The 139,621-nt window shown below is 40.7% G+C and overlaps 15 protein-coding genes, 2 long non-coding RNA genes and 6 other non-coding genes across 28 annotated transcripts in view; 6 read left to right on the plus strand and 17 right to left on the minus strand.

The window, feature by feature from the left end:
* Positions 1–803, plus strand: part of LOC142950586 (fibrinogen alpha chain) — a 2,193-nt gene extending 1,390 nt beyond the window's left edge. The window contains exon 4 of the mRNA XM_076092149.1: positions 1–803. This exon is cut by the window's left edge and continues 4 nt beyond it. Coding sequence (XP_075948264.1) covers positions 1–332 — 332 coding nt within the window. The 3' untranslated portion in view covers positions 333–803.
* Positions 804–1,856: 1,053 nt separating this feature from the next.
* On the minus strand, positions 1,857–8,500 carry fgb (fibrinogen beta chain). The gene is made up of 13 exons (XM_076092238.1): positions 8,418–8,500; positions 7,718–7,754; positions 7,513–7,619; positions 6,868–6,970; positions 6,296–6,364; positions 6,033–6,147; positions 5,266–5,372; positions 4,938–5,052; positions 4,313–4,432; positions 4,064–4,186; positions 3,361–3,455; positions 2,581–2,771; positions 1,857–2,101 (listed from the first exon to the last, which is right to left on the minus strand). Exons 1-13 carry the CDS (start codon positions 8,498–8,500, stop codon positions 1,867–1,869), a joined length of 1,500 nt encoding a protein of 499 aa, XP_075948353.1. The 3' UTR covers positions 1,857–1,866.
* Positions 8,501–9,840: 1,340 nt separating this feature from the next.
* Positions 9,841–15,299, minus strand: eslec (eosinophil lineage-specific marker). Its single transcript, XM_076092224.1, has 6 exons — positions 13,411–15,299; positions 12,615–12,805; positions 11,290–11,393; positions 11,071–11,205; positions 10,766–10,871; positions 9,841–10,239 (listed from the first exon to the last, which is right to left on the minus strand). The coding sequence occupies exons 2-6, from the start codon at positions 12,751–12,753 to the stop codon at positions 10,172–10,174; spliced, it is 552 nt and encodes a 183-aa protein (XP_075948339.1). The 5' UTR covers positions 12,754–12,805; positions 13,411–15,299; the 3' UTR covers positions 9,841–10,171.
* A 1,991-nt stretch (positions 15,300–17,290) lies between these two features.
* LOC142950696 (toll-like receptor 2 type-2) lies at positions 17,291–24,341 on the plus strand. Its single transcript, XM_076092259.1, has 11 exons — positions 17,291–17,650; positions 19,079–19,235; positions 19,326–19,475; positions 20,483–20,689; positions 21,355–21,477; positions 21,753–21,903; positions 22,029–22,193; positions 22,475–22,654; positions 22,752–22,892; positions 22,978–23,486; positions 23,778–24,341. The coding sequence occupies exons 1-11, from the start codon at positions 17,323–17,325 to the stop codon at positions 24,190–24,192; spliced, it is 2,526 nt and encodes an 841-aa protein (XP_075948374.1). The 5' UTR covers positions 17,291–17,322; the 3' UTR covers positions 24,193–24,341.
* Positions 24,342–24,793: 452 nt separating this feature from the next.
* Positions 24,794–30,851, minus strand: LOC142950697 (serine protease FAM111A-like). 2 transcript variants are annotated; one of them, XM_076092260.1, is made up of 5 exons: positions 30,041–30,851; positions 29,025–29,091; positions 28,295–28,600; positions 27,552–27,605; positions 24,794–27,453 (listed from the first exon to the last, which is right to left on the minus strand). In XM_076092260.1, exons 2-5 carry the CDS (start codon positions 29,082–29,084, stop codon positions 25,573–25,575), a joined length of 2,301 nt encoding a protein of 766 aa, XP_075948375.1. In that variant the 5' UTR covers positions 29,085–29,091; positions 30,041–30,851; the 3' UTR covers positions 24,794–25,572. The 2 variants fall into 2 exon arrangements, with proteins under 2 accessions (XP_075948375.1, XP_075948377.1); XM_076092262.1 differs by lacking the exon at positions 30,041–30,851 and having other exon boundaries at positions 29,025–30,023.
* A 2,208-nt stretch (positions 30,852–33,059) lies between these two features.
* Positions 33,060–35,521, minus strand: LOC142950587 (serine protease FAM111A-like). Its single transcript, XM_076092150.1, has 3 exons — positions 35,477–35,521; positions 34,724–34,777; positions 33,060–34,625 (listed from the first exon to the last, which is right to left on the minus strand). The coding sequence occupies exons 1-3, from the start codon at positions 35,519–35,521 to the stop codon at positions 33,060–33,062; spliced, it is 1,665 nt and encodes a 554-aa protein (XP_075948265.1).
* A 9,338-nt stretch (positions 35,522–44,859) lies between these two features.
* On the minus strand, positions 44,860–49,821 carry rnf175 (ring finger protein 175). The gene is made up of 9 exons (XM_076092263.1): positions 49,692–49,821; positions 49,355–49,392; positions 48,950–49,091; positions 48,664–48,818; positions 48,117–48,224; positions 47,364–47,484; positions 46,581–46,714; positions 46,145–46,246; positions 44,860–45,726 (listed from the first exon to the last, which is right to left on the minus strand). Exons 1-9 carry the CDS (start codon positions 49,710–49,712, stop codon positions 45,606–45,608), a joined length of 942 nt encoding a protein of 313 aa, XP_075948378.1. The 5' UTR covers positions 49,713–49,821; the 3' UTR covers positions 44,860–45,605.
* Positions 49,822–50,623: 802 nt separating this feature from the next.
* LOC142950699 (uncharacterized) lies at positions 50,624–53,387 on the minus strand. 2 transcript variants are annotated; one of them, XR_012954481.1, is made up of 6 exons: positions 53,272–53,387; positions 52,526–52,593; positions 52,187–52,306; positions 51,743–51,826; positions 51,191–51,539; positions 50,624–50,694 (listed from the first exon to the last, which is right to left on the minus strand). It is a non-coding gene; the product is annotated as an uncharacterized LOC142950699 (long non-coding RNA). The 2 variants fall into 2 exon arrangements; XR_012954482.1 differs by having other exon boundaries at positions 50,624–50,809; positions 51,100–51,539.
* On the minus strand, positions 50,761–50,855 carry LOC142950988 (small nucleolar RNA SNORD14). The gene has a single exon (XR_012954547.1). It is a non-coding gene; the product is annotated as a small nucleolar RNA SNORD14 (small nucleolar RNA).
* On the minus strand, positions 51,051–51,145 carry LOC142950985 (small nucleolar RNA SNORD14). The gene has a single exon (XR_012954544.1). It is a non-coding gene; the product is annotated as a small nucleolar RNA SNORD14 (small nucleolar RNA).
* LOC142950984 (small nucleolar RNA SNORD14) lies at positions 51,316–51,410 on the minus strand. Its single transcript, XR_012954543.1, has one exon. It is a non-coding gene; the product is annotated as a small nucleolar RNA SNORD14 (small nucleolar RNA).
* On the minus strand, positions 51,608–51,702 carry LOC142950986 (small nucleolar RNA SNORD14). The gene has a single exon (XR_012954545.1). It is a non-coding gene; the product is annotated as a small nucleolar RNA SNORD14 (small nucleolar RNA).
* LOC142950983 (small nucleolar RNA SNORD14) lies at positions 51,898–51,992 on the minus strand. Its single transcript, XR_012954542.1, has one exon. It is a non-coding gene; the product is annotated as a small nucleolar RNA SNORD14 (small nucleolar RNA).
* LOC142950987 (small nucleolar RNA SNORD14) lies at positions 52,375–52,467 on the minus strand. Its single transcript, XR_012954546.1, has one exon. It is a non-coding gene; the product is annotated as a small nucleolar RNA SNORD14 (small nucleolar RNA).
* A 5,156-nt stretch (positions 53,388–58,543) lies between the features above and the next one.
* Positions 58,544–63,121, plus strand: trim2b (tripartite motif containing 2b). 2 transcript variants are annotated; one of them, XM_076092208.1, is made up of 13 exons: positions 58,544–58,642; positions 59,304–59,452; positions 59,697–59,877; positions 59,990–60,249; positions 60,345–60,483; positions 60,573–60,758; positions 61,001–61,196; positions 61,344–61,447; positions 61,581–61,748; positions 61,971–62,139; positions 62,482–62,552; positions 62,728–62,868; positions 62,969–63,121. In XM_076092208.1, the coding sequence occupies exons 1-13, from the start codon at positions 58,544–58,546 to the stop codon at positions 63,119–63,121; spliced, it is 2,016 nt and encodes a 671-aa protein (XP_075948323.1). The 2 variants fall into 2 exon arrangements, with proteins under 2 accessions (XP_075948323.1, XP_075948324.1); XM_076092209.1 differs by having other exon boundaries at positions 60,573–60,746.
* A 4,673-nt stretch (positions 63,122–67,794) lies between these two features.
* Positions 67,795–75,774, minus strand: LOC142950700 (L-amino-acid oxidase-like). 2 transcript variants are annotated; one of them, XM_076092264.1, is made up of 7 exons: positions 75,716–75,774; positions 73,873–74,099; positions 73,047–73,159; positions 72,592–72,793; positions 71,905–71,973; positions 71,533–71,669; positions 67,795–70,419 (listed from the first exon to the last, which is right to left on the minus strand). In XM_076092264.1, the coding sequence occupies exons 1-7, from the start codon at positions 75,744–75,746 to the stop codon at positions 69,633–69,635; spliced, it is 1,566 nt and encodes a 521-aa protein (XP_075948379.1). In that variant the 5' UTR covers positions 75,747–75,774; the 3' UTR covers positions 67,795–69,632. The 2 variants fall into 2 exon arrangements, with proteins under 2 accessions (XP_075948379.1, XP_075948380.1); XM_076092265.1 differs by lacking the exon at positions 75,716–75,774 and adding an exon at positions 74,345–74,485 and having other exon boundaries at positions 73,047–74,099.
* A 2,448-nt stretch (positions 75,775–78,222) lies between these two features.
* LOC142950588 (L-amino-acid oxidase-like) lies at positions 78,223–82,566 on the minus strand. Its single transcript, XM_076092151.1, has 7 exons — positions 82,536–82,566; positions 81,720–81,946; positions 81,461–81,573; positions 80,945–81,146; positions 80,119–80,187; positions 79,700–79,836; positions 78,223–79,024 (listed from the first exon to the last, which is right to left on the minus strand). The coding sequence occupies exons 1-7, from the start codon at positions 82,564–82,566 to the stop codon at positions 78,223–78,225; spliced, it is 1,581 nt and encodes a 526-aa protein (XP_075948266.1).
* Positions 82,567–85,706: 3,140 nt separating this feature from the next.
* Positions 85,707–88,962, plus strand: LOC142950589 (low affinity immunoglobulin gamma Fc region receptor III-like). The gene is made up of 8 exons (XM_076092152.1): positions 85,707–85,737; positions 85,962–86,006; positions 86,180–86,413; positions 86,499–86,741; positions 86,823–86,966; positions 87,145–87,201; positions 88,053–88,118; positions 88,955–88,962. The coding sequence occupies exons 1-8, from the start codon at positions 85,707–85,709 to the stop codon at positions 88,960–88,962; spliced, it is 828 nt and encodes a 275-aa protein (XP_075948267.1).
* Positions 88,963–90,711: 1,749 nt separating this feature from the next.
* Positions 90,712–95,478, minus strand: LOC142950590 (high affinity immunoglobulin gamma Fc receptor I-like). Its single transcript, XM_076092153.1, has 7 exons — positions 95,448–95,478; positions 95,201–95,260; positions 94,631–94,888; positions 94,154–94,399; positions 93,814–93,942; positions 93,561–93,582; positions 90,712–90,739 (listed from the first exon to the last, which is right to left on the minus strand). The coding sequence occupies exons 1-7, from the start codon at positions 95,476–95,478 to the stop codon at positions 90,712–90,714; spliced, it is 774 nt and encodes a 257-aa protein (XP_075948268.1).
* A 9,792-nt stretch (positions 95,479–105,270) lies between these two features.
* Positions 105,271–110,595, plus strand: LOC142950591 (butyrophilin subfamily 3 member A2-like). The gene is made up of 6 exons (XM_076092154.1): positions 105,271–105,380; positions 105,748–106,089; positions 106,660–106,938; positions 107,070–107,189; positions 109,257–109,760; positions 110,570–110,595. Exons 1-6 carry the CDS (start codon positions 105,272–105,274, stop codon positions 110,593–110,595), a joined length of 1,380 nt encoding a protein of 459 aa, XP_075948269.1. The 5' UTR covers position 105,271.
* An 887-nt stretch (positions 110,596–111,482) lies between these two features.
* On the minus strand, positions 111,483–115,780 carry LOC142950701 (Fc receptor-like protein 5). 2 transcript variants are annotated; one of them, XM_076092267.1, is made up of 8 exons: positions 115,746–115,780; positions 115,515–115,574; positions 114,920–115,177; positions 114,447–114,692; positions 114,125–114,181; positions 113,635–113,889; positions 113,281–113,526; positions 111,483–112,247 (listed from the first exon to the last, which is right to left on the minus strand). In XM_076092267.1, exons 1-8 carry the CDS (start codon positions 115,774–115,776, stop codon positions 112,099–112,101), a joined length of 1,302 nt encoding a protein of 433 aa, XP_075948382.1. In that variant the 5' UTR covers positions 115,777–115,780; the 3' UTR covers positions 111,483–112,098. The 2 variants fall into 2 exon arrangements, with proteins under 2 accessions (XP_075948382.1, XP_075948381.1); XM_076092266.1 differs by having other exon boundaries at positions 111,483–112,250.
* A 16,392-nt stretch (positions 115,781–132,172) lies between these two features.
* Positions 132,173–133,476, plus strand: LOC142950702 (uncharacterized). Its single transcript, XR_012954483.1, has 3 exons — positions 132,173–132,256; positions 133,001–133,135; positions 133,385–133,476. It is a non-coding gene; the product is annotated as an uncharacterized LOC142950702 (long non-coding RNA).
* Positions 133,477–135,044: 1,568 nt separating this feature from the next.
* Positions 135,045–137,309, minus strand: LOC142950593 (low affinity immunoglobulin gamma Fc region receptor II-b-like). Its single transcript, XM_076092155.1, has 5 exons — positions 137,206–137,309; positions 136,441–136,532; positions 135,668–135,922; positions 135,283–135,525; positions 135,045–135,193 (listed from the first exon to the last, which is right to left on the minus strand). Exons 1-5 carry the CDS (start codon positions 137,307–137,309, stop codon positions 135,045–135,047), a joined length of 843 nt encoding a protein of 280 aa, XP_075948270.1.
* Positions 137,310–139,621: the final 2,312 nt, after the last annotated feature.

Raw genomic sequence — 139,621 nt, forward strand, 5'->3', positions numbered from 1 at the left:
ACATTGACTTGAAGCTGCGAGCCTGCTACGGGTCCTGCCGGTTGGTGTTACCGTTCAGCGTCGATCACCTCGGCTATCAGACGCTTCGGGCCGACGTGGAGCAGGTGGACGAGACTCTCAGCCGGAGGAGGAAGGCCGCTCCGCCTCCCAAAGACATCCCACGCATGAAGCTGCAGCCTGTCGACGTCGGCCCGGCTCCGCCCCCAGAGTACAGGACCATCCCGGCGGTCCGGAGAGAACTGTTGACCCAGTTTGAGGACATCGGACAGAACCGGGTCGTTGTGGAGGAGCTGCTGGAGGATCTCCACCCTGCAGAGCTGAGGCAGGTCTGACGGCTCACGTGGAAGTAAAGAATGTGTTTCTTTTAAAGGTCCATTCCAATAAACACAATGACTGTTTCTAGTTCTGTTTGTTCACAGCACCACGCTCCCTTTAACGTGCACACTCTCTGTTACTGTCACCACCTTCAACTTGTTCTGTCGTGTTTTAAAGTTGGTCGTCAGCCAAAGATTTACTTGATTTAAAATGTTTTACCTGAAACATCTCAAACAGGTTTTACCCTCATTTTTAAATGAAATATTAACATATATATACTTCTAGTATTTCATATATTTGTATTACTGTTGATATACATTATACTGTAACATGTGTTATATACATACTATACTGTGTTATTGTTATTATCACATATTACTATAATATATTACTATATTACTATAATGCCTTAGTGTATTCTGTACCGCTATACCATGTAAAGATGTATAATGTTAACCACATCATATACAATATTATATTTCTGTTTTGAACACCAAGTATCATGACTTAATCACAGTACACATTATTCTGGTGTACACTGTTTACATAAATACTAGTTTTGTATATCTTTTATTTTTACGTCTCTATTTACCTATTTCTCATTTCTGTGTGTGTGATTCTGTAAAGCTCCTCTGGGGTCAATAAAGCTTTATTTTATCTTATACGGTCTTATCTTATCATATCTGACATTATCTTATCCTATCCTAAATCATATTAAATCATCTTTAGTTATCGTATCTGTTCAATAACTACACTTTTCTCTCTTATATTATTTATATCCACAGAAACATTTAACACGCTGAACAGTCATTTCTGTTTGTACTGAACTCACTGCATGTTTTTTTATTTGTTTTTTTATTTGTATTTTTATTTGTATTTTTATGGATCATTTTGACAGGCTGGAGCTTCAGCAGGGATGTAAAAATGACAAAACGGTGACCGTGGCTCACTGGGCTAAGAGGGTTGTCTGGTAACCGCAAGGTTGACGGTTCGATCCTTGACTGGGACGTGTCAGGTGTCATAGTGTCCCTGAGCAAGACACTGAACCTAGCAGCCCACTGCTCCCTATATACAGGGATGTGTCAAATGCAGAGACAAATCCCCCTTAATGGGGATATAATAAATAAAATAAATACATTTTCTTTTCTACGGTCCCTAAAGTGCAGTGAAAAACCAAAGGAGCAGACAGAAAGTACGTTCCTCAACGTGTTTATTGAGTAGTGGAGGACAGCAACTCGTCCTAGTCGTGCACACTGAAGACGACACACATTCACTCACAACCAGGTTCTCTTTTCTCTGACGTCAAACAGTTTCTCATTTCCCTTTCTTCTGAAGTTCAACGCTGCATCACTTTGTGAAAACAGTTGTGTGTAAATGTGCGTGTCCATCAACACAAAGGTTACAGCTGAAATAAAGGACACACATGAATATTAGTCGAACGCTACAAAGAGTTTTGAAGCTTTTCGAGTGGCTCTAGTTTGGCCCCCATTTACTTTGGTGTCTTTTATTTTGGCGGTTTCCTGTATGTGTTATGTGTGCTCTCCGACACGATTAGCTCTGTGCGGCAAAGAACGGCCTCATCTTCATGCTCATGGCCTTCAGCGAATACCAGCTCCCCTTCCAGTTCATCCACACCATGCCGTCGTCGGTGCCGTGCTTGGCCATTTGGCGCGTGTAGGCTCCGCCCATGTAGTATCGGCCGTTGGGATTGGCCGAGTGGCAGCGGTTGTACCACCAGCCGCCGCCGTCCTCCCTGGAACACTGTTTGGAGGGATCCCCGGGGATCCTGGTTCAGGGAAACAGGGACAGAGAAAGGTGATATATGAAAAACCAGAGGGAATGAATTGATGCAGGAATTTATTGTCAAGTTGGGGGAAATGTTAACGTGTGAATTTGTGCAGTTGACCAATGGCAAAGTACCTTGATAGAGGAATTAAGCCTTTTTTAGCTAATTAGCAGTGCAGCAGCAGCTACTTTAAGTTAGTCCACCTCTGCTGGAGTGGATAAATGCTCCACACGAGAGAAACAGTTGTTAAATGAAAGGAGTCCATGGTACAAATATGCAACTGTGTGAACTTGGCAATGGCGTGTTATACGTTAGCAGCAACTAGCTGTTGATTTCTTCAAACCCCACTATAGAGTATCTTTTAGAGGTGTGAGAATCTTTAGTTCACATGAGCCTGAATAGCTGGATCGTTTGGAGGACTTGTTGGTTAACTGAATTGCCAGTGTTTTGGGTTTTGTCACCAGCATCGGGACACTTACCAGTTGTCGTTGTCTCTGTCGTAGGTGCTGAACATCATGCTGTTGTGAACGGTCATCGTGCGGTTTTCACCGAACAGTTCTGAGGAGCCCTCCAGTAAACAGTTGCCAGCGTTGCCGGAATAACCGTTGACCGCCAGCAGGTAGTTGGCCGTCTCTGTCATGACGGTGAACTGGCGATACTGGGCATGGACCTACACGAAAGGTTGAGGAGTCAGAATTAAATCATCAAAAATACTAAATATGTTAGTTTAGCAATAATGAAACATTGGTTAATATTAGTACTAAGACTGTTCAATGACGTCTTTATTACTTTCTTACGACATAGAATACTGACTCTTTAATATTTATTAGGACAAAATATACTATGATTTTATATGTTGTTAGTTACAACTTGAAGTACTATAACATCTTTCCAACATGCTTTACTATGACTTTTTTTTTACATTTTGTGACATAGTGATTTATTTCACTGAAACAAATTTTTCATTTAGTTGTGAAATTAAACCCCCAAGGAGAACTGACTCAGAAAAGAAATTCCATATTCCTATTTGTTTTTGTCCTTAAAATAGTTTTTTATCCGTCAAAAATCTAAAAGATTTCTACTTTACTATCAGAAAAGATAAAGAAAAGTAGCAAATTCCTACATTTTAGAACCAAATACCTGAGAAAGTTTGGAATTTTTGCTTCAAATATGACAAACCATTACGAAAATATTTGCAGATAAACTTTCTGTTGATCACTTAATAATTTCTACTGTAAATAGACACACAGAGGACTCACTTTGGTTCCTGTCCAGTCCTCCATCTCAAAGAGAATCTCAGTGGGGCCCATCTTGGTGATTTGACTGATCCGATCATTGCCCAGCCAGTGTTCACCTGTCAGGTGACGGAGGAGAAAGGTACGCCAGTCAACCACAAATCACAGGAATAATGCTGCATATGAATATGTAGGTAACTGCCAAAATTAAGATTCAGCGACATGATTAGATAACAAAATGGTTTCAACCAGCGGTGGAAGAAGTAGATATTTAATCCCACACTTTAGAAATACTCTGTAACAAGTAAAAGTACATTCTAAAATAAACATTATAGTTGCGCAGAACGGTCAATTTTAGATTAATGTATATTATTATATTGAATTACAACTATTGATGCATTAAGGTGTCATTTTAATGTTAAATGGTGATCTTATAGTTCACTATTTATAATGATGGGTAGCTTATGAATTTCACCAAGGAATAAATAGCTTTATCTTTCTCAATAATGATAACATACATTTATTTGGTGCTTATATTTAAATAGTAAAAAGTACAATACAATATAATAAATATAGTGAAGTAGTCTTACAAATGTATCAAGCAAAGTACAACTACCTAACTAAATTGTACTCAAGTACAGTTCTTGAGTAAATGTACTCAGTTACTTCCCAACAATGGCTTCCACTCCCTTCAGCACCCTCTAGTGGTATACGTTAGAAGTCTTACCTGGAGTCTCACAGCGACCCTTGCCAGCATCGAAGGCAGTGTTGCCGAAACCACGTCGATATTCGTCCCAGCGTCGGCCGAAGTCGACACTGCCATCAAGCCTGTTCTGGATGAGAACCCATCCTGGGGGGGGGGGGGGGGGGGGGGGAAGAAGGTCTCTTTTAAACACAGATTCCTCAACCAAAGGCCCAAAATATCCAAAGTATTAACAAACTAAGTTTAGGTGGCCTAACTGAGTTCTACGCTCACCTCCGTTCTGAGTGGTCTGATCACAGAAGACCTTGTATGGAGGTAAGAAGACGTCGGGCTGGATGAAGTACATCTGGGAGTCTTTTCCTCCACGACGAAAGATGTCCTCACACTCCTTACCTGAATCACACAGGAGAACAAGTTCACTTACTTTTGTGTTCTACCAAAAGCTACAAGATTGGCGGTAGCCATCTTGGTTTTTCGTCGTCGCATCTTGTTTTTTCTCAACCAGTGAACAGGAAGTGACCATATCTGGACTGAGGAGGAGTGACGTAGAGACGCCGTATACGTCTCTGGTAGAGACCTGTCAATCACTGTGTAGCCCCGCCCTAAAGCATCCCCTGCTTTATGGTCTGTGTGACTCTAAATGGACCATAATGTACTAAATGAACATCATGCTGTATTGAAGAAGACTTGAAACTAGAGATTGAGACCATAAACTCATGTTTACAATGTTTACTGAGGTAATAAATCAAGAGAGAAGTAGAGTCATTTTCTCATAGACTTCTATACAACCAGAGGAGTCGCCCCCTGGTGGACACTAGAGAGAGCTTCACTTTTCAGACCCAGAAGTTGTCGCCTGCGTATATTGAACATTGCGACCTCTAGGGGTCACCACACTTACCAGACACCACCGGTATGGGACAGGTGGTCTTGCACGGTTCATTGCACTCCTCTCTCTGGCCCTGGATGGCCTTCTCCAGCTTCTGGATCTTCTGCCTGATCTTGTCCAGGACCCCCTGCAGCCACACAGCACACAGTATACAGTGCATTACATCAGGGGGTGTTGGATACACTACATTAGTATATTGTATACATTTATTTTTGTTTCAGTCTTTCTCTGCAATAGATTCAAGCTCATCATCTATTTCTCTCCAAGGTGATGCTTTACTTACAGCTAAAACAAGAAGCATGTCTGAGACATGATTAATAAGGTGTCAGCTCTTATTTACCTGTAGCACTCTGATGCTGGAGGGGAAGGTGGTGTCCACCGTCTCCTTGATGTAGGCGTGTTGTTCCTCCACCCGATCAGTGTACTGACTGACCACCCTGTTGTTGTCTGAGACAGGCAGAGAAACAACTCAGGAGGTGCACAAGGGAACAATTTGAAATGTTTAGATTGTACAAAACCATTGAAGTAATAAATCATTTTTGGCGTGCGTCGTTTGAAATGATGTTGAACTACGTTTGTATTATTATTTAACTTATTATGTGGAGGTTTCAGAGAATCTCTTTTGTTGTGCCTGTAAAACACTTTGCACCTGTTTCTTCTCTTCACTGTATTTCACATTTACAGTTTTGCCACAATTCTTTCACACAACACAACACTTTTGTAAACAAGGTCAGAAATTCGAGGAGTTTAAATAGGTAAATACTACTCTACTCTAAATATATTCTACTCTACCGCAATGCACTCTTCTGTAATAACTGCCTGAGATTGATTAACTGTGAGGTGAACAACAGGATAACAAAGTGGATCAAATACTTTGTTAAACATTCATTTATTCATATAAAGTAACTATACCTCAAAAAGAAACATCATTACAGTTTTACCCAAAGAAGAAGAAAACGTTCAGAAGAGCACTTGAAGGCTCTCGTTTCATTATAAACTATCAAAAGGATCATGAAGGCGTCCTGATTGGTTGAACCCTGACTAGCGGATCCATTTCGTGAACCTTAATTTACCGACATTATCCAGCTGATCTGGAGTCAGACTCACCGCCGACGAGCCTCTGCCTCTCCCTCAGAGAGGTGGAAATGCTGTTGACGTAGTTGTAGATGGTGTTGGAGGATCGGGACAAATCATCCACCTGAGGCTTGAGCTCATTAATGCTCTGTGAGAAGAAATGGAAGCAACAGGAAGTCAATCCACAATATGACAGCAAATTCCATTTAATCTAACATTTAGAGTTAGAGCAGCCAACATATCCTCCCATATTCTCTCATTGCTGAGATAAATAAAAGATAAAGTTCACTTTTTACCGTCTTGACGTTCCTCTCTTGCTTCAGCAGCATGGTCTTCAGCTCGCAGCCAGTGGGACACAGAACACCCTGATGGACGAGAGAATCTCTGTTAGGTGTCTGTCAATCACTGACTAAAGGAAGGGGGGGGGGGGGGGGGGGCTCCAAGGCAGCCATTGACTTCCTTCTATCCATGAACAGATTTATGGATGAAAATCAATTAGCAGATATCAAACCTGCTCCAGACAAGTGAATCAATGTTTTTATTGGTTCAAACAAATGGCTTTTTCTGACATTGGAGTTTTGAGATTTGGGGAATTTGTTTCTTCAAATAAACGCCTCAAGAAGAAAGAGTTACAGACGTGCATCATGATCATCTGGACCAAAACAACAATGTGTAGGATTTTAAATACCAAAGTTCAAGTTTCTGCCTGAAATGAAGTGTAAACCTGGAACAAAGGCGTCTACAAACGTGCACTAATGCTTTTGACATCGGCCAGCAGAAACGTGACACAAACATGTGGAATGGGTGGGGTGGGTGGGTGGGTGGGTGGGCGGGCGGGTGGGCGGGTGGGTGATCGTGTGCGTCCTACCATCTCCTCTGCGGCGTGCGTGCATCCTCCTTCATCCGGCTGCTTCTCCTTCTCCTGCAACTGCTGTCCTGCGACTGGAGCTGGGGTGGGCCGGCCGCGATACCTGGGACGAAAAAAAGAAATATAATAATAATAATCTGCTGGATCTGCAACAATATTTTATAAACTGACCACATATTAATTTTGAAAAACTATAGCTGCTAAAAAAGTGTATTGAAGTGAAAAGTATATCACAATATTTGCTTCTGAAATGAAGTATAAAGTACTATAAAATGGAAATACTCAAGTACAGTACTTGAGCAAACTAACTGCATTTATCTGACAGCTGTAGTTTTCAATATTTTACCATCAAGTCATACACTCATCTTCTAAATGCACAGTTATAGATTAAATCATATAAAAGTATATTAAACACATTCATATCAGCTCACGCATTAAAATTAAACAGTAATGCATCAGGAATGATAACTCAATAATATATTAAAACACATGAAAATGAGCCATTTAGAAAATAACTTCTGATACTTTCAGTAAATGTTGCTGCTGTTTCTGTACTTTTTAAAATGTAATACCGTTAATGTTAAATATGTATACATCAATATGAACGTGTCTTTTATTTGGTCAGGTGTCCGTGTTTGAACGTACCTGCCGCCGCTACTGATAGGGGGCGGGGCATAGCGGTTGCGGGTGTAGCTGTCCCCGTCCCTTGTTAGTGGACGGTGACCACGAGCGTCTACGGCCCCGGCTTTGGCCTGAGGGGAGACGAGAGGAAACAGGACGTGAGGAGGGAATACAAAAATATATCAAAATAAATGTAATTCACGATACAAATCAAGCATTTTCTACTCACTGTTTCATTCTTTGTAGACGATGCCTTGTTGTCCAAAGATAAAAGAAAAATATTGTGACATATTAGAAGATTAAAATCCATTTTTCTTTTCAAACTTTATATTAAAATAAATCTACATTGAATATGCTCTTAACAGAATATCTGACATATTAAACTCTAAGAACAGTAACTAACAGATATCACCATGATTACTTACACTAAGACATTTTGTATTAAATTACAATCTGAAATGTTAAATATGCAAATGAGGCATTATGTAATGGTAACTTATGAGAAATCTGCAGAAGAATAAATAGAAGAATTAATAAAATAAATGTTTTCTTTCCACTAATCTGAAATAAAACGTGTTTCCGCCTTAAACATATTAATAATACACAACTACTAACAACATCATGCAGGTCAGGAAGAGACGGTGAATTAATACATGTTGTCATATTTTATGTTGATCGAGTTTACGTTATATATAAAAATGTGCGTTTGGCCTTTTTTAGATTTTATTTGGTGAGTAAAGGTTTGTATGTACAGACAATAAAGTTAGATCCATATAATTCATTAAAAACATGGTTCGATTCATTGACTGCATTTCATTTTTTTGTAGAAATGTTTTTTTAAAGTGATGATTTCACTGTCCGGTAACATTTAAATATTGTGATTAAAGGTAAAACTTTCAGGATGTCACTGAAGTGAAGCACTCACCGTATCGTAGTCGTCATACTCCACGTTGCCCTGAGCCCAGACGGCGGACAGACACAGACACACACACACACACAGCAGCGTCCTCATCGTGATGAAGTTACTCTTCTTCTCAATCCTCGTCTTCAGTGCGCCTTCACTCCTTCTCTCCTGCCCTCACATCTGATTCCAGCCGCTATTTATCCTGCGGGTCAGCTTCTTATCGATCTGCTGGAAACAAAAAAAGAACAGTCAACATCTGCCGGGGACAGTTTACCCAAACCTGAGTCACCGCTGCTCCCGGTCAGCCTGCTGGCGCAGGAACCAAAGGACAAAAGGACAAAAGGGCAAAAGGACTGAAGGCTTTACTGATACGTCTGAGTCTGATGATGTGTGTAAGAGACAACGTGTCCAATAATACAGCTTTTAACTTGTGTTGTTTGTTTTGACGTGAGGTTACACGTCTTTAAACGTCTTTAAACGTCTTTAAACGTTGACATTCAGCATCGCCACAGTGTAGAAATACTCTTTTATGAGTAAAGGTAGTATTACCAGCAGTACTCTCTGTCCAGAGTTAAGTTAGACAGTAACATGCAACAGATTCTGGTTCTTGGTTGAATGAAATGTTCAGATTGTTTCTTTTCTTTGCTTCTTAATCACAAATCCTCTAATATTGAAAAATAACGTTTGTGTACAATAAAAGATATTTATCAATCAACTGAGACCGTCACCTTTAATTAGCCGCGCATTAGAACGTGTAACATAAATCAGGCAGAATGAGGCAGTGAAACGCGTTTTAATCGACTTTCTGGATTTTACAAACTGATAAACTTGTTACAATAGTTTCGATCGAGTATTTATTCAGATTTACTTATTATTTTATCTGCAACAATAATCTTACAGTTACAGATTTGGACGTCCAGTAGTTTTAAACCGAGTATATTATTACAAGTTTCGGCCCAGAGTAAATAAATAAATAAATAAATAAATAAATAAATAAATAAATAAATAAATAAATAAATAAGAGTCTTTCCGGCCGCGAGGACTCCGTGCTGGGAAACCAGTGTGAGGGTTACTTCATGACACCCAGTCAGCATGTGTCACTATGTGCACAAACACTGACTTTAGTCTGATTGATGATTAATATTTCTCCCATTATTAGAGTAACTCTCTGTTTAGTGAACACGAGTTCTGAGAGGAGAGGTTCTCCTCTCAGTCAAAGCTGGTTTTTGTTTTTTCAGTTTCGTGAAATTGGAACGATTGAGCAACTGAAGTGTGTTTGAGTCCAGTCGGGCTGGTGGTGCAGCTTGTGAAATGACAAACATTGTGTTTACCTTCTGCACAGAACTCTGTGTTTCTGTGGTGTTCCTAAACAAACACCAGCTGCCTCGTTTAAAACTAGAAACTAGGAATAAAACTTTACATTTTATCATCTCAGACAAGAAGAAATATGTAAACAAACACTTTTTTTTAATGTATATTTTTTTATTTTATTTGCATTGTAATTTGAGGGCACACACTACACATGTACAAGAAGAATTAATCACCTTTACTCCTGCTTTCATTCATACTAACACAGCTAAGTGTGCATCGAGAGCTTTAATGATCTCAGTGATTGACTCAATCCAACAGGAGGAGGTCATGTGTGTCGACACAGATGCGAGATGGACTACAGGGAGCTCAGATGGGCAGACCTGGACCACATGTTGGCAGGTGGACTCGAAACCTTTGATGCATCTGTTCAAAACGAAATGAAACTCCAGCTGTTGGATCCGGCTGGTTTCACATCATCTTGCCACAGATGAAAGGGAGACACTTGTCGCAGGGCGCGTTGATCCACTTCTTGTGCACTGAAACACAAAAGATGATCAGAGAATATGGACTTCAGGGATTTCAAGCTGCACGTGCAAAGAAAACGTTTACCGACGTACGGTTGGCGTAAATGAAGCACGTTTGTTGGAGTTGAAAGTCAATTTAGAATTTAGTCGTGTTAGCACGCTGGATTTTTTAGCGAAACAGAAAATGACGCACTGACGTCCATTTAGAGGCAAACAGACCATAAAGCAGGGGATGCTTTAGGGGCGGGGCTACACAGTGATTGACAGGTCTCCACCAGAGACGTCTACGCACTTCAACCAAAATGTTTAGGATACAAAAACCTTGAACAGCACCGAGAGGCTACAGGACGATATGATGAGAGACAGTCAGCTGATACTGACCGGTGGAAACAGCTGATACATTAATGCAAAACACAATCTTCAAAAACCAGAGCTAGGGGGGGATTTCCCAGGGTTGAAATATCTAAAAAAAGTTATTGTGTGTGTGTGTGTGTGTGTGTGTGTGTGTGTGTGTGTGTGTGTGCGTGTAGTTCATTACATCCATAGTTCATCTCCAGACAGCGCTCGGTTTCATTCATCCGGTAGCCTCGGGTCCAGTTTTCACAGTCAAACTTGGAGCCGTCACTCCACAGCCAAGCATTCAGCTGTGGATACAAAGACACAAACAAACATACGGATATACAGGAAATACATCAGTTTAAAATAAATAAGCAACTTTATAAATGTACAATTTAAAGGTTTTGTTATTGGACCACATTGAAATCTTAAAGTTTGTATTTTGTAGTTTTGCCATTTAGAACAAATTCAATTCCAGTTCATTTCTCCAGCAAAAGACTTCCTCACATGGACGGCGTCGGTGGCGCCGATCCAGGTCAGGGGGAAGCTGTGGGTGCCATCTTCGGTCAAAGACTGGAGGAAGTGGTTCTGCTCATAACTGTGGATGGACACCAGGTTGCCCCCTACAAACAGACAGTATTTCTGGAGGGGGGGTAGAGAGAGAGAGAGTTCACACATGTGGTTTGGTTTGGTTTGAAACGCGTGAGCGGCCGTGTCGCTCCTCACCTCGGCTTCAATCCAAGTCTTGTTGCTGTTGATGAAGATGAAACACTCATGCTCATAGTGGGTCCAGCCGTACGGGCAGTAGGGCTCCATCTCCATCTCCATGTCTACACAAGAGAACACATTTTTAATCTTGTACTCACGTTCACAATAAGTCTTTTAATAACACAATCACCAGCTTGTGTTCATTTACTGTAAACTGATTCATGTCATTACAGCGCTAGTGTTCTCTGTGACGATGCTTTGTATTGTTGTCAATAACACGGCCAACAGATGGCGCCAAACTCAATGTGAAATTTACTCAAGTGTAGATAAACTCCTGTCTCTCTTAATCATGTAGAAAAATTATTGTATATATATATATATATATATATATATATATATATATATATATATATATATATATAAATACATACATAAATACACACAAACAGTATATGCGATATGCTTTCAACATAATAAAAGACCCTCAGTTGATATGAGAGGACACAAATGTTCAACACTAGAAAACAAATACTTTACAAGTAAGAAGTCCTGCACTCAGAAAGTACTGAAGTATTTGCAGCAAAATGTACTTTAAAGTCAGTCTGAGGACCTTTGACCTGCTCATGAAACAGTCTCAGTTCAGTACTGATGACTCCACATTACCTGCACCAGCAAACACTATACATTTGATTTCTATATAGCTACAGAAGGACGTGTTGCTGGACGCGCTGGAGGGAAGGGAGGCACGGGAGGACCAGAACCAGGACTGAGAGGGTCAGACTGTCAGACCTGCTGCAGTAGAATGAGAGGTTTTCTAAAGAGACTCTGGTGCTCAGAGACACTACCACTTTAGTCCACAGGGGGCGACAGAATCAACACTAAGAAAGTTTCCTGAAGTACAATTAATTAAGTACTCTAGACGTCAGAATGACTCGTTATATTACTTTACCATCTTTTCACTGATGCATTCAGGTGTAAGCAGCATGTTAATGCTGCAGCTGACTTTATTACTTCACGTGCTGTATCTATAACAATGCATCATATCTGTTAAGACGGTCAAACGTTTCGTTCTGTAAAAACATTGACCTTATAAAACTATTACTATAAACTATATATTCTTATTTAAATTACTCTATTCTAATTAATATTTTTTATGCTAAATCATATTATATGAAATCATATTCAATTATATCAACTAAATTAAAATTAAATTAATTCATTCATTATTTTTTTAAATATTGCATCCTTTAACTTCACTTAATGCATCTCTTCATCTAGTTTATACATGATTTAACATCAATTAATTTTAATTGAATTATTACAATTATTAAAAACGTACTGACCCATGGGGTGGGGTTTGTCCATGTTCTCGTGATCGCCCCCCATCATCATCATCTTCATGGGGTACGTGCTGTTGAGCGGGGCGGCCCGGCTCAGGGTCAGGAAGAAGCCGAGTACCAGAGACACGCTGAGGGCCTTCATGGTGATGATGATGATGATGATGAAGATGATGAAGATGAAGAGGGAGGGTCGACTGTCAGAACACAGCAGCAAAAAGTCAAATATAATAAAGCAAAACTATTGAATAACAACCAGTTACCTCTTTAATAACCGACGGTTTAACGTATTATTTATGTGTATTAAGTATACATGAGGTACAGGAGCGAGTCACTTCATGTATTACAGGAGGAAATACTTGTTATTCTACTACATGTATTTCCTTTTCCTGCATTTAAACCTCGCTGAGATTAAAATAACTCTCCGGCATAAACCTGTCACACACGACACAAGAGTGCATAAACAAATGTGCATAAACAGGTTTGAGTCAAATACAATGAATAAATACTGCAAAATAAATAAAGTACAATACTGGCCGGCAGTATTTCCCCCCCGAAGCCAAATTCCTTTTGATTTCCTGCACATGCATGTACACAACTTTGCAAGTTATACACAAAAAAAACACATGATATGATGTAATATTATAGATTAAACTAAACAGCAGTACATAAAGCAGTTAAAATAAGCTCCATCTTGGAGGGACTTGTACACTTATATACATATATATACATATACACATATAAATGCATGCACACACAGGAGCACATGAAATGAATGCATGAATGCATGAATGAGGTTTACCTGTCTCAGGATCAGCCGCTGTGTGTTGAGGCGTCTCTGCTGCTTCGGCCTTTTTATCCTGCAGATCAGACGCAATCTGCCGAGTCATGGCTTTAGTTTCCCACGCAGATCTGAGGTCAGACTTTACCTGAGCAGACGTCTCCTCATTCATGCATTGTGTGCGTGTGTGATGCTATCATGAGTTTCATCTTTCATCTTTGTATTGCTCGCTCGGTCTCGTCTGCTTCTTCTTCTCTCGTCTTCTGGGTTTGTCCTCGACCTCCTTCTGCATTGTTTCTAATCTGGGCTGCAGATTGTTGTTTGACACCGATGGAGACGTGGCTGGATCACTTCATATCACATCCTCCAGCTCGAGCAACACAAGCTGTGTGTCCTTGTTTAAGGATCACACCTGAACCCTGAAGGAGCAGGTTCAGTGTCACCGGCAGTAACCGAAGCCCCCCCACGTCAAAGAGAAGCCCACACGGACACGGAGATCGTGTTCCTCTATCTGTAAAATGAAATTCTGTCCACGTGAGAGGTCAGATATGTATGAAGACATAACTAGCTATAGCATGCTCACAGTCTTCTTCTCTGGTGTTTGACGAGGAACATATCCGTTTAAACACACGTGTACTCGTGTAGACGGGCCTTTATTATGTTCACTTAATCCTGTGAGGAGCTCATCTACACTCTCAAAAAAGTATAAATGCAAAAAATTGGGATTTTGATTTTGCACAAATTTGCAATTTATACTTTTTGTGGGAGCATAAACATAGTTCCACCCTTGAGCCTTTACAGGTTAAAGCAGCAGAGTGCACGTGGAAGTTCTGTAGATCACAAATAAAAGTCAAACGACGTGTCGATACTGTAAAATAAAGAATACATTATTCTACATCATTTCATATCTGCACGCTCTGAAGCTGTTTCTACGTTCAGCTCTGCTCGTCCTTCACGCCGTGCGGTACATTATTAAACTCTTATTTATAGATTTGATATTTGGTGAAACAAAAGATGAAGATGATCACAAGCAGCAGCACAACAACAACTTCCTGTGCAGACAGGAAGTGCATAAGCTCAACAAGCATTACACAGAATCATCATCCATCCGTCTGTTGGAGACCTGGATGTTAAATACATACACGTGCACATGTGATATGATGATTTATATGATATATGATCATTGGGTCAATAAAATATATTTCTTTTAAAGTTACAAAAGTAACCCGAAGATCCAGACGAGAAGCTAAACGATGTAACCCAAAACTCACGAGCGGATTATCTGCTAATATACAATAATAATAATGAATCAAATAAAAGTCTCTGCGGCTCTGCAGGAGTAAATCATGCTCATATAATATTACTGAATCATTGTCAAATCATCTCAACTGAGCTTATCGTGCAGCAGCAGTTATTCATCTATATAATAACGTTATACACAATGATTGCTTCACTAATAATCACTTATTACTTATTACCAGGGTGGAACTACACATGAGCATGTTGTAACGGGACGTGGCGCCACCAGCTGGCCGGTCGGGGGTAACAGTGGAGCGGACTGTGGAGCACCAACACCTCGCTGACGCGGGTCAGCACCTGTTAGTCGCGATCTGCGTCACATCTGCTCCTCCTGCGAGTCAGAGCTCAGTCCCAGCAGAGAACGCACACATCACACACGTGCTCCACGTGCACTGTGACCTACACCGGCTGTGGACGTCGTTACCTCCGATGTGCACCGGACAGTAAACCTCCGTGCACGCGTTCAGAGATCCCGGCACCGCGTTGTTCAGAGCTGCCTGAGGTTCCTCGTGATCTGAAGCTGTGTTGAGTATCAAAGTAGTCCCGTGACAGCGGTCTGTACGTGCGCGGGTTCACTGCGAGCAGGAGCTCGTACTGGTGCATCCGGTGTACACGGAACGGTGCTGATTTACCGGAGCGTAACGACATGTTGGGGACAACGTGTTACACACAGCGGCGTGCTGTGCGCCACCGTGCTTCCTGTTCACGTCCCTCCGGAGGCCGCACATGTAGCGAACTGTAGTTCCACAAGTCAGAGCCTCAAGTAAAAGTAACAATAAATAATAATACATAATGACATAATGCATTCATGTGACGGTGACACTGTGGTTGAAGACGTGGACACAGATTATAAAAACCAAAGTGAAAAACACCATGAAGATCAAAGCTACAAACCTTTACACCAACATCAATACAAGGATGAGAGGTTTAAATAAATATGTCATTTCCAAATTGAACAGATATATTTCATATATTTCCAAACCACACACACAGATTGTTTACTGGATTCTCAATAAATCCCTCCAGCTCAACACATGAAATATATATATATATATATATATATATATATATATATATATATATATATATATATATATACTCTCACGTTCCTGTATATCCTAAGAACGTTTAAGTTTACAGAAAATACAAAAGAAAGGGTCCGTACCTCCACAGAAAAGAGGATTCTGCAAAGCGTGCACTACACATTCTACCACGTCTAGTTCTTTTTATGTTGTAGAGAAGCCTGTAGATTACTGGAGAACAGAATACTGGTTTGCTGAGACCAGACTCAAGTCCTTGTGTCGGGGAGAAATGGTGACCGTAAGAAAATCACAGTTCGAAGGTGGAAACATCGTTTCTCTTCTCAGAACCCAGAGTGTCGAAGCGAAGAAGCTCTTGACTGTTTGTTCTTCAGAGGACATTGTGAGAACCAAAGGCCAGACTTGAAATCATATTAATCAGATGTTTTACAGTTAAATTCTGCTGTAAATTGTGTCTTCGTGGAGTTTATTCTGTGTTCTGTGTTTTAATGGTGGTTTTGTTGGCGCATCACCTTGTGACAGCGATTAAAGGATTTAACGTATTATCAGCTCTTCTGTCATACGTTCCTTTTCTTTGGCCTTTGAACGACTGTGGAGTTATTCATGTCTGCTAGTGAACCTCGACGTCTCTCTGAACGGGGTCAAAGGGGAAGTGTTGGCTGGAGCAGAGACCACAGCCTGACAGATGTCTCTGTGGTCACGGTGCTGAACCTACAGCGGTGACAGTGTGTTCTGTAACACAAAGCACAAGCAACACAATACAACAATGTGCTTCTTCTATAGAGTCATAATCAATAAGGAGTTCAGCTTCAGATAGACGTCACAGTTTAGCACAAAAGTCATTCTGTTTTAACTGATATGTCCTCACTCTGATGTCATTGGACCGTATATGAGTTAAAGAATATGCAAAAGATCTTTTCATGCACTGATGCATTTTTACAAACACACATGTTTTCATGCTCACTACCTCTTTTCAGGCGTTCAGCCTCAACCTTCTACTTCCTCTCCTGACGGTCATGAAGCTGTTTCACTGCTTCTCTTGTCTTTTATCATTTTAGAGAATCAGGAATCAACCGGTAACCCAATGCAGACCTTCCTACAACAAAACATGAAGTTCATGTCTGAGAGTTTGACTTATCGATTGTTATCATTGTTCCGTTATATAACAGCAGAAGTCGTCCGCTTGTTTCACAGATAATTTACAGAATAAAGGAAACACAGGAGGGCTATAAAGCACAATGAATGCAGTGTGGGAACTCTGACACACACAAATATATATATATATATATATAATAAAATATATATATATATATATATATATCATAAAAAATATATATATAATAAAATATATATATATATAATAAAATATATATATAATAAAATATATATATAACTTATTTCTAACCTGTAATAATGTAATAATGATAATGATAATAATAACGTTGATAGACCCTGGTCTGATGGCTGCTCCACTAACGCGCCCTAGCGTTGAACATGAGGTTTATAAGAGTCATAATAAATGTTAAAGACTTCCTCTTTTGTCAAACCAGAGTTCCTCACTGAGTTTCCTTCACTCTGCGTGTCTCTCCTCTTGATGCTCGTTCACTTCCCTGCTCTGTTCATCCACTCGATCGCTTTCCTTCCCTGCAGGATGGGACAGCCGAGCAACCTTCACTCCACCTTCCTCCTCCTCCTCCTCCTCCTCCTCCTCTTCCTCCCCCTCGCCCCGTGCTGGGGTCAGAGGCCGTCCTGCGATCGCTGCGACCTGCGACTCTTGTGCAACTGCTCCCACGGCGGATTGACCCGCGTCCCCACGGTGCCAGAGGGCGCCCTGACTCTTGACCTGTCCTTCAACGACATCACCGTGGTGACGGAGGACGACCTGACGGGACACGCGAGGCTGGGGTCTCTGAGTCTCCATGGTAACGTTGATTAACAGAGAGAAGGATAGATCAAAGGCTTCTCTGTGACATGAGGCACGAGCAGCAGATTCACTTCTTCACCATGTTAGTGTACTTAAGGAGGCAGGACACGTTTTATGACAATATTTGTGTTTAACTGGATTTCTACTCTATTAGACAGACTATTTTTGACAAGATTATATATTATATTATATATATATATATTTATATATATGTATATTGATATTTATGTATGTATTGATATATATATTTATTTATATATATTTATGTATATTGATATTTATGTATGTATTGATATATATATTTATTTATATATATTTATGTATATTGATATTTATGTATGTATTGATATATATATTTATTTATATATATATATATGTATATTGATATTTATGTATATATATATATATGTTGGAGGTAAGGTTTGTTTTGTCATTTGCCATTAGTTTAACATTAATCTACAAATTAATTGATTTTTATTAATTATATTAGTGTTAAATATAACATTGACTACATTTAACGCTAATAATAATAATGAATAAAAGGTTTTGAGATGTATGAATTATAATATAAATGACCAAACAATCTTACCTCCAAGCTCCATTCAGCAGCTGTTCAGGAGCTTTTGATCATCTCACATGGTCTTCATCGGTCGTGATGGAACTGAAGATGTTCACGCTCAGGACTTCTCCTCCATGTTTTGCTGTGCCTAAGGTCAAGAATGAACTTTGAAACCACAGCTTTTAGAGGAGGATTCAGGGGATCTACTAGCAGAAATGTAATCTAACATTCATAACTATGTCCTCATTAGCGTATGATCACCTGAAACTAAGAATCTTTGTGGTTTCATTAGCTTAGAATGAGCCCTTCACATCCACATAGGGAGCAGGTCCTCCTCACAGAGTCCACCATGTTTCCAGTGGTGTCAGTGTGTGAAATACCTGATGGCAATCGAGGAGACCCATCTCCGCCAATACCACTCGCACCCCCCTAGAGCCCCCGTATTTCGCACACTGGCTGTAGTCTACTTTTTGTAATTGACATTGGACAATGATGACATATGACTGAGTCACTCACCAGGACAGGGATTCTTTAGCCCTCCTCCTGCCGACTCTGCCATCTAGAGGCTGTCGAGGTTTTTAAAAGTAAACATCGGAGTAAACACAGAGGACAAGGTGGAGAAGACAAGCAGCACCATCTCTGTGTCCATCTCTATGTTCATCTCCACCACAGAGGAGGCACAGACTCAAACGTGGAGGAATTAAACACCACTTGCACTCCTTAGCCACAAGGATCTTCTCTGCCAGGCATCACTGCAACAATAATAACATTAATGAGAATTGATGATAATCAGTGGTCCACTGATTGAACCCTGAGGAACCCCTAGAGTGCTGGATGTTTTTACATGTCGATATTACTGTCCTCCAGGTAACAAACTAGCTGTGATCCATCCGTCAGCGTTTGACTCTCTGTGGAGCCTGGAGGAGCTAGATCTGTCTGACAACCAGCTGACTGCTCTCAACCACAGATGGTTCAGCAAGCTAGGAGCTCTACAGGAGCTCAACCTGCTCCACAACCCCTACAGGTGAAGCACTCAGGTTACAGTTCAAAGGCCGAGCAGTGACAATGCAAATCACATTTGATGTTCGTGGTTTGTGTGTCTTGTGTCCTCCAGCTGCCTGGGTTCTCCTCCAGTGTTTCAGAGGCTGGTCAGGCTGAGGAGGCTGGGGTTTGGAGGTCCTGCTCTGGAGGAGCTAAAGAGAGGAGATCTGTCTGGAGTCACTCAGCTGGAGGAGCTCACTGTGCACGCCAACAACCTGACGAGGTGAAGGACTGACACTGTTTGTGTGTTTGTGTTGTTGCACGAGAGTCAAATGTCCTATAAAGGAAAAGAAATGTATGTATATATATATATATATATATATATATATATAGATATATATATATATATATATATATATATATATATAAATGTATGTATATATATATATATATGTATATATATATATATATATATATATATATATATATGTATATATATATATAGATAGATAGAGATATTACACTGGGAGACAGCACAGAACATTCTTGTCTGTGTAGCCACTTCAAATATAATGTATTCTAATGTTTTATAAGAGAAAATACCAAAACATGATAAGAGCTGATGCAGCTGATTCAGGAGTTTGAAGAGTCAAATTCGATGTGGTTCTTATGGTTATCCTCTCGGCCCTGTCATTTGTGATAACATCACATTATCCACATTAAGCAAATTGATTATAAATGCAGATGATGAGGGAAAGTATAACGTATAAGCAAGATCAAATATAAGGTTGGTGTCAAAATATTAAAAGGGCATCGGCTCCATGCGGTGGGGCAGAACGTACGCTAGAGGGAACCTCATCACGCTTTTTCCACTGGAAGAACATCCTACCTAGAGGGAACCGCACCATGTTTTCTCCACTGAGCATCCTAGAGAGAACTTCCTCACGTTTTCTCCACTGAAAGGGCGTTTTAGTGGGCTTTTCATCAGGTTTTCTTCAATGGAAGGGTATCCTAGAGGGCTCTTTATCACATTTTCTCCATTGGATGGGCACTCTAAAGGGCACTTCATCGCGTTTTCTCTGATGGAAGGGCACCGTAGAAGGCTGTTTTTCATGTTTTATCAACCAGAGGGGCATCCAAGAGGGCACTTTCGCTGCAGTTGTAAATGTAAGGACCAAAGACTGAAGCCCTGAATATTGAATCCACAGTCTGCCCTTCCCTTTAAAGGATCTTACTATTCCCCATCTTCCACTTAACCTCTCCTGTCTCTCTCTCTCTCTCTCTCTGCAGGTATGAAACCGGTACTCTAGCGGACGTTTGGCCGCTGGGTCGTGTCACTTTGAGCCTCCGTGGTCCATTTTTAACGAACGTAGCCTTAGCCTCGGCTGTGCTCGGGGACGTGTCATACCCTGAGACGTGGATCATTCTGGAAGATCTCCATCTGATGAGGAATCAGTCTGTTCAGCCCTCCAGAGAGGTGACCAGGAGGAGAGTCAGGTCTGGCTACAATCTCTTTTTCTTTAATACTCGCGTTCATGCAGAATTCCTAATGAAGCACTGATGAACACAATGATAGGGCTGAGAGGGCAGTCGATGCTGTAATTATGAGTGCGAAACTCTCAATAATAAGAAAGTGCCTGAACATAACAGAAAAATAATAAAGAGAAATAAGTGCAATACTCTTAATGTACAGTATATTTGCAGTCACCAGCACGTACCTCTTACTCCTCTACTTTCTCCATTTCAATGATTTACAGCTTCGGTTGTACAGCGGTACTGTCACTATATCCTGACAGTAGTACATGGGACAGACAATCTGTGAAAACAGTCAGGTTCCTCTGCCTTCTCTAAGTGCTCCTAAAGGCACTTGCAAGTGTCTACCGTGCCTGAAGGAAAACACCCAATCAGAGTCAGGGATTCTCTAACGCAGCTGTCAATCACTGCAAGCAAACTGTCAAACTATAGGAAGCATTGATCAAATTTGAGATTTGAGATATTTAAACGTAACATTTCAGTAAATTTGTAATACAAAAAACAATTGTCTTAATGATTGTAATCAACAGGGGAAGTTTAAAGGTGTTATACATTTTTGGGGTGTAAAAATGTAAAATCGGTTTGGCAGACAAACCAACCAGTCGCTCCTCTATGATGTCTCTCTTCAGGAAAATGACCTTACGTAACCTTTCTGTGTCCGATGAGGCCATTGCTGACCTCCTGGTGGCGGTGGATGGGGCGCCGCTCACCTCCTTGTTCGTGGACGGCGTCACACTGACAGGCGAGGGCAGGTAGGAAACCAGCACGGCAGCACGATCTAGCAAATTCAGTGACACCAACGTTCTTGCTAGATTTAGAGACTTTTTTGTCAAAAGGCGCCTAGCGACAGTTCTAGTGACTTTTTGGGACGGGCCTTAATTCGTCTCATTTGATGAACACCAGTGTTCAGGCTAAGAAGCAGCACGTTTAGTCAACCAATCAGCAGCCCGGCAGAAACATAAACGAGCTGCGAATGTACGTACCTACTGGGTAGTTTAATGGTTTGTTGTTTCTCCGTTGGTGTTAGGTGGGAGCGAGCCAGATGGACAGACCATAAAAGCATTGACGAGTTCTTCCTACGAAACGCCAAAGTGCTGAAAGTCTTTCAGTTTGCCTCCCTTCTGGGGCTGCAGTTTCTGCTGCAGTACCCCAGGAAGTTGTCCGTCATAAACAGTCAGGTAAGGACGGTGTTATCTGTCTCGTGCGATAGCTACATCAATCCACTACATAGCTGGAGCAAGGAGTCCCGATTGTAAGATTGAAATTAAGAGTGTGGTTTTAAAGTCAGAACTTTTACCCTCAGGTGTTTGTGTTGCCCTGTCTCACGTCCCGCCTGCTCGTGAACCTGCAGTACCTGGACCTGTCCGACAACCTGCTGACTGACCTGACTCTGGTGGAGACACTGTGCAACGGAGACGGCACTCTGAAGGACCTCCGAGTTTTGAACCTCAGTGGAAACGCTCTGAAGGTGCCTTTGTGAAACTTGAAAAAACTGTCTTTTTTTTTTGTGGATTTTCTGTTAATTCGTACTTCCTAGCTACAAAGAAGTCCAGCTAGCGGCACTTGAGAGACAATGTGCTGTTTAACCACAGAGGAGTAGTACTCCTACTGACTAGTAAACTGATAATCACAAGTAAAATCACTGAGGTGCCAATAAAGTATAAATCCAAGAATACGTAAAAAAAAAAGATTTGAGAAGAATACCTGCTTCCTGAAGACTCGTCTGCCTCTGTCTTCTCTGCTGTCCAGTCTTTGTCCACGATGAACCAGCAGGTAACAAAGCTCTCCAAACTGACCCACCTGGACATCAGCCGGAATGGATACAGCTCCATGCCCCAGGGCTGCTCCTGGCCCTCCACCCTGCGATACCTCAACATCTCCAGGGCCAAACTTACTACCATCACTCCTTGTTTACCTGAAACTCTGGAGGTACTGAAAGTGGACCATGTAGCAGTAATCCTGACAGTCAACCTGACACACACACTGCAGCAAACACCACTTTTATCTTGTGCTTTATCACATACAGGTGTTGGATCTGAGCAACAACGACCTCAAGGGCTTCACCCTGGTCCTGCCTGCCCTGAGAGAGCTCTACCTCTCTGGGAATAAGTTACTGAGGCTGCCCCCTGGATGGCTGTTCCCCAATCTGCAAACACTGACAATACAGGTAAGGACCAATCACTCAATCATACATTTCTTCTTCCAGTCCTCTTTGTATTCCCCCAGTGTGACCCCAGTGTGTTCTCCCACAGTCGAACACCCTGAACATGTTCGACCGTTCGGACCTCCAGTCGTACAGGCGGCTCCAGGACCTCCAGGCGGGTCAGAACAAATTCGTCTGCTCCTGTGACTTTGTCTACTTCCTCCAGTCGGCCGTTCAAGGAGGTGGAGGCGTGCATTTGACAGATGGAGAGGAGAGCTACGTCTGCGACTCTCCTCTCTACCTGCAGGGGGAACCGGTGGGTCGAGTCCAACTCTCTGTTGTCGTGTGCCACCGGGTTTTGTTTGTGTCCGTGAGCTGTGGGGTGGCACTGGTTGTAGGGATACTGGTGTGTGTCCTGCTGTGGCGCCTCCATGCGTTCTGGTACCTCAAGATGACGTGGGTGTGGCTGAGGGCCAAGCGTAGCTCCCGGGAACGGCGGCAACGCAGAGATGGAGCAGAAACAGAGGAGTTGCTGTCCTACGACGCCTTTGTGTCCTACAGCGAGAGAGATGCGAGCTGGGTGGAGAACTTCTTGGTACCTGAGCTGGAGGAGCCACGGTAATGTTGATCTATATCTTTAAAACATAATAACGTTCTACCGTTTGTTTATCTGTTTGTTAGTTAGCAGGGTATCTCAAAAGCTCAAAAAGTACTTACCAGATTTCAGTGAACCTTGATAAAAAAGTTAGTTTGGCACAAGACGATGAGCAGAGCCCACATCAACTTTTAGTTAAAAGACTTTTGGAAATTTCACATTTTTGACAAATTACCATTCCAATAAATTTCATGCGATATTAACCAAACATGGCAAAGATTAAAACATTACCTTCTCTCTGGTTTATACTCCAGGGAGAACGATGAAGACTCTGTGAACCACAGAGCCCCCCGACCTCTGACCCTGTGCCTCCACAAGCGGGACTTCCTTCCTGGACACTGGATTGTGGACAACATCATGAGCGCTATGGAGCGCAGCCGGCGCACCGTCTTCATCCTCTCGGAGAATTTTGTCCAGTCGGACTGGTGCCGCTACGAGCTGGACTTCTCCCACTTCCAGCTGTTCGATGGCAGTGCCGGCGGAGACGCGGCCATCTTGGTCCTGCTGGAACCGCTGTCCAAGGACGACATCCCCAAACGCTTCTGCAAGCTGCGCAAACTCATGAGCTCCAGCACCTACCTGGAGTGGCCTCAGGAGGAGGAGAAGAGTGGGGAGTTCTGGAGGAAACTCCGCCACGCTTTGAGAGGAGAAGAAGATGAGGATGACTGAGAGAGAAAGACAGAGTGATCGGCTTTCATCAGATCATTCTGGTTTCTTCCACCCTTTGTAGATTTAAGGGTTTGATCAACTCAACTTTGTTCAAATAATGATGTAAAAGAAAACAGCTGATGAATGACAAAATAAAATTGTTTGCCTAACATAGGTCCCATTGTCTTCTTTTTAGTAATACATTCTTTTAATTAATACAATCCTTTAAAACTTGTAATGCATTTAATATGTGTAACCTTAAAGATTGAGAAAAACACACCTTTGCCTGAACTGCACAACAATCAACCAACCTTTACAATTATCTAAATCAATGAAAAGTTAGAGTAGACCTTAAACTTGCATTAAATGTAAAAGTGTTTTGCAGCTTCATGTGCTGGTAGTGTGGTGAGATGGCCACTTGGGGAAGCTGTTGGCTTGTGATTGCTGCTACAACCTGAGGACATCGTCAGTGGACGTGAAACTGATTTTGGGAACATTAAGAAGCTGCAGCACTTGAAAATGAAATGAAATCAGGAAAAGTAACTGCTGTGAGGACCAACATTATTGTTTAAGTTAGGTTTGTTGGGAACAACAATAATACAAATTGATGACAGAAAACAGATTGAGAAGATAATCAAACAAGTGACATTTAATATAATGCAAACAGAATTCATCAGGAGGCTGAAGGTCACGGGTAAAAAAAGTAAAAAATGTAAAACAACACAGTAAGGCTAGGATACAGAAGTAATGATATGAAAGAAACAAACAATGAACAAACTCAAAGTTTAAAAAGTTACAATACTACACCCCGTTCCCCACCACAGGGGATGTTATATTTACAGTAGCTGATTAAAGAAACCAACATGTTGTCATCCAGTTCACTATATTCGAAAATACACTTGAAAGAAACAAGAAAGTGGAGCATAAAAATGTGTTCAGTTGACAAACAAAGTTGGATTTAGCGAGTCGGTCACTGGGAGAATAATGACTTTATGAACTACAAAAATAACCAATGCAGCCATAGAACTAGAATAGGAGTAGAGCTGTTTTCTGTGTTCACTGACAAGTACAAAAGAAAATGGGGATTGTTTTTACTTGTTATGGTGACAACACAAGCCAGTGGGGCCGAGAGCGGATTCAGCTTGAAATTTATTTGAAATACATCAACAGCAATCGTAATCCACGATAAAATGCACTTTCCTCGAAACGTAACAGGTGAAATTACAGTTAAAAGTACTCATTCAAATAAACACATTATAGCTGGAGGGGATACATTTCCAGCATATGTGAAAAGTCAGTACAAAAGAAGAGGCACGAATTAGGAATCATAAAAATGTCAACTTGTAATATGATCCACTGGACAGGTTATGACAATTTCCTGCAGGAGCCCCTAATTACATGTTAAAATGTCATTGGCTCGGAGGTGTCCTCTGGGTCGTCAGCGTCTGCCTGGTCGTCAGCGTCTGCCTGGTCGTCAGTGTCTGCTTGGTCGTCAGCGTCTGCCTGGTCGTCAGCGTCTGCCTGGTCGTCACTCTCTGCTTGGTCGTCAGTGGAAGTTGCATGCAGTACCTTCTTTAGGTCTGGGTTTCTCTTTGCTTCTTTCGCAACTCTCTTCAACAGCGCCTCATTTCCGCTTTGCTTCAGCTGACTCACAAAGTGTTTAAATATAGTCAGCAGAGGTTGGGCCAACTCTATCACACTCTCTTCATGGTTTGGAAACCCATGGACAAATCCTGCGCTGTGCAAACCAAACACTCGACCATGAGCATCAAACACTGGAGAGCCAGAAGAGCCGTGATACATGAAAGTGTTGTAGGTCGCTACGTTGTCTGCTTTGTATCCACCAATCATCATGTCTTCAATGCCTTGCTTTTTGATAAGGTGAGTGATTGAGTAGACAATGAAAATACTCTCTTTGTATGGCTGTAGATGATCATGGACAGCCTGCTCCCGCTTCTCTTTCTCAATGATACATGTTGGATCCATTTGTTTCAGGCCTCCTGCTGGATGACCAACAATACAGGCTTCACCATTTGGCGGTATTGGACTAAATCTCTGCAGGAGCCCTGGTGGCACCTTGATCTGCTTTGTTTGTGTTGCTTGGTTGGGTATCTGAGGATTGATCTCAAGTATGGCATAATCAAGCTCATCCTTACTGTAGTAGATGTCACGATGAGCCAGCTGAAAGTAGTAGTACTTTGTGTGCGGCTCAGGATCTTCATAGTTAAAGAAAAAATACACATCTATACCCTCCTTCAGCTTTCCTCCTTCTACACAACCTTCTAATATGTGTGCGTTAGTCAGGATGAAGTTGTCAAACAGCACAAAGCCCGTTCCCTGACGAACATTCCTAACAACCACTTTGCAAACTGATTCTCCCAGTTTAATCAGCTCCCTGACTCTGTGAACTTCACTGAATGAGTGCTGGATCTTTCCAAAGTCTTCTCTCCTCAGGTCCAGTGCTTTCTGATAAGAATCATCAGGGAATCTGCTCTCCATCAGTTCTTTCAGACCTGGGTACTGCTCACGCAGTTTTCTATAAATCTCCTCAGTGTTGACATGTTTGTCTTTGTTTGCCACTGCTGCTCTGACACTGGTTCCTTTCTGCTTTAGTACCTCTAAGACTGCCGTATCACGCTCATGTCTCTGTTGTGAGATATCTGATGCACCCGGGGTTTCCTGCATGCTTTCGTTTGATCTCTTGTTTCGTGGAAGACGTATCTTGAACTTTTTTCCATGTAGTTTGTCAACTATTTCTGTGCATTCAGTGACAGAGCCTTGCTTCTTATTGTCAGTCAGAGTGAAGTTGCTAAGAAAATCAATGAAGCGACCGTCTCTTTTAAGAGCCTCTTCCACAGTCATCCCCTTCTCCCCATAGACACACAGATAGTCGAACTGTTTGACCGCATTGTTTATAAAAAGCTTCTTTTGTTTGGTGTTTAGCCCTCCCACTGTGTCAATGAAGAAGACAGAACACTCGTCTCTTGAATGCACCGTTTTGTACTGTTGGTCTTGGGCCGCTTCAACCTTTTCTGATTCACATGATATAACGAGAGATTCACCTTCATCGATACAAGAACAAGGGAAATGTGTTGCAACAGTATATGCCTTATCCCCTTTACCCAACTGAATCACAATGTTTTCATCAGTAAACTTCTTCTCCTGATATTTTTTACTTGATTTTATCGCCTCCAGCACTGTGCGAGGTTGATCACAGGTAATATTGTATTCCTCCTGGTCGGTAGCACTGAATTTTACAGTGAAACAATGTAAATGTTCACCCTGCAGGAAACAGTAAGAAAATAACAGTTAAAAATGTCCTTGTTGATGAAATAAAAATGCAGACTTTTTGTGCATGCAGTGCATCACAGTGTACTCACCGTGGAGTCACCATCGTTCTCCTTCTTCACTCTCACTTGGCTGCGTGTGTCAGTCTGCAAAATGAGAAAAGGATTTAGCTTCACTGCTACAAAGATTTGACCTAAAAAGTTTCCCTGTGGAGTTTTTGACCACCTCGTTTTGTTTGCATCCTCGCGCTCATGCACAAGAACGCACACATGCGTGTAAAGATGGGTGACGTGACACAAAGTCCTACTAATGGTTTCAGGTTATTCCAATGATAAACAGTTGGTGACAGTGTAACCTAAGACCTCTTGTTTTCTTGGCGTTGTCAGCAGGATACCCCAATCATTGAACACACCTTGTTGAATATGGAACCAAGCGGCAGCTATTTACACTTACATTTTTATTTATTTAACTTTGCTGCATTGTTAACATCAAAACAAACAGATTCTAAATGATAAATTGTAAAAATTACTTTTTAAAAATAAAACAATTAATTTCATTTCGGGGCGGCTTAGGTTGTATTTTGGGGCGGTTCGGAGAGGATGGTGAAAAAAAGTTAGTCGAGAGCCCCATCGGGCTGGTGCGGATGATGCAGTCGGACTGAGAGGGGGAACGGTAAGCTGTCAGAGAGTAGGAGTAGACCGACGAAGGACGTCTTGAAGGATCGGCCACAACAATACTCAAACATTATTTATCTTTAAACCATCTCAAAAACTTCCAAATGTATTTATTTTTCAGTCAACTCATGAACCTGACATAAGATGACATAAGAGCTCACCTGAGATCCTGCAGCTCCGCCCGGCCGAGCGCCTGCAGCTCCGCCCGGCCGAGCGCCTGCAGCTCCGCCCGGCCGAGCGCCTGCAGCTCCGCCCGGCCGAGGGCCTGCAGCTCCGCCCGGCCGAGGGCCTGCAGCTCCGCCCGGCCGAGGGCCTGCAGCTCCGCCCGGCCGAGGGCCTGCAGCTCCGCCCGGCCGAGTGCCTGCAGCTCCGCCCGGCCGAGTGCCTGCAGCTCCGCCCGACCCAGGGTCTGCAGCTCCACCCGGTTGTGTCTCCATGGTGGTCACGCTGCTGCTGCTGCCAGGATCCTTAAAAAATGATGCATAGCATTCACACGCATAGAAATCAGTTGGACAAGCTGTGGCTAATTGCATAGATGTAAATTGACTTGTACCTTTCTAGTCTTCCGACCACTCAAAGTGCTTTAACACTACAAGTCATCATTCACTCACATTCACAAGGTGCCACCTGCCCATCAGGACGATCTGATCATTCATACACCACAGACACAGCTTGTGGGAGCAATTTGTTAAGTTAAGTGTCTTGCCGAAGGACACATCGACAAAGCAGAGCCGGGGAGCGAACCACCAGTCACTCCTGGAAATTCCATCCTTGTTAGAGCATAGCCTTAGTTTACCAAACATTGCGGCTGCACAACATACAGATTCAGTCAAAGATTCAAATGTATGTTACGTATTGATTGCAGAGAATTGTAGCTGAGCTTTTACTTACAACTGTCTTGAAATAGGACTTGATGGTCTTGCTGTATGTTTCTTGCTTTTTGGGAGGCATTTTTCACCTAAAATTACAATAATACAGTTAGTTGTAACAAACATCCTACACCTGAAATATAAATATAGTGCACACACTGATGTGATGTGTATACGGGTTTGACCCGATTCAAGATGTATTTGTACTAGCCAACTAGTACAAATACTTAATACTTCATCCACACACTCATATCACCGCTGAACAAAACACACTTCCTGTATCCACTAGACAACACGCATCAACATGCACTATGTTGCTCTATATCAAGTGTAAACAACATCATGTAAATCGGATGGTTTGTAAAGTATAGCGCCAAGAAATGGCCAAAAATGAAGAGAAGATTCGCTGGCCTGACGTTGGTGCTCGGGCCCAAACTAGAAAATGTATTTCCTGCTTACAGGAGAAAGAGACGGGGGAGATAGTTATACACCTGAAACATCTAAAGATTTAAATCTGTAAATAACCCCAAAAGCGTAAAAGCTATTAAAAAGCTGAATCATACCACAACAGTTCAAAGTCGTGTTACTTGTTTAAATGGTGTCTGTAGCTCAACGTATGCAGAAGAAGTCTTTCACAGTTTAAGGCGTTTAAGAGGATTTGCTCCAGAGAATCATTGTAAAAACATGTGAAAAAAGATGAATGTTTCAGAGGAAGAAACAGTAACAAAGTCATAGCATACATGTCCTCAAAGAGCTGAACAGTCTTTATAGGTTCTGTAGCTGAAAGTATGCAGAAGTTATTAGCAACCAAAACAATGTACGGAAGAAATAGTTGCAGAAAAAGGAGGGAAAACAGTGCTGAATCAGCACAATGAAGGAATAACTGAGTGACCCAATCTGTTCATTTCATTTCCCGTTTTCCCAACATTTCATTCGTTTTATGTTGATGTTTCCGTGTCTAACATATTGTGTTGTTATACACAGATGCGTCTCTAATAAATAAAATAATACTGTAAGGAAAGAATGTGGAAGTCTTACCTTGACTTTACTCCACTGGAGGAAATGGAGGAAATGGAGGACTGTCGCTGACTCCTTAGTTTGCACTTTGGCCGCGGCACAGACCCACCCATCCACACACACACACACACGCACGCACACACGCACGCGCGCACACACACACACACACGCACGCACACACACACACACACACGCACACACACAGCAGAGTAGAGGACACAGTGGAGGAAACGAAACTTAAATTCCTTTTACGTGACTTTGCGTCTAAAGGAAGTTAATGTACGTACATTTTGTTTTCTTGTGTAATCAACCATGCAAACCCTGTCTCCTAAATATTACGTTCCCCCAAAACTAAAACGCATTCTCAATTATGTTTGACTAGAAACGTATTTTCTCCCTTTTCTCCCTGATTCCGTTTGTGTTTTAACGTATTACAAATACGTTTCTAATCAATATTTAAACACTTTAACCTTTTTTCCCCTCTCCATCACCGCCTCTCCTTCGCAGTATTACGCGGTCAGAATACTACCGCAACACGCCGCCTGTCTCCGGCAGAAATGCGCTCATCCACGCCCGGGAACAACACCGAATTGTCGGCCGAGATACCACCAAAACACCCCGCCTGTCTCCAGCAGAAACGCGTTCACGCAGGCCGAGCAACGAGGCTCATCACCCGGCCACAATACTTACAGAATGTCCCCCGGGTGAAATCCGGGACTTGGTTTTATGGTTCCGAGTGGCGGGCGCTCACCGGTTGGCGCCGGACGCGCAACCTCCAGCCGCCCCTGCCGCGAGGCACCCCGTCGTCAGGTCCGTCAGCCCTCGGAACAGGCCGCGGGGCAACAACTGTGGAGGGGGTAGAGGCGAGGCAGACCACAGAAAGATAATAGAGACTTGAGTACGACAGATATGTTGATTGTAATACGTCAAACACAAACGTGATCAGGGAGAAAATACGTTTATGGTCAAACGTAATTGAGAATGCATTTTAGTTTTGGGGGACCGTAATTTTTAGGAGACAGGGCTGCACAGGTGCCATGCTTCATACATGTCAGTTAGGTGTGACACCACAACACACCTGGAAGACTCCATTGTGTAAGTGTCAGCCAGAGGCTCAAACCACAGCATGGTGCCTTTACACATCTTAGGGTCTCGCCTCTCGCTCCTCAGACACAGAGGTGTCAACATCAAAGTCAATCTGCATAAAGGTGTTTCAAAGTATCAAAGTTCATCTGTATGCAGCAAAACTACAGTTTCACCTTGTTGCACGTATTTGTTTCATCCATAATTTCAATAAATCGATTAATCAATTGGTGTATCAATTATTTTAATAGCAAAATAGAGAGATAGTTTTTCTAGGGTGTAGTGTGTCTCAGACATTCTTGGTGGATACCTAAAACAAATAGCAAAGTGTGTGTAGGATATATTTGATTATATCTGAGTTCACCAGAATATGACGAGCATTAAGAATAATATATAGAAACAGACCATCTTCTCTCTGATGGTCTCTTTACTGATGGAGGTCTGATAGAGGATCAGGACTACACTGAGACTGGTTCAGGACCAGAGAAAAGATCCTCACTGTCATGATAATGAAAAAAAAATACTGTTTATAAAATATACATTAAATTGCCTCGTTTTCACTTATGAATAATCTTTTGATTTGTTGAAAATGTGTCGTTTGTTTTTTAAACTTTTAGTATTTGTTAAAGTGAGGTTTCAAAGCTCAAAGCAACACGATGAGAAAAGTGCCCCTCCACTTCAAATCCTTTGTAGTCATATGTTCTTACTTTGGTATAAATGCCAAAGGTGTAATTGACTTTCAACTTGCATTACAAGTGAAGGACGACAACAGCAAACAGCTTCAGCACTTAGATGGGAAAGTAACAGCGGTAATGAGCAACATATATTTCTAAGTATAATCCTTGTTGTACTTCTTAAATTCAGGTTGTAACTCATTTTGCCAAGTCTATGTTCCTGCTATTATGACAGATGAAAGGAGACGTATCTGCTGTGCATATGGACACACCTAAGCTTCACCAAGCACAAAGTGAGTTGAAAGAAACAGCTTTCACAAAGATTTAAGTCTTGTTGGATCATTGAACAGTGTCTGAAACCCCCCAAAATCCCCCCAAATCAATAACAGGAAACAGATTTAGGAGAGAACAAGCGACATTTAATTACAACACAAACAGAATACATCAGGAGGCCGAATATCATACAAGTAATAAATCCAGAAATATCAATAAAACAAATCGAATTGCAAGCTGAACACAAAAAAACAAGAGTTAAGGTGTTATTGCTAACATTCAGCCACTAGATGTCGCACTCTTCCTTTCCGTTCCATTGCGTTCACTTCACCGGCGGTTGCCAGTTCTGTGAAGGATGTTTGTATGAGTGAGCATCTCTACTTATAGTTCAGGGTTTGACAGGATTGAGGGAGATTCGAGGAGAACTTGGAGAGAGTACAAACGTTGTCTGTTAGCTCACGTTCTGGACAGTAAATAAATGAGATGAACCGCAGCTCATTACTTGACAAGTTCGTGGCACAACCTGCGTGTTTCATGGTTGAGTGGAGTGAATTGTCAGCTCACTTCACTCTGTTTCCATCTTAAGTCTGACATTTCTCCACTCTAACTGATTTACATGGGGGTTCAATTTTTGCTAACCATCACTAGAAACCAAATATCCAAGTCTAACTTAGGCGGCAACTATATGGTCACTTCCTATTCAATGGTTGCGGAAAAACAACAAGATGGCGACGGCCAAAATGCCAAACTATAGAGGCTTCCAAACGTCAGTCCACAAACAAATGAGTGACGTCACAACGACCACGTCAACTTCTTATATACAATCTATGATTGACACTGAACTGAATGGTAAATGGACTTGTCTTTGTATATCGCCCTTCTAGTCTTTCGATCTCTCAAAGCGCTTTTACACTACATGTCATTCACCGAGCCTCTGAATACTTAATCAGTCTCAATTGCCTCATCTCCAATCCCAACCACGGAATCATAGACCTCTTTCAGGTATGAGTTTACCAGTACCCATAGACAAATCCTGCGCTGTGCAAACCAAACACTCGACCATGAGCATCAAACACTGGAGAGCCAGAAGAGCCGTGATACATGAAAGTGTTGTAGGTCGCTACGTTGTCTGCTTTGTATCCACCAATCATCATGTCTTCAATGCCTTGCTTTTTGATAAGGTGAGTGATTGAGTAGACAATGAAAATATTGTCTTTGTATGGCTGTAGATGATCATGGACAGCCTGCTCCCGCTTCTCTTTCTCAATGATACATGTTGGATCCATTTGTTTCAGGCCTCCTGCTGGATGACCAACAATACAGGCTTCACCATTCTGAGGTAGAGGACCAAATATCTGCAGGAGCCCTGGTGGCACCTCGATCTGTGTTGTTTGTGTTGCTTGGCTGTATTTCTCGCTATTGATCTCAAGTATGGCATAATCAAGCTCACCCTCACTGTAGTTAACTAATATTCCCTCAATAGGAAAGTAGTAGTACTTTGTGTGCGGCTCAGGATCTTCATAGTTAAATAAAACATACACATCTATACCCTCCTTCAGCTTTTCTCCTTCTACACAACCTTTCAATAAGTGTGCGTTAGTCAGGATGAAGTTGTCAAACAGCACAAAGCCCGTTCCCTGATGAACATCCCCAACAACCACTTTGCAAACTGATTCTCCCAGTTTAATCAGCTCCCTGACTCTGTGAACTTGATTGAATAAGCGCTGGATCTTTCCAAAGTCTTCTCTCCTCAGGTCCAGTGCTTTCTGATAAGAATCATCAGGGAATCTGCTCTCCATCAGTTCTTTCAGACCTGGGTACTGCTCACGCAGTTTTCTATAAATCTCCTCAGTGTTGACATGTTTGTCTTTGTTTGCCACTGCTGCTCTGACACTGGTTTCTCTCTGCTGTAGGACCTCTAAGACTGCCGTATCACGCTCACGTCTCTGTTGTGAGATATCTGATGCACCCGGGGTTTCCTGCATGCTTGTCTTTGAACTTGTGTTTCGTGGAAGACATATCTTGAACTCTTTTCCATCTAGGTTATCAACTTTTCGTGTAAATTCTGTGCTATTGCTAGGATGCTTATTGTCAATCAGAGTGAAGTTTCTAAGATCATCGATGAAGCGACCGTCTCTTTTCAGAGCCTCTTCCACAGTCATCCCCTTCTCCCCATAGACACACAGATACTTGAACTGTTTGACCGCATTGTTTATAAAAAGCTTCTTTGTTTTAGTGTTTAGTCCTCCAGCTGTGTCAATGTAGAAGACAGAATACTCGTCTCTTGAATGCACCGTTTTGTACTGTTGGGCCTGTTCAACCTTTTCCTTTTTGAGTGATAAGATCAGAATCTCACCTTCACGGATACAAGAACAAGGGAAATGTGTTGCAACAGCCAATGCCTTATCCCCTTTACCCAACTGAATCACAATGTTTTCATCTGTAAACATCAGCTCCTGATATTTTATACTTGATTTTAAAACCTCCAGCACTGTGCGAGGTTGATCACAGTCAAAAGTGGTTTTGGTAACATCCTTTTTACTGAATTTCACTTTGAAACAATGTAAATGTTCACCCTGCAGGAAACAGTGAGAAAATAACAGTTAAAAACGTCCTTGTTGATGAAATTAAAATACAGACTTTTTGTGCATGCAGTGCATCACAGTGTACTCACCGTGGAGTCACCATCGTTCTCCTTCTTCACTCTCACTTTGCTGCATGTAACAGTCTGCAAAATGAGAAAAGGATTTAGCTTCACTGCTTCAAAGATTTTACCTAAAAAGTTTCCCTGTGGAGGTTTTGACCACCTCGTTTTGTTTGCATCCTCGCGCTCATGCACAAGAACGCACACATGCGTGTAAAGATGGGTGACGTGACACAAAGTCCTACTCATGGTTTCAGGTTATTCCAATGATAAACAGTTGGTGACAGTGTAACCTAGAAACTGAGTAGTGTCTACTTTCTGACACCTCTTGTGTTCTTGGCGTTGTCAGCAGGATACCCCAATCATTGAACACACCTTGTTGAATATGGAGAGACAAGCGGCAGCTGTTTACACTTAAAAACTATTTTAATTTAACTGAGCTGAATTGGTAACATCAAGACAAACAAACTGTAAAAGACAAATTGTAAAAATTACTTTTTAAAAATAAAACAATTCATTTCATTTTGGGGTGGTGAATGGCGGTGGGGATGGTAAAAAAAGTTAGTCGAGAGCCCAATCGGGCTGGTGCGGACGATGCAGTCGGACTGAGAGGGGGAACGGTAAGCTGTCAGAGAGTAGGAGTAGACCGACTAAGGACGTCTTGAAGGATCGGCCACAACAATACTCAAACATTATTTATCTTTAAACCATCTCAAAAACTTCCAGATGTATTTATTTTTCAGTCAACTCATGAACCTGAAATAAGATGACATAAGAGCTCACCTGAGATCCTGCAGCTCTGCCCTGTTGTGTCTCCTTGGTGGTCATGCTGCTGCTGCTGCTGCCAGGACCCTTAAAAAACGATGCATAGCATTCACACACAAATAAATCAGTTGGACAAGCTGTGGTTAATTGCATAGATGTAAATTGACTTGTACAGTACTTTTCTGACCACTCAAAGTGCTTTAACACTACAAGTCATCATTCACACCCATTCACAAGGTGCCACCTGCCCATCAGGACGATCTGATCATTCATACACCACAGACACAGCTTGTGGGAGCAATTTGTTAAGTGTCTTGCCGAAGGACACATCAACATGGACTAGCGGTTTGATATCCGGCTCTGGCTCCGCTAGCTGCATGTCGATGTGTCCTTGAGCAAGACAATTAACCCCAAAAATTGCTCCCGTAGCTGTGCCTACGGTGTAGATAGAATCTGTGATAGAATCTGAATTGTAAGTCGCTTTGGATAAAAGAGTCTGCTAAATGACTGTAATGTAATGTAATATGAATATATGAATATAGTACGGCTATGATGTGTAAACGGGTTTGACTCGATTCAAGATGTAAACAGAGACTTGAAGAGTCTTCAATATGTGTCTGCAGTTACGTAAAACAGATGCATTAGATACAAATAATTGATTACTTTGTCATTAATTGACAAATTTGTGCACAACCTTTATAATTCATGGTCAGGTGAAGTGAAACTCAGACAGACATATCAAGTGATGAATCTTTTGTGGTAGAGTAATTCATTAATTGGCTGTAGATTTAGGTTTGGCCTAGTTCATGCGAGTAATCTATGGTATGATACGGCGAGGTAACGTTTAGTTTGTTATCTCAGTGTTGGTGTAACGTGCAGGATATACGCAGGTAGACGGCATAGTCCTACTTATTTATTCATCGGCCACCCACTTCTAAATCCTCTCTGATGGGTGTCTTGTGAAATAAGATGAATATTTCAGAGGTAGAAACAATAAAAGAATCATAGCATACATGTCCTTAGAGCTGAGCATTTTTTATAGGTTAAGAAGCTGAAAGTATGCGCGAGTATTTAGCAGCCAAAAATATGTACGGAAGAAAAAAGATTCAGGTAGCAACAGAGGGAATGCTGCTGAATCAGCACAATGAAGGAATAACTGAGTGACCTAATCTGTTAATTTCACGATCAAACTGTTTTCTATTTGATCGTGAATTAAGATGTTGGATCTGTGCGATAAACCAGGAAATGACAAACTCACCTTCAACAGACATGTTTCAACACAAACAGCAACTGAAGGAAAGAATAACTCTGTTCTTCTAAGTTCACATCTGTTGGATCCCCTTTTCCCACCATTTCATTCTATGATCGTTTTATGTTGATGTTTCCGTGTCTAACATATTGTGTTGTTATACACAGATGCGTTCCACCCACCCACACACCCACACACACACACACACACACACACACACCCACACACACACCCACACACACACACACACACACACACACACACACACACACACACACACACACACACACACACACACACAGCAGAGAACAACAAAGGACAACAGAGGACAAATGAAACTTAAATATCTTTTACATGAGACATCGATGACTCTGCTCGTCGTCTTTGTTCAGGACCAGTTCCACAACTGCTTTGCGTCTAGAGGAAGTTAATGTCCGTACATTTTGTTTTCTTGTTCAACATGTCTTGTACATTCTAGCCTTTGTTTCAGATCAGCACAAAATGAAAAAATATAACTTTTAGAGATGACCGGTCACGTTTTCTTTGCCGCTGATACTAGTTATTGATCATTGATCCATATTAACAGATACAGATCCCTTTGTTGTTTGATTATACAGCTGGTCTACAAGGATCAGACCTCCCAAAAATAATTTCAACGCTCTGAAGTCATTAAACCATCAAAAGTTGTAAATGTTAGACTTTTACTTTGTTAAAGTAATTTATAGTGTTTTGATCTTCATAAAAACACACAATTCAAATTATTATGGAATAAAAGACTGTATTTATATTGATGTAGATAACTCTTATCAGTAGTTTTAATGATGTATTATAACTAAACCTCTAAATACACAACAACTAACTTAAAGGCTGAACACCAAAATATGAAACGATGATTAATAAACTGGTATTTTAAGAGTTACAAGTTAATACTGTTTCAAGGCCTCTTAAGACCTCAGCATTCAAACCACGCCTGTTGATCATCAGACAGTGTTTAAAGCTACAACAAATACCTTTCATGTTGTGTTGGTTTTGGCGGTCCCTGTGGACAAACGTGGTAGTGTTTCTGACTTTAAACTTGCGTTACAAGTGAGGAAGATGTTCTGCAGCTTCATGTGCTGGTAGTCTGGTGAGATGGCCACTTGGGGAAGCTATTGGATTGTGATTTCTGCCACAACCTGAGGACGTTGTCAGTGGATGTGAAAGTGACTCTTAAAGAACATCAAGTAGGCAGAGTTTCTGATAGAAGCAGCTGATAAAAGCAATAATCTGATACATTAATAAGTCATATTTCTCATTATTTTACAGAATTTCAGCTTGTGACAAAATGTGTCTCGGGTGAATTCCTGAGATTGAAATGCTTTGATGAAAGATAAAATAAGACATAAATACAAGTTATTTTTTGGGGTTTTTAAAGTCACCTGACTTTCTTTTAAAACTTACTGTAACTTATTTTTGTGTGCAGGTACGTTTTTCAGGTGATGTGAATATTTGTTGTACTTTCCATTCTCTTCTACTGAAGCTTCTATTTGGGGTCAAAGCACTGGGACATGTCTGTAAAACAGAAAAGTAGTGTGACAGTACCTTTGAAGTATTTCTTTACCTGCACCAAAGACAACCTAACGCTGCTCTGTTGTAATTGCAGCACTATGAATAAAACATAATCTGTCAAACCCTCTGTTTAGAATGAGGAGAGAAAGAATAGTGAGAACAATAACAGAATGTAGACATCAATGACAGAAAACAGAGTTTGAGGAGAACTTAAAGTTTTAATATAATGCAAACAGAATACAAACAGAATGAGGCCAAAATAGTAAACAAAACCCGAAAAATCAAGTGAAGAAAGAAACAAGGACGAAATACAATAGCTGCTCAACTCTACAGCACTACCACCTCCACAAACAAGTTAGAAGCAGATAGATAAGTACAGTATGCCAACAATCAAAAGATACACAAAAATAAACCCAAAAGTACCACCCTGCCTCCTGCAAAGTTATCAATTAACAACTAAACTGTAATCTTAATTTAATTTCAAGGGAAACCCAGATTACGGTCGCAGTTTCAAACATGCGATTAAAGTTGTGATTTGAAACTAAGCTAAACAAAAAATACCACAACAGTACTTTGTTAGGGTTAGGGTCAGGATTGCAGGTGGATGTTGGAAACCTGAGGTTTGTCAGCTTTATTGGCTGGATTGCATTGAAGAGACGTAATCCAAAAAGAGAATGCGCACATAGGTTCTCCTAATGTCCAAGTGTTCAAATGTAGAGTGGAGTGCCAGACCATCATCCACCGATCTGTTTGTGTGGCAGGTAAACTGTAAGGGGTCCACGGTCTGGAACAACAGAGTTTATGGATTGAAGAACCAGCTTTTCCAGGCACTTCATAGCAACCGAGGTAAGTGCCACTGGCCTGAAGTCATTCAACCTGTATGTGCATGAACAGTTTATTTGGAACCGGTATTATAACAGAGGACATCAAGGAACGTGGAACTATTTCCTGTTCAGCACAGGCCTTCAGGACTCTCGTGACACTCCATCAGGTCCAGCAGCCGTGCATAGTTTAACCTGCTTCAGAGCTCATTCCACATCTTCACAGTCATACAGTGACTGGGTCTCTGATGTAAGTGGGCTGTAACAGGATTGCCAGGTGGTCGGACCTGCCAAAATGGGGTTTGGGGACAGCAGTATATGCCTTCTTTATGTTACTGTAGCAGTGGTCTAAAGTGTTGATTCCTCTTGTCGGGAAATTCACAAACTGGTGGAGTTTAGGCATCGCTTTCTTGAGATTACAATGATTGAAATCCCCCAGAACAACAACAGCGGCGAGCGGATACGTAATCTCATGTCTGCTGATCATATCGTGCAATTCCCTGAGTGCGTTGTCCTCATTGGCGCAGGGGGGCACATACACAACACTCAAAATGATGCTCTGCAGTCTTCTTGGCAGATAAAATGGCCTGCACCTTACTGTAATATATTCCACATCCTCGGAGCAGGACTGGGATATTACCTTCGTGTCAGTACACCAGGACTGTTTGACGAAGATCGCGGTTCCTCCCCCGCGGGTTTTGCCGCAGTCCGCGGCTTTGCGGTCGGCTCTGAAGGCTTTGTAGCCCCCCGGTGTTATGACCTCGTCAGGTGTCGTCTCTCCGAGCCATGTTTCACAGAAGCACAACACAGAACAGTCCTGAATATACCTTTGTGTAGCTATTCGGCACAGGAGCTCGTCCATCTTGTTTACTAGAGACTGTACGTTCGCAAAAAGTATGACCGGGAGGGGTAACCTTCCTCTGCGAACCAGGTGCCGGAGTCTCCGCTGGATGCTTCCTCGCCTAACGCATTTACGTGGCGGCCTCTGGTTGACGGAGGAGCCCCAGGCTGCCGCCTGTCTTGGTGTAACTCCACCATGACGATGTAGCTCCGGGAAGCTATCAAGCTCGCTGGGGTTGAAGAATCCCTTGTCACCAAGCTCCCCTAGCTGCAATAAGGTCGCCCTGTCATACTTAATTCTGGTCCTACCAGATGGAAAAAGAGACAACAACAAGTAGATAGACAGGTAAAGCCTGACTTGGAGAGCACCGCAACGTAGCACACACGTGATACAAATTATTTGGGGTTTCCTGACTCTGTGAACTTCACTGAATGAGCGCTGGATCTTTCCAAAGACTTCCCTCCTCAGCTCCAGTGATTCCTGATACGAATCATCAGGGAATCTACTCTCCATCAGTTCTTTCAGACCTGGGAACTGCTCACGCAGTTTTTCATGAATTTCCTCAATGTTTCTGTCTTTGTTTGCCACTGCTGCTCTGACACTGGTTCCTCTCTGCTGTAGGACCTCTAAGACTGCCGTTTCACGCTCACGTCTCTGTTGTGAGATATCTGATCCACCCGGGGTTTCCGGCATGTTTTCGTTTGATCTCTTGTTTCGTGGAAGACGTATCTTGAACTCTTTTCCATCTAGGTTGTCAACTATTTCTGTGCAGTTATGGAGACAGCTTGGATTCTTATTGTCCGACAGAGTGAAGTTGCTAAGATCCTCAATGAAGCGACCGTCTCTTTTCAGAGCCTCTTCCACAGTCATCCCCTTCTCCCCATAGACACACAGATACTTGAACTGTTTGAACGCATTGCTTATAAAAAGCTTCTTTGTTTTAGTGTTTAGTCCTCCAGCTGTGTCAATGTAGAAGACAGAATACTTGTCTCTTGAATGCACCGTTTTGTAATGTTGGGCCTGTTCAACCTTTTCCTTTTTGAGTGAGAAGATCAGAGTCTCACCTTCACGGATACAAGAACAAGGGAAATGTGTTGCAACAGCCAATGCCTTATCCCCTTTACCCAACTGAATCACAATGTTTTCATCTGTAAACATCAGCTCCTGATATTTTTTACTTGATTTTAAAACCTCCAGCACTGTGCGAGGTTGATCACAGTTAATACTGTATTCCACGGTAGGACTGCATTTCACGGGGAAGCGATGTAAACGTTCACCCTGCAGGAAACCAGAGTGAGAACAGTTAAAAATGTCCTTGTTGATGAAATAAAAATGCAGACTTTTTGTGCATGCAGTGCATCACAGTGTACTCACCGTGGAGTCACCATCGTTCTCCTTCCTCACTCTCACTTGGCTGCGTGTAACAGTCTACAAAATGAGAAAAGGATTTAGCTTCACTGCTACAAAGATTTGACCTAAAAAGTTTCCCTGTGGAGTTTTTGACCAACTCGTTTTGTTTGCATCCTCGCGCTCATGCACAAGAACGCACACATGCGTGTAAAGATGGGTGACGTGATGCAAAGTCCTACTAATGGTTTCAGGTTATTTCGATATTAAACAGTTGGTGACAGTGTAACCTAAGACAGGTCTACTTTCTGACACCTCTTGTTTTCTTGGCGTTGTCAGCAGGATACCCCAATCATTGAACACACCTTGTTGACTCTCCAAGCACACCTGAGGCAAATCGCATAATCAAGAGAGATGCGCAGGATTGGATGGACCGATAAGCGACAGTTGAGAAGAGGTCCTGGACTTGGACCTGGTATGGTGCGGTTGTGGAAAACAGCAGACCGACACCACTTGGGTTGTGTCAATGAGGCATGTTACTAGTTAGCTAATGGAACGTTACAGTCAACCAGTTAACCTAGCTAACCAGTCAGCAAAAAAAACCCTGTTTCAAATAATTATAAATGTATGAAAGACAAATTTCACTTAAAATGATAATGTAGAAAAACTAAAATTTTTAATTTGTGACGGTCCAAATTCATTTCGGGATGGCTTAGGTTGTATTTTGAGACGATTCAGGTAGGATGGTTAAAACATTTAGTCGAGAGCACTAACAGGCTGGTTTGGCTCCTGCCAAGGTCTTTATAAAATGATGCATAGCATTCACACACACAAAGAAATCAGTTGGACAAGCTGTGGCTAATTGCATAGAAATGACCATGTTAGAAAATCCATGTGAAGAGAACGGCCTTAGTTCACCAAACATTACGGCTGCAAAACATACAGATTCAGTCAAAGATTATAAATGTTTGTTAAGTATTGATTACAGAGAATTGTACCTGAGCTTTTACTCACACTTATCTTGCAATAGGACCTGATGTCCCCCGTTTCCTGCTTTTTGGGAGGCATTTCCACCTAAAATTACAATTACAATAATAATTACAATAATAGTTAGTGGATGTTAGTATGACATCTTTGAACAATCAACTGAAATTAGCTAACTAACATCCTACACCGAAAAAATAAATATAGTATATGCACAGACACACACATATATATATTTTTTTCATCCTATAAAAAATAAAATACTATAATAATAATAAAACCGTACTGTAAGAAAATAATCTGGAAGTCTTACCTTGACTTTACTCTGAAAGACGGAACGCTGTGCTGAACACAGATTGGAAATGGCGGATTCTACGCCGACCCCAGGCGGCAACCTTCGGTTCTGCCGAGTGAAGCCGATGCACAAGTGTCTTAAAACCTGCATTCTCTCGTGTCCACCAGGGGGCGACTCCTCTGGTTGTATAGAAGTCTATGAGAAAATGACTCTACTTCTCTCTTGATTTATTACCTCAGTAAACATTGTAAACATGAGTTTATGGTCTCAATCTCTAGTTTCAAGTCTTCTTCAATACAGCATGATGTTCATTTAGTACATTATGGTCCATTTAGAGTCAAACAGACCATAAAGCAGGGGATGCTTTAGGGCGGGGCTACACGGTGATTGACAGGTCTCTACCAGAGACGTATACGGCGTCTCTACGTCACTCCTCCTCAGTCCAGATATGGTCACTTCCTGTTCACTGGTTGCAAAAAAAAAACATGGCGAAGGCTGTAATCCAAGAAGGCGACGGCAACATCGTCGAACTCGAGGGCTTCAGAACGATCCACAAACCAATGTCTGACGTCACGACGACTACGTTTTTCATTCGTTGTCCGTAACCGCTTAGTCTTCAATTAACCTCAGCTGCAACAATGACTAACGATGACTACGTCCACTTCTTAAATAGTCTATAGCTAACCCCTTAGTTTGTACTTTGGGCGGGGCTTAGTCACACGCACACACACACACACAGCAGAGAACAACAAAGGACAACAGAGGACAAATTAAATTTAAATACCTTTTACATGAGACATCGATGACTCTGCTCGTCGTCTTTGTTCAGGACCAGTTCCACAACTGCTTTGCGTCTAGAGGAAGTTAATGTCCGTACATTTTGTTTTCTTGTTCAACATGTCTTGTACATTCTAGCCTTTGTTTCAGATCAGCACAAAATGAAAAAATATAACTTTTAGAGATGACCGGTCACGTTTTCTTTGCCGCTGATACTAGTTATTGATCATTGATCCATATTAACAGATACAGATCCCTTTGTTGTTTGATTATACAGCTGGTCTACAAGGATCAGACCTCCCAAAAATAATTTCAACGCTCTGAAGTCATTAAACCATCAAAAGTTCTAAATGTTCGACTTTTACTTTGTTAAAGTAATTTATAGTGTTTTTATCTTCATAAAAACACAATTCAAATTATTATGGAATAAAAGACTGTATTTATATTGATGTAGATAACTCTTATCAGTAGTTTTAATGATGTATTATAACTAAACCTCTAAATACACAACAACTAACTTAAAGGCTGAACAACAAAATATGAAACGATGATTAATAAACTGGTATTTTAAGAGTTACAAGTTAATATCAATATGAGATATGAGTTCATAGTGGAGGGATTTTAAATAAATGTTTGTTGTTGGTGCGTGCGGCTCACAGTCTGTCGTCTTGGTTGCATTAACGCCACACGTTTGTATAAAGCTCTGGTGTGCAAATGAACAAGAAGAACAAAAGCACAGACGTGTTTGATCAGCTCCAGTTCCACAACTGCTTTGACTATCAAACACTCACACCCACTTCTCCACACGCAGAGCCAGGGTCAGGTGAGGCCACGTTGAGGTGCAATTATGAAAATTTGATTTATTATCAGATCGCCAACCACTGTACTGCTGTTTATAACATACCATAATCATGTGTTTACACAGTTGTAGGAACTTCTAACTGGGGGGAGTTAGAAGCTTGTTTCATAAATATAGGGATCATAAAACTCTCGGTTCAGATCGGATCAGAGTCATTGATCAGATCAGCAAAATAATAAAAGGTGACAAATATAAACTCTCAGAGATCCCCCATAATGCCTGCTTTGTATACTAATATCAAGGATTAGAGCTTGTGTTAGGAAGTTAAACATCATAATTCATCTCTAATATCTTTTATATTCATGTGAAAACATCTCCTTCAAACTACTGGATTTATTCAAGTTTATCACCAAAACTACATTTTACAGATGACATGTGAACACATCATGATAACGTTATAATTTACCTTCAGCCAGTACTCATGTTCACTGAGCAGAGCCTGAAGGCATCATGATGTAACTGAAGGGAACCTCCGTTGGTTAGCCGTTAGCGGTGCTGCTAACGTTACTAGCTCTCCACTGATTGGTTTAAACATATTAAGTTCACAGTGTAACAAAAGCATCAATAACGTCCTGATCGCAAATATTTTACTGATTATCGGTCGTCAGTAAAACTGCACATGTTCCCTTTAAAGACCGAGCAAACTAAAAAACTGCTCAAACATATTTCTGACACACTGATGAGGTTTTTATATATATTTAATAAATACAAAGTCAATATCAGCAGCAGTCTCGATAACAAAGGCGATGTCATTTCTGATTTGGCAAAAAGAAAACTTCCTTCCTGTTGTAGCACGAGAACGCTCGTCAGGGATTTGAACTGATCCAAACTCCTTTTACTGAATGTTTGTGGCTGGAAGAATATACATATATATCTATATCTATATCTATAGATATAGATATAGATATACATACATACATACAGCTGCAGTGATAACGAGTCACGTTAAGAAACAATTGTGACATTCTGACTCAAACTGGAGCATTTAGCATCGACTTTAGCTTAAAACAAAACAGAAAACGTTCCAAAAGAAAACTTTCGTAATTAACAAAGTTGCATGAAATGTAAACGGGTTATGCAACACAGCAACTGGGACAGAAGAGTCCTTTCTGCAGAGGAGTCTCTGAAGAGGCGTTCAGCAGAACCAGCAGTGTGCAATGAAACGGTTTAAAAAGGCCTTTTGACGTAAAACCAGGATTCATCACGAGGAAGACAACGTTTCCTTCAGCTGCGACTCCACGTACGTCTTCCTCGTGTCCAATGATCAAATACTGGATCTGTGCTTCAAGTTGGCAGCAGTTTGTTTTTGTGTTTTATGGCATCACGGTGTCCTTCTAGGCACACGGAGACCCAGACCACCTGGGACCACAAACAAACAGAGTCCAGAGGAGGCCTGAGCCGGGTCCTCGAGGCTCTACTCGAGGCCCTACTCGAGGCCCAGCGTGAAGTTGATCCCGTGGACGACGCCGATGATGATGGGTTGCCAGGCCACCAGGTATCTGAGCCAGTCGAGCAGCTGCCCGTAGAGGACGTGAGTCTTCTCCCAGCTGGAGACAAGGAGTCAAGGAGAGGGAACAAGGAGACGAGAGAGGATGCTAACGAATGTCTTGATATTTTTAGGCTATGCTGCGATATACATATACATATCTCGATATATCTCAATTTCTCTGTTCCATTGAACCCTTTGCAGCAATGATCACATCTGTGTGATCATTCGAGTGAACCAATCACAATCTGGAGGAAACACGGCTCCTATATGACATTTTAGAGGGCTTTTATTTTGAAGTCAGTTCTTAAACGCTCTTACCGTAATGCCTAGAATAGACTTGATGAACTCGATGTTTACGATTATAACTATTTTCTACATGCCACACTTTAATCATTTCTTCTATTACTGTGAATATTAGACGCTGTGATGATGCATGACTGTGTTTAGAAGAACATGTGACTCAGGAGGAAGGATACGGGTTGTTCATCATCCTCTTCATGTCGACCTTCTCGTTGCAGTACGGACACGTCTGCTTCTTACCCACAATGCACCAGCCGCGGATGCAGAACTCGTGGAAGCTGAAGATGGGGGGGGGGGGGGTGCTAGTTAAGGAAGAAATACTCACGGAGCAATGAACAGACAGGTTAGAGTGGATGAAGGTTGGCATCAACAGAACAGAAACCAAGAGAACATTGTGATGATGGACTAATCATCTCAATGAGATCGACACTTTGAAAGCATCCTTCATGAACTCAAGGTAACGACAGCATCCTTCATGAACTCAAGGTAACGACAGCATCCTTCATGAACTCAAGGTAACGACAGCATCCTTCATGAACTCAAGGTAACGACAGCATCCTTCCCTTCCCAACACAGACACCTGGAGTCACCTCCTCCATCCTTTAGGGATACATGTGTCCACAGGACAGCTGGTAGGTGTCTTCTATTAAGCCTTCCTCCTCCACGTCCACCAGGATCCTCTGACCGCACACGGCGCAGATGTCGTCGGTCAGACTCCTGCTGGGCATGCCGCCCTTGTTGTAGTACTGAAAACACACAACACAGCAAGTAGAGGCGTGTCCACGTGTGCAACACAAACACACATCTGTAAATATGATCTGAGACTCGCATCATGACCAGAGAGAAGGAAACATTGTAGAACTCTGGTCGTCTCAAACACAATAAAACCCTCACAAGTAAGTTAATCACAACATGTGACCAACAAGCAGAACATCAGTCTGTTTGTGGAGCAGCCGTCAGGTAACGGTAGTGATGTCATACGTTAGCGGCATTAAAACAGTCAACAAAGAGCTTTGACAGAGCAAAAGGTAATAAAACACACGAGATAAAGATACAACAGTACGATAGAGAAAGAAAGCAAATCCATTATTATTGATTGTAAACTTTATCCACCGTCATGACAAGAACCAGTTCAGTACCAGAGTTACTGTCAAGCTTTGAGCCTGAGAGCACTGGTTTCATCTTGGAGATTTGAAGGAAGCGGGACGTTATAATAATGTCTAAACAGCGATTAGTGGATCAGTGTGACACTGAAGAAAAGTTTAAATCACGACGATTCTCAGGAATCTCCTGCAGGGCGGAGCCTCTTTTTGTGGACGTTTGTACTAGTTTATACATCGGAGATTCAGAGATCCTCTGAGAGAGAATCTACACAATGAATCATAAAAGTCCTACCCCGATTGTAGAAGCCATGTAGTCGGAACAGATTTCAGCGAAGTCTCTGCCCATGACGCCGTAGTAAAGCCCGTAGAACAGCATGATCACACCGACGTCCATCGAGTCCTCCGCCTTGATCCTGCTCGACCGCGGGGACACACAGGAGAGGAGAGAATCCACTAAAGCTCATGAGAAGCCCGAACAGAACCAGAGACGTCTGAATGGACAGCAGGGACCGTGGAGACGCTCTACGAGCCGTCACACATCCAGTCGCCTTATTAGTTCAGTCAGAGTGTCTCCTCCTTGTTGTCACATGACTGTTGGTCTCAGATGAATCAATCATGACGTCATAGTTTCTCTGAGGAGCTCACAGTTTAATGTTTTTACACAATCAGGTTAAAGTGAACGCTTTATTAGAGGAGAGGTTTATAATGAGAACATGGAGAATAAAATGTTTTTATGAAATATAGTTTTAAGCTTTGTTTTTTCTTACAGAAGCGTTCGTCACACATGATGTGTTCAAGGACCGTTGGAAAGATGATAATCTGACAATTATGATTGTTTTTACCGCTGAGGGCTGAGATGAACGGTGCAGTTTTGGTGATTGTTAAAGTGTGAGTGTCCCAGGAAAGAGTTCAGGTTGGAGGAGGAGGAAGGAGGAGGAGGAAGAGGAGGAGGAAGAGAAAGTGTGACAACAGATGCAGAAAACACACACGTGGAGTGATGAAATATATACTTATGGTTGAAATGATGTGTGGATGTTGGACTCACCTGAAGAAGACGTTGAAGCCGAACATGGTGAACATGATGGCCAGGTAGCCCAGGACGCCCACCGCGTAGCTCAGCTTGTAGATCAGCAGGAACCATTTATACACCATCCTGAAAACAACACAGAGTACACGACTATCAAAGTAGAGCCAACATCTACATATTCAACTGTCTTATATTGAACAACCAACGAGCTAAATATTAATACATTCATGTTCAAAGATGTTCAGCTCACCGTCGTATGAGACGTATTAAACTGCTGTTAGGTCAGATTTACATTATCTTCTACAGAGGACGCCATGAAAGGAGAACTTGTTGATCCTCAGACTGTAAATCTAGATTCATATTCACCGAGTTTACTCGATGGATCATCTGAGAGAGTTGTGACCCAGCTCAGGAACTCTGAGGAGTCTCAAGATGATTAACGAGGAAATATGAAGCAGGAATATAGAAACTATTCAAATAACGGTAAATAATGCGACCCAGTGATGGACATCATGGAGGTCAAACACCCCCCCCCCCCCCCGGTGTCTCAGCCTGTGGTGCTCACCTGGGCGTCCTGCAGGACAGCGGCCTGCGAGTGGCTCTGAAGATGACGTAGCTGGTGATGACGGAGAACATGCCCCACATGGAGAGGAACCTCCACCAGTACAGCTTGATGGTGAAGTAAAGAGGGACCACCCACATCTGGACCAGCGTCACCAGCTGAGGAGGACGAGACGCTTTAGCACACTTCATATACTTTGTAATCCACGTAATCCATGTCTGTGGGACTCCTCCTCCTCTACCTCCCTGTTCCTCCTCCTCCTTCCTCCTCCTCTACCTCCTCCACTCACGTTGTAGGAGCGGTGGTGCCGCTGCTTCCACTGCACCAGGACTATCTGAGCCACCACCAGCGTGGCGATGAGGATCATCACCATCTCTGCATGCATGGCCTCATGACCACGGTGCTTCACGTGGAGACGCTCATGCTGCACCCTGAGGAGGAGGGAGGAAGAGGAGAGGAGGAAGAGGAAAAGGAAGAGGGAGGAGGAGAGGAAGGAAATGTGACAACAGATGCAGAATAAACACAAGTGGAGTCAGACTGAAACTGATTTTATGGTTAAAATGAGCATTTTGTGGGTGTACGATGTATCCAAGCTGCTGCTGCTCACTATATATATATATATATATATATATATATATATATATATATATATAAATATACTATATAATCACTATATATAGTGTATACTACTCACTTCCAGTTCTCTCTGTGAGTCATCTTCAGCAGGTCGTCCTGTAACACAAACAGCAGCTGTGGTCTCACTGGACACGTTGTATTTAGGTTAACACGCCCCGTTAATACGAGTATAATGAAACACAACGCATGATGAAATAAGGAGCTTCCTGTCTTTGATAACTCTGCGCTGCCACGTCCCAACATCAGCACCGTGCACAGCTCGTGCACAGCTGACCTGAGCTAGGCGGCTAATGTTAGCTAACATTATCTACCGTTAGCGGCTGTTTTAGTTCATCGAAACGTTAAAAGCATCATGTTGGGTTCAACAGATGTGGGATTACCTCCGGCTTACTCACCTGTGGGTGCACACCCGCCATTGTTTGTTTGTTATCGTCACCTGGTGCAGGCTAGCCCGGTAAACAGCTAGCAGGGCTAGCACTGCTCTGACAGCAGCTCCGAGTACGGAAGCCCAAGAGGGTCAGAACTCTGGGAGTTAAAAAGCAAATATATATATTTATAGGGGTAGAGGAAAAACTCAGCCGTGTAATAAAACTATTACAAGTTAAATCTTAAGTGAGTCACGTAAGGGACAAGTCACACAAAAATACGTTATTTTTTCTGCCTTCTCTTGATTGCAATGCGACTTTATGGTTCAAACGAGAAAACAAGTTTTAAAAACTCTTTGATGTGAGCCGTCCCTTTAACAAAGTAAAAGCACCCATGCCTTATTTTTTAAGTGTCATCTGGTACTGTTGGGTAACTTAATCCATAACAATAGAGGTCAGTGTGTTAATGGATTGTTTTGGTCTTAAGGACCAAGTTGTCTTTAGTCGAACAGTTTGTAATTTTTGTGCTTTTTTTTATGCCGAATGACAAATTTCCAAGAAACTCCAGATTAAAAGTTGTTTTTATGAGATTCTTTGTGGAGAAACTCAGTTTCACAGATGTGTTGATTAAACAAAATCATGACCGCTAGACCAATGAGAGCTTCTTAGGGAGTCCATTTTACGATGTTAAATAATGCCCAAATTGTAACATCTACATACAATTCTATATCCATCTATCTCTATCCAGCTATGTAAATAAAACTATATATTTTAGCCCAGTAATATGCTGCGTGTATGTAGTACTTTGCTCATTTGACAATATACCAATTAAATATATACTAATATAATCTGCATTAATGTAACATTAAATAACAAGTGATCAAAGCAGGCAGATTATTGCTCATTCTATCTAGTGAAATAGAGAAACTCTTTTATACCATGAAGACACTTTGAGACAACAGTTCAACTTTATCAATCTTTATTTCTTTGTTGGTTGAAGAATCCTCGTTTCAGTGCAGCTCCAGGTTTCTACCTGCGGGACAGAAAACAGACGTCAGCTGACGGACTAAACGTTGAGCAGTCGGTCACCGTGACGACTTCGCTCAGACATCCAAGGAAGGTTTGGACCGTCATGGGTCCGTTAGGACCTCTGGTGGAAACTACGAATGGCAGGAAGAAGCTTCATCACAGCGACCAAGACAGAAACATAATGAAACCGTAAGAACACACACACACCGGCTTCATGGAGCTGATTGGTCGTCACCATCTGTTGACTTTAACGGCGGCGGTCACGAGTCCATCAGAGAGACGTTCATCCTGAAAGAGACGGAGGTAGAGTTAGAGACCACCGAGAGATGTTTAGACGACACGCTTAGAGACGCTTCTTGTTCGCTCAGACATCCAAGGAAGGTTTGGACCGTCATCGGTCCGTCAGGACCTCTGGTGGAAACTACGAATGGCAGGAAAAAGCTTCATCACAGCGAAGTGTCACAAACACAATGTTTAAAAATAAAGGACTGTTTACGTACCAGGATGTGACATCAGCAGCGACGTCTGGACGGCCGGCAGAGACCTCCAGCCTGAGGAGAAACATGTCAGGACACGTTAGTCGTGAAGCTAAAGACAAACTATTATATAAATCACAGCTTCTTGTTCGCTCAGACATCCAAGGAAGGATTGGACCGTCATCGGTCCGTTAGGACCTCTGGTGGAAACTACGAATGGCAGGAAAAAGCTTCATCACAGCGAATGTTCAGTCGGACCAGTAGACCTCTTGTGACACCATTTAAATCAGAGGCTTTGAGCAGAATAAAGTAAACACACACCTTCTCTCCTCTCCTCTTCAGCAGAGATCCAGACATTCTCTTCACATCCAGCCTGAAAGAGATTAAGAAATGTTTAATTGTGACGAAGATAAAAAGACTAAATCTAAAGTGATCCTTCAGTCGCTCAGACATCCAAGGAAGGTTTGGACCGTCATGGGTCCGTTAAGACCTCTGGTGGAAACTACGAATGGCAGGAAAAAGCTTCATCACAGCGACCAAGACGGAAACATAATGAAACTAAGATCAAAAACACACCTCGGCTTCATGGAGCTGATTGGTCGTCACCATCTGTTGATTTAAACACCCGACGGTCACGAGTCCATCAGAGAGACGTTCATCCTGAAAGAGACGGAGGTAGAGTTAGAGACCACCAAGAGACTTCAGACGACACGTTTAGAGACGCTTCTTGTTCGCTCAGACATCCAAGGAAGGTTTGGACCGTCATCGGTCCGTCAGGACCTCTGGTGGAAACTACGAATGGCAGGAAATAATGTCATCACAGCGAAACAAAGACATCAGCTGAGGCAGGACGTCAGTCTCTTCATTTTGTTTTTTAAATCCTAAAACCTGGAAATGTTGGTCCATCAGACCATCAAAAACAAACAGTCCAACATATAAATGAAGAGTTTACTTTGACCAGATTGTGTAAAAATAGTAATATATAAAACACGTGGAGTCTCCATGTATTCATAAACTCACCGGTCTCCATGTTAAGAGGTTCAGACGCTTTTCATCTTCGTGCTCTTGAAGAATTAATCTCATCGTCTGTCAGCGGAGCAGCTCGTGTACGGTGTCCCTGAAGGTCAACATCTCCACCGGCTGTGTGAGGACATTTATAGAGTTAGAGACAATAATATTAATCATAATAATGATTTATTGCTAAATAAACGCTCAGACATCCAAGGAAGGATTGGACCATCTTCGGTCTTTAGACCTCTGGTGGAAACTACGAATGGCAGGAAATAATGTCATCACAGCGACGGACGGTTAATATGGAATAAATACAATTTAAATTAAATACATTATAAATATTCTAACCTTGTGTAGACGGCAACAGTCCAGAGGATGAAGCATCGTCAGGAGACGAATGAATTAACATTTAAAATCTGAAATGAGGAAAAAATATAATCAGTAAAATGTAAAATATTTCACAGATGCTTCTAAAATCTAATGAAAATATCATTAAATTAAAAGTACTTTGAATCTGTTCTCAGACCCTGAATATCTGACTTTATAAGTATTCTGATCCTTTACTGCAGTAAAAGCACTAATACCCAAAGTTAAAATACAGAGATGTGAACCACGTGGTCACCTGCTGGAAACTACAGGAAGTGAAACACTGATAAGTTTATAATTTATACATATTTTTCTCTTAAACTCCAAAGCAGCAGATTAATATTTAACACTGACTCGGTACAGAACTAGTTTCACTGACAAAAACACGAGTTAAACCAACTTTAAAACACATTTAGACTCGTTTTATTAACTATATTTTAACACGAGGGCTCGATTTTAAATAATTAATTGATAACTATGGTTGTAAAAACAGATATACCTCCAAATGAACTGTTAAAACATTAAATAAACTCACTAAAAACATTAATATTTCAGTGACGTACAACGTGTTGAGACTTCTCAGCAGCAACGCTGTTCTAATCTACGACCATCCGTTAAAATGACTCATCATCGAAGATACATGTCGCCATCTTGTACTTCTACACGGTGTGATAATCACATAAAAGCACTTATTTAAAGGAAAAGTTTTAGTTTGAAGATATATTTACCTTCAGGAGTGAAGACTTCTATCGTGTCTGCAGCTCGGCGGTCTCTCTTTGAAATGAGTGCGGTGGCGTTTCCGCTTCTTTTTATACCGTCATGGCGGCTCGTAAACGGCCTCGCGGCGCTTTACCTCCACCTAGTGGACTGGGTGATGAACTGGGAATCAGTACTGCAGGGGGTTCGTGAGAATAATTTAAAAGATCAGCAAAAAATCATTAAAAAAATCATGCATACTTCCTAAAATAATTACTCATTATTAAGTTCAATAAAAATATGTAAATGTAACAATTACATTTGGAGTTTGAAGGAATATAGTGAGTGTGTAGGAGAACTGTAAGTACTTATATATTTAAAAATATAAGATAAATATATTTTTAACAATTATTAATTAATACGCTTTTTCTGTTTAACCTGATTATATAAAAAAAGATCTAAAAATTATAAATAATAATAAGTAAATAATGAGATAAATAAATAGTGGGATGACTTTTTAAAAATGAAGAGGTGAAAAATAAATAAAAGCAAATATATATTTGTGCATGTGTTTTTAGCAGAGAGAGAGAGAGAGACAGAGCGACAGAGAGAGAGAGAGAGAGAGAGAGAGTCATATAACCGACTGACCGATGAACCAATCACCTCCCTCCTTTTCTCCGCCCTTCTTGCTCCTCATTGGTGAATGCTGCAGCGAGGCCCTCCTCCCCCTCCTCCTCCTCCTCCTCCTCCTCCCCCTCCTCAGCCTGGTGCTGCTGCAAGCTGCTGGTGTTGCCGTGACGATGATATCCTCCCTCCTCCCACACACACACACACACACACACACACACACACGCACACACACGGTACAGAGGAGAGGGAGCAAACAGGACGCTATCATGACGCGATGGCTTCAGGCTGGAACACAGAAACACACTCACACTCATCGCCTGCATCCCAGGAAAACATGGTGAGAGCTGGCTTTTGTTTTTTGGGGGGTTTGGTTGGGGGGGGGGGGGGGGGTTAGAGGACAGATGGATGGATGGATGGATGGAGGAATGTTTGGGGATGACAGTAGCATCTGTAGCATGGTGTGCTTTCCTGAGAGAGAGGGATGAGGGAGGAAGGGAGGGAGGGAGGGAAGAGTGGAGGAAACGAGGATGGACAGATTGCAGGATGAACGAGTGTAGAGAGTGAATGAGTGAATGCAGGCAAAGACTGATCCAACTCAGCATTAGAGCAAATTAAAGTGAGTGTGTGTGTGTGTGTGTGTGCGTGCTGGCAGGCCCGTACGTACTGCATGTTAGCATCCTGAGAGCTAGCAGTAACAGGAGGTACGTCACTTCTGTGAACAGAAACTGGGCAGATCCACTCTGATTTATGCAGCTATGGATGGATCACTGAGCAGGTTTACTACTGAGGGGCCCGAAGGGTTACGGTGGCCCTCAGTCCATGGCCTCTGTATGAAGAGTTAATATTTATTATTGGAGAGAGCATCAAATGACTTCTAAAGAGACACAACATGATCAGAAAGATACACAGAACCAGCACAAAGGGATGCAAAATGACCAAAGAGATAAAAACAACGACATAGTGATGCAAAACAACTGCAAAGAAGCATAAAATACCAATAAAGCAGTGGTGGGCCGTGCATTTTATACCTGGGCCTTCTCTGGTGTCCTGCAGCTGAAATACCACCTTATAACCACATGATGGCGCCACAGCTGCTATTCATTTTTAAGGCTGTAACTATGTACATCTTCGTTACGAGTCGTTTGAATAATGCTAGAGCATTTAGATAATGCAAAAGCCTAAATTCAGGAAAATATAATGTTCTCAGCTGGTCTGGCTGTGGGATCCAAAAGCTCTACTTAAAACAAGCTGCACTGGAAGCAGAGCAACTGAGGAAGACAGTAGCTGTGCAATGAGAACATAAGATAATGGGGAAAATATTTTTATAAATTATAATACATGTAGTGTATTTAAGAAAAATTATTAAATTATAAAATAGATATAACTTTGTGATTCTGTTTAGGCCAGCAGAGAAGCCGTATACGTCTCTGGTAGAGACCTGTCAATCACCGTGTAGCCCCGCCCTAAAGCATCCCCTGCTTTATGGTCTGTTTGACTCTAAATGGACCATAATGTACTAAATGAACATCATGCTGTATTGAAGAATACTTGAAACTAGAGATTGAGACCATAAACTCATGTTTACAATGTTTACTGAGGTAATAAATCAAGAGAGAAGTAGAGTCATTTTCTCATAGACTTCTATACAACCAGAGGAGTCGCCCTCTGGTGGACACTAGAGAGAATGCAGCTTTAACACATGAAGCTTTGGAGAACTTTAAGGAACCGGAGGTTGGCATCTGTGAAATGTTCCGCACAGAACCCCCATGAGAGGTTTTACATAGAACCCCTCTATGGTGTCATGTTTCCACCCAGAGTCACACACACACACACACACACACACACACACACACACACACACACACACGCACGCACGCACACACACACACACACACATCTGTGAATCCACATGACATAAACACACATTCAAAATATAGATGAATTTCTTTAGTTCTTTGAAAGAGAAAGAAAGAATGAAAGACAGAAAGGGTTCACTTGTCTCTCGTTCTGTAAGTGACGGATACAAACAGCCACCACAGTGTCACGAGGCCGAGGCACACACACACACACACACACACACACACACACACACACACACACTGCCTCAGTGTTGCCCCATAATCCTTTGCAGCATTGTACTGCAGAGCATCCTTACATGGAAGGGGGGGGGGGGGGGGGGGGGGGTGTAGCAGTAGACAGACGTAAAGTGTGTGTGAGGCTACTTTCAGGCCATGAGGTTGTGTATTCTGAGCAGAATACTTGAGGGGGGAGGTGTTAAAACAGGATTATGTACAAGATCACAGGCAACTCATTTCCATAAACCCTCCCCTTTATGAACTATTCATGAGAATATGGAGCTCATATTTTTACACACCGATGTAGTAAATATATATATATATATATATATATATATATATATATATAGAGAGAGAGAGAGGCAGTCTGGAGACAGTAAACAGAAAACCAGAACAACACAAAGGACAATGGAGGAGATGGAAAGCAGAGTGACTGTCAGAGATGTAGAAATACATTTAAAAATTAAAGCCAAAGTATAAGAGAATGAAGACAAAATTAATAACGTTATGATTCAAAACAAAAGTATGGTGCTTTACTATAATACTATGTTCCAAAGGATTATTTCATGACTTCAAACTAATGTAACCATCTTTTACAGCAATAATGCCATGGTATATATACTGTATATATTTTTTTAACAATGTCTTTTTTAAGTACGTTCTTTTAGCGGACCATAATACCTAAAACTCAATAATATACAAATAGTTAAATGAATACCGCTCGAAACTGAACATTATTATCTTTGTAAATGTAGAATTTGTTGCATTAGATTTTACAGGTGTACCTAATAAAGTGGCGACTGATTATATGTTGAAATCAAAATATACAATATAATATATACAGTATTTATGTTTTTGTTTGTTTTGATCAGGTTGAAATCATCTTCACTATATTTTCTGTCTAAATCAACTTTATCCATGAAAGTGTCAACAAGATGAATTTAACGTAAAGTCTGAATTTATTCCCTCACATCTGCACCGGTTCATGTGCACCGGTTCATCTGCACCGGTTCATGTGCACCGGTTCATGTGCACCGGTTCATGTGCACCGGTTCATGTGCACCGGTTCATGTGTTGTATCAGGAATCAGGTTGAATGTTTCTACTTCGTCTTGTTAACATGTCAAGAGGTCACGTGTCCACTGACCCTTCATCAGAGTGAACAAAGCACACACAGTCCCCCCTCCCTGTCTGTGGATCGTACCATCTGTTTTCCCGGACCTGCTGCACACATTCCTCACTACGGAGCATACCATCTGGGAGTTGATTGGGGGGTCTGACGCGCCACCTGGAAGGAACATACGGTATTAGAGGGGAAGACAGACTGGGAATATTTGTGTGTTTATTCCATAATTCTACATGACAACTAACTGACACTGTGTGATGAGGTCCTGCTCAATATCTTACATACACACCTGCATTAGCACACTAGCTGAGATATAGGTTTATTAAACTGGGGGTGTAGCGTCGGAGCGCTGGCCGTTACTCGTTGCAGTCGCCAAAGTCGGGGGAACATTGTGACATCCAAGCAGGAAGTTTAGCAAAGAGGTAAAAGAGAAAGTCATGGACAGTTTGTCATGTTGAGCCAAAAACAGAGAGTTCGGGGATTCATTTGCTCAATTTGATTGGCTGCCTAGGCCAAGTGTGACATTTAACGAGCGGAGCGACTCCGCGCCTGGCACTGAACTTTTTATCGAGTCTGAAACTCGCTAGAAGCATTCTTTGAGTGTATTTCTTAAAGGGCCAGTGTGTAGGATAACTTTTCCCGTATGCCAAGCGCGTAGAGATCTACGGTGGCCGACGATCGTCCCGATCTAGAGGGGCTCAGCACTCAGTACTGCCCCTGGTGGCCGTACGTTGTCTGTGAAAGGGTGACGAATACTCACTTAAATCCTAAAACTGATGACACCACATGGTGGGAAAGTTCTCAGTGCACAGAGTTAAGAGCCAAAGTGTTCATCCGTGTTTTTAATCCTCATCCCTTCTCTTTTCTCCCCAGGCTGTCCTCTGTTTGAACCCCTCTGTGAACTAAACCAACCAGGTCTGCTGCTTTTCCCCTGAATGAGACCTAAAGAGGATTAGACGATTTCTGCCTCGTTATAATTCTTCCTGCTTTTTGATGTTTCAAGAGACTTTTTCATTGTTCTGGGAAAAGACAGCACATGGAGGCAGGAGGACGTCTTACATGGAATATTTGTGGAGTTTTGGATGTAATGGAATAATCGCTGACGGTTAGCCCTTTTCCTCTTTGCAGCAGAGAGATTAAGCTCCAACAAAAGTGAATGATTGAACACTAAAATTACTGGTTTCCTGGAACTCTTCTGTGTGGAAACATGAACTTAGCCCGTCTTCTTTGCTGAGATAATCTAACTTTGGCAGCAAAAGTTATGCCTCTCCTAAAAAGCAACATGTGCCCAGATCATAAGGACTTCATTTGAATGCTTTCTCTCTCATGCACGATGGAATAAAGCGTGAGACCAGGGGGTATCCATAAACAGAAGGAGAACCTTGTATCTGAGCGTCCGGCCCCTTTCCCCTGGCTGCAGCGTGGGATAAGGGGTGCGTTCGGAGGTTCACCCCCGCCAGGCTGCCGCCCGCAGATGGAGGCCCACCAACACTCCCCAGATAGCAGCAGTGAGGAGTGCACCGTCCTGGAGGCTCCGCCTGGCAAAAACACCTGCCCGCAGCATGCGGGGAAGGTAAGGGATGCAACACTCAACGGGCTCGCTATTCCCTCAAAAGAGATCTCTTTCTGTATGTAATGACATGTGCATGCCATGTGCAGATTCTGGGATATCTGGTAACTTTATATCGGCTGTAAACAACTCAAGTACGGCTGTTTCTACCCGCAGATCTATCTGTCACACACAAAGAACTTCTGAAACTTGAGCACAATATTAGCTAATTTGCTACCTGAAGTTTGCCCACAGGTTTGGGTTCTGCACAGGACTAAAACTGAACCAGACTGGTACCCAAACCCAACCTCTTCAAGGCCATATTTGTGCGTTATTTTATCCATTTCTGACTTCACTCTTCCCACTTGGGATATGATATCCTATACAGTGTTAACAGAATCCACCTACCAGCACCTAACTGGTGCTGCACAGTCTTTGATACAAACCACCCACTTCTATTTCTGTTTTGTTTCACTCACGACTGACAGATAACTGAACTACACATGACATGCAAGGATGCAGAAGTTAGAGAGAAAAAGCACAGGTAGACAAATAATCATTAGTGTAACCCGAGCACTCAGTGTAGTGAATTTAACTTTACTTGTACTGCCTTTTATCTAAATCTCCCTGTAACTGTACCTCCATCTTTTTGTCCATGCCACCATGCTCACCGTTTCCCCTGCAGGTGGCAGAGCTGTTCTGTTCGGCCTGCGAGTGTGCGCTGTGCGAGGACTGTGTGCCGGATCATGAGGAGCACCCGAAGGTGCCCCTCAGCCAGGCCCTGGAGCAGCACCGCAGCAGCCTGCAGGAGAGGCTGGGGGGCGTTCAAAACAGGTGGACGACTCAGTGAATGTGGTTAAAACACGTAGTTTAGACTCAGTCATAGTGGTAATGTTAATCTTAAGGACACCCTTTGGCTTGGCTGACTGTATGGAAATACTGTACGAGTAATTGCACATTCCATTACTTTACAGGATAGTGAAGTGAAGAGGAGAAGTTGACATCTGCTGGTCAGGGGGGAAAGGACACAATGGCAGAAGTGAAAATCCCTCTTTTCTGTCTATATTTATCCCGGCAGACTCCCTCAGATTTCAGACGCCCTGTCCTTCGTTAAGGAGATCCTCCAACAGCTGACCAACCAGAGAGCTTCCATCGAAGAGGACATCCAGTCGAGCTTCGAGGATCTGCACAAGCAGCTGGATGTCCGGAAGAGTGTTCTGCTGATGGAGCTGGAGGTCACATACGGACTCAAACAGAAGGTGATTTTGGTTGTGAGCGCTCTTAATCTTTTATGTTTGTAAAGTATAGCCTCTCCTGCCCGGAGGCTACTTCACGAAATAAAAAAATAAAAAATCTGTCATCTGCCTCCAGGTTCTCCAGGCTCAAGTGGACAGCCTCGTCCGGGGAGAGGGGGACATCACGGCCTCCTGTACCCAGACGGAGGAGGCCCTGGCTGGGGAAGTGTGTGCGGCGAGCCTGCAGGCGGAGCAGGAGCTGCAGGGGAGGCTGGGGGAGCTGGCCGAACTCGGCCTGCCGTGTCAGCCGGAGGAGAACGACCAGCTGGATCTGCTGCTGGAGACCGACGGGCTGAGGAAGTCGATACACAACCTGGGGACCATCGTCACAACCAGGCGAGACACAAAATATTCTGGCACGAGCTATAAAAGCATTTCTTTTTTGCATTTGACACTGTTTGACCGTCCTCGATTTTCCTCCTCTCCCTCAGTGCGGTGGCGAGCCAGAGCGAAGCCATGGGTGCTGGCCTGGAGCAGTGCATTGTGGGACATCCTGCCTCGGTCACCATAGTGACAAGAGACAAGTCGGGGGGAGCCTGCAAGAGCGGCAACGCGATCCTGTCAGCTGAGGTTGTTTTTTTACGACCAACCTAAATGTAGCGCGATTCTGTGAACACTTCAACAGGAAATAACGGAATGTTACTCATGTGTTAAACCAGGTCTTCACCCCAGATGGAAGCATAGTGGACGGTGAAATAGTGGACCACAAGAATGGGACTTATGAGTTTGTGTACACGGTGCCGAAGGAGGGCGACTTCTCGCTGGCTCTCCGTCTGTACGATCAACACATCAAAGGAAGCCCCTTCAAACTGACTATCAACAGGCTCTTAGAGGCAGAAGTAGAGGTGGGTGGAGGGTGTATGTGGGGTAGCTTTGTCTTCACTATCCAACAACACTTGGAGAACCAATGACCTGTCATACTCTGATGAGATGTAGAGTTAAGACCAAGGAAGGCTTGAAGCAAACTAGTTCATACATCGTCCAACTTTGTTCGAAGGACAAAATGTTTATAGCTGCCACATTGGAAGTTTATCAAGTTAACATGCACATGAACTAAACACACGAAAATTCATACTACCATCTCCAGGTGTCCCCCTCCACCACCACAGCAACCAACTCAGCAGCCTACGCCACCCCGTCCACGGGCTCCTCTGAGGGAGCAAAGAGACGAGGGAAGTCCCCCGGCCAGAAAAAAAAAGGCTCCAAGAGGGCGAGCAGCGCCCTGGGAACCCCACGACGCAAGACCCAGAACCCCATCGAGGACGACCTCATCTTCCGGATTGGTGCGACATTACAGCTTTGGAAACTGAAGCTTTTATTAAAGCTATGACATTCATAATTTTACATTTTCAAGCTTGGAATTTTAGTTTACTGCAGGCTGCCATATTGTCAGTTTTGGATTTGCATGTGTTTGATGCTACTCTCTCCAGGAACGAAGGGGAGGAACAAAGGAGAGTTCACCAACCTTCAGGGTGTGGCAGCCTCCTCCAGTGGCAGGATACTGATTGCTGACAGCAACAATCAGTGTGTCCAGGTAAAGCACGTTTCGCCCGGTCTTCACTTCTCCAAATGGCTGTTGGAGGGTTCCGACTTGTTTTTTAAATTTAAGGGTACATCTTATAAGTTAAGTTATGCATTATGTGTTCACAAGTGTCTACCCACTTCAGATTTTCTCCAACGAAGGGGAATTCAAGAGTCGTTTTGGCATGCGGGGGCGGTCACCAGGGCAACTGCAGCGTCCCACGGGCGTGGCCGTGCATCCCAGCGGGGACATCATCATCGCCGACTATGACAACAAGTGGGTCAGCATCTTCAACAGCGAGGGCAAGTACAAGGTAGGTACACCGATGTGGCTTTAAGGGATGAAGCGTTAATGTAAGTTTAAAGGATTCTTCATTCTTTGTAACATTTCATTGAACATCAGTATTGAAATATAAAACTAATTTACCTTTAAAGGACATTTTAATGCTGGGAAGATTTTCTGATGCCTAGAAACAAATTGTTAAACTTGTTTTTTTGAATGGTCCTTGTCATTGTTCATATTTGGCATCCATCAGGCGAAGCTTGGCTCTGGTAGACTCATGGGGCCAAAGGGCGTATCTGTGGACCAGAACGGTCATGTGATCGTGGTTGACAACAAGGCATGCACTGTCTTCATCTTCCAGCTGACCGGCAAGCTCGTCACCAAGTTTGGTAGTCGAGGCAACGGTGACAAACAATTTGCAGGTAGTTTGTTCCAAGAGACAGACCATGCTAGTGTGTGATGATTTATGGACTAATTATTATCTTCCAAATAATTTAAATCACACATATAACCAAGGTTACCGTCACATGCATTTACTTTATAATTTGACTAAGACCAGTATATTTATAACGTGGGTTTGTTCCAAAAAACTAAATAATTCTTTAGTAGCAAAAGCTAATAATAAACAAATAAATGTAGTTGTCCTTGCACTGAAAACTGATTGTTGTGCAGTTGAAATTAAAGGTACTGAAAGAAGTTGAAGTGTTAGCAGAAGCACTGAAAGCACAACCTGTTTTTGTTGTTTCTTTGCTGCTGTCCTGAAGGTCCACACTTTGCAGCAGTGAACAATAACAATGAGGTTATCGTGACTGACTTCCATAACCACTCTGTCAAGGTAAGGCCGTGCTGACTGAATACCTTTTACCTTGACCTGTTTAGAATGAGATGATCCCTTTAGTCGTATGTTATCCAGGCGAACAGGTAGATATCTAATTTGTGGCTCAAGGACACTTCAACAGGACTTGTCACCGTGGAATCATGATATATTACTCTTTCTTTGTCCCGGACAGGTTTTTACCCTTGAGGGAGAACTGGTGTTGAAATTTGGCTCCAACGGTGAGGGAAACGGCCAGTTCAACGCTCCCACTGGTGTAGCTGTGGACGTAAATGGGAACATCATCGTAGCTGACTGGGGCAACAGTAGAATACAGGTACAACCAGCTTGTGATTACAAGAAGCCCCTTCCAGGGAGTGTTGGAAGTGTTTGCAATACTAAGAACACATGTTCTCTCTTTGTTGAAACACTTCCAGGTGTTTGACGGCAGTGGCTCCTTCCTCTCCTACATCAACACGTCAGCGGACCCTCTGTACGGACCCCAAGGTCTGGCTCTGACCTCTGATGGACATGTGGTAGTGGCTGACTCTGGCAACCACTGCTTCAAAGTCTACCGCTATCTGCAATGATGGAGGCTTGGACGGAGAAATGGAGTGGAGGAAGGGAAGAAAGATGGAGGGAGCGGTTGTTGGAGTAGAGAGATATGGTGCACGATGTCAAATTCTAGGAATTATTGCATGAACCTCTACTTTCAACGATGGAAGGAGGGATGGAGAGGAAAGAGGGGGAAGCAAAGAAGAAGAAATAGCCATAATTACATCATTAGACCACAATGAAACTGCAATCTAGTTTTGACGACTTTTGGATAAAGTATCATCATAGTAATCGTCAAAAAATGAAACTTGGGATGACAGAGAATGGTAGGACATAGATTGGCCTTCGAACTACATCCTCTTAAAGTCTAAAGAAGGACGAGAATATTAGCAGATCAGGGAGAATAGAACGATGGTGGATTCAAGAGTTCGCTGGACCTCATGCAAATTTGAGAAATATCGCAAAATGGGACCGAGGAGTGATGCAAGGCTGGAGTAAGAACAGTTATGCAACGACTAATTCTTGATCTCAAACTCTAGAAGTCCCTCTTTCTCCCAGCTTGGCATTAATTGAAATCGGAGGAGCGGATGCAAAGAAAAAGGCTTCAAAGAAAGGAAGAGCAAATGAAGGTTGCATAAGGATATGACGAAAACATCTTTGGAAACCACTGCTTCCCAAACCCACAATGGAGTGAATGATGGATAAAGGCATTGAAGAAGTATAAAAGACGTGAGTGTATGAATAAAGGCTGATGTTTTGGAGAGAATTGAATGGAGGATAAAAGTTTTGTAATGTTCTGCCTTCTCATGTTGTATGTAAAAGAGAAAATAATGGCCAGTGAGGTAAAAGAGGTCTACGTCTTAGTTTGACATCATTTCTTACTCCAGGTCATTACCACAGACTTCCTGTATCGCTTTTTAACCATAATATTCAATTTGTGCAACGTGGAAGCTAACATTAGCTACCAACTTGAGAGGTTGTCAGGGCGCCCTTGAGCAAAGCATTTAACTTTAAACTGGTCCAGCAGTAGAGGACTGCAGTTGTACTGGGAAACTCCCAGCAGTGAATCTGTGTGAACTGTAAATATGTAAATATGCTCCAACAAACTGCTTAAGAAGGGGATCCTCGCCGAGTTAAATTGACATTGACTACATTGTTGAGTAAAGATTAACTCAAAATATTCTTAGACTAAGACATGGGCCACTTTTAGCATGTTGTCCATTGTTTGTCCATTGTCTGAATAAGGAATGTTTATTTAGTTTCTTGTTATATGCTAGTATACTTTATGTCTTAGGCAACAGATTCAACATTAGAAATGATTGCTTGACTCTGACTCTGATTGTCTGGATGGTTGTTTCAATTGGTTGATTGACATTGACGAGCAGCATCATCTTATCTATGCTCGGTTTGAGTCTTCTTATATTGTTCCTGAGAAATCTGTTGCAAGGAGGGAAAAAAGGTCTATAAATCCATCCTATATATTTGTGAGAATACCTTTAATGATATCATGTAAAATGTTGGAACCAGTAACAATTTTACACACTTTGTTTCTGCTCGTGAGGCCGGGGGACGACATTCGAGAATGTTTTCATTCATTTTTCAACATTGCCAAGGATTCTAGAATGTTTTGAGAATTCCGAGAAGTGCTTGTACGATTCCACAAGTTCTGCCATCACTCATAACGCAAGCATGCCTCTGTGTTATGTGATTGTTGACATCAAACTTACCACGACAGACTTCAACTCTAAGCTCCCATTGTACGAAACAGTTCACACACACCTAAGAAGATTAACAGAAATGTTAAGTGCAGTGAAGGACAAAAGAGAAATGCGACATTGCTTTTACTTTTGCATTTACTTTTAGAAAGTACTTCTCGATAGTAATAATAGTAATATTATTTTAATAGGCAAAAAAAGCATTTAAGTTACTCACATCAGCATTCAGTTAGATTAAACGTACATTGTTATAAAACATCTCTGGCTAACAGATACTTGTGGTGTCATATCAAGTTCACACTTGATAAAATAGTAAACCTCATGTAAGTTATTACTTCTATTTATTTATTTATCTATTTATTTATTTATTTATCTATTTTGTCATTTTAATCTTTGTAACTTGCCATTTGATTGTGTTCCACCATGTGCATTGCAGTTCTTAAGTGCCCATTATATTTCTTCTTTTTGTACATTTTGTCTGTTACGTTGAATCAAAATATGATTGTTGGTATTTGATACCTTTTATACTGTCTGTTGTGAGTGGACAAATCTACATTTCAAGTTTTGTTTAGTACATTTTTTTGTCAACTGAAAGTCGTAATGCTGTGGAGGGAAAATAATCAAGCTAGCCAGTTAGAAAAAACAGCTTGTTAGCATTGCATTTCTGATCAAAACCAATGGACAATGACCAAACCTGTAAACATTGAGCTATCCAAGTAAGGAGGTTTATTTTGAAAAGCTAATACTGTCTATTTTGTAACACAGGGTGCAACTACTGCAGTTAATAGCTAACTCGGTATTTCTTGGCTGTTTGTAGCAATTGGTTTCAATGGTGAATGCTAACGATCTTCTCTTTTACAGATAGCCAAGACAAAAACAGTATGATAAGTGCATGTTCAATAAAAAATAATGAATCAAAATGAAAGCTGTCAGAGTCCCAAAAAGGAGTTCATGTCGTTTCCCTTATTGTGCCGATTGTCAGTCTGTTAAAAGTACATTCTCTGACTTTTGTTAAAGCATCAGATAGTGCTGCTAAATCTTCAGATTTTTGGAATTGTTGGCTCTCTTGATTGTTTCAACCACATCAGGTTGTGTTTCTTAAAGTGATCCGGGCCTTGTTTGCTGGAGATTCAGCCTTAACGTCACTAATATGAATGTTGTTTCAAAGTTGATATGATGGAATTGCCTTCTCAGTAATCTTGATTTGAAATTTATTGCGAGCATAAGTAAAAGAGAGTTAATAACCATTTCAAACAAATAGCTCATTTGTAGACTACACATCCATTTGAAGGAACTACGTGCATTTTCAAATTAGAAAAAAAGAAATTCCTTAGTCAACACAAAAGGAAAATATTACATTTGTCATCATAGATATTCACACATGTGGCTTGGGTGTGTATCAATGTCGGTTTACACCGTTAGATCAACATCATTGCTCATCAATTTAGTTTTTTTCCTCAAATGGATATGCAGTGTTTTGGAACACAGCTCTTAAAGTACCGATTTCTTGCAGTGTCACTTGCCTGCTACTTCTCTCTTTCTGTATTTACTATCTGTCATGTCTGTTCACTGTTATGGACCGTCTCTTAAATACTCACACACGCTCACCACTCAAATAAAGCATCCATTCCTTAATGGCAGCCATTTGTTGTGGTTTGGTTTTGTGCAAATTCTGATCTGAATGTGTTGTCTCTTTCCTTTGTCTTTGTCTTTAGATAATTGTGAGGATTGCTCATGTCCACGGTCTTATCACTTGCCTCACTGTGTTAGCTCATCTACACCTGCTGCTGCTGCAAATAGTAATATATACAATTAAAACATTAACAAACCATCAATTAATCATCAAGATTAATGTTTGACAGCATTCAGATGACTTATAGACAAGGAGGTGTGTATTTAAATCTAACTGCGGCATCCAGCCATGACGCAGTCTGTTTGCTATGTGTGTGTTGCCTTGTTTTGCTATCTTTGTGGGGACCAGGTTAAAATGCTTGCAGTGAGGACACCTGTATTGTGAGGACATTTTGGACGGTCCTCACCACTGAATAGGTTTGTTTGAAGGCTAAGACTTGTTTTTAAGGTTCAGTTTAGAATTAGGTTCAGGTTAGGTTTAGTATTAGTATTGGGGTTAGGCATTTAGATGTGATGGTTATTGTTAGGGGATAGGGAATGCATTGTGTACAAGTGTAGAAAGACATACGTGTGTGAGAGACAAAGATAGAGTGACGTCTTCCACTAATGTGGTGTATTACTAACTTTGATTTGGGAATTCAATTCAATTTTTGTTCATGCTTTTGTTGTTCAGAGATTCAAATAGCCGACAGTTGTAACCCATGATTTAGAATAATCTGCATACATGGCACCTTTTGTGCCATGTATGCTGGTCTCTCAGAGGGGGCCACAGTGGGGGTTTATGTGTCTTCTATGGTTTTACCAGGACAGATGTGCTTTCACACCCTGGCCTGTGTGGAACGATACCTGGCTGTTCATCCCGTCACCTATCTGGGGATGAGACAGTCAGGTGGGGTCAAGATGCGAAATATCAGCCTTGTATGTGTTTGGCTGCTGTGCTGTGGATGGGGTGGTTTAACAGTTCTGTTCATCCCTGATCTTCCCGTCATCCCATTTTTCTGCTCATTGGTCTTCTCTTTAATTGTCATAACTTTCTGCAGCCTTTGTGTTCTCTGTGTTCTGATTCGTCCAGGGCCAGGGGAGGTGGGCGGGGAAAGAGAGCGAGTAGATCGATCAAAGCAGAGAGCTTTCCATACAGTCACAGCCATTATGGCAGTTCTGTGGTTGTGGTTTGTCGATTTTCTCGTTTGTGTTGCTCTAAGCAACTCACAGCTGCTGAACCACAGTGACAGGTGTTTGGCGCTGGTATCTGCAAACTGGTTTATTCTGCCCAGCAGTTTGGTTTTACCTTTGCTGTTTCTACACAGAGAAGGAAAACTGCTCTGTTGCCGTTAAAGCAACGAGTAAAGACAACAACTGGACAGGATCAGAGGGGACTTTTATTACGTTAGACATTGGATTTCAGACAATGAGTTGTATTATAGAAGTTTAGATTTGATATTAGATAAAACAAAGGAAATATAGCAGGTAATATCGTCTGTGTATAAAGTTTAAACATCTGCATATAGTTATATCGTCTTCATAGTTATATCGTCTGCATATACAGTTATATTGTCTGCATATACAGTTATATTGTCTGCATATACAGTTATATTGTCTGCATATACAGTTATATTGTCTGCATATACAGTAGTCCCTTCAGGTATTTATTGTGATCATAGTGGCCCAGAATTACTAGGTTTGCAGCAGCTTCCCTCAAGAACAGTGATGTGAGTTAAGGGGTTATATTTGATTTTCATCGACACCGAAATTTTATTTTTCTCAATTCATTAATTTGTGCACGTAAATATACAATTTATAATTCAGCCATCAAGTCCAATAACTGAAACTTACAAATAACACATTTTTTAACATTCTAATTGTATACAAAACAGAATTCTTTAAAATGTAAAATCTTGAGTAGATCCACACATATCGCTTAAGTAACAATACCATATTCCTGCTGTGGGGTGGAAACCTTGTACTTCCAAATCTTGTTATTTTCTTTTATAATACCTGTTCACCAACTAAAGCTCTGATGTTAACATTGTGATTAAAGAAGTGTACTGAGGAGGCTAGCATAGCATAGCTAGCTAACATAATGCTATGCACTTACTCCCTCATATGCAGCTGTTCTCATCAAAGATGTACTTCACCCATACCTCAACATTCACTCAATTTGAGCTTGATATTGGTAAATTATTTATAATTGTATACATGCAAGTACGTGTCTCATGTATAAAGAGCAGTGTTCAATTATTTAAAAAACAGTTTTTTTTTGTTTTGGACTCACAAGGTATCCCCTTGAGTGACACCATCAACCTTCAGTGTCTCATTTACTAAAACTAAACTAAAATTGTATATTTGCACCAAACTAACAGCAGCTGGCCTTGTTTAAACATACTCTTAATTTGTTTGTTTGTTTTTCATATTTTATTAAATTTTTTACATTTCGTATTTATAAATGACGTCTTTTATTATGCACTACGTTAATTGTCATGCTCTTAAATTACACATCAGTGTATTACAGTGTCACTTTCTTGCTCTTTCTCTCTCTGTATGATCATTTGTCAATGCTGTTGTCTTTTATGCAATCGACAAAATAAATAATTTCTCAATGTGAGCCTTTTGCTGTGGTTTTGTTTTTAAAGTTTTGTTTTGCCAGTATTTGGTCCTTCCTGAGTGACTTGTGAAAAGGTTACAGATTCTCACAATTAAGTGTAATAACTTATGAAGGTCAGGTTTGAAAATGACAGTTATTATTGTTACTGTAATGCCCTCAAGCCGTCAGTTGAGGTCGACAAAGATCGTGGAGTGCTTGTTGTCCTTTAATAATGTGCAGCATAACCTTGCTATTAACAGCAGGAGGCATTTTATACATTCTTAAAGCTCTTTAATTGCCTCTCATTTTTGCGCTTCTACATTTTGGAGAAGAATTCTGAGCACCATGAGTTGAAACATATTTAAGGTAGAGGGGAAAGATAGCAGTGGTTCTTGTTATTTAGCACCTATTTGATCGACACAAACATCAAGCTTGGAGTGACATTAGTGGTGCACATACTATTGATTTCAAGTGAGTTACATCTGATTATACTTTCACCAATCAACATTAAACCATTTTCTGTGCTGAAAATCCACCAGTTTCATGTGGAGTTCAGCTGGACAATCCTCATGGGCCTCATTTCTAAAGCAACCAAGCAAAAGTGCTAGATTTAAAACTCTAGAGCTCGTCATGCTGAGTTCTAGATGACTTTTTGTTAATATTCTTAGCAGCTCTGATTGCTGATTTCATGGATGTCTCAATCCAAGCGTGAGGGAAGGCTGTGTGTTCACCAGCAAAGTGCACCCTGCCTTCACTTCTGAAGAGCTCCTTAGAGTACTCTAAATGTTGGTAGGGTGTGAAGAGAGCGAAGGCGCCCAAGCTGTGAGGATCCATGCTCCACCTCTTCACCACCACCCCTGTGCAGAGAGACCTGACATGCTCACCATGGATCTTTGCCAAATCTCTCAGAGCCATTTCTTTCAGGTCTTCATCGCTGGCACCTAAGAAGAGGAGGGAGTCGTCAGACCAGGTGTAGGAAGCCAGGAGGACACCGATGTTCTTATTTGTTGGGAAACTGTGGCTGGGGTAGTAGATGTAACGCGAGGGCCCATCGGTGATGCTCTTTCCCCCTCGGATGCCATCCTCCTTCCAGAACTTGTTGCGAAAGGTGAGGATGATTTTAGTGGAGCTTTCATAATGGACCCCCCTCAGGACTTCCATCTTTCTGATGGAGAGAGGTGGATCAAAGTCCATAAAGAGGGCTGCTTTGGCTGTGGTTGTCACCAAAACAATGTCAGCAGAAAGGTCTGTCAAAGAGGTCTGGTGGCTCGTCTGATAGGATACAATGACACCCTCATCTGATTGGCTGATACCTTTGACCTTAGAGTTGAGGAGGATGGGGACGTCAAGGACAGAAAGAAAAGCCTTGGTTAGGAGATCTGACCCGCCGGTCACTTCGTCGTACCTTCAAAACAAAAGGAAAGATTTTTAGTCCCTTTTATTCGGCACAACCATAAGTATGTAAAGTAGGCAAGATTTGAACTTCTGTCACAACAACACATTCTCACTCCCAACTCGTCAAATACCGAAGGTTTGGTCAGTGGCCCTAAGCTTCAAACTAAGATGCTCTACGTTCCCCTCCAGTGTCAGTTTTGGATGTGTCAGGTGAGGCGTGTCAGTTTCCACATGTACAGTTTCTTGTCACCGGAGGTTTGGGTTAAGCAACAAAACCACTTGACAAATGACTCCAGTGACTAGTGGGTGACAAGCGACTCACATGAATATAAACTGGGATTATACAAAGAAGGTCAATTGGTGTTTAGATGCTTTAGAAACAGGAGGTCTTAAAAATCTTCATTTGAGTAAATATTTTGCAGCCAAATCAAATAGTTTACATGATATTCAACCTTCGTATTTTTTCTAATGCATGTAACACTTGACTTCTTTATATACAGGGTTTGTACAAAGACAATAAAGTAGTCCATGAATATGAGATATGAGTTTATAGATAATTACAATCCCTCCTCGCCTTAGTGGAGGTTGGTTTATGGCGTTTTGCCTTGTTGTCTTTTTGATTCTTCACAGTTCATTTTGTTTGTAGGCCCTCTGGTGTTTAGGAGAATAATACAATGAACATAGATAATAAATGCCGTTGTGCATGCTCGGAGCTTGCGCGGCATCTGCAAAGCTTTACATTCAGTTTTGCACAGAAAACAAACAGCGGCCTCCTGGACGGACGTCCCGCGATTGGTTGACCCATCCACCTGTCTTACTGTCCGCCCTGTGTGGACTATCTCGCTCTTCAAACTGTTATTTTCTCAGACCGTCTAATAAAGATGCGGGTGGGTTTACGTTGGAGTTAGTTGAAAGCGCGTTGGTATCTGTCTAACCATCAGTATTTGACAAAAGAGAGAGTGAGATCTCTTTGGTTGAAACGAGTGCAGCACCCTGAATGCCTTTGAGGCATTTGTGCTCTCTTCTCCCCACTTGTTTCAAGTATACCCCGGCTTTGAATTAAAACACAACATCTTTTGGGACAAACGTAAATGCACAAATGTGTTAAATCAACCAATCGTACGTGGTGCTGTCGCTGACGTCGCTCTGGATGTAGATCATCTCAGTCAGCGCCAGGTGCATGAGGCTCTGTTCATTGAGTAAGTCTCCGATCATCCTCACCGCTTCTGGACTCACGCCACCTTCTTCTTTCAGATACTCCTGTGAAAGAACACGCAAATGTTTTCTACATTTCGATTTCAATCTGTTCTTGAATCGTAATCTTAAATGATTCTCTCTCAGGTGACCTTAGATCAGCTGAGAATATGTTCTACTGTCCCATATACTTGTCCAATCTTCATTGGGGGAACAGAACATTCACATCATTTGTTTCTGCAGCAGAGTGTCAGACTTGGTGCTCGTTTGTGGAATTCCATGAGATCACGTTGTGATTTACCTTTACAGAATAGTGGTCGTACTTCCGTAGAGCAGCTCTGCAGCCATGTGCCTCCACTTCATCTTTCACCTACAGAAAAGATCCAGCTGTTGTTTACAGTGGTGCCTCTGCACACAGAAGCCTCGGGGCAATGCAGGATATAAAATATCTAACTTTACGCAGCTCTGGGTTTTGGTTAAAACTGAGCTAACATACACACAAAAAACAGGAAGTGAAGTGAACACAGGACAGAAGAGGCAGAGAAATTCAAAATAAAACAGGAAACATCTTAAAAATATTCATTATTCAGTCAAATGTTTCAGTTCTATTCAATAAACATATTTTGACCTCCATATAATCAAATCCATTATATTTGGGAATCCATTATACTGGGAACTTAACTTGTATTTTTTGTGTATATATTGATGCTTTGTTTTAATAACCTATAAAAGTTCAACAACAAAAAATTGCATTCAGCCTCTAAAATTCTAGAAAAAAAACTAAAGGTTTCAGCAATAGGGAACGAAAAACAGCTATTATAACATTTACTACATGACATTTAAGGGGATATCAATTGACTCAAAAGTGCCGACATGTTAATAAAGTTGTTCTGTTTAGAACAATATCTTTCAGCTCGTATTGGAATCAGATTCCCACAGAATAAGCCGTGTGCTGCGTCGCTCCTTTCTGCCCTCTAACACAAAGTACCTTCTGCAGAGCTTGCTGTAGCAGTTGGTCGGCTGACTTCCTCCTCTCTCTTCTCGGAAGTTTATACTTCAGGATGTCGGGATTCGCTTTCACTGCGTACGTCCTCTTCCGCAGCCCGTGGACCAGGTAATAGGTGTTGATGTCCTCCATGATGAAGTTATTCAGCTTGACTTCCAGTTTATTAGCAAACCAGTGGACGATGCTGTGCAGAGATGAGACACTTGATGCTGGCATGTAGCTTTTACATTCTAAAGACATTGCAAACAAGGGCTTATGACTGTGGCATGTCCACACTGTGCACAAACCAAAGATGAAATGAATTGTTTGATGATGCTCAAGTTTCTTTTACTAGTTACGTGTCGCTGCTCATGCTAGCTACCCAACAAGGAGCATTTTTAACTGACTAAAGGTTCAAACACTGTTGTTTTGCTCATTTAAGACACAGCTTCACTCACCGGTGAGAACTTGGGATCCTCATGGCTCCCAGTTCAGCATACCAGCCCTCTTCTTCATTCCTGTAGGTCTCCACCCGTCCTCCAACTCGACCACTAGACTCCACTATGGTCACCTTGTCACGACAGTTAAATAAAGGGCTTAACCCTAAGTGTCTGATTCCGGATTTGAAAACAAGAAACCACCACCGCATCCATCACTTAGTTTGTGTTATTGTATGACTTTGGTGTTTTCAGGATTAGTTTGGATTCAAAAAAGTCACACAACAGAAACTAAACGATGGAGGCAGCGGTAGACCAGCAGCTGCTGTGTTCTGAGAGGCAGAATCACTGTTTTGTATCTTTGAAGAGAGCAAAGTTAACAGTTTCAGTTCCCCGTCAGAAAGGCAAAGAGGTGAAAATATTCTAAATATAGCTGACATTGACTGTTTTAACTCTATCTACTGTAGTAATACACTGACTGTGGAGAGGAACCTCATACAACCACACTTTAAAAAAAAATCCAAACTAGTTCCTTAAAATTGGCTCATTTACACAGTTTTGCAGTTTAATAAACCATTACAGTTTTCCTTTTGTATCAGAGATTATAACAAAGAAGGTGGAACAAAATGTGCATTTATTTACCCTCTGTGCATGTTTTAACTTATGATTTAGAATTATAAGTAGTGCATCTTAGGATTGCTGCAGTAGCTTTGAACAAAAAGTGATTTCTGCATATGAGCTGGCCAGCCTGTGATTTGTGGTGGCTGCACATTTCATCTTGTCTTTTTCTGACCCCTGGTGGTCAGAACATTAAAGTTGCTTTATGGTGTCATCCTGCTGCATGTACCTGGTGTCCTGCGTCTTGCAGGAGCTTGGCAGCCGTCAGTCCAGCGATGCCAGCTCCCACGATAACCACATGATGAGATGTATTTATGTGAGGGAGGCCGGTCTTCACCGTGTGCAGCAGCTCCTCGTAGTCATTGTCCTTCAGACAGTCAGCCAGATGTTCCTTCAGGCTGACGGCAGCAGCAGTGTTGCTGAGGTAGAGAATGAACAGCAGCACACTGACAGCAGCTGGAAACACAAAGAGGGGAAAGACACCACTTTACTCCAACAGGGAATACGTCAAACGATTCATACCGTTGCTTAATCCTGGGATATCTAATTCAGCCAGAAGACTGAAGCCAAAGTCAGCTTGAAAAAAAGTGATTTGAGGAGAGACACTGAACAAAAAAACCTGCTCTGTTCTTTATTCCCCTTAAAACACAAAAGAAGTCATAAAGTGAAGATTCCGAGAACAATTGGCTGCATTAACTCACCTGAATAGTAAGTGAAAGCTTACAACATCATCATTTAACTCTGTAACTTTACTTAGAACTACAGCTCCCATGAACGGTAGCTGGGTTTCCTCCATGCCTGTGAGTCTTTAGCTGTAATCTCTTCTACAGGGTTCCGTCCTCTCCGTCTGCTGCTACACAACATGTGAACTCGCCTCTTTTTGAAGCCTTGACAATAAAGGTGTGGCGGTCTAGAGCTCAAGGGAAATTGAAACAGAAAAGAGGTTTTCCTTCTTCAAAAGAAACCCACAGTTCTGGTCTCTCGCTCTCTCTGTGAAACTCTAACTTGTATTTTAGGGCTTTGTGATCGTGCCTGGATAGTGTTGCTATTATATTCAAGGAGAACAATGTAGATTTATTTGGTATGGATTTACTTTGAATTTGGTGTTATTTGTAAAAAAGCTCAATTTAAACCCAAGGAGATGACTATGGATCATTCTTTCTTCACCAGTTCTGCTACTACAACAGAAAATAAACCTCTTTGTCGCCATTTCATCATATTTTTTCTGTTTTGGGCGATCAAATGGATTTATTAAGTTTAATGGTCAGCGAAAAATAAGACTCTTTTAACATTTAGTCCATCTTGGTCATTGAAAATGATCTGTAATCTAACCTGATATGATCAGACATCTACTACTCTGTCTGGATTATTCTATTATATGATGACATATGGAATAACTGTGCATGGATGAGTCCAGAAAACGTGAACACAGTCAAAAGCCAGTGTGTTGATGTCAGCTGATCTGCTCAGCATGTGACACACAGAATATTCCTGTGTAGTCCAGTGAAGACTCTCCTCGTTCGTCCTCATGCAGGGAAACGAAACCTTACTGCTGTTAAGCAGAATTACTCATTTAAAAAACTGCAGAGGAGGAAACAGATCAAGGAAGTGATGACACATACGTCACATATTTGAAAGCAAAGACTAATGACTAAAACATTTAAAACGAAATTGAATGCCATGATGACAAGGGGCAGTCTGATTGCTTAGCTCAGATATTTGATCTGCTCACTCTTCAGGGAATTATAAAGTATTCCCCCACTGACTCAGACACTTACATCCCAGGACAATGTCCTACAGTTACACACACTTGCACATCTTTTCTCTTTCAATACACACTTGCCACTTTAATAATATACTTGTTTTAACATAGTTATTTGTTTGTTTACCATTTAATAGTCTTCCATTCTTAAATTATGTCACATACTATTGCTCTGAGTTTATTGTTATGCACCATTCACCCGGTCAAATTCCTTGTATGTGCAACGTACTTGGCAGTAAACTGTTCAGATTATTTAGACAATACTTTGTCTAAATAAAAGGAAACACAATATTACGGCAACAATACTCACATAATTTCCATTTCACCACATGTGGATCCATCTCAGTTTGGAAGCTTGTTTCCTTTCCGTCTTTGGTGACAAATGAATAGAAACAGAAATAAAAGGGGGGGGGGGGGGGGGGGGGGGTGCTCAGTCTCAGTCACCAGAGACGTTCACAGGAACAAACTCAGCTCAACAGTGAGACCACAGACAGAGCAGACTGAATTAAGTTTCACTTTCGTTTACATGTTCATGGTTCTTGCATCTGTTGAATAGATGCAGATGCAAAGATAAACAGCAGTTACAGTGTTCAGGTTTGTGTGTTTGTCGTCTTCTAATTCTTTGTATTAAAAGTATGTTTCTGTTTTACATGAATGATTCCTTTGTGCTGTTGCTGTCTTAAATATAATATTTATATAATATATTTGTACTAACATTTATTTTAATTTGCACTGTTTTATGTTTTGATATTTCTTTTAATCTTTTACTTTCACTCAATTCTATTAGAAGTTGTTGCAGTGATGTAACTTTACATTCAGGGTCAGTGTAATGTGTTTTAAATTAAACTAAAATTAAACTCTTTTTAGATGAAAAACAAACAGATAATTTCTTATGCTGATATATTCGTAGTACGATTATAAAAATGCTTTTTTAAGATGAAAGGGTTCTTACCTGTTGTGGAGCTTAAACAAGGAGAGCTGACGTTACAGTGACCCGATGTGAAGTTATAATCTCTTATATACCGTAAATTGTCTCAATGCTGGAATATTTCTCTCATCTGACCAGGCTGACCACAAAAGGCATGACTCTGTCTCTGTTTACCACCATGGTTTGGTTTTCAGTTTCATATTTAACCAACTCGTGCAACATCATCATGAAGGCCGTTTTTAATCTCATGGGAACTTTGCCAGAAAAGCACCTGCATTGAGGAAGTGCAACAAGGACTTTTTAATCGGAGCAAAGTCATTCATCTTAGATTTTATTTGCTAACCACCTCTGTCCTTCTCACAGTCACATGGTACTTTAAACTGGGTTAGTGTTTAAGGAAGTATAGAGAGTACTTTATGTATCTGATCCACCGCAGTGCGTTTTGGTGTTGATACAACACATTTTTAGGAAATAGTTTATGGATATAAAAACCCAGCAGAAGAAGTACTTGACAAGGTATTACATCACAATAATCTAAAAATCGTGTATAAAGGTATTGGTAGTAGTAGTCATAGTAGTATGCTAAGAAAGGATAAGCATTTAAAATAATTAGCAGCAAGTAATAGATAAACAGGTACAATTGTTCACGAAAAGTAACGGTTGAAAGCTTCGTCTTCTGCCACTCCAAGTGGTAGTAGTAGGATGCAAACGGTCAGGTAGGCATCAAGGAAAAAGACCCAAATGCAACCTGGGCAGACAGCAACAGTTAAGTGATTTAATGGTAAAATCATGATACATAAGCTCACAAGTGAAGGGAGCACATCCAGACAGAAGCAGGTGAGAAACCACAGGTTAACAGGAACGGGACAGAAAGCAAAAGCAGCAAGGAATATTGACAATGTGGTCAGAAGCAGGTGGTGATGGGCTGGTACAAATACTGTGGGGGTAATTGGGGAATGATGAACAGGTGAGCAGTTGGGTGTAAGAGTCAGGTGACTGTGACTGGGTGGGAAAGTCTGAGGGGCATCTGGTGGATGGATGGGGAATGGCAGGTCTGGAGAGTTCCTCAGAAATGCATGAGCCTGGGGCAAGTGAGAAGTGTCTGGAGACACAGCAAAGTAAAAACAGCCGAGCTAGTGATACAGACTTGACCAAACAACCTTTAATTGTTAAATTATATGAACATATTATTGCAACAATAGTCACTTAGTAGTGTTACCAAGCATCCACATGAAAATCAGTTAAAATGATCACATTTGGAATGTGACGGGTGCATTCGTCATTAGACATAAAAATAAAGTACTGCATGCACCATTTGTTTTATTTTTATTTCTGTGAATCACAGCCACAACAAACATACAGTATGTACCATGTGACAAGCATACCTGTGTCCCCTGATTGATTATGTATAATACAGAAGTGTTGGTGGAGAAAGATTATGAGGAAGCAAATATTTGTATTAATTAAGTGACACTTTGAAGCAAGAAGGTCCAGGGTTCAAATCCAACGGCTGGTTGGGTTCTTTCGTGCTCGGTGTGTTCCCACAGGCTAAAGACATACAGGCTACGTTAATTGCTGACTCTAGATGAACATAAATGGATTTCTATGTGTCAGTGATAAAGTGGCATCCTGGCAATGTGAGCTAGTATTGGCTGGATGGGAAGGTTGATGATTAAATGTATATTCAAATAAAGTTTTTTGGGGGATTGTTTTCAATCTTAATGAAATTGATATATTTGTATTTGTATACTATGAAACAAATTTCATTCTATGACAGACACATTTCAACATAGTACATTTCTGTGGCATTAGCCAGATATGTTGCACTTTTTTGTGATCTTTTTATGAATACCATAGTACACAGTTGCTGAGACTCGGTCATGCAGAACCTAGAGGTCATCTCGTGGTGGACATTTAGCGGTTTTTAAATTGAAGACAGTCACTTTGTTAATATTGGTAGCAGCCCTGATTGCAGATTTCATGGATGTCTCGATCCAAGCGTGAGGGAAGGCTGTGTGTTCACCAGCAAAGTGCACCCTGCCTTCACTTCTGAAGAGCTCCTTAGAGTACTCTAAATGTTGGTAGGGTGTGAAGAGAGCGAAGGCGCCCAAGCTGTGAGGATCCATGCTCCACTTCTTCACCAACACCCCTGTGCAGAGAGACTTGACATGATCACCATGGATCTTTGCCAAATCTCTCAGAGCCAGTTCTTTCAGGTCTTCATCGCTGGCACCTAAGAAGAGGAGGGAGTCGTCAGACCAGGTGTAGGAAGCCAGGAGGACACCGATGGTCTTATTTGTTGGGAAACTGTGGCTGGGGTAGTAGATGTAACGTGAGGGCCCGTCAGTGATGCTCTTTCCCCCTCGGATGCCATCCTTTTCCCAGAACCTCTCGCTGAAGGTAAGGAGGATTTTAGTAGAACTGTCATAGTGGGTTGCCCTCAGTGCCTCCATCTTGTTAACGGAGAGAGCTGGAACAAAGTCCATGAAAAGGGCTGCTTTGGTTGTGGTTGTTACCAGAACGATGTCGGCAGAAAGACTGTTGGCCTGTTGGTCTCTTTGATACGAAACAGTTACACCTTTATCTGACTGTCTGATGCGTTTGACCTTAGAGTTGAAAAGAATTGGGACATTGAGGACATTAAGAAAAGCTTTGGGGAGAAGGTCCGACCCACCAGTCACTTCTGAGTACCTTAAAAACAAAAAGACAAATAGATTCTCTTATTGAATGCATTCTAGTAGAGAGAGATTTGCAATGAGTCTGTATGCTGTTTAAGCAAAAGTATTTACAGTATATATATATAGATTATGATGCAGACTAGGAGAGCAACCTGCAGTCATTCTTGTCAGCCTTGAATTGACATTAATTCAAGGCTGCCAATATCAGAGTCAAAGTTGGATTCACTCGACTGTTACACCACAAATCTAAGACAAACTAACATTATCTCCACATAGAATTGTCTTAGTTTTCTGGTTTGGTAAACCTTCTGTACACTTCCTGCCCAGTTCCAACAAAGTAGTGACTTGCTGGTGAACATGTAGTTTCAAAAGAGCCGGATAATTTGGTGAAAACCAAAGCATAGCTATGTAAGTTAATATTGGACGTATATTTGATGGGTGGCCAGAAACACAACCCAACGAATGCTAATGTGTGGATAAAGTGAAAAACTAAACTGTGAATACAAAAATGTATGACACGGTGTCATCTGCAAAGAGGTGTACAGTACAACATCAGTTTTCCAAACCTTTCATGACAACTGTTTGATTTTCGTTACTTTTTCTGGCTAGTGGTTTAATATTATTGAGCTCTACTGTGCAAACGTTTTCACATTTTGAATAGCTGGCAGTGTGGGGTGTCAGTCCTCACTTCAAGTCATCATTGATATCAGCCTGGTCATAAATCATCTCAGTCAGCGCAGTGTACATGAGGCTCTGTTCATTAAGCAGGTCTCCAATCATCCTCACTGCTTCTGAACTCAGACCTCCTTCTTCTCTCAGATAGTCCTGTGAAATAAACAAAGTTTCAAAGTTGTTTTTCTGAATTCGGGCTTAGCAAGAAGGTTTACAATTTATTAAAACAAACCTATTTGATAAAATGTTTTCCACTTGTCAGATATAGGTGGTGGGAAGTTTGAGCAATCTGTTTCAAATGGTGAACCATCGGAAATGGCACACCTAATTGATGCTATTAGTAATACACTAAAATATTATTAGTGATTCCCATAATTCATATACCCAACAGTGTTCTAATTTTACAGGATTTGTACACATCACATTGTGTCTTACCTTTACAGAATAACGATCGTATTTTATCAGTGCAGCCCTGCAGCCATGAGCCTCCACTTCATCTTTGACCTACAAAAGACAGAAAAAGAAAATAAATCACTTGCATTGATGAAGTCAATTGAATCATCTATTGAGCTGATGGTGTATCAATGAGCATTCACTAAGTGAGCTTTGAATTTTTTTTTTTTAATGAACCATGAATGTGTAACTCAACTATGTGGCCAAGCCTGACACAGAAAGCAAACCAATGGGAGTTCTTGGAGGTTGGAGCACACAAACCAAAGAATTATGAAGCCACCTAGCAGCAATGCAATGGGGTCTGTTAAATCCAATATTTTTGTCCAGAGTGAAGTATTATTTTCACTGGAGGGTAAATTAAGATTACTTTGGTGACTGCCTGACTAAGATGCTAAATGTTACATGTTAGCTCAACTGGTTTGTTTTCTTCGTCTAATTTTCTAAAACTAAAGATTTTAAACACATCCTGCTTCAACCTTACTGGTGGTAACAGTGTAAAACTAAACTAAACTCGGCAATTAGTCAACTTGCTTGGGAAGGAAAAGTATATCGGCATCTGCACTCGGAAGGTCCAAAATGGATGAGGCTATCATAACAGCTATGTTGCACCATGTTTTATACAAACTCCTCTATGCCGATGATGAACTCTTCTACAAAAGAGACGAATACATTAGCTTGAATGTTGTGTTTGTATGTTAACTAATTGTCTGGTTAGAGATGCAAATATCGTTTTCCAACTACTCTCCAAGGATGTGTGAATTTGTGTGACTTTTTTCCATCTCTCCATCTTTTCCTCTGTCTTACGTACCTTCTGCAAAGCTTGTTGTAGCAGCTTGTCGGCTGATTTTCCTTTCTCACTTTTACTAACGTTGTACTTGAGGATGTCAGGGTTTTTTTGCACTGCGTCCGTCCTCTTCAGCAACCCATTAACGAAGTAAAAGGTGTTGGGGTCATCCATGATGAATTCATTCAGCTTGACGTCCAGCTTTTCAGCAAACCAGTGGACGATTCTGTTCACAGAGGAGGTGATAGTGGCAGAGTTTCTACAAGGTATGTAAGGTGTGCGGCAAAGACAGTAAATTAATAAAGATCCCTCTGACACACTTGATGTGTAGGCAGCCCTGAATAATTTTTCTGATTTTAGTTAAGTAACCAACACACCAGCGATAACACTGGTATCCTCCACTGGCCCCGAAAATGAGATGTATCTACTGCCAAGTCATATTTTGAAGCACTGTATCCCTTTTACAAAATCATGTTAGACTGTGAGAGTTGCATTCACATTATTTTATGTAAATGTTCAACTCAAAAAATACAATCTTACTGATGAGAACTTGGGATCCTCATGGCTCCCAGTTCAGCATACCAGCCCTCTTTTTCATTCCTGTAGGTCTCCACTCGTCCTCCAACACGACCACTAGCCTCCACTATGGTCACCTTGTCAGAACAGATTAATACAACTACAACTCCAGCTATTGCTGATACCACGAGTACTATGAAACGACTACATTGAATATTGCTACTACTGTCAACATTGTTGCTGATATTTGTGAAGCTCTAAAGTGTCATCCTGCTGCATGTACCTGGTGTCCTGCGTCTTGCAGGAGCTTGGCAGCCGTCAGTCCAGCGATGCCAGCTCCCACGATAACCACATGATGAGATGTATTTATGTGAGGGAGGCCGGTCTTCACCGTGTGCAGCAGCTCCTTGTAGTCATTGTCCTTCAGACAGTCAGCCAGATGTTCCTTCAGGCTGACGGCAGCAGCAGTGTTGCTGTGGTAGAGAATGAACAGCAGCACACTGACAGCAGCTGGAAACACAAAGAGAGAGAGAAGCACATCCAAATAGGGAACTTTTATCAAGATATTTAAAATCTTTATTGATTCTTTATTGAGCATACTTGCTCTTTTTTCTGGTTGCCAAAGTGTGAAAGAGTTTTCTAGAGCCAAAGCAACTAGAGTGAAAGACTTTACTTTCTCCTCATCGCATAAACCAACACGTACCTGAGGCTGTCATGAAGACAGACTCAGAATAAGTCCAACAGTCAATAAAGTTTCTGTCTGGCAGGAGTTTCTTTCGCAACGTCAAATTTTTCTGGACATTGTGATAAATGCATTCTTATGAAGTCCAGCTAAAAATGTGCCTCTCCTCCTTTCATCATACGTCATCACACAGCGAGCAGTGTAATGAAAACTGTGATGGAAAAGCAGAAGTACAGCACTGATATCTTCAATGGGTCTGAATCACAGGGAATAAATCATGGAACTAAGCTGACTCAATGCCTCGGCCTCTTCACTGCAAACCAGACCAGATTGAAAATTAAGTGTTCGCATGATCGCAAAATAAAGCTTTCAGTTAGAGTTCATGTTTAAATGATTTTTAAAAAAAGTCTTACTCACCTGATTTCCATTTTGCCTCACGCAGATCCATCTCACTTATGAAGTGTCTCTTCTTTCCCTCTTTGGCAACAGAAAGAGAATGAGTTTCAATCCTAGAAAGTCCCGACTGGTACGAGGAACTCTCAAGAAACATATCATCACGTGGTTCAATTAAGGAAGTAAGTCACAAAGCTTTGATACAATGTAGAGGATTGCTACACATTTTGTAAATTCTAATCCGAATAAAATACTATGTTTCAAATGTATATATACATACACACAGATTCTTACCCTTTTAGGAGTTTAAATGTCAGCATCTGCTTTCAGAGTAACCTGAAACCGTGAAAGAGTTTGGTCCTCGTACTTATTATACACCAGAATCAGGTGATCTAGAAAAACACCCCCAGGTCTCCTCCATCCCTTCATGAGGGGGGGGGGGGGGGGGCAGGTTACACCCTTGACATCAGGCTATCACAGGGCTGACACAGACAGAGAACCACAGAAGGGAAGGCTATCAGGTCTCATGATCATCATCCTCATCTTGTCTTATGGGAACTCTGCCCAAAACATGAACCGATAGGAGGAAATAGACAAAACATCATTTCAACTATTGAGTCATCTTGGATTAGCTTTGCTGTCATTCATAGTTATATCTTCAGTATTTATCAGAGGAGGCACCTCCCATACTTCTGCTCTTCAGAAGGAGACACCATGTGAATTTGAGTACGTATGTAGTGTAATCTGTAATTAGATTTGAATGCAATTATGCTATATTCAATTGCAAAGTATGATTTGATCAGGTCATCCACTGCAGGCTTAATACAGTGCAAGCGATGGCGTCCGTGGTGTGATGAGGTTGATCCAACCTTGTTAAAGATTATTTTTGGGCACTTTATGTCTTTAATTGAAAGAGAGTGGAGAGAGACAGTCGAGGAATAACATGCAGTGAACTGTCCGGCCAAGAGAATCAAACCCGTGACTTGCTGCTCTTATCGTGTGTGTCCTGACCACGTGGCCTAGAAGCAGGTGTGTCATGTGACTGTATCATGGCTAAAGATTCCCAGAAGTCAAAGCAAAACTGTCTGCAACGTGTCACGAACATTTCACAATCCACTTTCATCATGACTGTGAGAAACCCTCTGCAGTGACCACAACATCTCTGAGCATTCGGATCACATTTGGATTGTGAAATGTGCCATAAAAAGACGACGTGCAGTAAAATGCACCTCAGAGCATCACGTCTCACTTCCTGCTTGTATTACACCCTCTAAAAAAGTGTTAAGAAAAAAATATGTATATAATTGTATCATGACCGTGTTGTCGTTTGAATGGTACAAGCACATCGTGGAACAGTATTTAATACTTTGATACCAGTTAACGGTCAGTATGTAACTAGACCTTTTAAATTGAAGTATATAAAATAAATTAGTTTGAGGGACGAAATGTTTTTGATGCACTGTGAATGATGTACTGCAGGGGGCAGACAAGGAGTAGTGCATCCAATATGTGTGTGTGTGTGTGTGTGAGTGTGTGTGTGTGGTTGAGTGTGTGTGAGAACTAAAAAGAAAAGAAGGAAGAGAAACTGACGGTGTATTCATGAAACATCTTTGTGATCGCCACCACAGTGTTGAAATCAATGTAATAAAGCCAGAAAGAGTTCGGGCTGTTCTTCTACAGCTGTCATACTATCAGTAGGCGGATGGGTCAAACTGGTCTTTTCTCCAGGAGAAATGAGAAGTTAGCGTTGATTTATTTGCCACGTACCTCCTGTACTTAAGCAACTTAAGCAACGCCGCTTCTGTAGTTATTTTAAGCCAAACTACGATCTTTTCCTGAAACTAACCAAGTACTTTTTTTTTTTCACACTTTATTTTTGCTTTTCACCAGACAGACAGACAAAACATGCACAAAAACGTAAACATAAATTAAAAAAAATAAAATAAAAAATAAAAAAAAGGATCTGGATTGCTCTGTCTCTTCAAAAACATGATAACTCCTGTGAAATATTCAGGTTGTGTTATCGTTGACATGTAAACATCGTCCATTTCTCCCACTTCTCACGACATCGCTCCACTTGAGCTCTTATTCTATGAGTTAATAGTTCCATATCATACATTTCAGTCACAATTTTCAGCCATCCATCTTGTGATGGTGGTTCTGCCTTGTGCCATCTCTTCCTGATAGCCTTCTTACAAGCTGCTAGCAAGATCTTCAGTAGATACCTGTCTTCTCTTAACACAGTGTCTGCTGTCATATTGCCTGAGTAGAGAAAGATAAATGACTTTGGTATATCATAGCCCAGAATTTGGACTATAACCATATGGACATTTCCCCAAAACTGTACAATTTCCGGACATAGCCAAAATACATGAGTGGTTTACATTTACTGCCCCACATTTCCTCCAACATGGCTGGACAATAGACAGACATTTGTTTGTAATTTGGGGAGTAATAAAGATAACCAAGTACTTTTGTTGCTTGAATCTAACCAAGTAGTTCAAGATCTTTTCTAAACTTAACCAACTAGTTTTGTTGTCTAAACCCAACTGAATGTCCCGTTAAGTTTATTTTGAAGAGACTGTCAGCATGTAACAAGTGGAAATTGACACGTGTTGCTGGACTTTGGTAGAGTGCAGTTATACATCTTCAGTTCTGGACAGATTTACATGTAATTGCACCTTCAAACTTGAAAATGAATATAATGAGAGAACAGAGGTCATGTATTAAGAGAACCACTGCGAGAGACCAGAGAAACACCTATAAATACCTGATAAGTGTCGTTATGGGTGACGATGGTTCTTCGTCTCTGTGGAAACTCTTACCACCACGGAACGTACAAGCTGAGACAGTATTATGCGACTTACAACATGCCCACTTGCTGACGAAATGCTGTACGGAAAATCTAAATTCAGAATGTCACAAATTTAATTATAATACTTATTTTGGTCTCACTTTTCTGTCGAAAGGTGTTTAAGGTCCTTCTCATACGTGAGTCTTTGTTCTTTGGCTCCTCCCACTGAGACTAACTTAACCACTGAGGCTATTTCCACCTCGACAGCAGCTCTGTGTCTGACACGAGGTTTTCAATCTAAAGCGCAAAGTTATAAAAAAAAGCCACACAGGAAGAGACCTCTTCTCACTTTTGAACTCACTCTCACAGTCTGATGTTCAGACGGTCAGCAGTGAGACAACATGGAGGTCACGGCTCTCTGCATCCGACTGTGTGAGTACTGACTCTGTCTCCAGCTAGTGAAAGCAGAATGATCAAGAGGCCGTTAGAACTGTTCAATTCTGTCGTCTCTTGGTGCATAATGTGTGTTTGTCTGTACCAGTTATGATATTTAACAGACCAATGAGAGCAGCTGAAGTCGCTGCAGAGGTCGATAAACATGTGGATGCTATGAACACGTCTCAGTGATGTTAAGCTCTTTTTCTGTGTCTCTCCAGCAATGACTGTGTTGTTCCTGCTGTGTGCTCTCGATCAGAAAGTTGGTAAGTACCAGTTGGTTGATCTTCTATAAGAAGTAGACAGGGAGATATGCTCTGATGTGATTTTGGTGAACTGGAATGATGTTATTTTGTCTTCATGTACAGACACATTCATTGTATCACATCTATATGCCACGAGTTTGAATGTCGTCTGAGAACTAATCTCTTCGTTTCAGGTTCAGTGTTTCCTCGTGTCGTCGCAAACAGACTGCAGCTCTTTGAATACGAGTCTCTAATTGTCCATTGTGAAGGACTCAAAGGGGAACAACTCACATGTAGAACTACTCGTAAGCTGGAATCAACGGGGTCTTCCTGCATCATTAAAAATGCTTTTCCAGAAGACAGCGGAGAGTACTGGTGTGAGACTGGAGCGGTAAAGAGCAGCAACAGCGTCAACATCACTGTCACTGGTATGTTAGCATTAATAACACAACATGTTGTCATAAAGAAATCATGACTGTGACTTGACGTAAATATCAAACGCATGTTTTTCAGGTGGCTCAGTGATCCTGGAGAGTCCTGTGCTTCCTGTGGCGGAGGGAGACGCTGTCGCTCTGCGCTGCAGAGACAAGACGTCCTCAAACATCACGGCTGCTTTCTATAAAGACGGCCTCCTCATCAGGAGCAGCTCTACAGGAAACATCAAGATCCTCAGTGTTTCTAGGTCTGATGAAGGACTCTACAAGTGCAGAATCCCTGATAGTGAAGAATCAGCAGAGAGCTGGCTGACTGTCAGAGGTAAAACATGTTTCAGAATAATATTTTAACATATATGTGATGTTATTAGGTTTATTCAGTCTCTTCCTGATCTCACTGAAGAGACCAGTCCGTCCTCCTCCAGTCCGTCCTCCTCCAGTCCGTCCTCCTCCAGTTCTGCCCCATGGATCGTTGTCACCGTTTTGCTGATGGTTCTGCTGTTGGCGGTCGGACTACTTCACTTTGGCAGAGATTATTGGCACAGAGGTAGGGGTACATTCAACTCACAACTTTGCTGATATAGAAGCGCTTGTCAATTGAGGACAATTCTAATTTTGTCAACGGTTGTTTATTTCTACTCCTTTATAAATGAATCAAATCAATGTAATATTACTGTTACAAAATGAAGCACGGAACTAATGCAAACGCCGTCTTTGCTCTCCAGCTTTGCTCTACCTGTCCACACTAACACTTGGACCAGGCTCAGCTCCGGATCAAGCAGGTGAGTACACAAACCATGCATCACTGTACTGCTATATTGTTGGCGTCCTAAAGTAAGATATTTATTTTATATATACTGTAAATATATATATATACACACTAATTTCCTGTTGATTTTTTCCAATGATTCAAATGAGAACTCTACTTGTGAAAATAAAATTGTGATTAAAACGAAAGGCTTATTATGAAAATAAAATGTGTCTCCAGTATCTACTGTGTGAATGGATGTATAGTAGTGTCTTCAGTCTCTGTAGAGGCTGAAGACAAAGTGACGTATGCGGTCGTAACAAAAAAGAGGAAGAAGAAAGGTACTTCACCTGACATTGTCTTTGCTTTAATGCTACTGCTACATACTTTTTCTACCTGATGTCTAATACAGACCACAATAAGCAATATCTACATTGTGTATTTAATCACTAAAACAGCTCACATTTCTTAATGTATCATTTGGTTTAGAAATGAACTGCCACGCACATTAATGGTAATAACCGTCAACACAACCGCACTTCAGTTAGTGAATTAGTCTCTGAATGCATCTATTGGTTTTGTGTACAGGAATTATACTTCATAAGCCCAATGAATCTCAGCCATAACACAATGATTAAACAGTCAGAACATGAGATTATTAAACTCATTTGGGTTTTACTGTCACGTTGCGACTGAATGGTGGGAGCTTTTTGAAGAGACGAGAGAAAAAAGTGCACAACCTCAAATGTTAAACTATCCCTGGTTCAAAGAAAAAGCATTGAAGGGAACAAACAGATATTCAAACTTAACTTAAGTTGATCCAGAGCATTATTACTGATGTTGATATATTTACTCATCAGCTGACTAACACTGTCTCTCCTTCAGATGAGGATGAATTGTCATCGACAGCTCTTTACTGCACCGTGGGCCCGGGTGACACTCAACACCTGGGTGAGACTTGTGATTAAAAAGCCATTTCAATGGTGTCTTTTGTGATAAATTCAGTGAATTTAGTGTTTGTCAATATTTTGGCAACACGCTGACATAATTCCTTCTATTGTCAAAGCAGAGCCCTCAGCAAGTAGCAACCCATCTACTAAAGAGCATGCCTTATATTCTACTATCCCGTAGGTAAGACTGAGCTCAAAACTGGCTTTTTATGCCGCATCCACATCATATCTGAATCGTAGAGATTGGAAAGACTCAAGACGGATGTATGATCTGGTGGATTGTAAAATATTGTTAATTGACTATATAAAACTAAACATACATTTGGGTTTAAATGTATTAAAAAATCGAACACAGGCATCGATGCTTGTTTCAGCACTTCTGTATCATAAGCAACAAGTCGGATGTATCAGAGTTTACAGCGTTTCTGACTCAAAGACAAACACACACATATGGGATAACTCAGATATGACTTGACACCGCTTCCAACAGCATTTCCTTTTACTTGTTGGTCAAAGCTTTGATTCTGATGCTTTTAAAAATTAGAAGACTAATAAAATATAATATCAAAATGTTTGACTGAATTGTTGTATGAAGTCAGTATTTCTAGGTGTAACCTAAATGTAATCAGTAATGAGGAATTTTAAATGGTTCACGTTTAATTAATAAGCTCTGTGGTAACATTTGTTAAATCAATACATCAGTCAACCAATCCATACCTTCGCTTCAGTTTTTTTTAACACACAAATATGTGTTTTGATAATAAAATGAGGCTGTATCTTAAGTCTGCACTTCCATGTTTCCTTGACATACTTTTACATTATGTTCTTATCTCACAGGTTACTGAGCAGCAGCTGACTGAAGGACGAGCTTTAAACGATCACATCTTCACCCCAAAGAATCTCTGTCTATTTTTAATCAGTTTATTATGGTCGAAGAGTTAAACTGACTTGTTCCGTCTCTGTTCACATGTGTGAGAACAACGTTCACACATGTTTCTCACACAGCTGCCGCGGCTTTTAGATACACGCACTGTGGTCAACTGAATAGTGTTGCATCTCTTTCATCTGAAGCACACATACTGAGTTTGTGATTGAAGACTATTATCTTTGCAATGTTGTGAAAATAGCACGTGTCTCATGTAAGTGTAAAGGTTACCGATGAGAAGATGTGGAATAAATAACTACTGTTACACTGGAGAGAGGTCATCGTGAACATTCATTTGTGTTTGTTCTGTAATACGAACTCTGTTCTTGCATTAATGAATGATGGGTCTAAACAATGTGTGCCATGATTAAGAGATCATGGCCTGCAGTGACTCAGAAACTTGGTGAAATAAACTTACGGCATTGATTTGCAATAATGCAATGGCAGCGTAGCCCTCTTCCTGCAGGCTTATCTGCTTGTTGAATCCAGGGAAGTGTGGAAATAATCGGTTTCAACGTTATCCAGCATTCATGTAGTGTTAGCAGGCTTTATCCAAGATCCATCAACAAAAACTGAACTCCAGTCAATGAGCCGCTGTCTGCCCTCTGCGGACGACATGCTAGGCTGGAGGGGTAATATTCTCCAAAATCGTACATTTACAAGAAAATCTTCCACTTCCATAATAAGGCCGAGCCTGACACAAAAAGTAAACCAGTGGAAGCTCTTGGAGGTTTTATACAAACTCTTCTATGCCGATAATCAACTCCTCTACAAAAGAGACAAATACATTTGGTTGAATGTTGTGTTTGTATGTTAACTTATTGTCTGGTTCGTGTTGCAAATATCACAAACCAACTCCTCTCCAAGGATGTGTGAATTTGTGCAACTTTTTTCCATCTCTCTTTTCCTGTCTTACGTACCTTCTGCAAAGCTTGCTGTAGCAGCTCGTCGTCAGATTTTCCTTTCTCACTTTTCCTCACATCGTAATTCAGAACGTCAGGGTTAATTGTTTGTTCTCTTCAGCACCCATAATTCATCTCGTCTTCATTTTGTAGAAATGGAGACACCTAATCAACTTCAATTCAAATTCATTTTATTTCATTCTGAAGCTAATGTTGCGTCGAGTGATCTAACATTGACAAGAAAAACTAAAAGAGTTTGCTTCATGCTTTAGAAGTGATGCTGCCATTTGTCACATGTGTCTATATTTGTTTCAGGTCAAACGGATGTAATTATCTTACTACTTGACCTCAGTCAGTGTATTATAATCTACAGCAGCTGTGTTCTTGTAACTGCTTCAGACACTGATGCTGTGAGTTAGCTGAAGCCCTCAGATGATGATAAAGAAACCTCCCATTGTCATTAATTAAGAATACATTTTCTCTCTCTACAAATGTACAAAACCAGCGATATCTATAATTCTTTAAGCACAGAAATATTGTCTTTTATCATGAACATAGACAACTCTCCCAACTGACGCTATTAAACACATACAACAAATTGAAAACAGTTTTGTTTAGAAGAAAATTATAAAACTTTATTTCTGCAATGGGGGTGATTGGAAATGTTACAGTTTAAAAACAATTTGGTCGACATTTTACAAAATGCATTAATTCAAGAGCTCTGTGTGGTCGTAGGACCTGCACATAGTTCTACATCTCTTCCTTCTTCAGTCAGGAGTCTCTGCTCTCAGGAACCTGCAAGATACACCGGGGGAAAGGATGCAGCTGTCAGTATGTTCAGAACATTTACACGCTTGTTTGTGCTGATGTATTTAAACTTCAGTTTAGAAGTTCAGAACAATTAGGATGCATAAACCCTGTTTCTAGACAGAAAATAGAGCAAAGTCAGTCTTGCCTAATCAATCGTATAATAGAAGGGATCCTCTTCTGTTAAAAGCGGGTTGGTACCTACAATTCTGGTGCAATGACTGGATCCTCCTGGTTCTGTTTTGGAGAGAAATTACCTTTCAAAATTGTGAATTTTTCATTTATCTGAAAGCTGAAATCTATACGACCCTAAATAGCTTTGAAGTCTCTTGACATCATTCTAACATTGGGCAGAATGATGGACCACAGGGGAAGAAAATATACTGATGCTTAAAGTAAATGAATCAGTTTATAAAATACTAAATGCAGATTTAAACTCTCCATGACCTCAGTGTCCTGAATGAAGCACAGCTATGGACTTAAAAAGGTTAACATTATTGATTTATTTATCTTTCTACTCTCCAATGAAAAAAGATGTTTTAGTCGCCCGCCATTCCAGCAGGACAAGAGTCAAAACACATCTGATTCAGATTCAGATACATTTTTGATTTGAATGAAATTGAAATACACGTATAATTTAAGCTTTGGCACATTTGACAACATACACCATACACAACAATACACAACAATTATCCATCTTAAAGTCTTAAAGTGGCAGTAATAATAAAAGTGCTGAGTGGATTGTTCTGCCCCGGGTTCAGCTCAGTAGTGTTACCTTTACCATTGTGGACTGAATTGTTCCTCAAGCCTTCCCCAGGCTTCATGTGTGTAAACAGGCATAAACTAAAAGGACTCGTCATTATCTGACTGAGAGACCATTTTTAGTTCAGAGAGCCTGAGACATTCAAAAGTACAAGATTGAACAATTATTTAAATACACGCAACCACACATACAGACCTCAGAACCGGCCTAACGCTGCAATGTAGGGTACCTAAATTATTGGCACTTTTTCTAAAAACACATATTTTCCTTAAATGCACCATCCACAACTTTGACTGTGTTTTTAAATCATTATCATGCAGATGATGCCCAACTTAATATGTGTGTTAGATACTTCATTAGACTTTAATTAGGGTCCAATTTGATTACTTTTTCTATTCTAAACTAATATTTTACAAATTGTTGCCCTGTTTCATCCGATCACAGTTTGGACTTAGTGTCCTTCTGTGTTATTGACTGTTATACTGATAAAATATGAATCTGTAAGAAAATAAGGGTCCAAATTTACTGCGACGTATGAGTGTTCTGATTACTGGCCCCATTGTATGAAACACTGACCACCCATTCACTTACCCACACAACACATGAGGCTGCCGGGTGCCTTAAAGCACTTGTTGTCCTGATAAAAATAAATGTAACACGTGCATTGTGGTGTACTATTTTCATGGTGGCTTCTTGACTTAAACAGCCTCCCTATAACCGTAAGATCAGCCGACATGAGAGCGGCTATGAACTGAGGGGCCCGTCCACCTTCTTTTGTCACTGGGTTTCTCGTGTGGTTTATGTCTGGGGAGCTAAAAAAGAAGCTTTAACTCTCACTCAGGCCTGAACTTCCTGTAGCAGACACAGTTTAACTTTAAAGATGAACAAACCCTCAAAATAGCCTATAAATGTCAGATTAGTAATTCAGTGGCTCTCACCATTTTCTTGATGTGACACCATAGTAATGTCACTGATGCAAACTTAAGTCTAAATGAAGGTCAACTTGAATACGAATATATTACATTTTTAGATGTTAAAGTCTTTGTTTCTCAAGTTAATTACCTTTCTCCATCCTGGGTTTTGTGACGACAGCATATATTCCCTGGACCGGAACAGCTACACTGACCTGTCCATACACTGAAACATAATAAAAATACAACACCTTATGACTGACAGGCAGTTATGCCAAAGCAAATAAGCTTACTTACATACATTCTATGAATCTATTCCTATAATAAAATATCAGCAAGCGGATTGATATTATTCTAGTATACCAACACTTGTTTTAACTCCCATGTTTCGTTTGTGGATCTCGAATCCTTGGACTCTTTATCATACTTGACATCGTTTAGACATAGCATGGCAGAAACATGGTTTTGAATCTGTGATTGCTTTTGACATACTTTTAACTCAGTGCTACCCTTCCTGGAAGTGTGCACACATGCACATGTGTAATGTGTAATGTGCATGCATGAAACACAAACATTTGTCATTTTTTACGAAAACTTTCCTCTGTTTACATCACTGGGCTACGACACCATTCTTCACACCATCCGAAATGCCCCAGAATAACATACGTAAAGGTCGACAGACGACAATGTCAGAATGACAATGGGGTCTAAAATGACAAAGAACTCACAGAATAATGTGGTTCCTGGTTATTGAGGGCTTCATGTATAAGTGGAATTATGAAATTAATTCTGGCTGGCTGGAGCTGGATTTATACCTCAATCTTTTCTTTCTTGGTTAGTCTGTCAATGGAGTGTTTTGGAAGGCCTGTGGATAATGCATTACAGAGGTATAATCTGCTGAAAACAAGGCATGAATTCACTTTTTGGCGATGTTTCTATAGGGCCTTACTTTACATGTCCCACTTACTGGGTGTTGATGGGTGGAAGTCCTCTTAGGCTTAAGACATTGATCCAACCGACAGTTTAATTTCTTTATTGATTAAAGATGTTAGGACTGAGAAGTCATTTGCATAGTGACAAGATACACACACAGTATACCGTTGTGTTAAAATAAATGGAGGTTGGTGTTCCTCACCTGTTTGAGGAGAAGAGGAAGACTGGAACGAGGAAGGACGGGTTGGGGAATCTGTTTGAATGGAATGAAACGAGTGAGAACAGCGTAATTGGCCATCAGGATCCATCAGAAATTTTAAACATATATTAGCATCCACGCTAACATTTCTAACACACGCAGAACTACATTGTGTTTTATCACAATTGTGACAGTGAAGATCCGACTTTTAGCAAACTTTGCATCAGTAATTGAAGTGGTGTCCATTTGTCTGTACCTGTGGTGATTGTTGGACGTTTCCTACATTGCAGTAATCCCACCAACAGCAGCAAAGCCACGAAGAAAACACCTACACCAACGCAGAGCAGCAGAAGGAGCTCAGGGCCGTGATGAGGCTCTTTATCGGCTGTTGGAGAGATAATGGGATGTGCAGCAGATGAGACATAATGCTTTTTGATATCAATATAATACTTTTTACTGAGTGCACTCAAATTACAAGACATCCTGAGACCTACAAGTTGTTTGTAATACTTATATCAACCTTTAAAACATACAACTTGAAATAGGTTTGGTACTAAGCGTCAATAGATTTATTTTTAAACACTGCTACGTCTCACCTCTGACAGTCAGCCAGCTCACAGGTGATTCTCCAGCTCCAGGGATTCTGCACTTGTAGAGTCCTTCATTCGACTTGGAAACACTGAGGATGTTCACATTTTCTGTAGAGCTTCTCTCCATCAAGTGGCCATCTTTAAAGAATTCAGCTGTGAGGTTGGGGGACGCCTGCTTAACTCTGCAGCTCAGAGCCGTAGCTTCTCCCTCCATCACAGGATGGACCGGACTCTCCAGGATCACTGGACCATCTGAACAACACGTATATAAAAAAAACATGTTAATTACACAATTTAAAATGTCATTGAATAAAGCTGGCCCATGTGGCAGATGATTCCTGGTTTTAATAGTTTACCAGGTAATGTTTTATTAACAGTAATGCATCAACACTTAACAAATAATTCAATTAATCTTCAAACTGAGATGCTCACAGACTAAACATGTGATGGCCTTGTGTTCTTAGTGTTTTAGTGTTTGCATACCAGTGACAGTGATGTTGACAGTGTTACTGGTCTTTACTCCCATTACACACCAGTATTCTCCACTGTCAAGTGCTGGATAGGCATCTTTTATTTCACAGGCTCCTGTGGCTTTGGACCAGTCGGTAGCACATGTTTTAACTACTCCTTTGATCCTCCGCATCACTCTCCATCCAGTCAGCCCCTCCAGTCCCTCACAGCTGACCACAAGGGACTCATATTGAAAGTGCTGCTGTCTGTTTGGAACAACCTGAGGAAAAGCTGCATCCACTACAGAGACACAAAGAATGACATGTCTGCTATTCAAACAACCTTTATTTTGAAATTCACATAAATTACATTAAAAAACAAATTATTTTCTAGTTTTTCTAACAGAGTTGAATTTGGGCAAGCATAGTGTGAATGTTTCTCAAGTCATCCTTAAATGCTAATTTTGGCTTTTCCCTTTGCTTTATTAGCGGTATGCTATTTTGTTACATACTAGTATTTCGGTATCACTTGGGATGCAGAATATGACAAGACATTGTTTCTAAAAATGAAACCTATTACACATAAAATTGTAAAGTTAGTTACCTGCTTTTTGAGAATAACTGAAGTCAACTTGTGCGACCAGCAGCAACATCACAGGCGTCACTGGAGAAACAAGAGAACTGTTACTATCAGATGTTACTTAACATAACTAACATGTAAATGTCTGTAATATTTGCTCCATCAGTGAGATTTCAAATCTCTATAATACCGGTGTTATTCAGTTCCCCGTGTTATTTCTTTCACAGAGATTGTATCAATAGATTTCTGTAAACATTAGACATTTACTCACTCAGTGTGATGCAGAGAGCTGTGACCTCCATGATGTCTTGCTGCTGACTGTCTGAACATCAGACAGTCAGCTTTTAAAATATCACGTAAGTCAGAACCTCCTCCTCTTCCTGTTTCTCTGCTGCTGAGGAAACAGCAAGTTTCTGACGGACAGAGCTGCTGTGAGTTTAACACAAGAACAAAAGAAAGTAAAAGCTCAACAGGTGGCGACAGAGGACTTGATATTTAAAGCACATAACTCTGGTGAACAGAAAACTAACAAACACATCAAATTATATTCTATGTTTATTGGACACTAGGATTTATTTAGGACTGAAGTGAAAAAAAGTCATAAAATTCATAAATAATAATAATAAGTCATTATAGTAGCCATCCTTATTAGAAATCCTCCATTGAATTGGTTCAGTCTATCCAGGCAGATTCATGTTTTGTAGGAAAACAGAACAAACGTTCAGATGTCTACTGACACAGCTTCCTTGGTTAGTGTTGTATACAACTATTCAGCAGTTAGCAGGTCCAGAGTTCAGTTTGAACATTTACAACAACTCATAAATAAACGGACAGAGAGAAAACGAAAGTGCAAAGAAATGCTGACATCGGTATCAGAATCAGAACCGTTTATTGCCATGTATGTTGAACATACAAGGAATTTGGCGTGACGGGAGGTGCAAACATTTAACAATCAACAACAATCAACAATCTGTGCAAGTAGAAACATATTAAAATTTACAAGAGATATGAAATATCAAATAAAGTAAGATATAAAATAAATGAAATATAAAATAAAGATGAAATATAAAATAAAGTGAAATATAAAATAAAGTGCACAAACGAACAGATGACAGGACTATAAACAACGAACAGATGACAGGACTATAAACAAGTGAGATGTAAGTGTAGTGTAAAGTGTCGAGTGTAATAGAAGGGATGCAGGGGAGTGACCGGTGGGAATTTGTCCTGGGGTGACAGAGTCAGTGGGGGACCCGGGCTCTGTTAATGGGCCCGACTGCGGACGGGAAGAAGCTGTTCGTGTGGCGTGAGGTCTTGGTCCTGATGGACCTCAGCCTCCTACCAGATGGAAGGGGCACAAACAGTTTTTGTCCAGGGTGAGAGGGGTCGGCTACAATCCTTCTTGCTCGCTTCAGGGTCCTTGAAGCGAACAAGTCCTGGAGGGACGGCAGATTGCAGCCAATCACCCTCTCAGCAGAGCGGATGATGCGCTGCAGTCTGCCCTTGTCCTTGGCAGTGGCTGCAGGGTACCAGACCGTGATGGAGGAGCAGAGGATGGACTCAATGATGGCTGTGTAGAAATGCACCATCATTGTCTTTGGCAGGTTGAATTTCTTCAGCTGCCTCAGGAAGTACAGCCTCTGCTGAGCCTTCTTTGTGATGGAGCTGATGTTCAGCTCCCACTTGAGGTCCTGGGATATGATGGAGCCCAGGAAGCGGAAGGACTCCACCGCGTCGACGGGGGAGTCACACAGGGAGATAGGGACATGTGGGGCTGCAATCTTCCGGAAATCCACAACCATCCCGTCTTTCGAGCGTTGAGCTCCAAGTTGTTCAGTATGCATTGTATTATCCCGGCTACGTATATTTTTTTTACCCTACAATGGCCCTGATATTCTGTATCAATACAAACACTCTGCACAATCATACAACACAGTTTTAGGCAGATGTAGAACATTGTGCATACAGTCTTAAACTCTAAAAGCCACCAACACAAAGGAGTAATAAAGTCACAACACATGTTATCTATTTACAGAGGGGGTGGAGTAAAACTACACCTGGTTTTATATCAGGCTATTTCATTCTGGACTATGACCTTCCAGTTTTCTTTTGAATAGGTGAGGCGACTCTTTAGCACACAAGCAACAGGTAAGTAAGGTTTTTCTTATGTTTCAATGCATTATTCTAGTGACATTTTTCACCGTGCCATTGTTGTCGTTATTTACAGCCTATTTCTAGAACAAACACCTAATCGCTTCTTCTGCAATCTTTTTAAATTCATTTCTGTGGGTTTTGAAGCCCAAACGAGTTGCTTATAACATGAAATGAGGTCGACGTCTCTTGTTGTAAATATCATAAAACTGCATATTGAAAAGCAAAATAGATTTACAAAAAAAACAAATGAATGACTTTACAATAAAGACAATGCATGGCTAAATACACTGAGCTATAGTGTAGATGAGAATAAAGGAATATATATATATATAAGGGGTTGGGGTATTCTGGGACCAGACTGTTTCCACTAGTTTAACCTCTAGAAAGTCCATTTGGTCCTAGCTTTCCTCTTATTCGTGTCATGGTCAACCACCTGTAATATTTGAGTAACAAATAAAATATGAATTCACATTTATTTAAAACTGTTTATCACGGATAGCTTATTGCAGTCCTGTGACATCCACAAATATTGATTTTTTTATATATATATATATATATAATATTTGTTTTGTCAGAGCATTCCATTCATTGATATCTGTAAAGATGTGATGACAACTTCAACAAATATAACTGCAATGTTTTTGAAGAAGATTTTAGAATGACTTGGTCTCACATGTTTTACAGTTGAACTATTTTCATTTTCAGAACTTCAGGATGATTCACATGAAGGAACCTCAGCTCAGTGACTTCAGTGCACTGGTCTTGCATCACATTGTTGTACTCCTTCTAACACACTCTTGTGGAGGTAAATGACGACTGAGCATTTACATATATCATTTGCAAAAATCACATTGTAACATAATGATCATGTAAGGCCAGAGAACTACAAACATACTCTATACAAGATTTTTTACACAACAAAAGAACACACTTTACTCAGTTCAATACACTTAGTGGTTTTACTTGGTCTGGTATGACCAGTAGCTGTCTACAGGAGATGGCCACATGCTTGTACTCTAAAGTAGAGTAGAAAACTAGTAGAAGAATGGAATTGTGGGATATAACTGTTCGTCAAACGTCAGTTACATACTTGAAGTCTAACTTTAACATAGTTGTGTTAAAGCAGAGCATATGCTGTGGTTGTATTGATAACATATCAATGTGTTTTCCTCCCTTAGGTCAGCTTCAGGTGAGTGGTACATCTCAGCCAATAGTGGCAATGGTTGGTAATGACATCATTTTGCCATGTCACCTGGAAACTGCTGTGGATGCTACTGGCCTGACCGTGGAGTGGACGAGACCTGACCTGGAACTGAGCGTTGTCCTTTTGAGAAGAGACAGTGTGCAGCTTGAGCATGAGTATAATCCACTGTACGTGGGGAGAACATCACTGTCCACCAACAAACTGAAGCGTGGAGACATTTCAATGACACTCTCTAAAGTAAAACTCTCTGATGCGGGAACTTACAAATGCCTTGTTCCTAAATCTGGTCCAGAATCTGTGGTCGAGCTCACTGTAGGTACGTTGGTGTGAATCCATTGAGCACTTAAAAAACTATAATCAACCAGGAAATGTATAAATGCATTATGTTGTCAGAAGTGGCAGTTATGACAGTCAGGGAATATACTTTACTAGTGCAGTGTGTAACTCTTAACCACAGTGCCGCAGGTTAAGAAGTGCTGTACTTCCATTCTTGTGGTAACTTTGACTTCAAACTGTTTTTGACATTTCTACTCTGTTAGGTTCTGTCTCCTCACCTGACATAGATATTTACAAGGTCAGCAATGGAGTGCTGCTAGACTGTGAGTCTAGAGGCTGGTATCCAGAGCCTGAGGTGTTGTGGCTGGACGGTGAGGGAAACCTCCTCTCTGCTGGACCTACAGAGACAGTGAGAGGTCCTGATCACCTCTATACTGTCAGCAGCAGAGTGACTGTGGAGAAGAGACACAGCAACAGCTTCACCTGTAGAGTCCAACAGAGGACCATCAACCAGACCAGAGAGACTCACATCCGTCTTTCAGGTAGAAAAATGTTTTTTGAGTGATGGGTGTTATCACTTTCTTTTGTTACAGACAGTTGTAGTCTGTAACTAACAGCCAGTCTAGTGTTTTCTTGACACCGTTAACAATCTGTTATGTGTTTTCTATTTCCAGCTGATCTCTTTATGGTCCAGTCTAGCTCTGCTATTCGCATTTCCATCTGCTTGGCTGTGTGCATCGTGTCTGTTGGTGCAGCTGTCCTTCTCGTGTGGAAATGGGGACAAAACAAAACCAGTGAGTTGGAACTTCATTGTACTTCTTTTTAAACCTCATGTTACTTTCATATCTCTTTCATGGTTATTTTTTACATTTATTCTGTTAAGAGTGTAGGGCTGAGAAGGGTTGAGAACCACTTGACTCGATCTTATCCTGAGTGTCATCCGGTGCAAATGTTGAACATACAAAATGTTGGGTATTATAGCGCTGATACCAAGGGCCCTTGCTTACCTTCAAATTAAAAGTATCAGTCCCGAGCATAGCCGTCCCTCAGACTCACAGGCATTACATTACTTAAAAAATCTTCCATTTTCTCTTCCTACCTTTAGTTGATTTGGAGGTTACCTAACCTTTTTAAATCTTTTGTCATTGTGTTGTTGATGATTACATAAATAACTCTAGCACCAAGCTAGAAGAAAATAGTTACTTTTCATTAATGATAAGTATAGAGATTTATATTTCAAATAGGAGTAACAGATAAAAAAAAAACAAAAAAAAAAAAAAAATATATATATATATATATATATATATATATATATATATATATATATATATATATATATATATATATATATATATATATATATATATATATATATATATATATATATATATATGTTGTCAGTTGACTGGATTTATTTCCCCACAAACGGTTTATGGCTTCATAATTCTGCAATAACACACATCTCTTGTATTTACATAGAAACCACAAACAGCAGCACAGAACTTCAGCTTCTGATGGAGAGAGGAGACGGAGAGAAGCTCACGACCAACAGTGAGAAAATGACGTATTTGGACAAGACAAAGGAAAAACTTGATGAGGACTTACAGAACAATGAGGGAGAACTGCAACATGTACAACAGGTGATAACGACACTGATGAACCAGAAGAAATATCTGAAGAACCAGAGAGAGAAACTCACCTCACAACAGCAGCAGACCAAGATACAGCTAGAACAGTGCAAGAAGAAGAAATACCCAAAGACATTCAAAGATAAAGTGAAGAAGCGTGAAGAAAACATACAGAATCTGGAGAAGAGGGAGAAAGAACTTGAGGAAATGTTAAAGAACACAGAGAAACTAATGGAGTCAACAGAGGAGCTGATTAATAAAATGACAGAAAGGAAAGGCAAACTAGAGAGAGATAAGGAGAAGATAAATAAACTCCTGAAAGAGACTGAAAGACAAAAAGAGATTCAGAGTAAACTTCAGTCAGAGAGAGAAGAGGAAGTAAATCATCCAATCACAACGGCGTAAACATATAAAAGATTGCGTATGTTCATTTTTGCTCCCTTGTCGTTTATAAACCTACCTGGTTATTTTAAACCAAATGTGACCACATTGAACTGGTCAGTCTATTCTCTGCTTACATCCTCCTGGTCATGAAGTCAGTTTAGTGCTCTTAGTATATTTGTTCTATAACTTCTTTTTCTCATCATTGTGTTGCATGATGTTGCCTGTTTTGAATATATTTTGCTGTAATTATCTTTTTCTAATTCGTTGTAAATTCGTGTGAGAACACTGTTGATCTGCAGAATAATCAGTCTGTTGCTAAAAATATTATAGAACCTATTTGAATCACAGATGCTGGTGTTTTATAGTTGAGAAATTCAGATTTGCTTTGTCTTTTTATAATAACTGTATATGTTCTCTTTTTAAAGAAATTATTGAATAAACATTAACGTTGAGTAATAATACCACAGCAGTGATTGATTCTCAATTGTACTTTGCTAATCTGCTCATACAGGATGGAGAGATAGAAGTATCAGACCAAATAAAAATCCCACAGTAAAGCATCCCAACAGCAGCAGCAGAGCCACCATTAAAATAGTGAAAACCTGAAGACGATTTAAATGTGACAGGAGGGCCGTGTCTCTCTGTGAACAGCTGCAAATACATAGAACAGGGGTATTCAATTAACATTCCAAAAGGTCCTAATTGAGAAAATCTCCTCGTGCAAAGGTCCGGAACATTACAATAATATCTAACTTGCGCTATTTATATATATTCAAGAAGTCTAGTAGTAACAATGTCTCTGTGTAGTCAACAACTGTCAAATCAAATAAAGAAAGTACACATCAATTATATTTTAACAATTATTCTCAGTTTTCAAATTTAACTGGATGGATTATAAATAATACAAAGAAATACATAAATAATTATTCTCTCATTTCAAGTAAAATAAGGGCTCCATCTAAAAAATAAAATACACAATAAAGAACTTTTGAAAAACTTTTGATAAAATCTTAGAAGAAAGTGCTTTGTTCTTCTCTTTTGTTAACTCCATTTCACATCATAACGGTCTCAGTCAACTTTATAATAAACAATCTGTCACAACGTGTGGTGGCGGACCCAAACGCAGGCTGAGACCAGGGAGTACGAGAGTGTAATGGTATATTTACAGGGTAGACACGAGGGGAAAACACTCAGGGAACAGCGGGGAAATCCAAGGGGGGCGAGGGTGGAATCCAGGCAGGTCGAGGCAGGGCAGGCTGACTGGGGAACCAGGAGGATGGACCAAACTGCAGGAACAGGAAGACAGGGTCAATGCTATGAAAAAACACTTAGAAAAAAAACTCTGAAATACTTTCTAAACAGAGCGGCCGAGAGCCGCAAACTACCAACGATCTGGCGAAGAGTGGATGAAGAACCGTGGTAGATATACTGTTGAGTGATGAGTTGATGGAAGGCAGCTGTGTTGACTGGACATGTGAGGTGAATTGTAATCAGGAGGAAGCCGAGAGGAGACCAGGTCGGAGCCACGCCTGTACCACACACACACACACACACACACACACACACACACACACACACACAGGACAAGCAGGGAAGAGCAGGAGGCTCGGCCTGGCCGTGACATAATCTGTACACATCTTAACATCTTGCCCTCAGTTCAGATTGGAGTCGGTATGTTTGCTCAAAAGATGTATGTTTGGTCTCGTAGTGGCGTTTCACATTGGCTCATTTAATAACGGCCACGGTATCTGAACATATGAGACAGAGTGGTTTTGTAGCGCCAGCAGGAAGAATGAACAAGTAAGAGTCCGTCCATTCTTTGTTATGAGCTTTGTTTACGCGGTCCACTTTTCTCTTTTTAGAGCACGCCATGTGAAACTGCTTCTCCGACTCACTTACTTCTCCCACTGCTCTCTCTCTCGCCCCGTCTCTAGACTCACGATGCATTTCAGAATACATATATTCGATTGGCTGAGTAGCGTCACGTGAGATGAATTAGATTGCATGCAATTGGTCGGTGTGTTTCCTGGACTGCTGAACGAGCGTGGCAAGGGCTAGAGAAGCGGCGCAGGTTAAAATAGAAGCGCTCTGCCAACATGTATAATTCTCAATTATCCATCAGTTATACGTCTGGTTCCGGATAGGACAGCGTCCGGGTCCGTACCCGGAACGCGGTCTGCCTATTAGTGACCCCTGACATAGAAAAAACACAAAGTGTCTGCATGAGACAATGTTTCAATGTGATATATGTACTTTTAAATACATAATTGATTTTTTGATTGCATAATGTGCTAACTTTATGCATCTTTTGTGTATTTTGCGTCTTGCAATTATACATAAAGGATTCAGATTGGAACTCTGAATACGTCACTAAAAACAGTTGAAATGCTTGCTGGGAATTGTGTTAAAATAGTGACAATTGCAATGTTTCCCTGAAAACAGTACAAATTTGGTCAGCTGGATAAAGTCATATCACTGTTTCTAACAAGCGATCAAATCTGGAAATAAGGTGAATCAGTCCATCAAAACACTTCTGAATCATGTCATACTGTGGTGAAAATATCACATTGATTAATCTGATTTAAAATGGGGAATTGAGATTTTAAGAGAGCTGCAGCAGACTGACGATGAAAGAGAACAGTCATCATGAAGTGCCCTCCCTTTAACTTGCACTGCAGCTGGATTCTCACAATATGTGGGATTAGATATCACACGAATCACACATCCATCTTTTCAGGCTTCAAGTAATGCGCTTTTGTCCAGTAAGACAGAGCACGGACCAATCAGCTTGCTGTGAAGAGCTACAGGCAGCTAGGGGCGGGGCTTAGGTGTGTGTGAGATAATATGTAGACTGTTTGTTCTAACCAACAATGGCGGCTCATGAAGAGGTTAGCTTAGATGCTACAATAGCATCAGTTTATCAGAACTGGAGAGTATTTCTTCATTTAAAGAAGAGCAAAGATCAACACTGAAGTTTTTTCTCCATATAAAAGATGTTTTCACTATTCTTCCTACTGGCTTCAGTAAGAGTTTGATTGACAGATGGTTCATCCAATCACCTGCCACGTATTTTCTTGAAAGTGCCTGCCCTTTACCAAAGAGTTTCCAATGACAGCTTTCTAAGATTGCATCAATGAGCCCTTCCTACTATGTGGGGTGAAAGTCCAACTGTCATGTAGTCTTCTGTGCTGTGCTGAGACAACATACTGACTCCTCCAACAGGTATGAGAGACTTTATGAATACAGTTAATATCTTCTGGGCTTATTTTAATGAACGTTTACCTACATTTTAACTAAACAAAATGAATAGAATGAAAAAACGTAAAATAAAAGAGTGGGATCTAAAAAGAATGTAAACATAGTTTGGGAAAATCTACACATCAGTGAAAAGAAGCTGAAATACTTTATTCACAGTACATTTGCCAATAGGTCATTTAACTTTGATGATTAAAACTGTAAGCAAAGTCAATTTCACAAATGTTCAGTATAGGAACATGAAAGTGAAGGATTACCAACAAGGGGGTCAATTTACAAAATGATTGTTGCTGGATAGCAGGGACGTGCGGTCATGAAAAGTAAAAAACAAATGATAAAATAAATATTAACATTTCTCTACTGATCTGTGATATAAATGTAATTTCTGTATGATTCCAATCATTTTTATAATCAAAATCGCTGAATTTGCACACGTCCTGTTGAAACAGAGAGGAGACACGCGAGCTGTGCCTCATCTCAGATTGTGCAGTCCCTCACAAACTGGGTTGAGCGCGTGTCTTTTGCTTTCTCATTGTTTGTCAGCACGTGATATTTGTAGACACTTTTATTACATGTCCTTTCCTTCCCTAGAACAGGTCATGTATTTCATGCATGTGTAGAACCTATTTAGTCTTGCTGATCTGACAGAAACCACAGTGAAAAAGCACAGAGGGGAGGCACACAGTACCTCTGCCTCACTGAAGGGGGCGCGCCAGAGTCTATTTTTGACAGACCTGCACTGAAGTCGCATCAAGCTGCACAGAGCAGATCGACCCAGACAGGAAGTCAGACACCGAAAAGGGATAGAGCATCCGGTAATTTTTCAAAATAAAACACTATGTGCAGCCGGATCGCGGTGCACACGCTCCCGGTGGAATCAAATATGCACCTTACCTGTGTGTGTGTAAAGAATGCTGATATGAAATATGAAAAACAACCAGTAGTCAATGTGCACGCTGCCAATTGAACGGTGATTTAAGCTACTCTATGGGGTTCATATATTTGTAAATCTGACTCTGAAAGAGTCAGTGCCTCACCAGCCACGAACCTCACCGCACGTCACTGCCGGATAGAGACCTTAAAGAGTAAAGTCATCAGCATGTATTGTGTTTAAATTAATCAACTATTGCAGGAAGGCCTGTAAGCAAGAACATTTGACAAGTTTGACGAGTTGTACAATTTCACAGCTCCAAGATGTTTCACCTGAAGGATGAACAATCCCCAAAACGTCGACCCTTTACCTTCAGTGTTTTGGTTTTCCATCCCACTGTTGTCCTGCTTCTGCTGATTAACTGCTGTAAAGGTAACTTAGACTGTATCTTCATTAATTTTGTGTTTGAAGTTAAAAGGCTCCCAATCAATGTAAGGGTTAGTGTTGTCACAGTGTATTTTGGGGAAACACAAATCACAAACTGGGTTTCATGATGACAAAGATTGATTGATGCCTTGTATGAATGACTTAATAAATCTGAACAGCCCGTCTCATTACGAATCTGATCAGACTCATTTTAAATAGCTTGCATTTCACAGCTACCTGAAGCGTACTTTTAGTGTACAGCAATACTGTCCCCATATAATAGTGTAGAGAGTGTGGTCAAACTTTCAGCCTTACAGAGGATTATAAGTTTAGCTCTTACTACCATTTTAAAACACCACAATTTCTTCCTCAGGTCAGCTTCAGGTAATCGGTCCACGTCTGCCAATAGTAGCAATTGCTGGTGGCGACATCATTTTGCCATGTCACATCAAACCTGCCGTGGATGCTGCGTCCACAGCTGTGGAGTGGACGAGACCTGACCTGAAACCCAGATTTGTCCACAAGTGGCGTTCTGGTCAAGAACTCCTAGATGATCAGCATCCATTGTACAAGGGGAGAACATCGCTGTTCATCGACAAACTGAAGTTTGGAGACATTTCACTAAAACTCTCCAGAGTGAAACTGTCTGATAAAGGAACATACAGATGCTTTGTTCCCACGTTGAATATAGACTCTACTGTTGAGCTTGTCTTTGGTAAGTGGGCATTTCATTTGTACATCTCTTCAACCAGAGAAAGGTTAACCCCACACTGTATCTTCTTAAAGGGAGCCAATAGTGAGTAGGGAAACATTCAGTGACGGGCCTCTCAGTTTTAGCGGTGCTGACTGTAAATGTCACCGGATAAAATGACAAAAGTCATCGTCAAGGCAGAGATGCTCCCAGGTCCTCTTTTGCAAGACCACGTCAAGTCTCTTCTGTTTGTAATGAGCGTTCTATCATTGGCCGCAAACAATCCGGTCTGCATAGAACACTGCGTAGCTATATCTAAGGAATTTAAAGCATGTAGGCTACTGTTATATTTTTTCAACAATTAATGCATAAGAGATTGGGACCATTTGGATTGCCTCTCAATGGCTCTCTGCATGTCTGATTAGTATGTAGACATCATGGTTCAAAACAAAATTATTTTACTGCTCAACTCAAAAGTGCTGACAGGTAAAGGATGCCCAGTGTCTAAGCTCAATTTACTTGAAAGAGTGCTGCTTTTTCATTGTTGTGGCAACTTAACATTGAAACTGTTTTTACCTTCGTACTCTCTATTAGGTTCTGTCTCCTCACCTGACATAATGATTTCCAAAGTCAGCAATGGAGTGCTGTTAGAGTGTAAATCTAAAGGCCGGTATTTAATGCCTGAGATGTTGTGGCTGGACAGTGAGGGAAACCTCCTCTCTGCTGGACCTACAGAGACAGTCAGAGGTCCTGATCACCTCTCTACCGTCAGCAGCAGAGTGACTGTGGAGAAGAGACACAGCAACAGCTTCACCTGTAGAGTCCAACAGAGGACCATCAACCAGACCAGAGAGACTCACATCTGTCTTTCAGGTAGAAAAATGATTTTTGAGTGATAGGTGTTATCACTTTTTTAGTTACAGACAGTTGTAGTCTGTAACTAACAGCCAGTCTAGTGTTTTCTTGACACCGTTAACAATCTGTTATGTGTTTTCTATTTCCAGCTGATCTCTTTATGGTCCAGTGTAGCTCTGCTATTCGCATTTCCATCTGCTTGGCTGTGTGCATCGTGTCTGTTGGTGCAGCTGTCCTTCTCGTGTGGAAATGGGGACAAAACAAAACCAGTGAGTTGGAACTTCATTGTACTTCTTTTTAAACCTCGTTACTTTCATATCTCTTTTTAATGGATATTTTAACATTAATTACATCATGGTGAAGGGCTAAGAACTAACTGGTGTGATCTTAGAGAGTGATAACACCAGCCTGTTCCATTCCAGCTGAACTGAATCCTGGAGAGTTCACCCCCAGTTTGGGATTGTATGAATGGCGTACTTCAATTCTGGCGTGGACCGAACAACCGTTCTTTTGTCTTTTTAAAGAACTCTGGGGTAGAACATCCGAAAAAAAAAAAATCACACGAAGAGTACCATTTATGTGTAATTTCAGTGGTTAAAACAAAAAACAAAACGTTTGCTTCTCCTGTTTTGGTGACTGGTGAACTAGTAATATTGGTGGGAGAGTGGCCAGCAGCGCCGTACTCTCCTAGCGGCAGGGAGTGACGGACAGAATGTTTAGACCAAGCGCTGCCACTGGCCGGCAGCCCGCTGTTCGGCTCCTTTTCTGTGACCACTGTAGCATGAAAGCATGGTGGAATTAGCAAGCTAGCTAGCTAACTAGCCAGCCGCTAAATGAAGATGATTTGACAACTTTGCTTTATCCACACAGTGCAGGACAGCACACCACACGTGTATAGGCAAATGTTATGAGCCAACTGTATGACCAATAATCAAACATGCCCACCAATCTGGACCATTTGAGTTTAGCCTTTATGAACGCCATCCGAACCAATTGAAAAATGTAAACAATGTATCATCCCCGCATCGGTTCACTTAAGCAACCGGGCCGTTAGGTGTGAACCCGCTCTGATTCTCTACATCATCATGATATATACTTACTGAGCTTAAGATATTCTGTCGGCAACATCAAGAAACTCGGGTGGTTCTGAACTGGAATTCATTAAAATATTAAATTAAATGCTTTAACATTTTACATTCAGGGGAATTAAACAGAAATTGAATATAATATTCATAACTATGTATTAGTGTATAATGACCCGAAACTAAGAATCGTCATGTTGCACCGCCATGTTTGTACAGCAGCCCAGAAGGGACAAACACTAACAGAAACTGGCTCTAGCGAGAGCCGTTTGCATTTTTTCATTACCTAAAGGTAGAGATGTCTACCAAAGCCTGGTATTAAACGTGCCCCGGAGTATTGATAAACTCTGACTTTAATGGTGCTTTTTATTAGTACTTTTTAATGTTTTGGTGTAATTTATTATCCTGCTGCATCATTTTCTCTGCTCTCTCTGTCGAGCTGAACTCCAACCACACACACACACACACACACGATGCGTCGATAACGGCAACTACACTTGTTTTTATAATTTAAACACTCGCAAGTAAAAAGCCAATAATTTATCAATACATCTGTTCAACGAGCATAATTACGTTATCAAAAAGTGAAACCTAATTTAATCTGCTTTGTCCACAGTCTCTCATCCATCGCTGCTTTGTTTACACAGCACAGCACGGAAGATCAGCCAAAACCATTTATTTACGATGCTGAAACAGAAGCTGTCTGTCTTTGGTTTATCTATTTGTTCTTGTAAACTTCTCTACTGGCTAAGACAATGCAGACAGGAGGTCAGTAGGACTGACTGATTTATTGACATTCTTGATATTTTTTCCAGTGAGATATTAATGACTTTAAAAAGTAACTTTGCTGTTGTAAACATAACTGTTGCTGCTCTAGAAAAGATACTTAGTTATAATTAAAATATAAACACATTTTAATCGTGTTCTGAACATATTATATAATAATCTAATATATATCCACACTTGGAAAAAGAGGGGTGAGCAGAAAGTCATGTTGTGGCTTGCTATCTGCAACTCACCACTAGATGCCACTAAATCTCACACACTGTTCCTTTTAATGCACATTTAGGAATTCAATGTTTCATACTTCTGCTTCACCGAGGGAACTCGTTTTGTTTTTTGTAATACTGTAAATGGTATCCCCGTTATGCTATGCATCTATTACATTCCGTCTTTTCATCTTATCTCAATAAAGAGCAACACTACATAAAAAAACTAATTGGAACTAAACACACGTTTCTTGTATTTACATAGAAACCACAAACAGCAGCACAGAACTTCAGCTTCTGATGGAGAGAGGAGACGGAGAGAAGCTCATGACCAAAAGTGAGAAAATTACGTATTTGGACAAGAGAAAGGAAAAACTTGATGAGGACTTACAGAACAATGAGGGAGAACTGCAACATGTACAACAGGTGATAACGACACTGATGAACCAGAAGAAAGATCTGAAGAACCAGAGAGAGAAACTCACCTCACAACAGCAGCAGACCAAGATACAGCTAGAACAGTGCAAGAAGAAGAAAGACCCAAAGACATACAAAGAAAACAAAACGAAGAGGCGTGAAGAAAACCTACAGAATCTGGAGAAGAGGGAGAAAGAACTTGAGGAAATGTTAAAGAACACAGAGAATCTCCTGGAGTCAACAGAGGAGATGATTAATAAAATGAGAGAAAGGAAATGCAAACTAGAGAGAGATAAGGAGAAGATAAATAAACTCCTGAAAGAGACTGAAAGACAAAGAGAAGAGATTCAGAGTAAACTTCAGTCAGAGAGAGAAGAGGAAGTAAATCATCCAATCACAACGGCTTAAACATATAAAAGATTGCGTATGTTCATTTTTGCTCCCTTGTCGTTTATAAACCTACCTGGTTATTTTAAACCAAATGTGACCACATTGAACTGGTCAGTCTATTCTCTGCTTACATCCTCCTGGTCATGAAGTCAGTTTAGTGCTCTTAGTATATTTGTTCTATAACTTCTTTTTCTCATTGTGTTGCATGATGTTGCCTGTTTTGAATATATTTTGCTGTAATTATCTTTTTCTAATTCGTTGTAAATTCGTGTGAGAACACTGTTGATCTGCAGAATAATCAGTCTGTTGCTAAAAATATTATAGGACCTATTTGAATCGCAGATGCTGGTGTTTTATAGTTGAGAAATGCAGATTTGCTTTGTCTTTTTATAATAACTGTATATGTTCTCTTTTTAAAGAAATTATTGAATAAACATTAACGTTGAGTAATAATACCACAGCAGTGATTGATTCTCAATTGTACTTTGCTAATCTGCTCATACAGGATGAGAGATAGAAGTATCAGACCAAATAAAAATCCACACACATTTACATGATCAAATTGCTACTCTATCATATGAACTATTGAGGGATGCCAAACGCTGCAAGGCATGATGACCTATTTACTACTTTATCGTTTAGTGACTAAAGTCATTGATTAATCTCTGTACTGAGTATCCTCATGTACTCTTTTCCTTTGTTTAGTTGGGTAGTTACCTCTACATAAGAGTGGGTATCAGTTATGTTTGTGTAACTCTCACTTTCCCACAGTAAAGCAGTCCCAACAGCAGCACTAGAGCCACCATTAAAAGAAGAGGAAGTAAATCATCCAATCACAACGGCTTAAACATTTATCACATTTGATGCATTCATTTTAGATCTCTGTCATCGATCTTTGTCAGTTTATTTTGGCAATGCATACAACAACGCTCCAGTTACCCAGTGCTTGAATGTGTTGTATGTGAAAACATTGTGCTAAAATATTATTATGTTGTGTGATGAAATAATCCATAAGAATTCATTGAAGCGATAGCTCACACACAGGCTGTGGTATGTTGGGCTTAACAACACCTCTTAGCTGTGATATAATCACAACTAAGGGTTAGGGTTAACCCTAACCCATTTCATAAAACGGTCATCAGGTATGGAATTATGAAAGGAATATACATTACTATTTAAAAAATGTTGATTAAAAGAAACAGCAGCATAATAAGTTGGTCCAACATTTTGACGCTTGGTCAGACCCTTGGGCGTCACTTTATAAAACCAAGACGCTCTGAGCGCTAAGAATCACCCAGTATATTAAATCCAGCATCATCTCCGTAAAGGTTCTCTTTTGTCCAGGTCAATGGATTTGTTTTAGTCCTGAAATATATCACATTCAAGACGCTTCATCAATTTGAATATGATAGATGAAAATGTCCTCAAGACCAAACAAAGTCCATTTGCTTTAAATTAAGGACTCCACTTGTGTCATGTAAAACTTCAAGAGTCACATTTTTGTTTAGTTTATTATGTAATAATTTTCTAATTGCACATAAAACTTTTTTGCAGTAGCAGTTGCTTACGTTTTGTAGTTGAAAAATGCTTTGCGTTTGTAAGGAAAAAAATGTTTGTAAGGAATTGAATGAGTAGACCTTTATGATTATAAAACAAATATCAAATAACTCAACAAATGTCTTTTTTGACTTCTCAATCTTTATTTCTTTAACAATAAAAAAAAAATACAGCAAAGAACAGTAAATTGTGGAGCCTTAGAAAAAGCAAAGACAACAGAGCTCTCCAGCAGAGTGTTGATCTAACGTCTGCATTAATACAACAAACTATGAAGGGGGTAAGGGACACCCCGGCTAATGCTCGTGGAATGAGTCATCTTGTTAAACCATAACTGACGTCCATTTTTCTTGTTTACGCTAATAATGACTCTTCAAAAAGAGGTTGAGGTTCTATATCAACAGCATTTTTTGAAAGTTTTTTTTGTTTTGTGTGGTTTGCGTCTAAGATGCTTAAATTATCACCAGCATCTGCAGTCTCTAAAGAAAAACATAGAAGATATACAGCACGCTTTTTAAAAATAGGTCAAGCGTCTATCTGTGGGTTTGACTTTTTTCTGCTTGTGACAAAGTCTAATACAATACACAGAACTGTGAGACCTAATGAAGGCTGGCACATTTGTTCCTCAAAGTTGGACTGAAATGTACAAAAAAAACATTCCAATAACAAGTACTCACGCCATTGACTGAAAGAAAGTTCATTAAACTTTGTACCTAGTATCAATTTTCTCTTTTTTTTGTATCGAGTTATTTTTGTGTAACTCTCACTTTCCCAAAGTGAAGTAGTCCCACCAGCAGCAGCAGCAGCAGAGCCACCATCACTATGGTGAACACAGTCCTTAAGACCAGGTACACATGACAGGAGTGATCTGAGGAGGGAGGAGTCTCTCTGTGAACTGCTGCAAAAACACAGATACAGGTGTCACAATGTATTATGCGTTACTGTTTAACATACAATGAATTGTTTGATAAAGTCACCGGCACTGTGAATATTGCTGCGATAGAAGGAAATATTTGTATTACATGTTTTCTTTAACCTCATGAAAGTAACATCTTCAATTGTTAAGACAAGAATAATAATAAACAATTTACTACAGCTGTTTTTTAGTAGTTTTTTGTTTTAGCATATCTTCAGTATTTGACAACTGTCCAAGTCCAATTCTATTTGTAAAATTGTATCATCATTGTTCATTAAGATAAATTATCTTACAGTTGTTTTTCTTAATTATTTTGTTTGCAGATGATACTCGTACCATTTCTTCCAACAGAACATAAAGATCATTAACTTCACAGCCATATTGAACAGTTAATAAAATCATATATCATAATGGGTTAGATTGAGAAAAGTGTTGCTCCTAAATTAAATTAATTACTATATTTGGCTCTACATCAGAAACCAAAAGAATCCATGTTCACATAACTAATGTGCTTTTGGATGAAGCCATTTCAGCAGTAGTAATGATGCAAGTCATGAACATATTAGTATGACTTATCTTTTAACGAACAAAAACATTAGGGACTATTGGGAAAATAAGATACATGCTGAATCACAGAACTTTTGGTTTACTCGGTGATTAAATCCATTTTAAATCGCTGAAGTACAACATGGGTGTGTACACAATATACACGTTTGGAAAGAAATAATTTTGAAGATATTTCTTACAATTGTTTGAATTTGTTCAGATTTTACATTTTAATATAAAAAAACACTTCGCACATTTACAACTACAAAACCAGTTGCAGTCAGCAGTTTTGGCTGCAGTTACAAGACCATTAGATGCCCAGTTTAGATTTTCTCTTTTAGAGTAGCCTCACAATAAGCAGTTTAGGTTAGTAATCATTTTTCTCTGACTTTTAACATTTATATTATTTAAATCTCATATTGTGCATAACAACAAAAACAAATCTTGAAACTCTGATATGTCTCACCTCTGACAGCGAGCCAGCTCTGCGGTGATTCTCCAAACTCAGAGATGCTGCACTTGTAAAGTCCTTCATTAGATTTAGAAACACTAAGCATGGTCATCTCTCCCGTGGAGTCAGTGCCGATGAGGAAATCATCTTTATAGAAATCAGCTATGAGGGCCGAGGAGGTCGTTTTGGTTCTGCAGCGTAGAGTCACAGTGTCTCCCTCCTTCACAGGGAGAGCAGGACTCTCAAGGATCACATTTCCAGCTCAACAAAAAAGAAGTTTGATATTGCTTTGTTAGAACTTGTGTATTTATATCTACATCATTTTGAGATGAGTTATCAGCAAATATGTTTTAACAATAAGTCCATTACCAGTGACCGTGATGTTGACGACGTTGCTTCTCTCCTCTCCAGTCTCACACCAGTATTCTCCACTGTCTGTTAAATAAACAGGTTTGATGGCACAGACGGATGCTGGTGTCGTCACCCAGGTACTGACGCACTCATCGACTTTTCCCTTCATCTTCCTCATGACAGTCCACCCGGTTGTGGTGATAAAACCCTCACAGTTAATAGAGATGGAGCTGTATTCAAAGAGCTGCAGTTTGGTTGGAACAATCAGAGCATCTACAACAGAAATACAGAGGATATATTAGGAGATTGAGGAATATTAACTTCTAATATTCAGATTCATATATATATATTTTGGAGAACAATACAGATGTTCTGACATTTAGCACAAAATACATAACTTACAATAATAAAATAGATTTAACTTTTTTTGAATGAAGGATATTGTATGATATTAATATATTACATTAACATGTAAATATTGTTGTTTGATTAGAAGTAATAGACTGACTTTCCGGAGAATTATTCAGGTGAACTCTTGCAACCGGCAACAGCAACACATTCATCACTGCAGAGATGAAAGAAGAGTTCCAGACACAAATGTTTGTATTTAGTTACAGGTCTGTAAGGAAATATACTAAATATGAATTATATCAATGCGATTTGAGCTTTATCTCTTGTAGTAATAAATTACCTTTTTTACTTAAGCTGTTTTTTGTTGCCAATTGTCACGTGAAAACAGAAACTGCAAACAGCTTTATGTTATAAATATGTGATTATTCTGCAGCAAGTGTTTAAAAAATGGTTCATCATTCATATTTGTTGTGTCTCACCTCTGACAGTCAGCCAGCTCACAGGTGATTCTCCAACTCCAGGGATTCTGCACTTGTAGAGTCCTTCATTAGACTTGGAAACAGTGAGGATGTTCACATTTTCTGTAGAGCTTCTCTCCATCAAGTGGCCATCTTTAAAGAATTCAGCTGTGAGGTTGGGGGACGCCTGCTTAACTCTGCAGCTCAGAGCCGTAGCTTCTCCCTCCATCACAGGATGGACCGGACTCTCCAGGATCACTGGACCATCTGAACACGTATATAAAAAAAAATGTTAATTACATAATTTAAAATGTCATTGAATAAAGCTGGCCCATGTGGCAGATGATTCCTGGTTTTAATAGTTTACCAGGTAATGTTTTATTAACAGTAATGCATCAACACTTAACAAATAATTCAATTAATCTTCAAACTGAGATGCTCACAGACTAAACATGTGATTGCCTTGTGTTCTTAGTGTTTTAGTGTTTGCATACCAGTGACAGTGATGTTGACAGTGTTACTGGTCTTTACTCCCATTACACACCAGTATTCTCCACTGTCAAGTGCTGGATAGGCATCTTTTATTTCACAGGGTTCTGTGGCGTTGGACCAGGCGGTAGCACATGTTTTAACTACTCCTTTGATCCTCTGCATCACTCTCCATCCAGTCAGCCCCTCCAGTCCCTCACAGCTGACCACAAGGGACTCATATTGAAAGTGCTGCTGTCTGTTTGGAACAACCTGAGGAAAAGCTGCATCCAGTACAGAGACACAAAGAATGACATGTCTACTATTCCAACAACTTTTATTTGAAATTCACATAAACAAGAGTTTGCCACGAAGATTTTCTTGTTTTTCTAACAGAGTTGAATTTGGACAAGCATTACACTCTTCAAATGTTTCTCAAGTCATCTTTAATTAAATGCAATAAATAAATGTATACATTTTGGCTTTTTCCTTTGCTTTATTAGCGGTATGCCATTTTGTTACATACTAGTATTTCGGTATTATCACTTCGGATGCAGAATATGACAAGACATTGTTTCTAAAAATGAAACCAATTACAAATAAAATTGTAAAGTTAGTTACCTGCTTTTTGAGAATAACTGAAGTCAACTTGTGCGACCAGCAGCAACATCACAGGCGTCACTGGAGAAACAAGAGAACTGTTACTATCAGATATTACATAACATAACTAACATGTAAATGTCTGTAATATTTGCTCCATCATCAGTGACATTACAACTCTCTATATGTCCTGTTATTTCTTTCACAAAGATTGTATCAATAGGTTTCTGTGAACATTAGACATTTACTCACTCAGTCTGACGCAGAGAGCTGTGACCTCCATGATGTCTTGCTACCGACTGTCTGAGTATTAGTCAGAAGTACAGTTAGGTGTAATGAAGGCAGGAACCTCCCCTTTCTGTGGCTAATGGATGACATCAACGCAAATGTGAGCTTCTGCCGAAGCGTAGAGGGGGCTTGAGTTAATATCTGCTCTTAAATCCCTGATATATGAATCCAGCATTTCTGAAGCATGACACATGCAAGGGACTAAAAGTCAGGATATCTTGGCCTCTGTTGCTTTGAAAGCGACCGTCTGTCTATTTATGGAAGTGCAATACTAATATTCAACAGTTACAGTACTGTGATTGTAGGACATTAACCGGTTTAGAAGGTAAAGATGATACATTTTTTAAAATACCAAACTCTAAAAATACATTTTGATGTAAAAGGTCATGTGAAGTGTGACAATTTTTGTAGGTGCCATAATTCAATTCAAGGCCATCTGTACAGCCCTACATCACAAATGCTGAATTTGCATTAGAGCACTTTACAATCTGTACAACACACGGCATCCTCTGTCCCTGGACCCGCGCATCGGAACAGGAAAAACTCTCCCAAAAAACACTAAATCTAAGGGAGAGAAACAGAGGAGGGATCCCTCTCCCAGGATGGACATGAGTACAATAGATGTCATGTGTACAGAACATAAAAAAATTACAACACAGTCAATCCATGAGATGGAAATGATGGTTAAGCCATCATCCCTGATGGACATCTCCCACCCCATGCAGGACACTGTATCAGCACTGTGCAGCTCCTTCAGTGACCGGCTGCTTCACCCGCGGTGTGTGAAGGACAGATACCACAAGTCATTCCTTCCTGCCGATGTCAGACTGCACAACCAACACAGCTCCCAGTAGACCACACATACCAAAACCTGACTATTCCTCATTCATTTATTCATTAATGTGCAATATAAATCCAATGTTTCCACTGATATTAATAATTTGTTCAATCCACAGTGCAATATTAACAACCATTCAGTCCGACTACATCATGTTTGTTGTTTTGTTTACAATTTGTACTTATTTATTATACCTTTGCTGTGTGACTACGTATTTATTGTACTTCTTTCGATCTTGTTTTTCTACTTGTCTTTTGTTTGTTTGTTTGCTCTATCCACTCTGCTGCTGTAATCCTGCAAATTTCCACACTGTGGGACTAATAAAGAATTCTTAACTTATTTTATCATCCAAAGCAAGCCTGAGCTAGCCCGATCAAGAGTCATTGATAGTACAGCTTGTTTAATCTCATTATATTAATGGTTCAATACGTTACGAGAAGTTAACTCAAGCTGCTTCAGATGTCAGTAGTTGACCACAGTTGAGCGTATTTAAAAGCTGCAGCTGCTCTGTTCGTATAAACAGTGTCTTCAGACGTGAGCAGATAGAACAATGTGGTTTAACTGCCCCGCTTTAATAAACCGCTCACTCTTAAAAATAGACTGATGCTGCGAGACAGCTTAGAACCACGTCAGTCCATTTTGAGAAATACAATAAACAGCCACAGAGCTGTGCTAAATGAATTCTCTCTGCCTTCTGCTTGTGAGGTTGGTTTGGCTTCCTGGCAAAGGGACTGGTGGGCTGGGTTGAAGAGGTCATGAGGAAACTACCTGCACATTGGTAGAAAAATGATCTACCCATCTGTTTTCAACTCTTGTGGTCTAAAAGATACGTCATATGCATTTCTTCTTTACCAATAACAAACTCAAGTTTATAATTGTTGTAGCGTTTAACTCTAAAGAGACAAACATATCCCAGTTCTGAGCATGTGATGCCATTGCCTCAAGGTGTAAGATGGTGTACGTAAAGCCATTTTTGACTGTTGGTGCAGTCGATAAGTCACCTCTAGAACATGGACAGTCCTGGTTCAAATCCCCATCTGGCCAAGTTGTTTTAGCCCACAATTTAGCAATTCATGCATGTGGTATGTTTTCAAGTGCTCATTGTCAATCTGCTTTTACCCAGATCATTGCCACTTGCTGCTGTTTTTAACATCAAATTTGCATCTTAATTAAAAATGTATGAAAAAAGGTATTTGCCCGTGAAGCTTGCTAAGATAGCTAGCTCCACCTGCTGGGCACTCATGGACTTACCCGTACTCTGTCCCTCCGTGTTGATCGATGTTCGAAATTCACAAGCTGGAATTGATGAGAAATTACAACACACGGCGTTTGCGCATGCGTCAAATGAAGCCACTCATCCCAATTACTCCTATGTGACGTACCTGTGGCGGGGCTTGAACTCAAAATCAACAATAATCTTTGACAATACATCCAAAAAGCAAGGTTTAAGTTTTGTGACCTCCTCTCTGCCTTCTGCTTGTGAGGTTGGTTTGGCATCCTGGCAAAGGGACTGGTGGGCTGGGTTGGAGAGGTCATGAGGAAACTACCTGCACATGGGTAGATCATTTTTCTGCCAATGTGTTTTCAACTCTTGTGGTCTAAAAGATGACATGCTATATGCGTTTCTACTTTACCAATTACAAACTACAATTTTTAATTGTTGTGGCATTTTAACTCTAAAGAGACGAAAATATCCCAGTTCTGAGCATGTGATGGAATTGCCTGAAGTTGTGAGAAGGTATACGCAAAGCTATGTTTGACAGTTGGTGCAGTCAATAAGTCACCTCCTCGAGAACATGGACAGTCCTGGTTCAAATCCCCATCTGGCCAAGCTCTTTTAGCTCACAATTTAGCAATTCATGCATGTGGTATGTTTTCAAGTGCTCATTGTCAATCTGCTTTTACCCAGATCATTGCCACTTGCTGCTGTTTTTAACATCAAATTTGCATCTTAATTAAAAATGTATGAAAAAAGGTATTTGCCGTGAAGCTTGCTAAGCTAGCTAGCTTCACCTGCTGGGCACTCATGTACTTACCCGTACTCTGTCCCTCCGTGTTGGTCGATGTTAGAAATTCGCAAGTTGAAATTGATGAAAAATTGCAACGAACGGCGTTTGCGTCAAATGAAACCACTCATCCCAATTACTCCTATGTGACGTACATGTGGTGGGGCTTGAACCCGAAATCCCCAAAATCTTTGACATCAAATCCAAAAAGCAGGGTTGAAGTTTTGTGACCTCCTCTCTGCCTTCTGCTTGTGAGGTTGGTTTGGCTTCCTGGCAAAGGGACTGGGTTGAAGAGGTCATGAGGAAACTACCTGCACATGGGGAGATCATTTTTCTGCCAATGTGTTTTCAACTCTTGTGGTCTAAAAGATGACATTCCATATGCGTTTCTACTTTACCAATTACAAACTAAATTTTATAATTGTTGTAGCGTTTAACTCTAAAGAGACGAAAATATCCCAGTTCTGAGCATGTGATGCCATTGCCTCAAGTTGTAAGATGGTGTATGTAAAGCTATGTTTGACAGTTGGTGCAGTCAATAAGTCACCTCCTCTAGAACATGCACTTCATGTGGTATGTTTAAGTGCTCATTGTCAATCTGCTTGGACCCAGATCATTGCCACTTGCTGCTGTATTTAATGTCAAATTTGCATCTTAATTCAAAACTTCCGCTCCTGTAGGATACAAATTAAAGTAGAGCAAGCTGCAATGCCCTTTTGTAAGTTTTAACCTTCATTTAAAATAAAAGCATTTGTCCATGAAGCTAGCTAAGCTAGCTAGCTCCACCTGCTGGGTACACATGAACTTACCCGTTCTCTGATCCCTCCATGCTGGTCAATGTTGGAAATTTAGAAATTCGCAAGTTGAAATTGACAAGAAATTGTGACGAACGGCGTTTGCGCAAGCGAGAAATTAACCCACTCATTCACTCATCCCAATAACTCCTGTGTCACTTACCTGTGGCAGGGGTTGAACCCGCGTTCCTACGTTGGTTGTCGGCATCCTTCATCACTTTTCCATCTGCAGGTCTGATCAACACGGAGAAGAACATTAGACTGATGCTGCAGAAAATGTACTTTAAATTAATCAACCTGTAGAGAAACAAAGTTTAATGAAACCTCTTTCAGTCTTTTTCAAGGCTGTTCTACATTTTATTTTTAGGTGTTTGTTGTGTTGATAATATTGTAAAAAATGAATGGTGTGTAAATCAAGGTTTTCCGATACACATATGAACAATAAAATAACAGAAAGAAAAACTACTCATCATACTGATTCATTCAAATATCTATAACATCCATGATATCGTGCTGCTGACAACAGATAAAAATAATGTGGGTCACAACCATTTCCTGTGTAGTTTATGTTAGTGTTGATGCAATGAGCCGGGGGCAACCTCCAGTTTTGAAGACTAGAGCCAATGCGGACGTGTCTTAAACCTGCATTCTTTCTAATGTCCATCAGGGTCACCAAATATGGTCAGTTCACTAGTTACAAAAAGTCAAGGTGGTGACAGCCATAATGCAAGACGGCAACGGCAAAAATGGCGAACTCAAGTCTTTAAAAATGGAAGTCCACAAACCAATTGTTGACATCACAATGACTACATCCACTTTATATATAGGGAGATAGCTAGCTTGCTAAGATAGCTAGTGCAAAATTCTGGGCTTACATGGACTTACCTGTTCCCTCCTCGCTGGTGGAAATTCAAAAATTCACAAAGTGAAATTTAGGTGAAATCGCAATATTTTACATTTCAAGTGTTCATTCTTCGGGACAGAGAAATTATAATAAGAACTTTATTTATATAGTACCTTCCAAGTCACATTTACTTATATAAAAAAATACACATTTATGTAAACGTTACCAGTTAGCTAACGTTAAAATGTTTGATGATAACGCAATGGTTAACTTACAGTTAACGCTAGCTAACCAGTCTGCAGCCGACATTTGCATTTACAGTGAGTAAGCTGACGATGACGTTACGCTAACTATGAAAAATCTAAAACTCTGCAACAGTTCAAATCATGTTAACCACTTATTTACTTACTTATTCCTGTTCATCCCATCTGGGTATTAAGGCTCAACTGAGATCTCTCCATCACATGATGGTCCTTCATCACTTGCAAAGTCAGTTGAACAGATAACATTGGTAACAAAATCAGCCCAAATACCCATCAAGAAAGCTAACTCATCCTGGGCTCACGTGGACGTACCTTTTCTCAGTTCCCTCCTCGCTGGTGGGAATTCCAAAACGCACAAATTTAAATAGAGGTGAAATCACAATGTTTTACATTTCAGTGAAAAAATAATAGAAATATAATTAAAAATAATAACTTAATTCATATAGCACCTTTTAAAAAGCTACTGTTATAAAGTGCTTTGAAACCAAGAGCTAATTAAGAGAGGAGGAGGTGTCGAATACAAATACGACAAATGCCCTTTCAACCTTATTTCTTCAGCCGTGAACAGAGAACTAACACGCCTTGTCAGAGGTTCTCAGGCTCAGGGCTGGTTATTGATGATTGAGAAGCTCAGACAGGTAGCCCGGTGCCATAACATGCAGGTCTTTAAAAGTCAAGATCAAATTTATTTTGATTTGGTTAAAAGTTACCATGGTTAAGTGAAACCAGGGCTTGAGCTTAAGGACGTCCAGTTGTGCCGGGGGGCAATGAACAGCGTTTAAAATGAGTGGCGACCTTCACCTCTGGACCATCTTCAGGGCCGATGAACACAGAGAACCGGAGGGAGAAGGAAGATCTCACTGAAGCTTCAGAAACGTCACCTTCATCAAGCTGCAGGAGAAACAAAGTCTACAGACTTCACAATTAAAATATGTGACACATGACACAAAACCCATCTGGTCTTTTTGTTTGTTTCAGACCCGCTGAATGAGGACAAACTCTTTCAAGGAGCCAGCGAAAGGAAACACAGCAATAATGCAGCGCTGCTGTCCTGAATGTCTCATGCTCAGACTGTGCTAACGTCCTCCTTACCTACGATTACAAGTAGTTCAGTAGTCAACGACACAAAAATACAAATGCAATGATTAATAAAGACGCAACAGGAATGTGCAGCCCGGCCTTCAACATGTTGCAGAATAAAACACTTATAGAGCCAAACAGCTAGCATGCACAATACGCCTAGAACAGGGGTCGGCAACCTTTTCTATCCAAAGTCTGGAGCCGCAAAAGCTATTTGTTATCGCAGCTTATAAAGTTTTGTATATAGTTATATTATTTATACAAAAACTATACTTTGTTGTATTTATGCAGTTATAGAACAAGAATAAAGACAATTCTTGACATTTTATTGCTATTTTACCTGTTATAACAATATTAAACTGATGAAGAGGAGAGTTTGCTGCAGCAGCTGAGAAATCATCTCCAGCGTGACACTTTTCAGCAAATGCTGTTTGTTCTGGAAGTGTCTTTCAACATTACATTGTTTGCACATATCAAGCAGACAGTACGTTAGCATCGTTGGCAGTGAAAGCAAATGAATACGTCCACGCAGAATTGAACTCTATTTTCCTCCGTGACCGTTTGCCGAGGGCGCGGGTCTGCAAATCATGATTAGCCACCTGCAGGGAAAGGATGTGACGCACATTTTAGTTGACAATATTAAAACATTTGTATTCAAGGTCAGGTGTTACTGACCTTGTTGTCTTTACGAGCAGCTGTTGTCCAGTTAAAGTCTGCATTTCTGCAGAGGAAGCAGCTGTTGTCCAGCGGCGTTATCAGACCTACGAGCAACCAATCTACTTCATGTTTACACCGGCACCCACCTGCATGCCCAGTGCACGTGAATAGTCACGTGATATTCAATTTCAGGCGTTTAAGTCTGGAAGGAGATCGAAAACGATGCTGAAACGTTAGTTGGCTGCCTTTATTTTTAAGCATAAACTATTTATTAAACATGCAAAATATGGCACCATAGATGAAAATGTTCAGTGAACCGCTTCTATAAAAAGATAAAACGTTTCATATCACCACTGCACACACACACGTGTGCAACATTACAAAATATTTCAAGTCAGTCACTGAAAAGCCATGTGCTAGAGAAGCTATTTAAGCTAGCATTAGCTAGCTGCCTTATTCTCGAACATAAATTACTCTAAACATAAAAACATGGTTCCACAAATAAAAACGAACTCGACATAAATGTATATGACGTTTTTCTCACCTGCAAACAGCCAAAGGGAGAGCGTTGGATAGATATCAGCGTCTCTGTCTTTCTCGTTAGCAAAGCGGCTAACCTCATCTCCTGGCGACACGTCCTGCACTTCAAAATAAAAGCATTTCCTGACAACACTGCGAGTAGTAAAAATAAAAGGTGTTTTCTTTGTCAGACAGGAACAAGGTGTATAAGTGAAACAGCACCGGCTCATGCAGAGTTTTCTAGCTGTACAACAGCTGACTGCATCACGTTAGCAGTTGAGATCACCACCACCGCAGCCTTTGAGTGCTGCAGGATGAGACGCAGGTGACTGAGATGAGCTCATTAGTGTAGTCTGATCCTAACGTGTCCTCTTCCTCTTCTTGTAGAATAACTCTAGACGTTCTAATTATGTACCTTGGACCTAGATTTGTTTTAAATAAAAGTGATTACAGTTCAACTCTTAGACCTCAGCTGATGTTTTATTCTCATTCCAACAAAGACAATTAAAGGAAACATCAACTAATTTTCAGTAAACTCATTTAAGTCTTTGCTCTAAAACTCCCATTTGAAGCTTTTTCGTGCATTTTCAACTCTTATCGACCTATTTTTACTCATTTTAAACCCTAAAATGTTCTGCATCATTCATACATTAGGAGTTTTATACAACTTTCACACATTATTGGTGATATTCAACTTTGAAGACCAGCAGTGTAGAATCAGCTTTTTAATATCAAGCATGTAAAGAAAAATGAATAAGTAATTTTACTTTACTGGTATACGTTTATTTATTTGTTAAAACATGACCCTAAATATTACATCTCGATCAACATTTAATATTAGACCCACTGTTGATAATTGTAGATATTAAAAAAAACATAAATATTAAAAGCAGCAGTGGCAGCTTCAGCAAAGTGGTTTAACTGTAACTGATACCCTTTATTATCAGACGAAGACTTGTGATGATGATGATGATGATGATGATGATGATAAGCAGTCTATTTGGAGAAGCTTTGAAAAGCCATTTTTTTACAGTATCTTATTCTGAAAACAAATAATTCTCAGAAAGTCACCGGTTCCATGTCAATTATGTAAGAAATATAATTAAAATACAATGTAACCTTTGAGTTGTTCGTCTTTATGACAATTTAAACATCTTACTTTGAGCAGTTTACCAGTACATGTTTGTACGTGTAGTAACGGAGCATGTTCCATTAAGAACACTAAACAGTGTTGAGCGTGGTCAGTAAGGGAAGCGTGTTGAGTCAGCAGTGATCTAGACTCTGTTGGAGGCTTTTATAACCCACTTCCACTCCTTGCTATTTGGTTTGGGATGGCACCTAATATGGTGGACCCTCCGTGTTTGAGTCCTCCTTCCTTGTCAGTAGGTGATGTTGACATGTTGTCTCCAGTCAGCATTGATATTACATCGTGTAAACTCTCGGCTATATAGATGCCGTTTGGCTTCAAATGCTGTGAACCTGAGAGACAAGTCCTGCTCTGCCCCCTGCAGGTAGCAAACAGACCTGGATGTTTTAATTGCAGCTATAATATCTTTATCGTAGTGAGCAGTTACCTAGCAACAGGCTCAAAGTTCAAGTGTTTGCAAAGACATTCAAAGGGAAACTGAGTTTATGAACATAGCTTACCAATAAGTTACAGCCGTGCAGTCTGAATAAATCACTGACATATCATGAAGCAGGTACGTCGTCTTCTTAGTTCATTTCTAACAATTCTGTATGTTTCAACTTTTATTTTAACAGACATTATCACCTTCTAGAATAAGGGCAGGTGTGCATTTAGACATAACAATAGTTTATTACAGAGTTATAAAGTTATTTTATTGCCTTTGTGTCGGAGGAAACATTGAATCCACATGTAAAATGTATTTCAAACGTAGAGTCATTGTTAATCCAGCAGAATCAATCACTTTTAAATGAATTGTTCACTTCTGATACCCTGCTGGCATAGACAGTTACAATACAACACAACTGTTGTTGCACCAAACATGGAAATGGCTACATTACCGTCTGTGTTTAATGAAGTGAAGGTGGAAAGAGCATGATTTATTAAATATCAACAAAAATGTAAAGAAGTCCACGTGTGAGTATTTTAATAATTCTAAGAGGGAAGTGTTTTTATCGAAGACAACGTAGAGGGTGTGACAAACGGAATCCATCAATATAATATAACATTGCATTTTAAAATCAGCAAAGTCCGATAAATCACAAAACAGATGAGATAACGAGAGATTTTATCTTCAAAAGAGCACGAGATACTAAAAGTCAGGATACCTCCGCCTGTCTCTCACAAGTCCTCCAGCTTTACGGAGATGAAACACTAACGATAGATGGAGTGCCTCTTGTACTCTGCCCAGGGATGGTCGAGTCACTTATTTGAACAATTCAAAAGTGTTTATTCTCTGTATCACTGCTTCATTTTCAGAGCAGCAGGATGCTTCACCAGACAGACGGACTGTCCCTTCAGTCTCCCATCAGACCCCTCAGTGTTTTGGTTTTCCATCTCCTCCTAACACACTCCTGTAGAGGTAACTCACACACACATGCAGTCACAAATCACTATCACCAGTGTAGTGAGTTAAACACTGTGGTGATGTGGTGAGACCGTTTGGTCCCTGTAAGATCTCTAGCAGCTTAATTTTGAATGAGCTGAAGCTGATTGTTGGTCTCTTTGGGGAACTCTGTCAAAGACCTTTCATGTGGTCCACCATGCAAGAAATAAAAGCTTGAATCCATTTTTCCAGGTCGGCTTTTGACATGAGGTCTGTGAGTTTGTGTTTATTTGTAAGAAGATAGAACACCAAGGGGGGCACCACATAGAGGTCTAGTTTAATTTTTGGGGAGTTAATTAAGCTCAATTGTTAAGTGAATAACATGTCCACAGATGAACACGTCCATTTGTGTTGGTTATTACACAATGCATGTATTATTACATTTTCGGTAAAAAATGCAAAAAGAAAACTAGAAAAACTTTTATCTGACTGAGTGTTTTCTGCTTCATGTTGGTCAAACACTGCAGCTATGACTGATACGGCACTTTTAACTGACTGGGAAGCTGACGTATTAGTACGAGCTCATCACCTCCTACACATTAATACACATGTATCTATTTCCAGGTCAGTTTCAGCTGATTGGCTCATCTCAGCCAATAGTAGCAACCCTTGGCTATGACATCATTGTGCCGTGTCATCTGGAGCCTGCGGACGATGTGTCTAGTCTGACGTTGGAGTGGGCCAGGCCGGACCTGAACCCCAGATTCGTCCATGTGTGGCGTTCTGGAATAGAACTCGTGAGTAAAAAACACAAATCCTTCGAAGGAAGAACATCACTGTTCATCGACGAGCTGAGGATTGGAAACGTTTCTCTGAAACTCTCCAACGTGACACTCGCTGATCGGGGAACATACAAATGTTATCTCCCGGGACTGGAAAGACAATCCTTGATTCAACTAGTTGTTGGTGAGTGTGTAATGTATGTGTTGATGGTTCATGGGGTTAACATATTTTAAATCTAAAAGCCAATGCAAGTTTATCTATAATATATTATATCACCTAATTCTAAGTTCATCTTCCATTAACAGCACTGTCACACATTTGACCTTTTGCTCTGCATCAGGTGCTGTTTCCTCAGCGGTCATAACGTTATCAGGGATGGACAGAGACAGAGGAGGAGTGCTGCTAGACTGTGAGTCTAGAGGCTGGTATCCAGAGCCTGAGGTGTTGTGGCTGGACGGTGAGGGAAACCTCCTCTCTGCTGGACCTACAGAGACAGTGAGAGGTCCTGATCACCTCTATACTGTCAGCAGCAGAGTGACTGTGGAGAAGAGACACAACAACAGCTTCACCTGTAGAGTCCAACAGAGGACCATCAACCAGACCAGAGAGACTCACATCACTGTTCCAGGTAGAAACCATTCATTCATTCATAATGTGTTCAAATGAGCGTCGGTTTTCTATAAATGTTATTCTCTGTTTTATCATTTCAGATGATTTCTTTAAAGTCCAGTCCAGTTCTGTTCCCATCATTACTGGTCTGGCTGTTAGTCTGGCTGTTTGCATCCTGTTGATTCTGTTTCTTCTCTTTGTGGTGTGGAGATGGAGACAAAACACAATCAGTAAGTCATATTTCCAATTAGTCCACTTTTGTCTTATTTTTATAACCCATTTTATATTTACTTTTAGACTCAAGTGTCTGATCTGCTTTTATTTCATAAAATCCACCTCAATGTCTTTTATTCTTTAACTCTCCTTCCTTTGTTTGTACACAGAGAACAAGAGAAGCTACTCAGATGAAGCTACTGAAGGAGAAAAGGAGATCCGCTTTAAAACGAACAGAAGTGAAGATCAGTGTGTGACTGAAGACAGAGAGAGAGAGCAGCTCATGACAGATGGAACGCAGCCAGTGCAGCTTGTTAAGGATAACGAGCAGAAGAAGTCCAGACATGTGAGTAAAGAGAACAAGAGCAGAACAGACTAAGTTTGATCTGAGTAAGAACGTGAGAAACATTGACATCAAGAAACAGAATCTAAAGAAACTAATCAGAAATATGAGTTCACCTGAAGAATTTATAATACTCAGAAGTTTTTGGAGCTGCAGGAGAAGACACAACTGTGAGAAGATTGATTTACTGAAACCTTAATGTTTATCAAAATGAATTTCAATTAAAAGGCTGAAAAATCAGACTTGAGGCGTCTTTATTCTTCCATGTGTCATGGTGTGGTATCTTTGGTCCTGTTAAAATCATACCTCACATCGTCTCTGTCCTCTCTCTCAGTCTAAGAAGAACAGATCTAAGCAGCAGAGGAGGAGGAAGGAAGCTGAGAAGGAGGTTCAGACCCTGAAAGAGGAGCTGGAGACCAAGAAGAATGAGGTTCATCTACACTTTGATACGACACATTGATTCTAGTTAATCACAGTATTTACATCATCCATAGTGTTGCTTAAAGCAGGAACATTACTAAATAGAGTCATTCAAAGACCAGATCTAAACAGGAGAGAGACCAAATCCAGAGTGTAGTTTTAAATGTGAATACATGAACATGTCTCTCATGTTGTCTCTTCTTCTTCTCTCTGTCCTTTCAGGTAGAAACGAAACAAGCTGAGCTGCTGAAGCTCCATGAAGAGAAGAAGAGGAACGAGACCGAGCTGCAGAACCTGAAGGAGGAGCTGAAGATCAGAGAGGTTCATGTCCTCCTCTTCATCTCTAAATATTGTTCATAAAGGAGAGAGAGAGAGAGAGAGAGAGAGAGAGAGAGAGATCCATTTGACTGAAGCTACTTGTTATATTGTCCTCAGTGTAACTGTTCCATCAGGTTTTATAATTACTAAAATGTTTTAATGTTTCTCTTCATGTCCTCCGTTGCAGTACATAATTCAAAACACCCAAAGCAGATATTCCGTTCATTTGATGGTAAGTGGTGATGATACAAGTACAATATACAATGTAGATACAATGTATTGATATAATATACAATCTATAAAAGATTTGAGGTTTCCTACTTCAGAAACAACAGTCATCAAAGGAAACACAGTAAGTCCATAACTGTGAGATGAGTATTTACTGATAGGATGAGAACAAATCCAGAGATAAACACACCGGATTCACTAACAGATCAAACTGCAGCGTTGAAATGTGTTTATGAAATCAGAAGAGCAGCAGAGAGAATATGAATGAGTACAGAGCATAATGAGAGGAGACCACGCTATAGAATACACCTGAGATAAAGCTAGAGAGGGAACTCTGACATTTAAATGCAGAATATGAAACACATGGAGAGCTGAGCAGAAATCAGATGATCATTATCTGTGGTATAGGTCTTTGTATATTATGTTCAGAATGATTCTGAACATGTTTCAGGGCGTCAGTGAGCAAGATGAGATGAAGAGGAAGGAAGCAGAGACTCTGAAGAAGACGCTGGAGATTAAACAGGAGGAATTAAACACCAACATAAAGAAGGTTTCTATTTGTTCTTTCTCAATATTAAGACTCACATTGATGCTCAGAGAGTGGAGAAACACAAACTGTTGGTTTCATCCAAATGAGGCAACATGAAGAGAGCTGTTGGTGCTTTTTATGAACTGGGTCTTTATGTTCTAAAATATGCATTAATAACAGACGTGTCTCTCATATTCTCCTGTTTCCTCTTTCCTCCCAGATTGAAGACATAGAAGCTGAAGTCCAGCAGCTCCAGGATCAGATTCAGAGGATGGAGACCAACCTGCAGACCCTGAAGGAGTCCAACAACATGGAGGTTCTTCTTTCTACCTTAACTTTGCTGTTTGTATTGAGAATTTTACTCCAGTTTTTGAATGGAACCATTGTCAATATGTGAACGTTGAGTGAGCTGGTTCACTGTTTCTACCAAGCTCAGTATTACATCTTTGTTTTTTAGGCTTTGAGCAGGAAGTAATATACTAGAGGTTTATCCAAATATGGATATGTTAATTGGATGTGGACAGATAATGCCTTCTGAACCGAAGTAATATTTTGGTATTAGCTTGGTGTTGGATGCTGAGACATTCAGCCACGTGCTCAATATTTATTTTATCACAGATTAAGATTAAAGTATTAAAAACATTAGCATACTTTAGTAGTTTAGATAATAAACCATAGAACATGTTTAACAAAAGAACAAGGCTCTCTTCATCTCTTCTTTCTCCACAGATGGAAAGAAGCAGAGCCGCTGCAGCCCAGCCTTCCACCTCTGTGGTAAGTGAAGCTGTAGAAGTGACACACTCAGAGGTTTCCTGATGGACATTCATCTTTATAACCTCTGGCAGCAGAAGAGCTGCTGCAGGACAGATGTGAACTTTGACCTCATTCAGAGTCATTTCATTTAAGATTCGTTTGTGGAACTTCAGAGTTTGTAACACAGGAACAACTGAATGTTCTCAACTGTAGACAACTTAAATACAAAATCAACAACAATCACACCATGATATATGTTTAATATGTATCATGGTGTGTTCAGTCACAGACCCTAATAAGGAACATTTCTATCACTGTGTCTCTAACCTCTGTCTTCTCTCTTTCAGCTTAAGTGGCCGTTTGTTTCCAGGCAGAACTTTCAGGAGGAGCAGCAGAGGAGAGAGGAGGAGCAGCAGAGGAGAGAGGAGGAGCAGCAGAGGAGAGAGGAGGAGCAGCAGAGGAGGCAGGAAGCTGAGAAGGAGGTTCAGACCCTGAAAGAGGAGCTGGAGACTAAGAACAGGGAGGTTTGTATCTGTATTCTACACTAAAGATTTCTCTTCTAAAAGCAGAACATTATGACAGAAATGTCTGATGTACAGCACGTGTAACTCCTAAAGTCTCGTTATTCGTCACTGTCGTCATGTTGTTGAATGTGTTTCACTGAAGGACTCTGTCTCTAACTCAGCTCCAGCATGAACAGCACCGGAGAGAAGAAGCGGAGAAAGAAGTTCAGACGAACAACGCTAACAATTTGATTACTATGAATATTTTTGTATATCTTTTCATCAGCATATTGTTTTGTTTCCAGACATCTGTTGGTTTGTTCCTCTGAAAACTTCAGCAAATGTGTGCTTTGTTCTTCTGACTATATTAGTTAATCCTTCTGAAAGCCTCCAGTTGATTCTTTTATCTTTCACGCATTAAATATATCAAATAAACACAATAACAACATTATATTCATAAGTCCAAATCAAGCCTGAGACCAGAATGATTTGAGTCCTTTTTTCAGACCAAAACACAAAGATGTTCCTCAAACGGTGGTTTAATGAACTGAGCAGGATTCTCTTTAGTCCTGGTATGACCTCATAAAGAACATCAGCTCAGAGACAGACCACTAACAGATGAATGAATATCTCTTTATCATCTGTGGTTATGATTTACAACATCCATCTGTCTGTCTGTCTGTTAGCTGGAGAACAAAGAACAAACAGCTGAGAAGTGGAGAAAGAGCAACGAAGAGCTGAAGGAGGCAACGAGTCAACTGAAGAGCAGGGATGAAGAGCTGAAGAAGAGCAATGAAGAGCTGAAGAAGAGGGATGAAGAGCTGAAGAAGAGCAATGAAGAGCTGAAGAAGAGGAATGAAGAGCTGAAGAAGAGCAATGAAGAGCTGAAGAAGAGGAATGAAGAGCTGAAGAAGAGGGATGAAGAGCTGAAGAAGAGCAATGAAGAGCTGAAGAAGAGGGATGAAGAGCTGAAGAAGAGCAATGAAGAGCTGAAGAAGAGCAACGAAGAGCTGAAGAAGGCAACGAGCCAACTGAAGAGCAGGGATGAAGAGATGAAGGAGGCAAAGAGTCAACTGAAGAGCAGGGATGAAGAGCTGAAGAAGAGGGATGAAGAGCTGAAGAAGAGCAATGAAGAGCTGAAGAAGAGCAACGAAGAGCTGAAGGAGGCAAAGAGTCAACTGAAGAGCAGGAATGAAGAGATCAGCCAGCTTAAGAGAGAAGTACGCACACACACACACACACACACACACACACACACACACACACACACACACACAGACCAGCTGGTCGTCCTCAGCAGGTCTTTACAGGCTGCAGCTCTTTGACTGTTGGTCACTTTTTTAGCTGGATGCTGAATACGAAGACGTTAAAACTAAACTCTTCTTCACCTCCCTGGAGTCCACATGAGGATAGCGTACATTATTCCTGCTGACAGTTGTTTGTATAACCACTGCACGTATGAGTACTGTTTATGAACATTCTTCCAGCAGTAGGTTTGGTAGACGCTACACAATAATCAACATATATTTGACCCAGAATGACATTTTGAAAATATATAAAAGCAGAACTGTATTTTTTGTAACAGGTGAAAAATTCAATTTCCTCGTGTTGAAATGTTAAAGTGCTCACAGAAAGATCTAATGTTTAATCTGATATGTAATTATGTCAAAATCCATGTTCAAAATCAGTGTATTGATGAGTACACTGGTGATGAAGAGGAGACCTGAGCTGATGTTTGTCTTCATCTCTCAGTTTGATCAGAAGCTCTGGGATCAGAACAAGAAGAGAGAGCAGGCTGAAGAAGAGAAGAAGCAGCTGGTGAACGAAAACATTGAGGTTCGTCTTTCACCCAAATCATATTTATATCTTCTCCTTATGACATTGATTTGAACAGTAAATATATTTATTGACCTGTGAGAGGAACTTTAGTTTTGCTGAATCCTCTTGACCACATTTACTTTGAGACATTCTAACAGTACACACACACACACACACACACACACACACACACACACACTGAGTAAAGTGAAGTTAAACCTGAGCAGAACTATGTGCACATTATCACAACCTTCAGTCATCTAGAAACTACAGTCTTCATCCAGACCAGGATATCATGAGCTTTAAATAAAGTAGTGAATGAAACTGACTGAAAGTCTCTCTTCTTCTCTCTTTCCCTCTCAGTGGCAGAAGAAACTCCACGAGGAGACGACTAAAAGAGAGGAAGCTGAGAGACAAGTGGAGACATTAAAGGAGCTCAAAAGCGAGGTTTTTATTAATTTATACCTAAATCATTGTTAGTTCATTTATTCATGTTTTTATCTCACTTTCTTTTAATCTTCCTTACGTCTTTTTATGTAACCAAGCAACGTGTCCTCATACAATGGTGCTACGATAAAGTTACTGGAAAATGTTGTTTATCTACGAAAGCCAGCAACTCGTTCCACTCATCACTTGAATAAGTTAAGTAGATTCAGGCAACAAACTACTACTACTGTTGTGATTTGGGGTAAAATAACTACTGAAATGCCGTTACTGAAGTAAGTACGTCAGGTGACTAATAACTTAACTTTGACTTCTTGTGTCACACGGGAAATGACAACGGTCTCTTGGGGAAAGTTAGCTTGACCCATCCAGCTCCTTTTGCCTGCCGTGTGTCCTTTAAGGTCTTTATGCTTCCTCCTCGTTCATCATTACATGGATAACATACACAATGAACTTGTGAACTCGTATCTACATTTAAGGCACATCAATGTTAGTACGTAGAGCTACGAACGCTAGATGAGACCAGCCTAAAGTTATTTCAATTTCTTGTGAAAAAGCGAGAAAGATTTGGTTAATCAAGAAAACTGGAAAGAAAAAGTCAAAACCCAACTTGTATTTCAGAAGTTCATCAGTTCACCGTCACTTCCTGCATGAATCTACAGTGAAGGATCATCACCCATCAGTCCGTCTGTTGGCTGGTTGATTAGTGTTACAATGACTGATGTGTGTGTTATGTCTCTCTATCAGGTACATGCAAACAGATGTGAAGTGTTGGAGCATCACAGCAGCTCAGCCAATCACAACTCAGCCTCAGGACCTGTTCTTGTCATTGGTGTCGACCAACAGGGCAAATATATCCGTCTCACAAACACGTCCAACGAGGTAATGTTGTGTGTGTGTGAATAATGTAGAAGTACTTTATGAGTGTGTAGAATATGTACAGCAATATGTTAACCGACTGTAATCAGAGATATTCTAATGAGCCAAACCAAAATAACAACCTTCTGTTACTCTTGTTCATGTAAAGAGGGAAATGACATCCAACCGTTGATCAACACTAAATAGATTCAACTGCTCCATGAATGTGTTCGTCTCTCTTTGTCTCCTCCTCTATCACCTGATCTCCTGCAGGAACAACATCTGGGAGGCTGGAAGTTAGAAATGCAGGTCAACGGAAAAAACATCTCGTTCATCTTTGAGATATATTTCAGTCTGAAGTCTGGAGACACTGTGACTGTGAGTCTGTGTTCATTTATCAACTTATCTTGTTATTTATGTCTTTTTCTTCTTTCTGTCATCACTGTTGTGGAGTTCCATTATAAATAAAATAAAATACTAATAATACATTATTACTGTAATGAGTTCATGATTGAATGATTCTGCTCTGAAGTCAGTGACCTTTATATTTACAGATGTCAGGTCCAGGTTGTATGAGCCGTCATTCTTCCACTGACCTCTGGTGGAAGGACTTTAAGTCGTTCAGCCCTGCAGACAAACTGAAGTTCACCCTCATCAACAACACTGAAGAGATCCGACATGAACTCAGTTCACTCACTGAATGATAGTAATTAGCCAGCTGTCAGACTTTTATTTTTCTTAGCTTATCTTACCTTCTTGCTCTATTCAACAGGAAAGAAGAGAAAACGTTACCATCCGTAACACCACAATGTATTGTGAAGGGTTTATAGTGTTGTGAACATTATTCATCAGGAACATCAGTAACACGTGTTGCAGTAACGTTCAGTGATCACACGGTCACTTTTGATCTGATCAAATCAAACTTTATTACATGTTTCTGCTTCTGGTAAAGTAAAACAATTTAAAATGTGGTGAAAAAAGACACATTTTTGCTCTGAAACTTTTTTTTTTACGGTAAAAAACGAAAGTTGTGTGAAAGCAACGAAGCTTATTCAAGTTTATGCATTTAATTAGTGTGTCTACCATGAAAAAGGATCCTAAATGACTTTCCATTGGCATTATTGTATACAGTCACTCTTTAACTCTCCTCCATGTTCTGTAATGAGAGATAAAAAGATAAATACATGTTTGATATTTTATTTTCTTATGTTCAGATGCTGACAGACATATTAGATAATATTCGATTTGAGAAATTCTTTTTTTTTTTACATTTGTCCTGTGAGATGCAACTCTACTGTATTTGAAAATATATGAATGAGTATTTAAAGATGTTCTTTGATGTGTTTCAAAATCAGTTGTACTGACAAACGTCTCTTAACAGAAACCACTCAAAATAATGTATTAACGTCTCAGAAGTATATTTTCATTATATTATTGTCAGTTTTAAGTTTGTTCTGCTCTGTTGTGACGAACAGATTAAAGAAGAATGAGATGTTGACTGACTTACTATTATGTAACTATATTACCTAACAAACATTATTGAATATGACCCTTTAAACGAACCCATCACACCACGAAGGTTTAGTTGTTTCTACAGAGTCTCCTGAACCTCGTCTGTACAGACAGACTCTCGTGTGGTTTGTGTGTCAGAAGCTGAAATTATCACCAGCGTGTGTCGAGTCTAAAACCAAACAGACCAACGCTCACCTTTTAAAAATAGTTGTGTGAGAAAGTCTGCTGCAGGTTTGAACATGTAACACAGAGACCTTTGACTTCTCACAGTTAAACACACAACTCTAACTGAAGAAGAAAAAACATGATGCAGAAAGTCAAAGTTTAGTTTTATCTCTTCTGACCTAAAGCATGATGGGATGTTCTCTGCTTCATTATCTAGAGGACCAAACTACCTTTAACCTGTAAACATGAGTCTCAGTTACTTCTGTGTGACTCCCAGTTTCCCCCAGTGAAGTAGTCCCACCAGCAGCAGCAGCAGAGCCACCATCACTATGGTCAACACAGTCCTTAAGACCAGGACCACGTGGATGAAGTGGTCTGAGGAGGGACAGGTCTCTCTGTGAAGAGCTGCAAAGACAACGGGACACATCTGCTGAGACTTTACAGCATGCTAACATTACATCTGACTATTTTCATTTTAAACGTTGCTGTTTTACCTCCGACAGTCAGCCAGCTCTCTGCTGATTCTCCACCATCAGGGATTCTGCACTTGTAGAGTCCTTCATCAGACCTAGAAACACTGAGGATGCTGATGTTTCCTGTAGAGCTGCTCCTGATGAGGAGGCCGTCTTTATAGAAAGCAGCCGTGATGTTGGAGGACGTCTTGTCTCTGCAGCGCAGAGCGACAGCGTCTCCCTCCGCCACAGGAAGCACAGGACTCTCCAGGATCACTGGACCAACTGAAAACAAAGGTTTATAGATTTCCTTCTGACATTCGACGAAATTATCCTGTGATATCAGTTTAATGTCTCATTAAGGCTTTTGTCTCATGAGAGTCTCATTTATTTCATGCAATAACTTCTCATAGAAAGTAAAACGTACCAGTGACAAAGATGTTGACACTGTTGCTTCTCTCTCCTCCTTTAGTCTCACACCAGTATTCTCCACCGTCTCCTTCATAGGCTCTTTGAATCGTACAAGACAGTACCAGCGTCCCCTCATGACATGACGAAATGAACTGCACAGCGTTCCTGATCCCTCTCAGCTGAGTGGATCCATCAGAACCCTCGCAGTGAAAAGAGACAGACTCGTACTCAAAGAACTGCAGTCTGTTTGGAACGATCCGAAAAGCTGCATCTGAGACAGAGAAGAGATGATTTCTGCCAAATGAAACAGACATTACTGCAAACTTACAAAGCACATTATCAGGAGAAGTCCATCTGTATCTGCACCTTGTGGCAGATACAGATGGACTCTCTGATATTCTCCCTCAATGTGGACTGAAATCAAACCAATTCAAACTTTCATGCATAACAAAAGTGTACTAACATTAATAAAAACGACTTACCTCTGTTCTGAACATGTGCACCGAGCAGAATGAATACAAGAATCACTGGACAGACAAAGGAAACAAAGCATATCACCTGTTGACTCATTTACTGTATAAACATATACAGGAACATGTACAACTTCAAAGTACTCACTCAGTCTGAAGCAGAGAGCTGTAACCTCCATGTTGTGTTGCTGCTGACTGAACATCACACAGAAATACAGCTGGAGTTATTCTAGAGAACTTCCTCTTCCTGTTCACTTTATTTCTCATGTTGATGCAGTAGCTGTAGCTTCAACATTCAGCAGTGAGCAGTGTGGTGCACCCTGAGGCTTAGTGGTGAAGGCCCAACCACGAACTGCAAAAGTCCTCTTGACCGAGTACTTCTGGATATGTATGACCACGATGACTGAGAGTCTTCACAGACATGGACAGCAGCCTTATGAGATAATGAGCACGTATACTCTGTTAAACCTTCTTCTCCTGGTTAGATCTCCGAAACATCTGTGAGGAAAGAGCTCTATCCATTCAGCTGAATTATTGTGTCTGTTCAAGAAAATACTCAAAGACATTTGAGAGCTTTCTCATCTCGTTTGTTTTCACCACATCATGCTTACTGACCAGATGCAACACGCTGGTGACTACTGAGTTTGTCCAAATGAAGTTCTGGTAACTAAAATTGAGCAACAGGACCACGCTTCCACCACCCACTAAGTCAGTTAGTGTGACTGTGGCTAAGTGGAGAGCAGGGCCGTCCTTCAATCAGAGGATCGGCGGTTGGATCCCCGGCTCAGGCTCTGCTAGTCGCATGTCGATGTGTCCTTGACACTTAACCCCAAAATTGCCCCCGTAGCTGTGCCTATGTTGTAGACGTGATAGAATCTGGATTGTAATTTGCTTTGTCTGAGTGCTAAATGACTGTAATGTAATTAACCGTGACTTTTTAACTCTCCCATCTGTGCCCCATCAACTCAATGACCTGTGCCGACCTATATACTTGTGTCAAACCCTTTTCTCTCACATTTGTCTGACTTCGTACGACTTCCGTCCCCCCAAAACCCCATTCTTCTCCTCACTCCTCTTGAATTACATATCCAGAGGGGGATGATGAAGCTCAAAGCTCAACAGGACATGCCCCAAGTCTGAGTCTCCAACCTCGGGATACCCCATGCTCCAGCCCCAAACCAAAGGCATCGTTCATCCCCATACAATTGGACCTCTTTTCACCCCCCCCTTATTATATTTGATTCTAAATACAATGTAACCTTTGAGTTGTTCGTCTTTATGACTATTTAAACATCTTACTTTGAGCAGTTTACCAGTACATGTTTGTACGTGTAGTAACGGAGCATGTTCCATTAAGAACACTAAACAGTGTTGAGCGTGGTCAGTAAGGGAAGCGTGTTGAGTCAGCAGTGATCTAGACTCTGTTGGAGGCTTTTATAACCCACTTCCACTCCCTGCTATTTGGTTTGGGATGGCACCTAATATGGTGGACCCTCCATGTGAAAGCAGTGGAAGTGTTTAGGTAGAGGGTTTAGGGGCCGGATTGGAATTGGGCCTTTGTGTATCAGTCTGTGTTTGAGTCCTCCTTCCTTGTCAGTAGGTGATGTTGACATGTTGTCTCCAGTCAGCATTGATATTACATCGTGTAAACTCTCGGCTATATAGATGCCGTTTGGCTTCAAATGCTGTGAACCTGAGAGACGAGTCCTGCTCTGCCCCCTGCAGGTAGCAAACAGACCTGGATGTTTTAATTGCAGCTATAATATCTTTATCGTAGTGAGCAGTTACCTAGCAACAGGCTCAAAGTTCAAGTGTTTGCAAAGACATTCAAAGGGAAACTGAGTTTATGAACATAGCTTACCAATAAGTTACAGCCGTGCAGTCTGAATAAATCACTGACATATCATGAAGCAGGTACGTCGTCTTCTTAGTTCATTTCTAACAATTCTGTATGTTTCAACTTTTATTTTAACAGACATTATCACCTTCTAGAATAAGGGCAGGTGTGCATTTAGACCATAACAATAGTTTATTACAGAGTTATAAAGTTATTTTATTGCCTTTGTGTCGGAGGAAACATTGAATCCACATGTAAAATGTATTTCAAACGTAGAGTCATTGTTAATCCAGCAGAATCAATCACTTTTAAATGAATTGTTCACTTCTGATACCCTGCTGGCATAGACAGTTACAATACAACACAACTGTTGTTGCACCAAACATGGAAATGGCTACATTACCGTCTGTGTTTAATGAAGTGAAGGTGGAAAGAGCATGATTTATTAAATATCAACAAAAATGTAAAGAAGTCCACGTGTGAGTATTTTAATAATTCTAAGAGGGAAGTGTTTTTATCGAAGACAACGTAGAGGGTGTGACAAACGGAATCCATCAATATAATATAACATTGCATTTTAAAATCAGCAAAGTCCAATAAATCACAAAACAGATGAGATAACGAGAGATTTTATCTTCAAAAGAGCACGAGATACTAAAAGTCAGGATACCTCCGCCTGTCTCTCACAAGTCCTCCAGCTTTACGGAGATGAAACACTAACGATAGATGGAGTGCCTCTTGTACTCTGCCCAGGGATGGTCGAGTCACTTATTTGAACAATTCAAAAGTGTTTATTCTCTGTATCACTGCTTCATTTTCAGAGCAGCAGGATGCTTCACCAGACAGACGGACTGTCCCTTCAGTCTCCCATCAGACCCCTCAGTGTTTTGGTTTTCCATCTCCTCCTAACACACTCCTGTAGAGGTAACTCACACACACATGCAGTCACAAATCACTATCACCAGTGTAGTGAGTTACTGTGGTGATGTGGTGAGACCGTTTGGTCCCTGTAAGACCTCTAGCAGCTATTCCTCTGACTTTAACAAGTGCTTTGAGTATTAATTGGACCCTAAGCTATATAAAGTATTTGGTTTGTTAACACAGTATATACAATAGTATGTACTAGTATGACGAGACGACTTGTCTTTATTCCACTGATTGTAAAATTTGGACAAAAAACTAGAAAAACTTGTGTTTTCTGCTTCATGTTGGTCAAACACTGCAGCTATGACTGATACGGCACTTTTAACTGACTGGGAAGGTGACGTATTAGTACGAGCTCATCACCTCCTACACATTAATACACATCTATCTATTTCCAGGTCAGTCTCAGCTGATTGGTCCATCTCAGCCAATAGTGGCTTTGGTTGGCGATGACATCATTTTGCCGTGTCACCTGAAACCTGAGATGGATGTTACTGCGGAGCCGTTGGAGTGGAAGAGATCCCACCTAAGCCCAGAATTAGTCCATGTGATGCGTGCTGGTCGGAGCCTGGAGAATGTTAAAAACCCATCCTACAGAGGAAGAACATCACTGTTCACTGATGAACTGAAGAGAGGAAACATTTCACTGAAGCTCTCCAACGTACAAGTCTCTGATCAGGGAACATATAAATGTGACATCCCACTCTGGAATAGACAATCGTCTGTTAAGCTCGTTGTT

This window comes from Anarhichas minor, unplaced genomic scaffold (assembly GCF_050575085.1).
Source record: "Anarhichas minor isolate MPS153535 unplaced genomic scaffold, ASM5057508v1 ptg000016l, whole genome shotgun sequence".
Lineage (NCBI taxonomy): Eukaryota > Metazoa > Chordata > Actinopteri > Perciformes > Anarhichadidae > Anarhichas > Anarhichas minor.

Coding starts and splice junctions, on each gene's coding strand:
- fgb (XM_076092238.1), bottom strand. CDS start 8,500: ATGAGGACGCTGCTGTGTGTGTGTGTGTGTCTGTGTCTGTCCGCCGTC. Junction 6,365..6,867: donor CGCACGCCGCAGAGGAGATG/GTAGGACGCACA, acceptor CTCGTCCATCAG/GGTGTTCTGTGTCCCACTGG. Junction 5,373..6,032: donor GAGGCAGAGGCTCGTCGGCG/GTGAGTCTGACT, acceptor TGCCTGTCTCAG/ACAACAACAGGGTGGTCAGT.
- eslec (XM_076092224.1), bottom strand. CDS start 12,753: ATGAAGGCCCTCAGCGTGTCTCTGGTACTCGGCTTCTTCCTGACCCTG. Junction 11,394..12,614: donor GGACAAACCCCACCCCATGG/GTCAGTACGTTT, acceptor TCTCTTGTGTAG/ACATGGAGATGGAGATGGAG. Junction 11,206..11,289: donor AGACTTGGATTGAAGCCGAG/GTGAGGAGCGAC, acceptor CCCCCCCTCCAG/AAATACTGTCTGTTTGTAGG.
- LOC142950696 (XM_076092259.1), top strand. CDS start 17,323: ATGCTCGTTCACTTCCCTGCTCTGTTCATCCACTCGATCGCTTTCCTT. Junction 19,236..19,325: donor CTGCTCCACAACCCCTACAG/GTGAAGCACTCA, acceptor TGTGTCCTCCAG/CTGCCTGGGTTCTCCTCCAG. Junction 22,893..22,977: donor TGCAAACACTGACAATACAG/GTAAGGACCAAT, acceptor GTTCTCCCACAG/TCGAACACCCTGAACATGTT.
- LOC142950697 (XM_076092260.1), bottom strand. CDS start 29,084: ATGCCTCCCAAAAAGCAAGAAACATACAGCAAGACCATCAAGTCCTAT. Junction 27,606..28,294: donor GCGGAGCTGCAGGATCTCAG/GTGAGCTCTTAT, acceptor CTCATTTTGCAG/ACTGACACACGCAGCCAAGT. Junction 27,454..27,551: donor AGAACGATGGTGACTCCACG/GTGAGTACACTG, acceptor TGTTTCCTGCAG/GGTGAACATTTACATTGTTT.
- LOC142950587 (XM_076092150.1), bottom strand. CDS start 35,521: ATGACCACCAAGGAGACACAACAGGGCAGAGCTGCAGGATCTCAG. Junction 34,778..35,476: donor GCAGAGCTGCAGGATCTCAG/GTGAGCTCTTAT, acceptor CTCATTTTGCAG/ACTGTTACATGCAGCAAAGT. Junction 34,626..34,723: donor AGAACGATGGTGACTCCACG/GTGAGTACACTG, acceptor TGTTTCCTGCAG/GGTGAACATTTACATTGTTT.
- rnf175 (XM_076092263.1), bottom strand. CDS start 49,712: ATGGCGGGTGTGCACCCACAG. Junction 49,092..49,354: donor ACTCACAGAGAGAACTGGAA/GTGAGTAGTATA, acceptor CCTCCTCCTCAG/GGTGCAGCATGAGCGTCTCC. Junction 47,485..48,116: donor GGCTTCAACGTCTTCTTCAG/GTGAGTCCAACA, acceptor GCGGTCGAGCAG/GATCAAGGCGGAGGACTCGA.
- trim2b (XM_076092208.1), top strand. CDS start 58,544: ATGGAGGCCCACCAACACTCCCCAGATAGCAGCAGTGAGGAGTGCACC. Junction 60,484..60,572: donor ACGCGATCCTGTCAGCTGAG/GTTGTTTTTTTA, acceptor GTGTTAAACCAG/GTCTTCACCCCAGATGGAAG. Junction 61,749..61,970: donor ACAGCGAGGGCAAGTACAAG/GTAGGTACACCG, acceptor GGCATCCATCAG/GCGAAGCTTGGCTCTGGTAG.
- LOC142950700 (XM_076092264.1), bottom strand. CDS start 75,746: ATGGATCCACATGTGGTGAAATGGAAATTAT. Junction 74,100..75,715: donor TGTGGTGAAATGGAAATTAT/GTGAGTATTGTT, acceptor TTGTGTTTCCAG/CTGCTGTCAGTGTGCTGCTG. Junction 71,974..72,591: donor TACAGCAAGCTCTGCAGAAG/GTACTTTGTGTT, acceptor TCTTTTCTGTAG/GTGAAAGATGAAGTGGAGGC.
- LOC142950588 (XM_076092151.1), bottom strand. CDS start 82,566: ATGGATCTGCGTGAGGCAAAATGGAAATCAG. Junction 81,574..81,719: donor TGCAAGACGCAGGACACCAG/GTACATGCAGCA, acceptor TGTTCTGACAAG/GTGACCATAGTGGAGGCTAG. Junction 80,188..80,944: donor TACAACAAGCTTTGCAGAAG/GTACGTAAGACA, acceptor TGTCTTTTGTAG/GTCAAAGATGAAGTGGAGGC.
- LOC142950589 (XM_076092152.1), top strand. CDS start 85,707: ATGGAGGTCACGGCTCTCTGCATCCGACTGT. Junction 86,414..86,498: donor CGTCAACATCACTGTCACTG/GTATGTTAGCAT, acceptor CATGTTTTTCAG/GTGGCTCAGTGATCCTGGAG. Junction 86,742..86,822: donor GAGCTGGCTGACTGTCAGAG/GTAAAACATGTT, acceptor ATCTCACTGAAG/AGACCAGTCCGTCCTCCTCC.
- LOC142950590 (XM_076092153.1), bottom strand. CDS start 95,478: ATGGAGGTCACAGCTCTCTGCATCACACTGA. Junction 95,261..95,447: donor AGCTCTCTGCATCACACTGA/GTGAGTAAATGT, acceptor TTGTTTCTCCAG/TGACGCCTGTGATGTTGCTG. Junction 93,943..94,153: donor GAGCTGGCTGACTGTCAGAG/GTGAGACGTAGC, acceptor TCTCTCCAACAG/CCGATAAAGAGCCTCATCAC.
- LOC142950591 (XM_076092154.1), top strand. CDS start 105,272: ATGTTTCACCTGAAGGATGAACAATCCCCAAAACGTCGACCCTTTACC. Junction 106,090..106,659: donor TACTGTTGAGCTTGTCTTTG/GTAAGTGGGCAT, acceptor ACTCTCTATTAG/GTTCTGTCTCCTCACCTGAC. Junction 109,761..110,569: donor ACAAAGAGAAGAGATTCAGA/GTAAACTTCAGT, acceptor ACTTTCCCACAG/TAAAGCAGTCCCAACAGCAG.
- LOC142950701 (XM_076092266.1), bottom strand. CDS start 115,776: ATGGAGGTCACAGCTCTCTGCGTCAGACTGA. Junction 114,693..114,919: donor TGTCAACATCACTGTCACTG/GTATGCAAACAC, acceptor ATACGTGTTCAG/ATGGTCCAGTGATCCTGGAG. Junction 112,251..113,280: donor GAGCTGGCTCGCTGTCAGAG/GTGAGACATATC, acceptor GTGTTTTTGCAG/CAGTTCACAGAGAGACTCCT.
- LOC142950593 (XM_076092155.1), bottom strand. CDS start 137,309: ATGCCTTTGGTTTGGGGCTGGAGCATGGGGTATCCCGAGGTTGGAGAC. Junction 136,533..137,205: donor CATCATCCCCCTCTGGATAT/GTAATTCAAGAG, acceptor ATGTCTGTGAAG/ACTCTCAGTCATCGTGGTCA. Junction 135,194..135,282: donor GAGCTGGCTGACTGTCGGAG/GTAAAACAGCAA, acceptor TTGTCTTTGCAG/CTCTTCACAGAGAGACCTGT.